Genomic DNA, 144,179 nt, shown 5'->3' on the forward strand with positions numbered 1-144,179 from the left:
TGGAATGTGTCCCTGCCTGAGGAAGGGAGGTTGGAAGTAGATGATCTTTAAGATGGCCTCTTTTAATGCAAACCATTCTATGATCTTACCAACTTGGGTGTATTTTGTTTGGTTTGGTTGTCGTTTGATTGGGTTTTTTTGTTTGGTTGGTTTGGCTTTTTTTTGTTTGTTTGTTTTTTTGTTTATTTTTCGATTGTTTGAGGTTTTTCTGCTTGGTTTTTTGGTTTGCCTACAGGGCAAGTCAGCCCCCATTTTTGGGAATGAAACCCAAAAATTGTTTCTGATTCCCACATGGCTGGAGTTTCGTGCAACACATTTGTCCTTCTCTATCTTCTGTTAGAAGAGACATTGGTTCCAGTTACTTTTGAGAAGGGTTTGGGGAAGGTGTAGATTTGGGATGCTTCCTTCCTTAAGTAGTGTGATCCAGCAGAAAGCGCCACATGACCCAAAGGTCCTCGGTCAACGGGAAAGCCCGACAGAGCTTTGGAAAGGCACGAAGGACTGGAGGAAAGCGAGCCAAGAATTCAAATGTATCGGGAACCGGGCTGGGGGTGGTTCATGGGTACCAATGTTGCCCGGCGCCGGTGCCCGCTGTGACGGGAGGCGCATCCATCCCTGCGGGAGAGCCCCGCGCCCCGCGGGCCGGGCCCGCTGCGCGCCCGCCCTCCCGCCGCGGGGGGGCGCTGGGGGCGCGGGCCCGCCGGCCGCGCGTGCGCACCGGCCGGGCCGGGCCGGGGGCGGCGGAGCGGGCGGGCCCCGAGCGGAGCGGCCGGGGCGGGCGGGGCGCGGCCGGGCGGCCCCGGCGACTGCGGGCGGAGGTGAGTGCGGGCGGCGGGGCGGCGGGAGAGCGGGAGCCGCGGCGGGGCGGCGGCCTGGCTCCTGCCGGCCGGGTTCCGGGCTGGCTTGGGCCCGCCGCGTCGCTCGGAAGGCGGCCCGTCCCGTCCCGTCCCGTCCCGTCCCGTCCCGTCCCGTCCCGTCCCGTCCCGGTGTTTCCACCTCTCTGTCTGCTGTGTCTTGTTCCCGTTCCTTCCAGTACTCCGAGCGCACCTTGTCCGTGCTTGCAGTCGCCCAGGCGGGCTGTGTGCTGTGGGAGAGGACGTTTCCGTGGATGCAGAGGTGCCTTCCACTGGGGGCTCTTCCGCCCGGGCTCAGGTCTGCGCAGATTTGCCGAGTGACTGAAGTGCCCGCGGCAGAGTGCGACCTGTGTCATCACACGGGTGGTTCTGGTGCTGTGTCAGGAAGGAGGAATGACAGACGTGGTTAACAGTCGGAAGCATATGGAAAGTTTTTACTTGTAGCGCTGATAGTATGTAGCATTCTGGCTTCTGCCCTGATAACGGCATCATGCGTGTATTGCCTTGTACAGGAGATTTTAGAAGCTACCTCCAGAATCAGAATGTGGATGTAAAGTGGTGAGAAGAGCCGTTAAAAGTGGAATGTTTATTAGCATCTGAGATTATTTTAGTGCTACTGTGTGTAAGTACAATCAAGTCATGCATTAGCCACCCCATCCTAACAGTTTTTTGTTAAGAACACCAAATAGACATAACTAAATTTGTTAGACCATTTGATAAATAATGAAATTGATGCTTCTTTTGTTCACTGATGCTTCTTTTATTCATATTTGTTGTCTACTGGACAGTTGACATCAGACTTTCTTTCTAGCTCACAAAGCAAGAAAACATCCCATTTGTCCAAAAGAAAAACACATAATTATACTGTTCACATTCTTTTTCTGGAAAATATGCTTTCTACGCTCAAAAAGCTCTCACTATGGAGAATTCAGGTTGAATTTCTTTATTATGAAAGTTTTAGCTGAAAACCTAAGCAAGTTGTTGCTTGCTGATATTTCAGTCTGTAGTTAATGTAAATTGTCTTTTGCAGGAGCCACAATTCCATGTGTAGGAACTTGTAAGAAATATCAAAGATGACAGTAGTTTGTGATACTTTAAATTATGTCATGTTTTTCCTTACAACTGTAGTTCAGGCTATAGTGAGCTATTTAAATGCTTTTTTCCTTAATGTGGCTGCAGTGGCAGCTCATAGAACACATTTATGCCCCAAAAGGCCCATTGACAAAGCTGACAAATTAATTCCTTTTTCTTGCCAGCAGTAGTTTAACATCATTCTAATGGGATATGGTGGAGCTGCTATGAAATTCAGTTTAAAAGCACCTTTACTTTAGAAACAGTGTCATGATCCTAAGTCTTGTGTGATGCCCTGTTATAAGCCCTTTGCAGGTATCCAGGTTGTTTCTCTTCTCCTGTAGATAAACATTTTGGTTTTTTATTAGCATTCGCCATGAATACACCTAGTTGTAGGTGTAGTGGGACCTATGAGGCCTTACCAGGTCTGCAGTGTCTGAGATTTCCTCCTCCTCTCTGCCCAAGCCGTGCCTTTTTCTGGCTTGTGGTTGTTAATTGGCCCACATCATTTCATTACAGCCAGGCCCAGCAGATCAGCCTAAATTGGTGCTTGCCAACTGGCAGTCCTGGTTGGCATCCTGCGTTCCAGTGGGACACGTGAGCATCTGAAGAAAGCCTACTACAATTTCCTGAGACAAAGACCCTTCCCTGAAAGGAATAACTGGATGTTTCTCTGTGATAACTATGTATCTCTTCTAGAGTTCATCCTGAAACCTCTCTCTTTATTTTGTAGTGACAAGAGATAATTGATTGCATTATGTGTGCCTCGGCCAAATATAACACCCGGGGTCCCGCCCTCATCCCAAGGATGAAAACCAAGCATCGCATCTATTACATCACTCTCTTTTCCATAGTTCTGCTTGGCCTAATTGCCACAGGAATGTTCCAGTTCTGGCCTCACTCCATAGAATCATCCAGTGACTGGACTGTTGAAAAACGCAGTGTCCATGATGTGCCTGTGGTCAAGCTTCCTGCTGATAGCCCAATTCCTGAGCGGGGTGACCTCAGCTGCAGGATGCACACCTGCTTCGATGTCTATAGATGTGGCTTCAATCCCAAGAACAAAATCAAAGTGTACATCTATTCACTGAAAAAGTACGTGGATGAATATGGGACCTCAGTGAGCAATACCATTTCCAGGGAATACAATGAGCTGCTGACGGCCATCTCTGACAGTGAATTCTACACTGACGATGTCAACCGGGCCTGCCTTTTTGTGCCATCCATAGATGTCCTCAATCAGAATGCCCTCCGTATCAAAGAGACCGCTCAGGCGTTGGCACAGCTATCCAGGTAAGTGTTCAAACTTCAGTGTGTGAGTGTAAACAGAGTAAGCTTAATGCAGGAGGGGAGAATGCAGTGAATTAATGCCAGCACTAGGCTTTGACAGAACTTGTCTCTATGCAGAGAGCACCTTTCTAATTGCAGTTTGTTTCTTCTTTTGCCACAGGTGGGACCGAGGCACAAATCACTTGCTCTTCAATATGCTGCCTGGAGGGCCACCTGATTATAACACTGCCCTAGATGTTCCTAGAGATAGGTATGTGTTGTGCTGTGTGATGGACAGATCTGGGTTTAAATGCCACTGAAGGAGCAACGAGCTCAGAGGGGCAATTGATAGCAAAGGATGTGCTCCTTAACCTTTACAAAATATGACTTGCTTGCTTCTCAAAAAAAGAAAGTAAGGTCTTGTATAGAAGAGGGGTTTACTTTTGAAACCTGATAGTTTAGCCCCATCCTTAATTTTGTAAGGGATGTGGCTGACAGTTTGCTTTTAACTCTTGAACTTGCTGTAAGGTTGGAGAATCTTGATCTGGAGCGTAACTGAATATGAATGCTTTACAGAATGTCCCATTCGATGCAAATTAAAATTCAAAGATGGTTGTAGCAGCAGCTTTCTGATAGAAGTCAGGTGCTTCAAGGGCATTTTAAAGCAGCTGCTGTTTGACGAAACTGTGGTGAATTTCAATAGTTTCTGTTATCTTAATAATTAGACTATATTAGTAATTGGACAAATGCTCTTAGTTATTCTGTGGCAAATGTGCTTTAAAAATATTTGCCAGGAACTTAAAAGGCATACATTCTGAGCTCAATTTTCATTTCCAGGATAGTTTACTTTTGGAAGGGGACAGGAGGTTGCAAGGCAAAGAAAATTGGAAAAAGAGGAAGGCAAAATGATTTAGCTTAGATACTGTTGCTGAAGATGTTTCTAATATGTCAGCCTGTGTGTGCTTAGTTCTGCTGAGTTAGGTCCATTGTAACCAGTGCTTTTCTTGAAGGTCAAAGTTAACTTTCTTCTGCCAAATGTTAACAAAATCATGCCTGAGATATGGGATGTTTGCTAAGATGATTGTCTGTGGAGTGTATCTTGATTTTTTTGCAGCAAAGACAATTTAAAACATCCTCCAGTACCAGAACAGATTTTTTTTTTTTTCTGCACATGTTTAACCAGTAAATTTGCTCATTGTAATTACATCACTGTGAAATAAGGCTTTAGTTTTTTTCCTTCTCTGTATGAAATATGTTGTATGTATGTGGGTTAGCCTGGAGAGGGCAGTCAAGCATCAGTCTCATGTAAACAAGTCTGTTAATCTGTTAGTAAATACTTACATTAGATTTGTACTTAAGGAGAATTTTCATTCGACAGTGGAATGGACTGCATGTCTATGGATGCATGTGTCTATCAAAGAAGTGAATTTATTAACTGAATATAGTAGATATGCTGCAGAACCTTTTATTTTTACTTCTTAATCTCACATCTCCATTTATGTTTGGCCTTGCGTGCCTTGGCTTAGCAGGCAGGAAACATATTATTTTGGTAGGTGTTTCTCCTAAGTGTTTGTCATGGTACCATGGAAAACTGAGTAATTTAAATAAAAAACGAAAGTCTTTTTTGGCATTCAGCTGTTGTAGTTTGCCAATCTGACTCACCCCACAGCTGTACGATCACAAGCTGTAATATGTAAGAGAGGCAATAACAGTGCTTGGGATGGAAAAAAAGTAGAAATTCCTTTTTGTAGGCAGCCAACAGTTGGACTGTTTGGTGTACAGGTTGTACATTGTACAGGTCACAGGTGCAAAGACAAGTGGCCTGTGAAACAAGTCAGGAGTGTGGTGAACCTAGTCCTCGGTCTGAGTGATGCAGTATGAGCTTTCAGTATGATTTAGGAGACCTTTGGAGTTCTTACTTCATGTCTAACAGAACAAGTGACCTGGGTGTGTTTTCTTAATTTGAGAATGTCTACAGATATTAGGAGTAGGTAGTTAACCAAGTGTGAAAGACAGTTGTTTGTAGCATCATAGGGTGAGAGGCTGCTGGCCAAAATAAAGGCATGTTGGCAGAGTTCAGCTGGTTTTGAATGACTTGTCTGAACAACAAGTTCAGACAGCTCCAGAAGGACTGCATTTGTGGGAGTTTGTGGATCACTTGTGAAATACTCAGGTAATGTTTGTGAAGTTTGTGCAGGAAGTGTGGCCTGCCTTCTACAGTCAACGTGTCTGAGAGGTCATTCACTGTTGAACTGTAGTGGATCATGAGGTTTAATAGATTTGTGTTCTATTGATCTGCTGCAGAATATTACTCCAGTTAAAGGAAGACCTTGCACACAGAAGGGAACTCAGTTATAGAATCATTTTACATCTGGAAAAGTTCTTGGCCATGGTACTTCATTAAGGGGTTGCTTGTTTATTAAATCCTCAAATCCAATTTCCAAAGACAGTGTAAAAGTGCTTTATTCCATAATTTCAAAGGTGAAAGTGTGCCTTGTGGGCATGGAGGTTATGTTGCTGGTGTTAGCTGCCATAACATATGTAATCTCCTGCCATAAAATATAAAAGATAAGCTCTATATTATCTGTTAATTAGTGCTGTTGCATTTGGTACAGTAATGAGGTTGAAAGGGTTTCTTTTGCAAAGCTAATCTGTAGCTGTGGAATTGAATTTACCAACGAAGATACTTTCTATTTATTTCTGTTTCAGTCCATTAATCGGGTTCAGTGACTTGTGGAGTTTGGCAGAAGGCTGCTGCAGGTGGCAGTTGGACAGAAACATTCAGAGTACAGGCCAGTTGGGTCACTTCATGGAGAGAAAGAAGGATCAATATTTGAAAAGTGGTGAAAAGTTGCTCAGGGACAGTCATTCTTTGCTGATCAGTGCCATTTAAAGATTATTTGTCTTGAGTACATTAGGAGTTAATGTTCCTATTCTCTTAGTGCACCGTACAATGAAAATCCAAGTGGAGTTACTTAAGTGGTGTTGGTTCCCTGTGGGTTTATTTAGGTAAAAGTCTGCATGACACACCTGCTTTCTCAAGGCTGATGAGGTGCTGTCATGTTTTCACTGGATCCTATTAAAACAATCTGGTTCTGGTTTCCCAGTGTGGGGGGGGTGGGGGTGGGTTGTAAAAAAAGAGAAGGGGATATAAAGTGCAAGAACAATAACACCAAAGCCAATTTTTTTCTCTGTTCTTGTAACTGAATTAATATGGATAAGGAGTAAAACATGTAGCTTCCAGAGTGAGACCTAGTCATAGCAGTGTTATACATGTCACCAAAAGCAGGGGGATGGGGGACGTTGGAAAGGAGTTAAAAATGATCACTTGATTTGGGACATAAATTCAAAACTCAGCTCGTACTTATCATCCTATTCTCCAGTTGATTTTTGCTCCTAACATAGTTTGTGTTCTGAATGAAGAATTATATTTATGGCAAAGTGTGATCGTGGTGTTTGAACACTGAACAATTGTGCTGCAGCTCAGAGCAGGAAGTGAAGTATTCTGTGGGACATCTGATGGGGATTAGAACAGGCACAACATACTGGTGTTCATCCAGAGTGTCTTGTTCTGATGGGAAAAATCTTGGGTGATAATTAGGTATGATGATAATCTGTTGTCTAACACTTGTGGAAAAAACTGCTTCTCCAAACACCATACCAAGGATTTCAATCAGTGATATCTGAAAACAAGAATATCAGCTAATGGATCAGCCTCTTCCAGTTTCATGTTGACTTTTTATTCCCATGTGTGTTCTGATTACTGATGAGACCTGTGCCTGCTCTGATTTCAACTGTGACAGTAAGGCTTTCCACTGGAATCATAGCTGCAACAATGGATATGGCTCCTCAAGATCCTTTGTTTAGTGCCTTGTCTAGTAATGTATTTGTGTCCTGCTCCTTTCCATAGAGAAGGAGACAAACTGGAATTGAGAAATAGTTTTCTCCAAACTACTTTGTATGGTACCTTAAGCAGACCCTGAGGCGCCTGAAAGTATAGCACACCCTCCTGTTGAGTGACAAAGGACTGAAAGTTTGATCAGCTCTTTGAGAAGTCTCACAAAAGAAGCTGAATCTGAGCTTCTTTTGGAACTAGGATGATGTGTTCCTGATGCTGCCTGGTCACTGGACATGAAATGGCAATGAAAAGACTGTTGTCCTCTACTAGCATATTCTGAAGAAACTTGCTTTGTGATAGGAGGTAGTAACAAACCTCTTTTTCCTGGAATTGTGTGTGATATACTGCTTTCTTCTATACATGTTGTTCTCTTCTGTTTCCTAAAGCACTTCTGTGTGACAAAAGGTTGTCCCATCTAGGAAAAGGCACGATGTGGGTCATCCTGTTGGAAGGTTGAATTGCATTTTAATTAGTCAGTCTTTGATTATTCCCATGCTCTCTAGCATATAGTATCCCAAGCAACCTCTACTGTTGAAACTTGCTGTCGTAACATACAGATTTCTTGTTCTCGTGTTTTCTGTTTGTAGAATTTTTGTGTAATATAAAATTGAAATAAATTTCACTAGCTCGTATGATAACTTTGAAAATACAGTTGCAAGTAACTTCATTTTATTTTCCATCCTGTGAAGTCCAGAGTCACTGTAAGATGCTAAAATGCTATGTTACTGTACTGTGATTTGTATCTGAAATATAGCTTGTCTTTAACACTTTGAAAGGTGTGCTATACCCTATTTTAGTACAGGCAGCAAGGAATATCTTAGCTAGTATAAGCAATTCAGAATGTATTTTGTCAAATTAAAATTGTCTTAGGATATGTAAGCTGGCAAATTGCAGAATTATCATAATGACAGCAATATATTAGGTTTCCCTATATTAATGCAAAAATGGTCAATTCCTCAGTGATCATACCCAACTGTAAGCACTCTGTTGGTGACTAGATCCAATTTAGCAGTAAACCAAGATCACGAAAACTAAAGTTGACCTAAAACCAGCATGAGAACATGCTACTGACAAATGCTGAGGGACAAACTTACCTCAGAGCATGCATCTTCTTGTTCTGGTAACAACAAGCAGTGAATCACTGGAGTTTAAAGTAACTTTCTTGTGTTTTTCAGAGCTCTGTTGGCTGGTGGAGGCTTCTCCACTTGGACTTACCGGCAAGGCTACGATGTCAGTATTCCTGTTTACAGCCCCTTGTCGGGAGAAGTAGATCTGCCAGAAAGAGGACCAGGGTAAAGTAATTCCCATGAATTGGGCAAAGTGTATTTGATATCATATTTAGTATTGATGATTATAAAATACAAATATAGCTACTAACTTCATGGTGAGCTTGGGCAGTTTTGTAAGAGTTGTTTTTCACAGCTCTTGCTATTAAAATAGATTATGCTTTCAGTGCTGATGGTCTGGGTTCAATTGCCAGCTGCTCTCTCTAATAGCTTTATACTTCATTCCTATATTGTGGTGCCCAAAACTGCGCAGAGGACTTGGAGCAAGGCAATCCCCTCCTTTGACCAGCTGCCTGATGCAGACAGGGACACAGTTGTGCCTTCTGGCTGCCAGGGCGCTGCTGACTCATATTCAACTTGCCATTGACCAGGACACCCAGGTCTCTTTCCACAGGGCTGCTCTCCAGCCTCGTTTCCCAGTCTGTCCATACATTCAGGGTTGCCCTGTCCCAGGTGCAGAATCTGATGCTTGTCTTTGTTAAACTTCATCCCACTGGTGATTGCCCAGCCCTTTGATTTGTTGAGATCTCCCTGCAAGGCTTCTCTGCCTTCAACGGAGCCAACAGCTCTTCCCAATTTATTGTTGTTGGCAAACTTACTTAGTATCCCTTCCAGTCCTGTGTCCAAGTCGTTTATGAAGATGTGGAAGAGTACAGGACCTAAGCTGGAGCCCTGAGGACCCCCACTGGGACAGGTTGCTAGCCTGATGTAACAGCCACCATTTGTGCCTGACCTGTCATGAAAAAGGAAGATGAAAACTTGTATGTATGATTATGGGAACACATACATCCAGAGCTTAGAATATTTTATTTGTTTCTTTTTTTTAAAGTAATGGAGTAAGACATAAACACAAACAACACAACCCTCCCCTCCCCCAACTTTGTAGCTGGAAGTAAAGCAAGACAATTGGGAAATAAACCACTAATTTTCTCTGAGCATGTAATTAGCCATTGAAATGAACTACCCTGGCAATAGTGGTTTCTCTAATCTGTTCATTTCTTCAGAAGAAGAGGAGGTAGAAGTCTAGAAGACATGTTTTAACTGGTTATGGAAGGCCATTCTTTTATATTTCATAAATCTTTTAATTACACAGCTGAAAAAGTTTTGTTGTAACAAGGTCTTACCTCTGTTATGGTTTAAAAGATGGGCAGACAGAGGCAATGGGGATCAATGATGTGTTTGCTCGTTGTGAAGATCAAGTTTACAACTGTAACAACTTTAGGTCCTTTTCTTCTGACAGCGTTTTGTAGAGAATATGAATTTTCAAAGTTGAAAGCTGTGATTGAAATGGTGCATTGAAAAGTGCACCATTTCAAAATGTGATTTTGAAATGCATTTCAAAAAATGTGATTGAAAAGCCTCTGTGGGACACAAAAGTATTGGGTTCAATTGTCTTTTTTGGTAAGGGCAGTGCTCTTGCTGTTGCTCTTGGCTGCTCCAGGTATGATAATGCAGTCAATTAGGACAAACTTGTGCAGCAGCAGTTTACTTTGCTCACACCCTTTATGTCCCTGCTTGTGATGTCCCTGGACCAGTCCAGCAAGTGGCATCTGGTTGCATCCCAGCTGATCGTTCCCAGGTCTCAAGTGTTACTACATTCCGACCCAGAGTGAAGGCACGCTTTGTATTTCTGTCTGGAGAGCGTGAATGCGATGGTAGGCTTCAGCATGTAAAGAGACATGCAGTCATATTGTTCATGTCCAGTAGTCAGCTGAACTCCGTGTCTGATTTTGGGTCGGATAAGAGAAACAGGTTTTATGTTCAGTTAAGGTGTTGGAGATTTAGTTTCTCAAAACTGCTGCTTTTTTTTTAAATTGTGTTGGGCAGCCTGGTGTCCGGAGTGCCATCCAGTGGCCACTCAGCGTTACTAGTGAGCCGCCTTCCTGGCCTGGCTGCTTTGTGCAGGAGGGGTGGGACGAGGACACGCCGCTCAGAATCCAGGCTTGCTTGGGATGAACCTTTGCATTACTCCATGTCAGTGTGTTATTTCTCGGGAGGTGGCATGTACTTTCTTTTGTAGCAATGTTTGATAGCTAGATTTTGAGTGTCATAGAATGATGGCAGTTTCAAGGCAGAATTTGGTTTTAAACATATACACGAACAAGCCTACTTTTTTTTTAGCTGGTTATATGCATTTATTATCACTCATCTGTATCATTATTTCCTTTTTAAAATGCCTCTTACAGAGCTGAACTGAGGGGGTTTGATTTACTTGCCTTTTTAATTGGATTGCTTAAAATCCACTTCTGCTGGTAGCAAGTTGGTAGCAGCTGGAGGCTTGTGTGAAAGAATGTTTAAAAAAAATACTATGCATCTGTTAATTGGAGCAACTAAAGTGGCCAGCATGAAAATGAGTAGAAGAGGTGAGAAGAGCAGCAGGAGAGGTCTGACTTTATAAAGTGTGTGTGTTTGTGTGTTTTCAGAGCTGTAAATTAAAGATAGCATCACGTGGAGTAGAATTGGAATCTCAAGTATAGGCCTTGTGCTTCCTGTGTTCTTTTGGCAGCATGAGGGCACTCACTCACTGTGTGTTCCTTTCAATGGGGAGTGGTGGAGCAGTCTGACTTTAGCTGACCTGTTTTAAAAGGAAACCCAAGTAGATGAGTACAACAGTTATATGACATGCTATTTTCCAGTATTAGTATAACTTTTTTAAGCAGCAAGCACCTAATTTGAGCCTGTGTTCCTGTGTGGTTTACCTCCAGTGTTAATTAGTGTTTTTAAACACTTCAGTATTTAACATATTTGGCACATTTTAAATATTCATGGTTTTGGAACATGGTAGGGGTTGAGAGTGTATGGGATAACATACACTATATGGACCTTCAACTTTTCCCTGGAAATATTGCCTTTATATTGCCCCAAAGAGAAAGAATTTAATCACAGTTTAAAAAGATGAGCTTGTTCTATTGCTGCTGTCACCATATCAAGACTAAATAAGCTAAATACTAAATACTGAGTTGTCAGTTCAGCATCTTTTTTCAGTTAAAATTCATGAGAACATATATGGGAGGAGAAACTAGAAGCAGCACTCAGTGTCCTATCTACTTTGTTTTAGTACACAATCACCAAACAAAAGTACAAACAATCCTGGCATCAGTAGCAGGCTGATTTAAAATGTAGTTAAGTGATGTTTATTTAAGTTTTTAATTGAAGTTTTAATGCAAGTGCCTATTCTAGTGTAATAGGCACTTTTACCAAGTACTAATTTATTCAGAGTTGTAAATAATGTTGAGCCACTTACTATCCCAGACTTAATTATGTTTCATCATTACCCTTTCCAGCCTGAAAATATGGTCTTGGCAGCATGTCTGTATTTAGTTAATCTTGCTCTGCTTTTCTAGGATGGAGGGAAATGTGTTCTTGAGCATCTTGGAAGTAAACTTGCAGTGCTGTCAGGTAACGTGGCTGTGTTTTTTTCAGTCCTCGCAGGTATTTCATTCTGTCATCTCAAATGGCTCTGCACCCAGAGTACCGCCTGGAGCTGGAAGCTCTTCAGGCTGAGAATGGGGAATCAGTGCTGATCCTGGACAAGTGTACAAACCTGTCAGATGGGCTCCCTGCTGTTCGCAAACGCTGCTACAAGAATCAAGTCTTTGATTATCCTCAAGTGCTTCAGGTAAGGCTGTCTCTCCTCCAAACTTCTCTTCTCAGCAGTGTCTGTCTTAGCTATGGTGCTGTTCCTGTTTAGCAGTGGTGGGGTACTTCCTTGTATTTAATTAATGTGCTGGTTATGTTTTAGAACTGCATAATTTGTTACGTTAGCTTGAGTATTATATCCTAACTTTAACTAAGTTATATTATATCCTAACTTATTTTTGAGAGGGTCAAAAGCCATGTGCTCGAACTGATATGCAGACTATACTGTAATTTGAAAACTCTGTATAACAACTTCATGAGACTGGTCATGGTGGTTTAGTAACACAAGACAGTGTCATGTAAACTTAAAAAAATTACACAAAGATACTGCCAAATCCAGCAGCAATGGGATGCTAAAATGGAGGAACGGGAGGAAAAACTTTTGAAGGCAGATAAAGTTGCTCACTTCAAAACTGGAGAGGAACATGGGAATCTACACCTTCCAAAATAGCTGGCAAAAGGGCTCAGCAGGCATGAATTTGGAATTGATTTCTCAGATCTGACAGTCCAAACTTTGCTAGATGAAGCTTGGAGCTGCAGATGGCTTTGTTAGTTGGATAGAAGGTTAACATGAACTTTAAAGAGGTTATGCTCTTATATTTGGGCCAAAAAAAGAGTGTTACATTTAGGGAGAGTTAGTCAGATTACATTTTTTGTATGCAGTTTAGTAGTTAAATTGTACAAAACTATCTGTATAGATATGACAGGCTGAGCTAGAAGGCTTTGTCAGCATGCAGCTATGAAAACACCTAGGTGAAATGTGTTTCATGGCCTTGGCCCAACTTCCAAAGGTCTTTTGATGTGTCAGTGAAGATAAAACTAGATAGTGTTCTCAGCCCCCTGTGTCTCTTGGCAATTCACTAACAGAGGTGCTTTGGCATGCAGTGTGGTGAAGTGAGTTATGCCATAGGCCACTGTGCTCTGTCTGCGGCCACCAGCATACAATCTGTCTTTGAACTTCAGCAAATGATGGTAAAATAACAAACAAGCTGAGGAAAGGCAAAGTTTCCACCCCTCCTGTTATGTTTTGTAGGAAATATGTTTAAAATTCTGTGTGGAGGAGGAGGAGGAGAGGGAGTAAAGGGTCACTGTGAGTCTTAAACTTTGAGTAAAAAAAAAAACCTACTTGTTTGCTTTATTTCTTTAAATACAAAGTGGATTGCTAAAGGATATCAAGTCAGGGAATCTATATCTATATTTTGCTATATATGATTTTATAACTCAGAAGAGAGCTGGCACATGCCGAGATTGTTAAAATACTTTCCTTTGCAGAGCCCTGCATTTCCCTTTGGAATGTCTGGCTGATAACAGTGGTGATGTGAGGAGATGTATTTATAGTAACCTTTGTCTAGACAGGAAAAATGGTTATCTGGGCAGATGAGCATGTGTGTCCACATCTGGGCTTCTTTTTTTCTTTTTTGTCTCTCCCAGACCTTACTAGTCTCTTCACCTGCTGCTGTGTGATCTAGTGAGTCAGTGGTTAAAATGTGTGTTCATTCTCTCAGCTCCTTCCATTCCCCACACCCTTCTTTTTCTTCTCTTCCTGTCTAAGAGTGGGGGAAGGGGGATTTGGATCACAGCTCATCCTTTCCAGCACTGCCTTTACAGATGTCCTACTAGACAGACTCTTGGATTTCTGGGTTGTTAATGCTTCCTGTTTGCAGTCTTCTCTTGGATGAGATTTTCAAGACTCTTAGTACTCTATGGGTATGAACACAGGTCTTATGATTGCATTAGGAAACAAGTGAAGAGCCAGCAAACCCCCCTGTATTTCCTAGTTCCATCTTGATGTTTTGCTGCCCTGCTGAGCCTTCTGGCTCCTTTTCTTCAGGCCATGTACTTTCCACAAGCTGGAAAAATGTTTTCTTATCTGTGGGAACCCCTGTATCAACTTTATAATTTTTCTTTCTTAAACTTAGGGATAATACTGACTTGGGATTTTTCCCTGTTGTGTAGCTGAACTCTACTAGCATATATTTTGTGATCTTGAATCTGTAGCAAGATTCCTCAGTTGGCAGTGAGTCCCTAAACACAGGGTGAGTGCAACATAGTCAAGAAGTCTTCTCTGCTGCAGTTTAAACTCATAGCATTTTTTCTTGTGTGTTGTGGACATGAGTAAGTGGATTATATTCTTTTTTGCAACAACTTTTTTTATCTTTGAAGCTCCCTTCCTCCTGCCCTTATTCCTTCAGAATAAATACTATTGATATAGTCAATCCTTCCTTGTAGATTATACCTTCAAGGTAAGTAATCATCCTTTACTTACCACTGGAAGTGCATTGCCCAAGACTGAACTCTGCTCTGACTGAGGTCTTTTGTTACTGTGAAGAGTGAGTGAATCCTTCAGATTTCGTAAATTGTACTTTTTTGCACTGTAATACTATCTGTGGGTGGAGTGGTTTGTTTTTTCAACAGTGCAACATTGCTGTCACATGAATACCCTTTCTTTGCCTGCTCTTTTGTAGGAATTGTCCTCTTCTGCAAAGTGCAAATCCTAGCCAGTTACCTCATGCTTTATATTTGCGCAGTTTGCTATTTGTCTCTTAAGTGTTGAATTCTGTATGTATTGGTATTTCTTAGTTGATTTATGTATATAATGTCAAAGTCTAATCCTGCTATCCATTATACCTGCTAATCCTACAAAATCATAGGTTTGTCATGTCTAATAAGTATGGTCTTAACTCTGCTACTCAGTTAACTAAGGGACACACTGAATGCTGTTGCACTTAGGAAAGATTACTTGGTCCATCACTGTTTTACTTGTGAGCTACTGTTAACTACTTTATACTTTGAGTTCTGTAACTGCAATTTATGTAACTGTAAAGCCTATGAGGCCTTTATCTAGCCCCTGATTTCTTAATTAGCCTGTGAAAATGCTATCAAAGATGTCAAATGACTTTCAAACTTGAGATATGAAATCCATTAATTCCCTCCTATCCATAGAACTGCATTGCCTTATAACAGAAGGAAATTAAGTTGGCTCCATGCAGTTTATACTCCAAAAAGTTTATATTAATTGTTGCTCATCTTGTGCCAAACTTCTGAAATGTTTTAAACTTATTTTTCTCCTTGAGTTTTCTCAACTGAATTCTGAAGTTTGGCCATTAAAATAAAGCACAGAATTGTCCTACCAGCTCATTTCTCACTCCTCCACTTACGATATTTTTCCTAGCCTCTAGAAGATAAAGTTGTATAACTATTTTGAATTAGCTAATAATTCAGAATATATTGATTGCTCAGAGCAAGTTGGTTTTCCTTTTGACTTGTTTTTTTATTTATGAAGGGAAGGTCAGGAAAACATAATGTCTATATGCATACACACACGCAATGCATATATAACATTTCCTTTTTTTCCTCATCTATATGTTGGATACCATTTGTTGACAGGAGTCTACGTTTTGCGTTGTTCTACGTGGAGCCCGCCTGGGACAGGCTGTGCTGAGTGATGTTCTTCAAGCTGGCTGTGTCCCAGTCATCATTGCTGACTCCTACATTTTACCTTTCTCTGAGGTTCTGGACTGGAAAAGGTCTGTACCCTCACTGTTGTATATTGAACCACTGCCTTCAGTGATTTGAATCAAATCTGTGTGAGAAGTCGAGGGTACCGGGGGTTACAGGGAATGAACTACAGAGTAAGGTGCATTCTGTCTTTGCCCTTGATCTATTGATTGATCTATTATGTTTCAAAAATAGGAGAGGAAAATAAATGAGACTGATATGACAGAACATTTGATTATCCTGTAGCCAGTCATTTTTTCTTCTAAAGCAGATTTGCTGTATTATCTTGTGCATGAATTCAATGAAGACTGGTATCCATTCAGGCTCTTTTAAGGAAAATATGTACTAAATATTGCATCACAGAAATGCTAATTCTCTATATTGCATCATTATTCCCAAGTTTATCTGAGATGGAAATGGATCATTACTTTGTAACTGAGTACACTGTGTTAGGAGCTTACATTATTTTTCTATGCATGCCCTATGCCCACATGATCTTGGGATAATATGTACAAAAATTACTTGTGTTATATGTAACACTGTATAATCTGTTACTGTTTGGCCACTTCAAAAATTACTGCTGACAGCAGGTCAGTGGCAATCTAGAGATGAGAATTCAGGATTTCTGGGTCTCTGTCCCTTTCATAGTTATTAGATTGTCTGGACAGATGAATTTACAGACTTTGGTGGCACTATCTGTGGGCAAACTGGCTGCTGTTGGGAAGGAGCTGCTAGAGAGTATTTTGTTAGGCTGAGAGAAGACTGCTTCTTTTTGCTCATGTCTTTTGAATATGTCTTATTAAAATATTAAAAGATTCTGGGTTGAAAAACAGTTGACATCTTTTTATGTTGAATTTCTTTCTTCTCATCTTGCCATATGTTTTCTCTTTTTTGCTTATAGGGCCTCTGTTGTTATCCCTGAAGAAAAGATGCCTGAAATGTACAGTATTCTGCAAAGTATCCCCCAGCGACAGATTGAAGAGATGCAAAGACAGGTAAAACTATGTACTGTGTTAAAATTACTTCCATTTATTTACAGTTAGAGTGTGGGTTCATACACCTGCCTTGCTCTGATAGCTGTTGGAATGCAGAAACATCCACTGTACTCTCATGTTAATATTTCGATTATTTGACCCTTTTCTTTCTTTATGCTAAACATCTGCATTTGCCATCACTTTTCAGTGGGATGGAAGCTCTCCCTGAATGTAAGTGTACTGCCTACTAACATCTATTAACATATTTCTAATGGAATCAGGCATGTATTTGTTTCATTTTTCTACATGGTATCTAAATTGTAGTAAAGAAGTTCAAGAGTCTGTGTTTATTTCAAAAGAAGCTTTGGCTTGTAGAAAAATTTAGTCACTTAAAATGTGAGGGGAGCATTAAGTCCAAAATGCTTTAAATATTTTCTCTAAGTTCACAATTCCTCTGAGAGAGAGATTTTACTTCTTTGATGACTGCAAGAGCTGAGACCATGAACTGTCAGCCCAGCAAAGAGGCTATTAACATATGATGTACACTTTTATCTAGGATATCTCATCCTTGACATCTTATTGTACCTGAGCATATATTGTTATAAGGTAAGAAGATACTCTTATCAATGCCTCAGTTCCTCATCAGGAAAATCATAGAGGAAGTAAGAGCTAGGTATTAAGGAAAAAGTTAACTCTTTGATCTCAGGTGAATTTTCAAGATGCATGGGATTTCTGTTGTCAAATTTCTGCAAGAATTGTGAAGTCATGCTCCTGAAATGGCCTTGCACAACCTCAGTGGCAAAGTCATCTTTTGCCTGGTCCTTGTAAAAAGTGATCCAAGACATGATTTTGTTATTGTAGCCTACAATACTCGAGTTATTTCTACTGAGGCTGTGCTAAAAGCTCCACAGTGTACATTAACACTGATACATGGGGAGAAAATAGACTCTCAAATTTAGAAGTAAATATCTTTCACACCTGCATTCTGTTGCCAGCTTTGCTTCATTCTGTTCTGAGAGTCTGCAAATACCACAGAAGCCATCAGGGGTCTCCTTTCTCTTTAGTGCCTTCACACAAACGAAGCATTTTGATGGGGCCTGCTAGCAGCACCAACGTGCCACCAAAACCAGGAGGTGAAAAAGTAACCTCGGTGTTACAACTCCTAGAGATGTGATTTTTGGTTTAGAGATGTTAACACTAGGGAGTTTTGCCTAATAAAGCTTTAAAACTGACATTAATAGTCTGTCAAAATGTGCATTAATTTTCTTGTTGTCCATTTCTTAATAACATAAAATAATCATTTCAGGATAGTGTTCTCCAGCTATGGACAATGCACTTCACAGCTTAAATACTGATTTTAAAGTATGAAATCAGGCAACAACTCCAGTCTGTTAAGAAAAAAGCCAACAAAATGAGGACAAGGGAGCAAACCCCCTAAACATTCACGATGAAACAAACCAACAATAGCCCTCTTAATTCAGATGATATATACATTATGTATGTTTTCTGTAACTCTTTAAAATTAACTTAAAATAGATGATATTTTAGTGCTCATAATACAGATATTGTCTCTGTTCAGAGTGAATTTTGTTGGATTATTTGTGGTTTGTGATACTCATAGTCATTGGGTTCAAAACATCACTGAACATCATTGGAAAATGTGATTCAGTTGACTGAAGGTGTGATGTGTTTTTCTAAAGCTTCCTCTCACATCTTGTTGCTTTTGTTGTGTGTTTTGATAGTAAAAGTAACAGGATGAAATCACAGGGTCTTTCATCTTCATGAATGTATTTCTGTTTGTGTATTGAGGATACTTAAACATGTTATCCATACATTTCATGTCCTGTCAACCTTATTTACAAGGCAAAATCCCTGTGTGTCTCTGAAATTCCCTTGCTGATAGGAGGTTCTGTGTTCTAGCCATCTGATACGGTGAAAAGTACTTAAACACTGATATTGTGTGGATTAGCAGTAACCTGACATGTATGGTTGAGAATCATCTTTTTCTAGGCAAACAGAACAAATCCTTGCTCTGAATTTCTCCTGGCTGAAGCATGCATTCATCTTATCTCTCAGACTTTCTGGGTCTGACAACCATTGTGGGTTTGGAACCTTGCTGTCCACTGCATTGGTTTCAGTGGTTGTCTTATGATATAATTCTTATCCTTTGTTGGATAACATCATAATTGAAACAAATATTATTGTAAATGTTAGCTTGCCAGTTTTGTTTGTTGATTAGGTACTTTTTTGTAGTATTTTATTACAGGAGATTCTCTGGAGATCATACATCAAGGTTAAAATGTACACATAAACATATATACGTAGAGCTACATATACCTTTTATATAATTTTTTTCAAGTTGAAATAGGTTGTCTGCTTTTAATGAGTAAAATTTTCCCTATGTGTATTTTTTTGCTTTGTTTCTGGAGGTACTTCTAGCAACACATCAGCGGGGGAAGAGAGGAAGTCTCTTAGAGAGAAGTCATTACCTTTTCAATTATATAAGAACTCATATTTGAAAGTGTTTTCTTCCAGTTTGTACACCTATCATGGACATCACATAACACTGTCTTGAAGAGGATAAAATACAGGTGTTTTAGTTTTGGAGACATCATCTGCTAGGATCTGTAGCTGGTATGACCTGAGCTGTGATTTCCTACAACACAATTTTATTTTGCTCAGTTTTTTATCAGACAGTACACGATATAAACTGGGAAAGAGATTCATTGGTTTGAGCAGAGCTTGAGTGTGGGAAATCAGAATTAACTCTACTGTCCTACGTAATACCTGATTGCACTGAGATCTCTGGAGATCAGCTATATTAACTTATGCTTTTGTTGTTCAGACTTGCAGAACAGTTTCCTCTCAACAATTCCCAGTCCAATTTCCTGTCTGTCCTCACAAAAGAGAATAGTTTCTGTGCTTGTAGCCTAGTCTACACTGTTGTAAAAAATTGATACAAATTTTTCAATACTTCATGTACAGCCTATGTCCCTGAAAACCGGATACTCACATGTGATAGCTCTTAGAAACTGCAACATTCTGACCATTAAAACCAGCCTCAGCTAAGTGAGCTGCTAAAATTAATAGCAGTCTGGATGAAACTTATGTATCTCTGGGATTGCTGTCTTGTCTGTTTTCTGCAGTAATGTTGTCATTCTCATTTTCTTTGAAGCCTCCTTGAACCATCCCCCTCTCACAAATAGTTCCATATGGAGTCTGAAACACTGGCAGAAGTGCCCAGAGGCAAGCTGATAAGCAGCTTAGCTGCACAGCTACTGATCCAGCAGACTTGATGCTGCATCCTTATGCTTTCATTTTCTCTGCATCTCTTAACCAGCACCCAGGTAACAGCAAAGTTCTAGAAGTGGAGGGGAAGAAGCAGATGCAATAGACCTGTATGATAGAGAGTAAAATTTGAAATTTTGTCTTGCTCCTGAAGAGTGAAATAGGTAAAGGAAAAAAAGCAAAACAAAACTTTGCTGGTATTACCTTATCCCATGCCTTGTATAGTTTCCCTTGCAACAGTTTTTTTTTTTTTTTTTTTAAAGCTTTGCTCTGAAAGCCCATTAGTCCCTGGAAACATGTTTCAGCACTGTAGTTGATATATAAATGTCTTTAACTAGCATGAAGCTTTTCCTCAGCTTATATCTCAGCCTCTGTACTTTTTTTTTTCCACTCTCTTTTTGTAAGGTGAATCTATCTGAGTATATAGGCATCTTGTAAATATTTTTCTTCACTTAATACCAGCATACTTAGAACTCTTTTAACATGGATAGACTCATTAAGACATAGAATAAAGAACTATAAGTACTGTGTAGTGGGAATAGAAGACTTACTCTTCTGTTTATTTAGGTATTCTTTCTCCCTGAAGAAATTTTAGGTAAGGAGTTTATTTTCAAAAGAAGGCTTTGCGTGCCTGTTCCTTTTTGACTTTGTAATACTCCCCATCTCCCAGAAATAAAACTTCTGAATTCATATCTATTCTGGAAGACAGGATGACTTTGTGTGCTCTGATGGCACAAGGTTGAAGAGCTGGTGTTCTTACTTAAGTGTGGGAATTCTTTTCATCCTGGTTTTCTAGGGAAACGTGGGTATGATCACATACAATGTGCATGGTCATTTCTCTTCTGATTTCTGTTACTGCCCAGTTTAAACCAAACTTACAGAGAAGTGGAGAGGTTGGAAATAAGAAATCCCATAAAGTTAGGTACCTGTGTAGGAGTTAAGCACCCCAGAATAACATGGCCTTTTAAGAGAAACTTTGCAGCTTCAGCTAACAGTCATAGAAAACCACTTGCATTTATCCATTATGAATTATCTACTTTGGAAAAGGTTTTACTTGGAACTGGCACACCTTAGGCCAGAGAAATTCAGGTACAAAATGGCCAAATGATAAAGTGATAAATTAAATTCAGTATACAAAGGGGTATATATGCAATTTAAACCAGCCTTCTCATAGGCAGTTAGGGCCTCTCAACTAGCTGCAATCACTTGGAAAAGAATTCTGAAGAGCTGTAATAAATAGTTAGGTGAAAGTATAAAGTCCATAGTCAGTTATATTAAAAAAATAATAATACAACGAATTTTTAGAAAAGAGGTAGAGAACAAGATGGAAAATACTATGCCACTATGTAAATCTGTTGTGTGTTTGCACCATGAATAGAGTCTGTAGTTATGGTTCTCCCATCTTAAAAATGATATAATAGAACAAGGGTGATCAAAAGATTCAAGAGAAGAGTGATTAAATAGCCTAACACTCTTCATCTTGAAAATGAATGATTGGTGATGATGAAGCAAGAATATAATACAGAACTATAAAATAAGAAGGTAATGAAAAAAGTGAATGGATATGACTGTACATAGTTTGATACATTTTCATTTGATGTCTCATTTACTTTTATTATTTGGAATCTGGTTTAAAAGAACAAAAAAGGAGATGATCTCACAGAACTAATAGGTAGTCTGTGGGAATCACTGCTTCATCATTTTGTGTGAGTAAAGGGGTTTTATTGACATAAAAGGCAGAATGAAGAAATCCAGAAAATGAAAATCTGTCAGAGATGAATGCAAAGATATACCCTCTGGCTTAAAAGTTCCTGCATTGCAGACTTCTGGAGGTTGGAGAGTACTTTGAGGTAGGGGTGGCTTATGCCTGCTGTGTCTATGGGCAGGGGGCTCCTGAGGTACCTGTGGAGTACTGTCAGAGGGAGAATATGGGAACAGAAGGCCATTTGGTCAGGGCTGCTGCAGGCACAGTGATGTAGCTTCAGGACTCATGTTTACAAAAGACTTTAGTATTATATTGCCCTGTGTAATAACCTTGTCAGATAATCAGTGTTTTTTAAAATGCATCTTGACTTCACTGGCTGCCAAACACTTCAGTGAGAGACTGTTGAAAGTGATGTATAGCTTCCTTCTTTGGATGAATATGTAATTCACTTTCCCAAAGCCCCAGAAGGTACCCTCTCAAATAGTGGCCATGTATCATTCTTGCTTTTCATTACCTGAAGTTTTAGGTAATCACAACCTCTTGTGTTTTTAGCCTGTGTGGACAATTAAAGGCTAAAAAAGGATGTAAATTCAGTGTAAAAAAAGGTACATAGAAAATATGTAGCTTACAATGTTTGTTCCCACAGTTGGAATACCTGGACAAGCTGTTGCGGTTTTTCTTGTGCACATCCCATGTGCCTCAGCCCTGACCTGAAGAAAAGTTCAGTCTCCAGGTCAAACAGAGCTGAAGACACAAGCGTAAATCAATGACTTGTTTTAGTGCCACGTTAAAATAACATGAGTGGCTGGCTTTTCTGACCCTCCTCCCTTTCATTTAATGTGCTTCTTTGGCTCCTCTTTAAAGAGGGCTCTGTAGAGTAATTTCAACTCTTATCAGCTTGCTGACAGCTATATGAGCCTTTCTGCTGGCTCCAGGCAATCACTGCCAGCGTGTGAAACATCCCATTCTTGCAGTGAAATGGTCTTGGATAGAGTTAAAGCAAATGGGTGGTGGAGTTTTCCTGTGGGTGGTGCAGCTTACATGAAAGAGATGGGATTTAGGTCTTGTTAACCAATTAAACAGAAATTCATTTCAATATCTGGACACTAGATGCTCTTTGAGCATACCTAGGTCTTTACAAGTCCTTTTAATGAGAATATTAAACTTACAGCTGCAGTTCTTTCCCTGACAGGGGACAGCTTCTGTCTCTGGGTTCTTTAGAATCATCATTATCAAATTTAAGTGAACTTTCATCTGTCTGCCATTTGTAGCATTTTAAGGAGTGCGACTGCAGAGCCTAACCCTGCTTTAATCCTCCCAGAGTGCTTCAGTGAAGCTCTGGGTCCCCCATAAATGTCAGGCCTGGACAATTTGCCATATTATCAGATGCAGTGAAGTTAGTTCCAGCCCTCTCACCCCTCCCCCAGAGGAAAGATTTGTTGCTGCAAACAGCAAAGGAAAGAAAAAACTTTTTCCTGGCTTGCTGCCAGGATCACCATGGGAGTTGTAGAATCCTTGGCATTTATATATGAGACTTTCATTGCTCCCCACTCCCTTCAGTTGTTGCAGAGTATCCTTATCCTAGATTTTTTTTTTTTTCTTCTTGCCTGTCCTGCCTTGTTGTTTTTCAGAATGAAGAAAACTGTCTTCGTGGCATCTCTGAGAAAGAGCTCTGAAATTTGAGACCAATCAGTGCCTCCATGAATAATTTTTATGGGATACATTTGGGCTGGTTTTGTATCTACATTGGCAGCTTCTAAACAATAAAAGGTTAAACTTGACTGTAAGAGGAAAATTATGCTATTTTAAGACAATTTTTTTTTGTTTTTCAGATCAGATTTTAAGAGTCTGTGTTTTAAGAGTCTGTATCTTGTTGCACAGTGGATTTTTGGTACTTACCCTTTGCAGATTGCTATACACAACTTGGATAGACTACAGATAAACCAGATGATCCAGAAATTGGAAAGGCATGTACTTTCAGAAAGATATTTGAAAATATTCTGTCATGCACATGAAGCAGTTACTGCAGACAAATGCATGATTAAGCATATCTCCTGATGTTCCACTCTTTCTTTGTTACTCTGTGCTTTCCCTCTGCTGCTGTACAGTCTGTACCACATCACATTCCTTATCAAATTTGCTTGCTTTGCTTACCCCCTTTAATTATTGAAAGTGTTACAACTTTAGCATTTATGTGAGTATATTGAAAAGAGTAGTAAATACACCTTGGTCTTGTATCCATTTTGTATTATGTAAATAACTTGTACAAGGTCAAATCATAATATTAATAATGGAATTTAGAAATCTGCATCCTGTTTTAATGACTATATCAAATGCATCTTACAAGACAGTAGGAAGACATTTGGCTTTTACATTAGAAAGGTCTTATATTTTCTATAGAAACAATTTGCTGCTAGATAATCTTTAGACAGCTTTTCCTTTATCTTTGTCTGTAAATTATGCAGATATATTGAATAATTTCTTAGATGGCTGAAGGTAGGAAAATTATGTGTCTCTTTTACAAACTGAATAGTGGGCTGTTTTAGGAATATACTGTAGTGCCCCTTAACTTGCAAATGGTGTACTTTGTGTCTGGAGTTTGACTTCTTCCTTTTCCTTTCCCCCTTTTTTTTTTTATTAGCAACAATTTTGAATGCTCTTTAGAAATTAAAATGGCACCTGGCATTAGTTGTCTTTGAATCCTGGTGAGAATCCTGATTCTGTAGATATGCTATGGAGAGAAGTGTTGTAGAGGGTGTGCATATTCTAGGATGCTAATATTGGAGTAGGGAATCATGGATAGAAGTTGTTAGATTATGGTTAAGATTAAGAAGTACAGTTTCCTGTAACCAGACTCTGGTAGTGGAATTCTGGTCCCAGGGGGTCCACAGAATCTCTGTTCCCCCCACAGCAGTCTACCATAAATATGCATTCCAACACTATAGCAAACAAAAGCAAAACATATCAATGGTGCCCTTTGTGACACTGGAAAAAACTTTCCCGATCCTGATTAGGTCGTGAGGTTAAGCCTGAGCATGAGTACTGTACCCATTAAGCAACTTTCTGAAATGCTTCAGTAAGATTCAGCACCAGCCCAGGCCCCGCACTCTTCCTCTCACCGCTGGTTCAGTTTCTGGTCTGTTCCTACCTATGTGTAGTAGCCAACATGTATCAAGGGGAGAGGGAAAACAACTCTATTGTCACATTTTTTAATTGTTCAGGTGAAGCAAAAGATTAATACATGATAAAAATGCGAATTTTAGTGGAGTACTTCCCTTTTTTTTTTGTAGCAAGGGCTTATTACATAGGCTTTAATATTTATCTTTGATATTACTTCTCTTTTTTACAAAATTTGGCTTTATGCAGTAAATAATAGCATGCTATTCCAGATGTTTACCAAGAAGAAATGAGTAACTCTTGTTGATGTCTATCAATGATTTTTAATGTATATTTATTTTCAGTCCTGTTTTGTTGTAGTGTGACTACCACATAGTATTATCACAACCAGCAGTTAATACTCACCTTCCCCATTTCATCAGATAGCCATACAGCCATGTGCAGTTTGAGCCACTAAGGATGAGGTATTTTTATATAGCCCAAGCTAAGACAGTTATTTTTAAGATGTGGAGGAAAAAAGCAGGACCATGTCCTAAATGGAATTTTTCCAGTAGATGTGGAAAAAAACCTCATGACTGCCAGTCCTTCAGCTTTTATCCTCAGAGAAGTCAGTAAGATATATTTGTATTCAAGCAATGCTGGCAGTAATGTCTGTGGTTAAAGTTGTCCAATGTTGAGAACTGTGTGTATGGGGGTATGTGTATTATGTTTGTGCTTATATAAAACAGAGCTATATAGCTTACAGGAAACTGAGCAAAACATGCCTTCATCAAAAGGGCAAGTTCTTCCTGGTATAGAGCTTAAGCTCTGAAATTGAGGTATGTGCTGATTTTTGACAGCTATAATATGGTGGTAACCTTACCTAGAGTTTTTTTTCTTCCTTCAAAAAGCTGTCCTTTCATGTGTGTGATTGGCACTGAGCTTGCTTTGTGTTTAGCTTCTCTAATCAAGGGAATTTAAGCTTCTATTCTCCCAGCATTAGTACAGCAGTCATGGGAAATCTCAGACAAGCCAGATCTTATTGCAGCAGTTGACACAAATAAAAGCAGTTGTGCTTTTATTTATTTATTTTTGATGCTGGATGCTGATTAAAAGTTTCCAAGCATCCTTCAGCTATGTTATAAAGCCAACCAGCAGAGAGCAGGGCAGCTGCCGATGAAGGGAGATGCTGGTGGACACAGGACAAGATCACAGTGGGAAGCATCAGTGTGTGTAACTCAGAAAGCTGGGAAAGGTGTAAACAGATCCCCAATTTATCTATAGAGTGGGCTCTCCAAACACTGTTTTATTGGCCAGTGGCTCCTGCTTTACTAACCTCTAACCTCTGCAGTACTCAGAGGTGCTGCCCACCAGCCAGCCTTGTCTTTGAACCTCCCTTGGCTCCTGCCACCTCAAAGACTTGCAGTCAGATTCCTGTGTTTTGCTTGGGACCTCACCTCTCAGCAGGATGCCTGCAGCAGGGAAAACTGATCTACCCTGAGAACATAGACATATTTGAAGGCAATACCCCTAGGACTAGAAACCTATTGCTTTCAGTTTCAGGAGCTGTCCATCACTTGTCAAGAAATGTGGATAAAACATCCTCCCACCCCCCAATTCCTGGTCATGCAATAGTTGAATGTTCCCTGCAATTACATACACATATTTGTTTTCTGTTATTTTCCAGACTGCTGTTGAATCAGTGATAACACAATTCTAGCTCACTGTAGGTCTGGTTTTATGTTAAAGGACTGTGTGGAGGACAGACACCATGATAAAGATGATACAGGTTCAAGTATTTTTGACTTCTTCCCAGGTTAGGTGTGCCTGCCACTTCCTTTATGGTAATAGCCTGGTGAAATTAGAGTAATTAGGGAGCCACGGAAACTCCTGGAAACTGGAGGGAAGAGAGTGGGCTATTTTTTGTGTTTTCACATCATTATCAATGACTATGTAGATGTAATGATTTATCTGGAACCTAGAGTAGTATCTGTATTTCTCTTTTTCAGCTGTGTTATTTCTATGGTGTCAACACATGCCATCTGCCTGTAAATAGGAAGACACAACTGAAAGCTCTTTGGGAGCAAGGGGAATTCAGAAAATGGTAGTAAATTTTTATATCACATGTTTTTAAAGCTGTAAATGCTACATGAAACTTCAGGGTTTTGTTTGGCTGGAGGTTTTTTTATGGCTTTGTTGCTTTTTCCTCTCATCCTGCTGCTTTTTTTTGCTGGCTCTGTCTCCATACTTTGCAACAGTATTCCCAGCCAAAGCTGAGAATGGGGTGGTTCCTTGCTGCTCATAGTGCTGGTATCTGTTTGTTGGCTCCATAACTGGAATGTATTTTCACCATGGATTTGTAGGGTGCCAGGACAGTAAGTTAGGTTTCCTGGCTGGTGCAATGTTGCCTTCTGCAACAGAGTTGCTAAGTTGACATACTCATTAATCAAAGAAGCAAGTTTGAGGTGCAGAAATGTATGGAGGGAGGGGATAACACCAGTGCTAAGTGATATTTTTATCTATTCAAGTCTTGTGTTCTTGCTATTTTTAGAATTAAGTTGCTATCACTAGGACAAGGAATAGCGGAAATCCATATTTTAAGGGTAAAGATAATGCCGGATTTCAAAACTGTATAAAAAGTTGCCACTTCATGGGAGAGAATGAGAACTCTTTTATTGAAAAGACCTTCTTTTGTGTCATATATTTAAGCCGAATAAGGCTCTTCATAACAGAAGATGAAAACCTTAGAAAGACCAAAGCAAAAAAAACCTTCAAAACCCACCACCCCTAAAACAAATCAAAAAACCCCTCAAACTCCCAATATTATGTGGAAGTGTGGAAGCAAGAGTGAAAATGTTAACTTTAGCAGATATGCTTCTAAGAACCATTCTCATATATGCACAGTATGTATTGTACATATGGATTGCTACAATTGGTGTGATTCTTTTCAAAGCACCAAGGAGGAGAATTTGAGGAAGGCTGCAGTGCAAGAAGCTTAATTTTAATATCTGAGCTTGCACTAACATTTTCTTTTAACTCTTCTAAGAGTCAGCAAGTAGTCTCCAGCAATAAAACTGAGAGTGACTAGAAGTGAGTTACTCCCAAGTGGCTGGTGTCTGAAGGGTAAGATTAGCATTTTGAACTCTGACCTCTGTCCCCTTATGAATTGGCAGCTTCAAAAAGAAAAAGGAAAAAGAGAAATTTGGATAATGGAAAGATTCAGTTTTCACTCTCTGTTGTATCTGAAGGAGGCAAATGTGCTTGTTTCATAGCTGAAATTACTGCAGCAGAGAGTATTGAGCCAATGGATTAAAGCCACTTACTCCTTCACTTTTGAAGAGATTGTTTTGGAAGCTGAATTACAATAACCAGCACCATGAAAAGTCTGTCTAGAATCTCTTTCTTAAAATATTTGACTGTAATGATACAAATTATTGTTTTGTTTACTCATACTGCTGAAGTATCTTGTAATTAAGGAATATTCCTCTACAGGCCGCTCATATAATCTGTATAAATGAAATCGATGAATTGAGTATTTTCAGGGCTTTACTTGAGAGTCATGCATAACTCAGGAACAAGAGTTGAAAGATGGAATGAAAGTTCAGAAATAATATTAAGATAATTACATTATTGTCAGATTACTATTACATTATTATTGTCAGATTACATTAGAAGCAAACCTTAGTTAACTGGAAACAACAGTATGTGCCCTGCATTGTTCTACTGCTCATTCCTGTTTTTTCCCTTGCAGAGGAACTTCTGGTTTAAAGTTCAGATAACCCTGATGCTGAATTATGGATTAGTATTAATCTGAAGTGATCAGGGGCCTCCAAAACTTCAATTACTTGCTTACCTCCATTTTTTTAGCTGTAGAGGTGACATGCTGATGTTCTGAGCACTCTTTATATACTGCCTGCACTACTGGTTTTCTTGGATAGGCCTGCAGTGAGAACCACATGCAACACAGACAGTTTAGGTTGAATTTGAAAGATGCTTTTAGTCTGATATTCTAGAAAACATAAAAATCAGAAAACTTTACAGTTTTAGGCAAGTTAGCATGATTTTACCAGTATTCAATTGATTTAATGGATTAGCTTTTAAAATTCCTGCATAGTCCATGTATGGGGACAAGAAACTAATTTTTACTTTCAGACTGCAATTTCTAAAGAGTTTTCCTCCAGTTTCAGGTAATTGTACTGGCTCCCCAACAGTGACACAGCTTTTCAGAGCACAGCTCTCTAACTCTTACTGTTATGGCTGAAACACATGAATTATTTTTGAAACATGTAGCCTACATTTGTGTAGATTTGTGTAGCCTAGATTTGCATTTCAAATCTTCACACCTCCCTGGGAAAAATGAGACAACTTCAGGTCACTATTGAAAACAGAACTTTAAGGGGAAGAAGGACCGTGACCTACAGCTAGTCACTTATTTTATCCTCTCATGCTCACTTACCAAGAGAAGAACAGATTTATCAGAAGGTATTTTAAGGTACCAGAGCTCTAAATTTCTGCCTGAATAACCCTGTTTTTTCCTGCACTGATTACAGAGAGAATGAGCCAGCCAGCTCTAGGTGTGTTGAATATGATTGAGTGATATTACCAAGGTTCCTAAACTAATCAAACATTTTTTTTTAATCTCAAACTCTCACAGTTTTCTAGAAACAACAAAATACTGCTGAATTCTTAATAGTATGAGGTCTTCTTCTTTCTTATAAGCCTGTGTAAAAGACCCAAATATACCACTGGTTTTAGCTGGCCCAGCTGGTATCATCTTTGCTGGAGAACTGCATACTAAAAGTAGTATGTGTGATCAGCAAGGAAGCTGTTGGAACAGGGAACCAGATGCAGAAACAGTAAAACAGTACAGAAAGAGGGTGCAGATTACAATTTATAAGCAGAAAAATGTGGGAATTCGGGGCTGTAGGGTCCTCAGTCTGAACCCAAAATTTGTTTTGGGAAACTTTTTATAAAATGCATATTGCTCCAAAAGAGAAACTTACACTCTCTTCAGTCCCATTTTGCAGGAGAGGTCAGTAGGGCTCTTGAGATCTCAGGTTTGCTATCTGACTATTCTATAACATCAGCTACATTCATATGCATTTTTAGTATAGGGCAGACATACAAAAATTCAATTTCTCTTGAACCTCAGTAGCCCATTTAATCCTCCTGCCCAATGCAGATAGTTTGGGGGGAGGGGAGGTTGCCTGGGACCAATCTGAGCTGTTGACTCGTGCTGTCTCTCATACCTTAGAAAACGTTTGCTTTGTTACAGTATGACATAGGACTTCAGCAGGTCTTTGTGGATGCACTTCTGTGTCCAAAGCACTCTGTATCCAGAGCTGTCAGGTGCACAGCTGAGCTGTAGATATTTACTGTAATATTTTTTGTATCCCTGTTGAAGGTACACATTTTAGCAAAGGGTTACTGCAGTCAGGTACTTCAGTTACTTAGCTAAATGTTTTACTAGTAAAAGTTTCTATTTACAAATAAAAGGAGAAGATAAAGTTATTGGGGTTTTTTTTCTATTCGTCTGTCCATCCCAAAATTTGAAAGGTTTAGAATGTTTAAGTCTCACAGCATCTCTTTGAGGTCAATATTACACATACTGCTGAGAGGCTGAAGCAGAAACAAGAAATCAAATAAATGCCAAACTTTAATCTGTAAATAAGTAACAGAACCAGAATTAAAAGGAAGATCACCAAGTTTCCAGGCCAGTGCTGTTGCAGCAGGTAGGCCACACTCTTTTGCTTAGATAGACTTCTCTAATCCAGCTGGGAGTAAAAACCAGGAACACCAAGAGTCATTAAGAAGGGAAAGCATTTAAGTAGAGTCACCATAGGTGGTGTGAAAATGGTTGTATTTCAAGGCCTTGTAAACCCTTTCAAGGCATTTTGGGAACACTGAACTGCTGCAGTGGGGCAGAATCTCACAGCATCATGGCGCCTGACCTAAAAGTTGAGAAAAGTGGTGGTTTATGGGCAGTTAAATTTTACTACTCTTTTGTGAATTTTGTTTTTTTCCCCTCTTGCTGCTTTTACCAACTCCCACCAAATCATGGGCTGTGAAAAGACAGGAGGCTAGAAAGTTCCTTTCATGGACTGTTTTTCCCTGGATCTAAATGTTACAGAAGGTAGTCCTTTCCTTGCCTTATACCCAGTGGGTTTTTTTTTTCACAAACCAATCAAAAGATTTACATTGGTCTGTCTTGCACTCTACACCAGAGCACCATTAGTGGCATTAACACTAGAACTGATAAACATTATATTAATGCATTCTGTAACCTGATGCTATGTTGGCTTGTAAAGAGCTTATAAAGAGATGCTGAGCCCCCAAGTGTGTTTCTTTCTAAGGAAAAAAGCACCTTACCTAAATAAATCTTACTTTCTATGAGTAGGCTGCCCTGTTGCTGCATGCTGCTGCCTGTTGTCTGGTATTAAATAAGTGCAAATGCTCCCTTCCCAAGCTCTTGCCTGTGCTAGTATGTGCTGAATACTGTCTGTTTAGTTTCTTCATAGTCTGATTGAACTAAATCCTGGAACTGAAAACAAGTGGAATTGAACTTTGGGGCTGGATGCTTCCTTACTTGGTTTAAGGAACATCTGTCTTACAGATATTGCTTGTCTTTCTCAAGGTGTGCATGTGTATTTGTAGAGATAAATTAATAACGCTACATTATATTAAGAAATTTTGGCCTTTACAGAATGTGATAGGTTTTTATGGCTGATCTAATGAGGATGCAGCAGTTGAAAGTGGGGCAGGAGGAAGGAAGAAAGGAAGGGCAACAATTTACAACTACTTACTGGCATGCCTGTGTTTGTGAACTTGGTCTGCAGCACTCACTGCTTGGCGAGAGGAGAGAATTTGGTCTCCAATTCCTTCAGTCTTTGGCTTCCATAATGAAGTTGTCATGGCTTTGTTAAATTTACTGCAGAAATTGAATTCAGATGAATTAATTTCATGGGCAATCTATTGTGTAATGAGAGTTTCCAGTCACTTCCAACCCAGTGGGCAACCCAATAACATAATGTATTTCTCATTGTCAGTCAAGTCATACAGTACACTAGATTTGACTCTTCAAAACGTCGGTAAAATTGTTATAGAAAGTAATGCTTTTCTGTCTTTCATTTTGGATCTATCCTAGATTTTCTCATTATCCAGAAATTTAGAAGAGAAATTACTATTCTTTCTGCTTTCAATTCCTTGTAAGCCATACAGGTTAATGTACATTGATCTGTGTTGTCTTGGCAGTTACATGAAGTAGATGTTTGATCTCTGTTTACCACCTAGGTTGCCCATGGCCTAAGCAATATTCAGGTGTGTACAAAGCTAGCATTCTCTACAAGTCTGTGTCCCCATAGTGTGCTTCCTTAGAAAAATCTGGAAACCTCATCAAGCAGGCTTCTAGAGTACAAGAAGCTAATTTCAGTTCAAGTTTAAAGGAGAAGCCTGACTTTATCATAGTTGTAGTCTGTGTGTAATCAATGCTATGTGAAATCTAAGGTCAGGACTTATGTATTGTTTATTTCAAGATCCTGAAAGGCATTCAGGTAGCTCTAATTAGTGTATTACAATTACCATACCTTATAAACATTGCTTAGTATATTGAAGTTACTCTTGAGTTTTCTGGATTCATAGATATGGAAAAGAGAAACAGAGAGCTCAGTAAAGCTAGGTAAGAATAATAACAAAGTTGGCATAGGAGTCTGTAACAGAAACCTTTTTCTTTTGTTGTTGTTACTCTCTCCTGTACCACAAATTTGTTCATGGGATTTTTGTCCCCTTTATTTCTTACATTCCAACATAAGCTTTTCAACCTCACCATGAAGAGTAGAAAATACATTTCAGATGGAATCAACATACATCTTCCCAATAGAAAACTTTCCCAAAATATTTAGTAACTCAGCATGTGGAGCAGCAGACACTAGCAAGCCATGTTAATCAGTTCTGCTTTATAAAAGCAAACAAGGTGGGGAGGAAGTAATGAGACCCTGAAACATCTGTTTGGGGACTTCAAATCCCCTTAGAAGGTTTTGAGTTCTGCCTTAAAGAAACACAACTCCAAAAATATTACAACTAACTGTGGGAACATTTTATGGCTCTTTACAAAAAATTAATTACATAAATATTAGTCTATAAAACATAAATTCCCTCTGCCCTCTTCTCCAGATTTGCTTCTGGTATAAAGGTGTGATCTTGCCTGACACTGCAAACATTCTTTAAGCAAAGAGAAGCTGGATCAGATCCATCCTAGTTTTGCTGAAGGAAGAAAACCATCTTTGATTTTTATGATGCTAGATAATACTAGATATTACAGTATTAATAAAGAACCTTAGAACATTATAGGAATGCTGTCATTTAATAACAGTGGAATACATAATCTTGTATTTCACACTATTAGTAGTTACTTAATTGCTTATAAAGTTATTGTTAAAAGGTTACATTAAATAGTTTCTCCTTCCTACTTAGCATTGCTTACAGCAATTGTTCTAAAATAAAATCTGGAATCTGTGTTCTTACGTCTGTTTATTTAGCATACTTGAACAGAGAAGTTATCTGTTCTGGTCTGTTCTAATTCTTAATCTGCTTCTGGTTTCCTTTTTAGATAGGTTGCTGCTGAGTTCTGGATAATACATTTTTCTTAAGGAATGGGGCATGGGGAAAGAAATACTAATGCTTTTGCTTAGCATGTGGAATTTGCATTTTTAGTATATTTTTATTTATTCTTACCTGTTTATATAATTCTTCTGCTTTTACACTTTACACAGTATTTTTGTTTCATGTTCTTGGTAACCAGCCTGTTATCCAGCTGTTAAGTCCTACCAGGAAGAGAAATAAGGAGAGGGAAGTGATTCTATTCTAAACTGATGTTGCTTTGCACTCTCTCTGGATGACAAGCTCCAGAACAGTGTCATTTTGGACATACCCATCAGTGCAAAAATATTTGATTCCTTCAAATATTCTCATTCTGTTTACTCACTTGCAAAATAATGCTGCTGCTTCTTTTTATTGGCTGTGAGTCCTTTTAGGGGGTGGAGTTGAGTTTGAAGCCTTCAGGCTTTATGGAAATACTCTATCTACAATAAACATGCCTCCTAATTTAATTTCCACCTGACATGTAGACTGCATGGAACAGATTGTGCATGGCAAGCCAAAATTGATTGTTAAGCACTGGATCTGTGCAATGTGAAAGTGAATTTTACTCTCTTTACAGGCAAGGTGGTTCTGGGAAGCATATTTTCGATCGATGAAAGCAATTGCTCTTGCTACCCTTCAGATTATCAATGATAGAATTTACCCATATGCTGCCATTTCTTATGAAGAATGGAATGATCCCCCAGCTGTGGTAAGTTGATTTGTTTGATTTACTCATAAAACAAATTGTGGATTTGGTTTTGGTTTTTTTCCTCGTATAAAAGGTATGCACTATGAAACTTGGTAGTAATTCTGTGTATGTGAGTTTGTGTGTGTATGTGTTGTGCTGGTAACTTGCACAGATGAAGCTAATATATTTTATGACAATTGGCAAAATAACTAGCAGTTCATTTTATGTCCTGGCACTAAGATGAGAACTTTTAAATTTGCTATTGCACATGTTAAATTGCTTCCTTGGTTATTTATTTATTTATCCTTGATGCATACACGTACACACACACACACACTTTTCTTTATTTCTATTGAATTCAGGGAGAGTTTGGAGCACTGCAAGTATTTGGGCACAGTCTGTATGACTGCAGAGAAAATAGTGGAAATGCTGAAGATCTCAAACAATCTGCAAGGATCTTTCATATAATTCTATTGAAATAGCTAATTATTCCTATGCCTACAATTTTCTCCACGTTATTTCTTAACAATTTATCTTATACAGAAACTGATGATCAAAGTTTTGCTGATTTTTTTTTTTGGGGGGTTTTTGGTTTAATTTAAAGTTTCACTGGTTGAACTCACTTCTGTTAAGAAAAAATGGTGCAGTATTAATTAACCTCCTGCACCAAGCAGCTGGTTCTGATTTTTGACTATATAAAACTCTGTAGATGATTTTCACTCATAATCAGTTAATTTTCTCTGTGTCAAAATATAAAAATAGTGTTGTTTTACTAATAAAACCAAACTTGTTAACTGTCTTGCTTTATGATAGTTTAGAGAAAGAAAGCTGGGTAGGAGTACTCAGGAGCAGAGTGTGTTTTACTTTGAACTCTTCCGGCCGATGGAGTGGGAACAATTGCTGAGGAAGAGTTAGAAGCTCATTGCTGTGCTTCAGAAGTTGTGTTTCCATTGCCTAGCCAAAGGCATTAATAATCTCCTTTTGTCATTTCTTGGAGAGGAAATGTGGCCCTGGTCAGTATTTAAGGAAGAAATTAATCTGCACAAGAAGGGAATCAGAACATCTTAACACCTTCACAATTATGCTAGCAGAACCAAGCACCTTTAAACACACTTAGTGAAATGAAGAAAATTCTTAAGGATTACTCAGTCTTTAAAGGGAACCTAAAAACATTTCCTGGATTCTCTCCTATACTTTTTTTTTTTTTAATAAATGCACTAGTCAGAGTTCCAGAGTTGTCTGCTGGTTGGGCAGTAATAATCTGCTTGAGCCTGAGTATGTGTCTCATCTAACTCCTGCCTAATATCCACTCACAGCACTGTTACAATTTCTAGTAAGCCTGGATGAAACATTATAGTTGAAAGGACTTACATACGTACATTTGAGGTAGCAGAAAATGGCAACTGTATCCTCTAACTTTGATAGGAAGGCAAAATAACTAATGTCCTATATTCTTCTCTAAATAAAACTCCATGGCTGAAGCTTTTAAAGAAAATGATTTCAGGTCAGCCTCAGGGCCAGGATATAGCTAACTTAAAATAAGCACCTGTGAGTTAACATTAATACTGCAGTGAAAAGTGTTAGTAACTGGGTGTCAAAAATTCTTATGTTGCTGGCCAGAACTAACCTCCAGAACTTGCCATGTGTGTTCTGCCTTCAAACTCAGCCGCCTCAATACCCAGTTCCTTTAGCTCTGCTTGTTTTTCCATGTGATGTTGTGGTCAGTAGGGATTAAGTACTCTTCTGTATGCTTTTGTTCCTGTTAGTGGTTTCAATAGGAGCACAAAGGTGCAGAAAGAGTATGTAGAAGCTGTAGGCACATTAACAAGAGGTGCAGAGGTGCAATCACTGTTTTAAGGGCTTACTGAAATTAGCCAGAAATTTCTTTAATCAGTACAAGACTGTTTAATAGAGCTCAGATTCCTGGGCTCTGAATAGTGAGGTTTTGAAAAAGAGAGCACAGATTTGCCTATAGAATATCCATACAGGAAAATGCCAGCTTTAAAAGGTTTATGAACTTAGTTGCTATGACAAATTCACCTTTCTAACAGAAAGAAAAGCTTGCTGTGCAAAATCATTATGCAGAGAAGGATACTTAGAAAGAACCCTTGGCCATGGTTGCTTACCTGCCTGCCTCCTTTGTTTAAGGTGGGGGGTTTTTTGTGTTGCTTATAGGGGTTCATTTTACTTAGTATGCCACTAGGATCCTGAGAAATAACAGAAAAAGTTTGGTAAAATGTCCTGGTTACTAGTCGTTGTACTGCTCAATTGTTACAACTGCTTCAGGTGTTAGATAAAGCAGTATAACCATTATTTCTACTTTGACAATTAGAATAGCTCATAACTCTCCAAGGTGCACATTACACTTTGTATTTTGTTGAGCTATTGTAGCCGCAAGCGTTTGCTCCCAGAATTAGATTCGTCATCTGATTTCAGTCTGTTTTCTCTGTTTTTGTATAGTTCTGCCATTTAGTATTTTGATTATAGTATAATAGAATAGATTCTATTTTGAGTTAGCAAACACTTAGCAGATGGCAGCAGTAAGTATCCTAGATAAAAGAGATTTTTAGAGGTCTCAAATAGTCAATTAAGTTAGTTTGTAACAGCAGCACATATGAGGAAAAAGCTGAGAAAGCTGCGTCTTTCACAAAAGGCTGCCCCAAGTTTGCAAAGTAGGACTGGTAGGTTTCTCTTTGCTTTTCTTTGAGCTTGGATACTTCAAACTAGGAATTTAGACGTATCTGCAAGCATAATAACGGTTACATTGTTTTTACTGCAAAATTTCATTGATTTTTCTATCTGAGGGGATGGCTTTTACCTTGTACAGTCAGCATGAAAATGATACTTGCTTAAAATTAGAGAGGCATACTCATGGCTAGATCTGCACATGGATAAACTTTATTCCTGTTCCTGATTCCTTGAGATATTTCTCAAGTCTCAACACAAAGAAACATCAGCCCATCTTGTGTAGAGTTTGTAGTTTCCCAAACACTTTAAACTGCTGTAGTAGGTACTGCTGCCCAAAGAAGCAGTCCTGCAGTCTTCTACAGTTGGATAACAGTTTCCTCTTTCATGTGCAACCTTCTTTTTGGTTTTTCTGTTTCACTTGCCATGAATTAGCCAAAATAATGTTCCTCATATAAAACTTACCAGGCAAAAGAAAAAAAGAAAAAGAGAGTGGGGGTGTGTGCAAGAGAGGGACTGGGTGGCTTGAAGGCTGCTTTTCTTGGCATTAGTTTGCCTTATATTGGCTCAAAATAATAGTAAGAGTGTTGCCTGAGTATCTTCACCACAGTGTCGATCCAGCAGTGGTACAGGAGGGTGTTTTTCCAGTAGGGAGTATAAGGTATGCAGAAGATAAATGCATATACAGTTAATTCCATACTTAGTATATTGCACAGGGGAAGTGATCCAAGCAGTTTTATGTGCTTTTATGGGCTGACTGAAGACTGTTGGCCTTTCTCAAGCAAAAAAAGTTATAAAGTGGATTATTTTTCTACTTGTTCACTGTCCTGTCGAGGAAATGGAAGACTAGTAGCATATAGTATGTTATGGAATAATATTTTGAATAAAAATGCACTATGAGATATTTCCTTCTTTTAATGAAGAGGAGCAAATGATACTTTTGGGGACTGAAATTCATTGCTGGACCACTTGAGTCCTTTATGTCTCAGACAGTCTTTTGTTGCAAGCATGGGAATTTAATCTCTTTTGTATTTTTTGGCCCAGTCATTATCCATTAGGCAGAGGCAATCGGTTATGTCCAAGTAAGCCAGAAAATGAGTGATTCTACAGTATGCATTTTGATGGTTACCAGTTTGGGCTGGATTAGAAATAATTACTTGGGCTTGAGATGTGATCTGTTACCTCCAATTAAGTACTTTGTTATGCTCTAATAGACGTAAATTACTTCCTCACTTATGCTTCATTGTAGATTGTTTAAATTCTCTTCTTTGCCTTATACCTCACTAACATGTATGGGTTTCTGAAAAATGAGTAAGACAGAGTTTTTTCAGAATTCTTCAGCTGCTTTTGTTGAAATTCTTTCAAGCCTGTTTATAATATAGACCTATGAAACATTAGATGGCTTTTTTTTTTTGTCAGGGGCTGCTTTTGAGCTCTGACCTTGGATGATACAGACCAGAGTTTAATAATCACTTGAGAATATCAGTATGCGAACAATAAACATACCAGATTTCATTTCTTCCAGTGAGGCAGAAAACAGCACCATCATTTGGTGTAAACTAAAATAGCAGAATTATCTTAGTGCCCAAAATGCCATTCATTTAGCAAAGCCTAAGTAGGATGTTCGTTTACAGAATACTTTGTGGGTCCTGCCAATTACTAGGCACTTGACACTTGTTAAAAAATTAAACTATTCTTAACCTCTTTGACTAGTATTTTATAGTCCTCAGTCTACAGATAATGCTACTGTTATAACTGTGCTCCCCTCCTTTGTCATCTCCAAAGCATTAAGCAAATATTAGCATACACTTTATCTACATGTAAATGAGAACAAGCTAGCACTTTTCTGGGCAGTGCATATCTGGTATTTTTTCCATTGAACAATATTAGATATCTGTTCCTGCTGTAGTTTCCAGCTACTTGTGTGATAGTTTCAATCAGCTGGATGAAATCTTGCTTTGTTTATTATGTTAGAAGATAGGTATTCTTTTTTATATTAAATAAATTTCAGTTCATTGATTCTTTTTGGTGTTGCTATTATGTACAGGTTGAATAGCCCACATGTATTCAGCTGTAAATATTGGTATTTTTGTGTGTGTGTGAAACATGATTTAACAGTTGGTTCTTTAATTTACCTGCCCAGAGGTTAGGATACTTTTCTTACACAGTGGATTATTCTACAGTAGATAGAAGTTCCTGTCTGTCCTGTGGCTAATTATTTTCGTGAGGAGGGTTTATGATCTTCATTAAAATGTGAAATGATGGCCGCTGCAACTTGGTTTGTGATTCTGTTGAGTGTAAGCACTTTGGTTGGCTCAGGACAAGTAGGGACGGTTAATTCCTTTGGTTTTGCCCTGTGACCACTTGAGGATGGGAAGCATGATGAAATACTTTCTCAAAGTATTGAATAGAAACTTACCATAAATAATTGGAGAAAAATAGAATAAATCAAGGCTTTTTTTGGTCTGGTAATTCGTAATTGAAACCACATTGAGGTTAGATTGATTTTAAGAACAACCCAGCTGAAAAAGCCTAAACCACAGTGGCAGGGGATATATCTCTGTTTTGCTTAGATGTATAGAAGAACTGCTTATCTACTAAGTTCAACACACTGCTGTCCTTACCTCTGTACTTTTAAAAGACAGTGAATTATTGTTCAGACTGTGTAGTTTCACTAATACGTAGTTAACAACAAGCAGGCTAGGTGTTGAAAATAAAATAGTGTCTTAGGGTGAAAAAGGAAAGGACAGGGAGGAAAGCTCACTGTCTTGTTCATGGGAGCAGTGAAATTTTATTCTTAAGTGCTGTTGCTGAGTTTTCCCACTAAATGATAGCTGGGAAGTTCATGATTCTTCTTTAACATGGAACATCTTACACAGCCTTGTTTTCCCAGAAACCATTCTGTGATGTAGTTTCTAATGTGTCTACTGTACCTTTCTTCAAGTCTCTTTCAATGGTGAACAGTCAGTTAAGAAGTTTGGGGATAGGACTGAGTCTTTGTTATCTCTGGTATTTTACAAGTATCTTTGAGGCTCTGTAGAATTGAAATACTGAGGTTGGCCATTTCTCAGTCCAGTTGTGTTCATGGATGTCCTGAAGCTCCCACCTATCTCCCTTCTGTACCCTGCTAAGAAAGGTCTGTTACAAACTCCCCTGCTAAGCTGAACCTGAAGACTCCTCATTGAGTCCAATCTGAAGTCTCCCACATAATGAGAATTCAGCTCCCTTGATACCTTGTCCTTAATGTATTTATTTTTCCTAAAGTGTAGTCAGGTTGTTTTTAATGGCCAAGAGGGAGGACAATATTTGATCAAGCTATAGTAGAGGAAAGTGACTTGTTTCTAAGGCATTATTACACACGCACACTTGTGCAAAGCATGCACAGGACAGCTGCAGCAGTCTGAATCCTTGTGTACATCCATAACCATTCCTGACTTCACCTCTCTTCCAGCTTCAGGGTATTCCTAAGCCTGTCACTCATGTTCCACTATTTTGGATTTTCACATGAACTGCAAAGAGCTGTCAGACAACTCAGACTGCGAGACTTAAGTGACATGAAATTACTCTTAGGAAACTAACATTTGAATTTGATCCTTTTTGCTCATAAAAATGATTCACAGCAAGTAACCTATAAATCTTGGATTAATTATCCTGGCTCTTCTAATGGTATTAGCTGGGAGGGTGATAGAGAAAGGTTGTCTTATCCATAGCTGAGTGTCAGCACTTTGTCAAAGAAAGGTGATGGATGATCAATGTACTGTTGCTGTTTGCTCTCCTCTCTGAAAGTGAAAGTCCCTGTGAATTTCCATCAAGAATGTTAATAAAGATGGGAATGGAGCAAATGTGCCTTCATCACTTGGCTGCTTGAGCAGTGACTGGGAGAACCCATCCCTATGTCATTAGCCATTTCATGCTTTGCTGCCATAATGGAGATTTAATTAGGTTGCTGTTGTATTAATTGCCTGTATGGTTTGCTTTTCCCAAGCAGAAATCTGGAAGACTTTAGCAAATTATGGAGGCTTGAATTTGCCTGATTTCCTGCAGAAAGTGGGGTCAATAGGTCTCAGACTGTAGACACACTCTTCAGGCAGGCAGCAGGGGGTTGGCTCTTAATGGCACTTGAGAGATGCTTAATTGCCTTTTTGAAATGTTTTTCTCAAACGAGAGGCATGGTTCTCCCATCCATTAGTGTGCGTCTACAGGCTTTTCCCTCCCTCCATCATCCTTTAGTAGGTGCAGGAGCAAAACTTCCTTAAAAGTTGCCTTATTTTTCCTAAGTTATGACCAGCAGGGGAGAATTTTCATGCCTTTTTGAAAGTAATAGAAGTTGGGATTTAAGGAATGTACCTAAAACATAAGTTTATAAGAGAAATTCATGACCATTTTAGGTACCTATGTACCTAAATTATTGTACCTAATAAATAGTATGTACCTAAAAAGCACATATATGCATGATTTATTTCTTTCTGTAAGTACCTAAAATAGCCTTAGATTATGGAAAAGGAATAATCCTTTTCAAAGGATATCATAGCAAGCAATTTGTTAGGAAGTGCTGTGGACAGAGAGAAAAAGTTTCTAGAAAAACTTCAAATGGGTGCCATTAATCTAGGTAGCAATTCTCACCCTTAAGTAATAAATAGAACATTGTCTGCAGATGGCTCTACCAGTTATTCCTTCTTGTAGGACAGAAACATATTATTTTCTTGGCACTCTGATTATGATGTTAAACCTCTGTTTCAAGTATTAATGAAAAGAGGTTTCTGAGAGTTGTGTTAAGAAGCTGCTTGACATTACCAGGGTCATTTGGATAATAGGAGTCTTGGGGTGGGGGTTGTATGGAAACAAGTGTGTAGTAAAGCTTTAATGAGGTGGATTATGCTCTGGTCACATTCAGATTGTGATTTGCTGTAGGAATTACTGAAGCTGCAGCAAAATCAGAGGGCTGTCCCCATCTGCCACTAGTCATCTTGTACAACTAGCAAAGTATGTACAAAAGCTTTAATTTTAAATAATGTAATAATCTGAAGGCAGATTTTTCTCTGCACATATCAGTTGCTGACATAGTGGATGTATATTTTCTGAATTACTGAGTGTGCTTTCGTGGGTAGCCATGCCCCTTTCATGAGCCAAAGTTCCATATTGTATCATTACTGTTTCTACATTATCCTATTACTCCTCTTGGGTAAAAACTAGAACTTTGTGTTTTCCATTAGGATCCTCACAAACAGTTTAAGATGAATGCTGCTTTTACCAGACCTGATAAAGTGTGTGTAGCTGAAGGCCAGTCTGTCTTTCCAACTATTTCAGGAAGTCTACTAAAACATATTACTCCTACTGACAGGTCCTTGCTTGGAACATACTCTTAGACCATCCTGGACAAAAGAGTGTGCCAATGCTCTGCTTAACTTTTCTGCCTCACATATTTATCCCCTCTTCAGTTTTGATTTGTTCATAGAAGGAAATCATATTCACATCATATTTTTTCCTCCTTTACCAAAACGGTCACAATGTTATGATGACTTTCAGTAAATAGGCTCCTTATTCTCCTCATCGTAGAAGCCATTCTAGTTTGAGGTGTCTAACCATTAAACATGAGGAAGGCAATTGTTGGGTGTAGAAACTAACCCAAAGACTGATTGGGAAACAGAAAATGTCAAAGTTTACTTCCTACAAATATGACCTTGTAACTCTGAGTCTGTAAAACTTGCTTTACTCCTTATACAAGCAGGCTTATGGTATGAGTTTAGCTGGAGAATTTCACAGTATTTCTGTAAACTGCTGGAAGTTGCTAACCTCTTATGAGTGTTCATAGTTTTTACAGGCTAGGATTCAAAACTTCCTTGCAAAACAGCATCACTCAGTCTCTGCTTTCCCAACTCCCCTTTTCACCTCGTCCCAAAGGGTTTGGTTTTTCCCTTTGCTTCTCTGTCCGACCCCTGCTTGGAACATCAGTTGGAATGGAAAATTTGAGACTAAAATGCTGGTGCTTTCATTCTTGTCAAATGGTCCCTTCACTGCTTCCCTCCCCCATGTTGTCAGCTCCAACGGAGGTTGGCACATTCAGTGGGAATTTAGTTGTCTGCCTTGTCTTTTGCCATCTGGGCTGGCTTCCCTATGCTGACAGTGTATTGAAGTAAGACCTTTAGAGTCTTAAAAGGGATGCCCTAGTTAAAATTCACAAGGAGCAGATAACTCTCTGAAGTTCATCCTTGCATCTCATGTCTTTTAAAATTTTTTTTAATGTAATAGGTGGGTTTTTTCCACCATTGAACAAACTTTGTGGAAGCCAGTACATTGTTCCTCTTCGTACCTGCTTTTTCCCTTTTTGCTTGGGTGCATGTTTTATGCCAAGTTTGTGGGTTTATTGCTTTAGTTTTATTGTAGTTAACACTTTTTCACTCTGAAATTGTAGTGCTGATTAGTTTCTCTTTGTTTATTGAGTCCTGACTATAATTTTAAATGTCTTGAAATAATGATTAGTAAATGAGAATTGAGCCATGAGAGCTGGGTTCAATTCACCTTGGTTTTTCTTTTCTACAAATCTATCTGCCTCTTCCACTTTATTTTTTACCTTAACCTCTACTTGTTTGCAATATTACAGCTAGACAAAAATGAAAAATCAAATAAGAAAGAGATTGGAGTAAAGGTTTTGAGAAATTGCTGAAGTCAAGAGAGTCAGCCTGTCTGATCTGAGCAAATTACTAAATCCCGTTAGGGCCTGGCTACATGAACTACTCCCTGCTGTGATAATTCCCTTTAATCAAATTGTTTTGCTGTTTTCTTGTTTTTCTTCACAGAAATGGAGCAGTGTGAGCAACCCACTCTTCCTTCCACTGATCCCACCTCAGTCCCAAGGTTTCACAGCCATAGTTCTGACCTATGACCGAGTGGAGAGCCTTTTCCGAGTCATCACAGAGGTGTCTAAAGTGCCTAGTCTATCCAAATTGTTGGTAGTCTGGAACAACCAGAATAAGAATCCACCAGAAGGTAAAAACCCATGGGAGGGGTGGTGGAGGAAGGTGAAACTGGGCATAGCATGTCTATTGACACCTTCTTCTGAATGACCTTTCTTCTACATCTTTTATATTCAAGAAGTATTTTGTGGTTCTTTCAAAATAATCGGTTTGGATTTTTTGTGACAAAGTGCTTGAAAGTGAAATAAGAGAAGCCAAAATAGATTACAAGAAAAAAAGCATACTTCTGAATCAAAAAGTTACAATATTACAAAAACATGTCTGTCCTTAACATTTTTTGGGGGAGTAGTAAGGAGAGGCCTATTTTTGATCTGTCAATACTGCTGCTACTTGACAGTTTCTAGAGCAAATGTGGTTCAAAGCAGCAAAGTAGTTTGAATGCTTTGAGCTATAAAATAAGTGAATATTTTGATTAATGAAATGAAAACTTGGGACATTGCATGTGTCCAAAATGGAGTTTCCATACCACTGGAATATCTTGTGAAAATGCTAACTCTTGCCCAGTAAGACAATACATAAGTGCCTGTTTTAAAATATTTCTCTTTACAACACATATGATATACTATGCTGTTCTTTATACTATTTGAGTGAGTCTGTTGTCATCTGCATGGTTTTTAAATACTTTCAAAATTTGTGGTTATTTTAAAAAGAGGACACATTCACAGATGTTTTCCTAAGTTATTTGAATGTGTAGATTTTTGGAAGAAGGTTTGGTTTCAAAGGTGTATTAATGACTTCAATGTGAATTCAGTGCTGTAAATCTCTCATTGTTTAATTTTCAGTAGCTGAGGTGTGCTTTGCAAGCCTGGCATACTGCTGTATTGTATCCCGTTGTGCCAGGACCTCAGTCCCAGGCTGCCCAGTCCTCACAGCTTGCTGCCTACAATTTCAAACCCAAGATCCTTACCCCATGTCTTTTTGACTCCTTCCATGCAATGTCATTGCACACTCCATGGGCTGCTCTGTGTCCAACCAGCTCCCTTCTTTCCCATCCCCAGACTGCCCGCCTCATGAGACCATGCTGCTCTGAATCTTCTCCCAGGTCCTCAGCTGGAAACATTCCATTATGAAATCACCATGGACTAAATGGGAGGTCTTGCCCCATGGAAGGGAAGCTAGCTAGGCTTGGCCTTTGGTAATCCTCTCCAGTGCTAGACAGACTCTCCAACACTGCTCATTTTATTTCCATGCTTGCTGTCCCTAGGGTGACCTTCTTCAAGTTCTGAACATCACTACTAAAATCCTGAGCATTGTGCTAGGCAATTAAAGCCTCCTCTTCTCATTCTGGATTAAATACATAGCTACAGTAGCTGTATATGAGCCTGGTTCCCATGTGCTGTACATATGAATCTGTCATTCTCATCTGAAAATGTGGTGATTTTGTGGGACAGGAAATGTTGCCTTTTAGGAATACGTGTTCAAAAAAAATGCTGTACTGTGGAGTCTTCTTCAAAGTGTGTTGTTAGGACTCCTCACTTTATAATTCTCTTTCCAGAGGCTTCAACTGCTGCTGTGTTCTACTCTTCAAGGTTAGTTATTCTGCACAGCAGCAAGATGCAGCATAGAAATTAATCCCTGACCACTTGTCTCAATTTACCATCTCCTAAGAACTTCTCAGAGCCAAGCTGTTGCTACCATTCACTTTGCTCATTTGCCATTTTGGCAACTTGCTCCAGTTTAAAGTAGAGTAGCTTTATTGTTTGCTTTAAACAGTGTTCTTTATTACTTCTTGGCTAAATACCTCAAGTTTAGTAATTTTTCACATGTTTTGTAACTCTTTAGAGTAAAAATTGTCGTGTATAAATTGGTAACAACTGGAATTTTTGCAGTAAGCAGTTCTTTTCTAAAAGCAAAAAGGCTTAGTGATATATACAGTTATATGATCACTCAATGTGGGTGGATTTAACCCAAATTAATTGCTTCCAAATTTCCTTCAAGTGTGTCTGAGATACAGGAGAGTTGAAGCAAATAGATCATTACAATGACCTTTTCTTTTCAATCATTGTATTAATCTTGAAAATCAAAGTGTGTTTAATTTTTTTCTGCCTCTACTACCACTAAGTCATAAACCAGTTCAGAAAAAACCAATAACCTGTAGAGCTTAAAACTATGGACTTGAGAGCACGGTTGAAAGCGTAAGCAGTTTTGTCCTTGCATTAGCTTAGGCATTGCATTGGAGCGAATAACTATTTGTTTTCAGTGTCCCTTGTCCCTTTATTGCTGTTACAGCCATTGTAGTCTCTTGACCTATGGCTAGAGAGAGGTCAGTTTGATTAAATTGACTTGTTTTATTCCAGATCCATGCAGGGCATTCCACTTGGCTCTTCAGCCAGTCTCTCGTTCAGTCTGTCTATTAGTGATCCTAATCCTCGGACTTCAAAGCTTTTGCTGTTTATAGCCTGTTAAAGCCAGGAAGTTTCTGATGGATTAGAACAAGGAATGAGTTTGAAGTTTGTAATGTGCACCACTGTCACTGATAAAGTCTAGTTTATTACCCTACAGTAGTATCTGCACTTTTATGGCTATTCATTTTTAATTGGTTGTAGTAAAGCAGAGGTGCTTAACCTTCTAGAGCATCAAGTGCTGTATTTCTTGGCCCTTTCCACATAAGGGGCAGGTTTTGGTACAGAAGCAGATCTCGGCTTTTGTCATTGCAACCCCTCATGTGTTTGTTTTGTTTTGCATATATAAGTGAGAGGGTTGGGTGAAGAACATCCAAGTTGCCTTCCTTAGTGAGTGAATATCTGCGCTAAACTGAGAATTAGGTTTAGGTTTCCTGGGATGCAGCTGGCAAAGTGCCACACAAGTGGCATGTGGCCTTTTCTTTCTTTCCTCTGTCAACACCAGAAAATTATTATAAGCGAAAATATCATTGTTATCAAAACAATATGCTATGCACTTGCAATAATGCCTTTATGTAATAATTCTCACAACTTAGGAGGGAAACCTAATAAAAATTAAATGCTCTAAAAATTGTACAAAATTTAAGATCATGGAATCACAGGTGGTCACTGCCAGCAGTACTGCTGAGCATCCCAGCTAAGAGGCTGTGCTGATCTCAGCTGCTGTGCAGTGGTAACAAGTGTGGGGATTCTGCAAGGTGTATGGAAACAAAATCCTTTCAAACTTAGGCCTCTCAGGGGAGATGCAGCTCTGACGTGACAGAAATTTTTTGTTATTCTGGCTGATAAAAAAGGGTAAGCAGGTAAGAGGGCAATGGATTAATTAGACGCTTGACTGGAAAGCTTTCAGCCAAATAACACGTTAAAATATAAAATTGGAGAACTACATTTATGTGGGCTAGATATCAGTAGTAATTTTAAGATTGTTTTTTCCTTAGTCTTAAGAGTTTGCAAGGATCATTTTTTAAATTTAGTGTTTGAGAACTGTCTGTGGAAGTCTGAAGTCATGGTTCTGTGTTTTCTTTAGAATCAGTGAAAAGAAACAAGACAAATCTATGAGAAACACAGATGTCTTGTGCAAAGAAACAAAGTTTGAAGTTTACACAGTGTTTTTGATGGTAAAAATATTAAATCTTCTATGTGAAATAGCAGAAAATATCACATACAATGATGATTCTAATCTGGAACCTTAAAACATTATAGAATCCGCTTGTTATCTTAAGTACTCACTGAATTTAGGGGATGTGATCTCTGCTCTGTGTCTTTGGCTGAGTTTTGCAGATTTTCTCTGCCATGTGTTGTATGCAAGAAGCCCATCAAAGCAGCAGTAATGTCAGTAGGCCCATGACTGTGTGTATAATACTAATCAAAATATTAAAAGCTTTGAAATATTGCAGGAAAAAAACCCAACCTTTTTTCTCACTCACTCTGCATCAATTAAAATAAATGTTGTGGTCCAAGTGCCTGGTGCTGGGAATATTTGTGTAGAAGTCATGATTTTCTCCATCAGCCAAATTTTTTTTTTTTTTCCTTTCATTTGTGTTTTTCTAAATTGCTAGTTCTAAAATTCAAGAAAATAGTCTGCATTAGAAATTTCCACCAACATTTGTTTCAGGCAAGTGAAGAAATCACTTTGTCTACCACATAAATCGTATTACAATGTATAAATTCATTACTGCTCATATGCAACAAGCTACAAATCATGTGTGGTATTGATTCCTTTTTAGGTTCAGTTTTGTAAAAATGAAAAGTATATTTTAAAGAATGTGTATTTTCTGTTTCGTTGTGGATCCTGGAGCTAAGCTGCTGGTGAACTTCTTATGGTATTATTGAAATAATGATCTTTGTATTTCTATTTGATGCTGTTAATGGACAACATTGATACAAACTGTTGGGGATAAAGAAAGTAAGTATCCTTTAGATTGCTGTATCTTAAGGAAGTGTTATCTTTAAAAAAATTTATAAAAACATCTTCAGTGACAGGTTTGGTTTTTTTGCATACTGTGCCTTTGGTAGTCAGCACTGGTAGGAATGTTCTTTTAACCTCTCTTGAAGTTTTGAATTAATTTGGCTTCTTGATGATGGACTTATTGCAATTCTCCTTGATTAGCTAGAGAACTAATTCATGGTGATTTTAGTCTTCCATAAGTAATTTTAAAAACATTTTGCAGTATTTTTTCCTAGGGAAGTCTAGAAAGTTAGTCTACCAAACCCATCTTAAAAAAACTGGGCCCTAAATCGCATCCTAGAAACAAATATTCTATTTTGTTATTACAAGAGGAATTCTGTGCATTTCTGTAGAACAATATAAACACTCTAATGTGGGTAGAAAGCACCTGTTTTGAACTCTGAACAGCCATAATGGAAGGAATTCTGATAATAAGTAGAAGTAACATGCTTGATGTTGTTGTTTCTGACAGTGTTTTGAAACTTCAGACTCAGCCAAATTCTGCCATTCAGTATTAGAGACTGAAAAAGTATTAATTAGGTTTCATCAACAACGTTCAGTTAGTTGCATTCATTGCCTACTATAGACCAGCTAGAATAAGCATCAGATGAGAGCTTGTACAAAAGTTCAGGTATGAGAACTGAGTGTGCTGTATGGGATTCTGTGCAACTGCAGGTACAAACAGCGTGTTTCGAGATGTTTTCTGCCAGTTTTTTTATTGGTCTTTGTCTACCTTGCACAACTTCTGGAAAGGTTTTTCCTTTTTGTATTTCCAAATGGGCTCCATAGAAGTTTTGGTAAGTCAGAGCATAATGTGAATTAATATTCTGGACCCAGGGTAACACTAGTTATGAGATATTCTTAGCTGTTGTTACTGAGGCAGTAAAGCAGAAAAAGAATGTTTGTACAAATGTCTTTATATGAGTCATCAAAATGCCATGATTTTAGCCAATAAGTGGATCTTTTTTTTATTTGTCATACTAGTTTTAATACTGGCAAGCATTCAGTTCTTGCCATCAGGAGTGTATGCTGCATTGCCAGCTCCTCATTATCCTTACCTGCTGCCCTGCTGCTTCCAATTGCAAATGCAACAAACCATCTGCATTCAAGTATCACTTGCTATTTTTTGAACTTGGTACTGCTTAGAAGTGCTGTCCTGAGAATATTGGTTAGCTCTGTACAGCAGCTGTACTGATTCTCATTTTCCCTAGGGTGAGTGTTGAAACTGGGAATGGATGATTAATATGTAGAGCAAGTAATTTCCTTTGTAAATACATTTCTGTCTTCTGACAAGATTGACAATAATGTGTGTGCTGCAAAAGGACTTCTTCAGATGTTATAACTTTCCAGTTTCTTAGAAGCAAGGATACAGAGAATGGTGCTATTTAACAACACGATGGTGTGTCCTGGTTCTGGCTGGGACAGGGTTAATTTTTGTGGTCTGTACCAGCTCACTATTCTGTACTACCTCACATTTTTGTGAGAGGAAGGGAGTCTCTTCCAAGGAGAAGGGGTTCCTTCTGGGTGAGAAAACTTGGTGGAAGGAGCTGTCTGGTATTGGCTGTTGTAGGGTTTTTTTCCATGTGAATAGTTTCTTTTCTTTTACTCTGTTGATGGTACTGTTGCCACTACTGTTCATTTTCTTATCTCATTGCTGTTTCCAGTGAGCTGTTTTTACCTCAACCTGTGATCTTCACCTTTTGTGCCTCCAATTCTCCCCATCTCCATCCTTCTGCAGCAAGAAGGGGGAGGGGAAGGAGGAAGAGAGGAGTGTGGTTTGGAGAGTCTTGGTGGGGGTACTGAACTGGGGAGTACCATTCCCAAACCATGACACAGCGCCATTTCTCTTTGAAAAGAAATATTCCATGGAAATATTGCGCTCCATTATTTTTAATGACCCCCCCCCTTTTATGTATGATGTAACAGTTCATTCAGTACTAAAAACAGGGCTGGATTTCAGACTCAGAAATAATTTTTATATATAAACAATGTGTAAGCTTACGTTAGTTGCATTTTCATTGGAAACATCTGATCACAAGCCTAGGGAGGTGTGGAAAGTGAGAGATGTTTTTTGTGTGAGAGGGTATTCTTTCAGGTTATAATGAAATTGCCTCTTTCTCACGACTGTTCTCCCTTCTCTTATTTACATGTCTCATGTGATTCACTGGCAGTTGTAGCTGAGAAACGCATAATTAGAGGATGGGATATTTTGCTGCTCTTTTATATGTGAGTGTTTTAACTGGGAGTGTAACTGTGGCACTTTTTTATCCTACAGTTTAAATCATCTTGAAATCACGCTTGAAAAATTTGCTCTGAGATGTGGACTTGCAGGACTTAATGGTGGAATTGGGGGGTGGCCAGAAACACAGCCATGTATGTGGTTGTTAGGGTCTGCAAGCCCGTTAGAAGAGAGAGCTGCGTTTGGCAAAGGTGGGAAACTACTGATTTTGTTTAGAGACCACACACTGTTTTCTATGGCATCTCAAGCAATCAGTGCATCAGTAGGCCTAAATAGCACATAGTGCCAATCGTGACCTGAGTCATTACTAGAGAGCAAGTGTAAGTATTATTCACTCTTCTCTCATGGTTATTTCAGTATGACGCACAATAGGAGGTGCCTGTCATTCTCTTATAAATTCATAAATACATAGACTTGTATTCACTCCAGAGAGCTTTATTTCCATAATTGGCTTCTATTTTCTGCTGCATCACAGAGTCCTCACTGATTTTTAAAAAAGTAAGAGTGGTCCCCAGTCTAAACATGCATTTTTACTTTTGGATGCCTGAAGGATCTCGTGCCATGATGTAAGATTCTTGAGCTTTTTTTGTGTTTGTCATACTCTGTTAAAGGATGCAGTGCTGTCTTATGGTAAGAATAAAGGCTGTGCTTTTATCTTGGTTATAAAAAAGTTTAGTAAATGGAGAATTTCCTCCATATACATTTTGCTAGTGCTGAGGTTTCTCAGAACTTTCCAAGCAGTATCTGAAAATTCAAAGTCTGATATTACAGAAGTGACACACCCTGATTCTGATTGCTCTTTAAATACAAATATTTTTCTTTTATGGTCCTTTAAAATAAATACAGTCAGTTTTAACCTTCCTGATGGATTCTGAAACTTTGACTTCTGAAATGACTGTTGTCTTTTTATATATATATATATCTATATCTATAGATATATCTATCTTTTTTTTTTTCTTTTGGAGTTCCTGTGGCAGAGCTAATTTGTAATACTTGGATCTCTCAATAGAGCCTGCTGTCCTTTATGACAATTAATTTTGCTCAGGCTGCCAAAGTTATTACCCAGGTGTCACTGTGTCATAACATCTCCCATGTGCTTCCATCTCTGTTGGGGCAGCAACCTCCAGTATCAAGTCAGCCTCTAGGCAGCAAGTAGCCTTGTGCATTTTGCATGCTGCAGAGTAACTGGTGCCCTAATCTCTTATTCGAAGTTTCTCCAAAATGCTTATATTTTCTTTTCATTAATCTAAGGCTAAATTCAGAAACTTTATATTATGTTTCTCAAAGCACAAGTATTTGACAGTAACATACCCGTTGTTGAGAACTGGTCATTTTGAGAGACCTTAGTAAATCATGTGGATTTAAAAGGATTTGCTGACATCTGAGATGTGTGCTGATCATAATTAGATTACATCTTCATTTTTCATACACTTTTCATTACTTTTTCTTCTGTAACCATTCTTTATGCAAGTGGCATGTCTGTTAGTAAGCTATCAAATAGTTGATTTTTCAGAAGAGCTGGAAGTTTAATGCTTATATGCGTGCTTGTTTTTCTGAATTACTATTTTTTGATCCAAATGAATTTTCAGTTTCAATTTTTGTTTCAGTGTATTCCTGCACTTCGTTGCAATTTAGTTGTCATTTTTTTAACATATAGTAGACATGAAAAGAAGAAAAGACTGAATAAAAGAATACTTAACATGTATCAAATGTAAACTTTGATGCTACATACAAATACAAATTTACATATGCTTGCATACCTATGGCAATTCTGGTTGCTACTGAAACACTTAGGACAGTATTTTTGGGATCTAGCAGGCTGTTCAAAATTATTTTATACCAATCCTGGGGTTGCATTTGGATAATTATAGGCAATTACCCAAAGGTCTTTAAGTAGCTTGCAAACATTGCACAGTCTATAGTCTTTATGAGGCAATGATATGTGTCTTTGTGAGGTACCTGTAACTGTTTTATAAATGGGTACTTGCACATTGCATGGTAAACCAGAAAGAAAGCAGTGAGTGGAATCAAGAGTACGAATTTGCAATAAACAGTTCCAGTCATTCAGTGCTACTGCCTCCTGAGGTTACATTTTGGAATTTCAGTGGTGTCCTACTGGAATCATCATTTCAGATTATGATTCATGCAAGGTTTTCAAAGACCTTACAGTGCTGAGAATAAAATGAGCTCCTAACACTATAATTGGAATCAATGCTCTTGAACATTTCTGTAGTGGCCCCAAGGAACTTGCTGGATCTCCCCAGCTGGTGGCTGACTGTGGCTTCCATTGGAGTCCATCAGTAATGGGATTGAATCCTTCCAGCTGGCTACTGGTCCGTATCACAAGCCACTCAAGGGTGTTAGGGCTAATGCCTTATGGCTTCTAATAGAAGGATAAGAGGTGAGTAAAACAGGACAAGGATGTACATACATGCCATGTAAAGACCATGGTCTACAAGACCACACAGATAAAGGTAGATTTTACAGACACATTTTCAACCTTACACGAAAAACCTCGAGGTAGGAAACTGAATACAAATTTTGCCAGTAAATATCACTCTGTATTTCTTCTTTTTTTTTTTTTTTTTTTTTTTTGGCCACCCATGCATGCCAGTCCTCCTTTCTAAAATACAGTTCCAAGAAAAACTGACTTTTGAAGACTTAGTGTCGTTTGGAAATATCGCTTTGTTTTCCTGACTGAAGTAGTGTTTGGACTCTGATGTCTTTTAGCAGTGTGCAGATTTGTGAGGTTTTTGAGTGTTGTGTGAGCTGTTAAATCTGAGAGGCCCAGTGGCAATGAGGATGTGGGCACTCTTCCCTGAGAGCAAATTTTACTTGTACATGTAGGAATGAATCAGCCTCTCTTCTTCTCTGGTACTGTCTTCCTAGTGCAACAGACTGACAGTGGAGAGAGGGCAAAACTGTCTTGGAGACAGACCTGATTCTGGGTTATAATGGAATTGGAAATGTGTACACATAATTGTGTCCAATTATTTTTGGTGTTGTCTGTCAGCCAGCATTCTTCAGATCCTTCTGCTGAGAACAATTCCAGAATTTGATCTTATGTTGTTGTTTAAAACCTTGAACCATTTTCTCAGGTTAAGACTTCTCTTATTTTGGTCCTTACATGGCTTTTTTCATTGACATCTATTTTAACTTCCACTTTTAATTCTCAAAACACGGAAACGAGGATCTTGCTTCCTTATGCTCTTTTCTGAATTTCTGTATTTGCTCCCCATGTCCTAGTAGTTTATATTCAAGCTTCATATTCTTATCCTGGTGCCAATCAACAATCTCACTGCTCACAGAGTTTGAGGCAGAAGGTGCAGTAAGACCATCTGGGTTGACCTGTAAGTCATCAGTCACCACACTGCCTTTCTTTTCAGTCCAGTGGCTTCTAACTTGACTGCATCTTCTATAATAATACCCAGTCTTGTTGAAAGACAAGATGTACAGAACCAACTGCTGTCCTTTTTGACTTCTGCCAGAGGTTAACCACTGTTACTATTAAAAATGTCTGCCTTATTTATACTTTGAATTTGCCTGGCTTTAGATTCCAGTCATTGTTTTTTGTTATGTCTTTCTCCAGTTTGTTGAAGATACATGGCATTTTTCTTCTTGTGTAGGTGCTTGTACATGTTAATCAAATCCACTTTTTGTTCCTTCTTTTAGTAAACTAAACAGATTGATCTCCACGTTTTACCAAAAGACATTTTCTCCTGACCTCAAATAACTCATGTGATTCTTTCTGCCCCATTTTCAGTGTTTTCACATAGTTTGAAACATAAGAACACCAGAATGAAACAGTATTTTAGTATCTGTCTGTGTCTGCGTACAGGTAAAATTGCCCTACCCTCTGTCCCCATTTCTTACTACATACCCATCTATATATACAAAAATTAGATTAATTCATTTTGCCCCAGCAGCATGCTGAGAACTAATGTCCACTCTGTCCCTTTAAACCTTCTCAGAGGCTGCATTCAGGGAAAAAGTTGCCTTGGTCCTAGTGTTTAACTGTGTGTCAAGTTGTGCCAGTGTGTTTTTTGTTCAAATGTACCTAGTTTACTCAGCAGTCCAGTCATATGAACTTTAGTAAGCTCTGTATGACTTTATTCTCCTCACTATTTTTCATGTCTCAAGGCTTTGTGTCACTTGCACATTGCACTGGAAATTTATATGTATTTCAAACATGAAAATTGCAGTGACTTTAGGCCCAGTATCAGTTCCTATAGACTCCACTTACCACAGAATCAGAGAATGGCTAAGCTTGGAAGGCACTTCTGGAGATCAGCTGTCCAACCCCCTCTCTCAAGCAGGATCATCTCAAGCAGGTTGCACAGAACTATATTCAGATGACTTTCAAGTATCTTCAGGAGTGGAGATGTCACTACCTCACTGGGCAACCTGTGTTAGTGCTCAATCACACTCTGAAAAGGTCTCTCCTGAAGTTCAGAGGGAACCTCCAGTGTTTCAGTTTGTGCCCATTGCCTCTGGTTCTGTCGCTGGCCCCCAGTGAAAGGAGCCTAGTTCTATCTTCTTTGCACCTTCCCTTCAGCTATTTGTACATATTGATGAGATTTTCCTTGAGCCTTCTCTTCTCTAGGCTAAACAGGCACAGCATTCTCAGCCTTTCTTAGTAGGGGAGATGCTCCAGTACTGTCATCACCTTCACAGTTCTTTGCTGAGCTCTCTCCAGTTTGCCCATGTCTCTCTTACACTAAGAAGCCCAGAACTGTACACAGTACTCCAGCTGTGGCCCCAAAATTCTTTAGTGGAGGGAAAGAATCACCTCTTTTAAGGTGTGTCCTTACACACGTTTGCATTTGTCACAGAGAACAACTCAGAAATTCTCTGAGCAGTCCTTTTGTATTTGACTTAATGTGTTTTTGCTTATTTTTCTTACCATTGTCACCCCCTCCATTTCACTAGTGTAAGAAGCTCAAGTGGTCATCTATTCACAAGGTCCATAGACTCATCTTACAATGCTCTCTTTTCTCTCAAATTTTCATTAAAATATATGCTTATGTGAAAGCCAGCAGAAACCAACATATGGTATTTGTACTTGTTTAGCTATTTGTTTAGCTTTTAATTAAAATACTTTTTGATGAATAATTGCTTTTGGGATGCATCATACTGTAATAATGACTACTGTTAAGCTTTGTGCTAGAAACTGTACATGGTTATATGCATTTGGAATTAATGTATAATATTTAGCCCTTCCATTTTCTTTAGCTTGGTGCTCTATACTTAAACCTACTGTTATTCTTTTGTACTAATAGAATAGGGTTGTGAAAATTTTTGAATATGTGCAGAAACTGTTAACGTGACACTTCAGGTGCTACATGTTAAACACGTAGAAAAAAAGGAAATTAATCCCATTGTAGAGTGAATTGGATCCAGTTTTTTATCTACGGGGGGTTTTGTCGCTATTTAGATCCTCATTTGACTTATGAATTTTAATGTTTGTGTGCTCTAGTGCTCTCTTCTATTCATAAGAGTGCTGTAGGGTGCAAGTTAGAATCCATTTGTATTTATCTAGATTTAAATTATCACTGTGACTTAGGACTTTGAAGATGAAAGAAATTGCTGAGACACAGAATCTACTCCTTAACAGTAGTCAATAGTGCTAAACATTTAATTGATATAATAAAATTTATTTTTTTCAGCCCTTGATAGAACTAACATTATTAGTCAAATTCTTTATGACCCTAGACTTGCAGTCAGTGATTGTATACTGCTGCTTCAAATTACTTCAGTTGCAGTTGAGTGAAGTATCTTTTCATGCTGTGGGTCCTAAACCAATACATATTATCCCCACTCTTGCTCTGTGAGTGTTATAAGTTGCTGCTTTGGGCAAGCTATCTCCTGTGTAGCTGTCCATGAAGCTCTTTGTAAAGAGCTGAGGAGGGAAATGTGGCTGAACTTCTGGCTCTTGCCTTCACATGCTCTTGTGTTTGCCACTGATTTGCCATTAAGAAGCGTTTCTTTAGATGCAAAGAAGAAAAGAGCAGCTGAGAGGGATATGCAGACTCAGAAGTAAAGTATAATATTGAATTCTATTTCTTTTAATTTTTCTCTCTCTAGATTCCCTCTGGCCAAAGATTCGTGTTCCCCTGAAAGTTGTTAGGACTGCAGAAAATAAACTTAGCAACCGCTTCTTCCCTTATGATGAGATTGAAACAGAAGCAGTGTTGGCTATTGATGATGATATCATTATGCTGACTTCAGATGAACTCCAGTTTGGCTATGAGGTAAGAGAATTGGTTTTTTCCCCATCTCTTAGACTGTCCAGTTCAACATTGTATATGTATATAAAGTGGAGGAACGACTGCCCAGTCTGTTGATTCAGATTGTTACATCTCTCTTTACGGTAGCAGTTCAATGCTGACTGAAATAGTTTTACAGATAGTCATTTATTGAAAATCCTGCCAGCTAAGAAGTTTTCAGTAACTGGCATAGGAGTGCCAAGAGACTCCAGAAAATGTATGTAATTAGTGTAGTGGAAGCAGTCTGAAGACTGAACTGCATTCTTCTTAACAGCTTCAGTTTTCAGATAAATCAGAAGTGCTAGCCAAATGAACGTGTCTTGATGGACAAGACAAGTTTCAGAGATTAAGTGGTGGGAACAGAGGAGGCCTCTTGAGGACATGCCAAAATAAGGTGGAGTGCAATGAAAAGAAGAACTGAAGAATTTCAAGGAGGGGACACATGGATCATGTGCTTGAAATGGCAAAACAGCTGCTGTTGTAATGAGGGTATGGGCAAAAAGAAAGTTTGTCCAAATCAGTTACCCATGGCGGTACAAAGAGGTGACAGTCTTCATGGGTACTTGAATTGTTTGTTAAAAGTACACTTACAGCAACACTGTTGTCTTCCTTCCAAAACTCTGTTTCGAATTAGGTAATTTTTGTCTTCCATTTGTATTTGAGTGTATGGCACAGTCCATGATCTAACATTACTGTTATATGTGTGTATTTAAGACAAAAATGCTGTATTTGTAAATAAATCAGAAACATTAGAAATGTAATACCATATTTTAAAAAAGCTTTGAATTATTTAGTCACACCTGTACATGCATTATCAACAGCAAAAAACCACTGGGCTTTGTATGTGAGAGCTAGAACATGAAACTGTTACCTAAGTTGAACGAAATTATGAAAACTGCTTCTCTAAGGTGGAGAAAGTGAACGAATTGTGATAGTTGTCCAATTTTTAGCAATCTTAAGTGCAGTTAATACAAGAGGATATTTTTAAAAAATATGTTGGAAGTATTTCTCTAACATATGTACATGTGTAGTAAAACATTGCTCTTTCTCCCTCTCGAGTCAAAGACACTGTTAGCAAGTGACAAGCTTTTGGACTCCAGAAATGTCATGTGATGATGTAGGTATGCTGAAGTAATAACAAAGATGTTAAGTAGTGGAGACAGAGGTTTAATCTATCATGTGTGTCTCCAGAAAGGAAATACTTCCCTTGCCAGGTTAAGAGTAGTGGGTTAATACATGAAGTGTAAAAGACGGAATGAAGAGAAGACAACTGAAGGAAGGGGGTTTGGCTACATAGACCTTCTCTGTACTTAATGTTGTCTAAACTGAATGTTTTAAGTACTGTACTGCAACAGCAGAGCAATCAAGTGCTGGCAGTTCTGCAAGCTGACTTACTTTTGCCTGTGTTGGTGCTTATAACTACTAGTTTTGAGGGTGATTTGATGGAATGAAAGATAGCAGATCCATAATGTGCATGCTGCATAAATCCTTGCTCCATTTGCAGTTTGATTTCCATTTTCATAAAGCTGTCTCAAAGTGACTTAGAGTAAGGAGTGACTTACCAAAGTCACCTAAGTGACTGTGTAAGTGGTTCCAAATGAATTGCTGCTACTGGCAGAGCAGGCTTGAAGGGCTTTGAAGCAGAGATTCTAACTGCAGCTAAGTTCCAGCTGTGTCAGCCAGAAGTTGTGAGAAGCAGAACCTTGGTTTTTGTGTGTCTGAGCTGTTAATTTGAACACCCTCAATGGACAATATCTTTAACATCACATATATTGAGTCTGGTCACTCACACTGAAAGGGGTTATCCTCATGAAAAACAAAAATACGGCAAAGAAAATTTGATGTGAATTCCCCTGTAGTTGGTGCAATTAGGGGATAATTGGGACCTGCAGCTGTTCATCCCCTAGGATAAAGTCCAACAGGTCTAGGAGTCTGACTGTGCTGGCTCATTTATTGGCCATGTGCCTTGGTTGCAGGGACTATCTGAATAATAGTCCTTATATTCTGTGCGTGAATGTAACTGTTTGGACATAAGATTGTTTAGTTTGGCAGACTGGAAACTATTTCTTTTGCAGTTTGTTGCATTTTATTATAAATCCTATTCCATTTTGATTCTGGGAATTCAGCTTACTGAACAGTAACTTTGATGGAAAATTAAAGTGCCATATTGAGAAGATAGTTGAGACAAACATACGAGAAATTTGAATTCTTATATTTTGAGTTTGGCTTCCCCCACTTCTGCCCCTGCTCCAGTAAATTAAATGAATAGAAATGTCTTTGAATACAGAAGCAGAGCAAATTATTCTAGAAGTACACAATTTTCCTCGTGTAGGGGGTGGGTGATGTAATTCCTACTCTCTGGCACAGAAATCAGGGGCTGAAGATTGATCTTTCCTGTCCTTGAGTGTCTGTGACTTGCTTGACAGGCCTGAGCTGGCTCCCAGATGTTTAAATTGTCCTCAGTCTGTGATAATTTATTTATCTGTTTATGTGTTGTACCAGAAAAGTATCTCTCAAACTCTTGACTCATTTGCAGGGGAATCCAGAGGGAACAGTAGCAGCATATAATGTTACCAGAAAGTTTTCTTTTAAAAGTAGGTCTGCTTCTGCTTTGGTCGTATGAAGGGCTGGAAACGTGACATTCAGTAATTTTCTTTTCTCTTCTGACATCCTTGAAACTCTACATTTAAACATGTGGCAAAACCCCCTCTGTCACAGACTTGTCTGAATGTATAGAGCAAGCCTAAAAAAAAACCCCAGAAAACTTTGATCTCTGTACACTTTCAGCCATAAAAAATTATAGTAACACTCAAAGTGTCAGACATTTTTTACTTGTTAAAGTGAACTATTATGGTATAGTGATTTATGACCTTGCATAAATCTATTGGAGCAAGCAGAAAAATAGTCCCTGTGCTGCTGTATTAAGGTAGCAGAAGAATACTCATGACATTCTGACTTTGAAAAAAAAATTTCTGTTAAGTTACATGAATTGGGACGCGGTAAAAAAACTGTTATGTCTAGATAATTTTTTTTCCCACTTACTGAACTTTGTTGTTCACAGAGGAAGTATCAGAGAGACCCAAGAAATGGAACAAGTATTTAAATTATCATAATCTTAAAAAGTTAAAGCAGAACCATTGGCCACCTCTGAAGTGTTTGGCATTTGAATACAAGACTGAAGTCAAGCACTGTAGCATTCCCACCTCTGTGTCTCAGCTGGCCTCAAGGCAGATGGCTTAGCATTAAGTAATTTCTTATCACATACTTATGCAGTACTTTGTCCTTACTGAGTCAAAATATTTTTATTAGAGCAATAATAGAAATAGTCTAAATGGGGATTATTGCTCTGAGCCTGTTTTTCGTTCATAGAATGTACGGTTTGGTGCATTGCTAAGTTTGCATTTTTTCTGTTGAAAACTTTTGGCCTTCTGCTGATAGATGATCTTATTCTGTCTCAGAATTGTTTTTCAGTGCTTCATGACTCTGGCATTCTTCAAAAAAAATCTACTCTCAGTTGAATTGCATACTTTACTAGGCTGAAATTTTCATGAAGTTTGAATGCCTTCTTCAGAGGAATTCTTCCTTGCTCATTTTGCATTCCTTTGTAGGAGCAATACTGTAACTCTAACAAAAGAATTATTCACTGCTGGCCACATTCAAACCTCTTCTTCAAATTGAAGATATTTTACAAAATACATGTGTGCAAAGCATCATGTGTCTTTTAAAGGACTCTGTGTTTATATTTTGCTTTATTTTTTTAGTAACAGCACAAGCCATTCCTTTGAGGACTGCGGGAGAATTAAGAGTGGATGGGGCTCTGGAAGGCAGGAGTACTGATGGGTTGTGTTTCTTTTCATTTGTAGAGGATAGTCAGTGTTTCATTCTTAAAATGTTGTCATGGTAGCTTTGGAAATGCCGACTATTTTTCTGTTCATTAAATTGCTGAAATTGCATGTGACTTAATATAGTTTACTGAATTTAATGCATAAATTATGATGTTTGAGAATGTTTTGTAGAAGGAAATGCTTCTCTGTCCTTCTGGCTACATGAGAATTTGCTGTTCTGATGGCACAGCAAATTGCACCGAATAGTTGAGGCTGTGAGGCAGAAAGAACTCTGGAGAGATGAGACTAGAGGGTGTTTTAGCTATGCTGTGTATGTCACTTGGGAACTTGACTTGGAAACAAAATTACTATCTTTTTCTTTTGGTTTTCCTTACAAGGCTTTTAGTAAAACTACTAAGTCAGAACTTCTGTTTGACATTTCATCTGGGAGATGCTTCGTCCAAAAATATTTCTCTTCAGGGTTGACTAGCAGAGTCTTTGGAATGACTTGCCTGCAAAGAAGCATACCTCCTCTTCACTTGGCAATATGTTTTTCCTTGGATGTGTCTCTTACCACTATTAAATCAGGCCATCCTTCTTAGTCTGAGAAAGCTAATAAGATCACTGGCTAAAATGGAATGCATTCCTAACAGACTAATAAATTATAGGCAACCATCAAACAAGAAAATGGACAGTAGTACAAAATAGAGAGTAGTATTAGAATCATTACCACTATTTTTATTCTCAAAGCTTCCTTATAAGCTGTAGCTGTATATATTAATTTTGGCACAAAGCATATTTATGGATCTGGGCAATGAGCTGGATGCAGCCATTGGGAGCCTTTCCAGGAATTACCATTGAATGTGCTAGTGGTGAACATTATGAAAAAGCCAAGCTTTTCCACTGATTTTGAAAGCATTACTTTAAAAAGGAATCTTTGTTCAAAACACCGAAGTTATTTTTTAGATGCATTGAACTGACAATTTTCAGAGGCCAGGAAATTTTTTTGCAGGGTGGAGTTGATATTTAGAGTGACGCAAAGAAATCTGTATCAGTCATGTGCATTATAGTTGGCTTTTATTTTATGTCATTTGGACTCTTGAAGATGACACCAAGGGCAAAACTAGAAGGGATATGAATCCAGGGTTCTGTGTTGAGAAGGCACTGCAGTCCCGTGGGAAGCAGTAGCTGACTTTAATCTTTCTTTCAGCTGCTGTTAATATGCATGCCATTTCCTCTACAAGAATTCTTAGCGCAGTACGGTGCAGATCTGTAGTGTTCTGTCAAATGCTTTGTTGAGCCTCAGTAGCTTATGTGGTGGTGCCTTCCAACAGCTGGGAGATAGACATTTTAATATTCAGGTTTAAAACGAAATCAGTAGTTTTTTGAGTCCTGGAGAGTGAGGAATAAAATTTTGAGTGTCATACATTTAGTTTTGTGTTCTTTATTAAGGATTTTTTACATCATGTCAAGATAGATATCTCAAGCCCTCACTGGCTTTCCTGCCAAAAGTCTGTATTGTTTTAATTAGCTTATGGCACCGACTTTTAATTGTCCTGTGAATCCTCTTCCTTCAGTTCCAAGTTAGCTGCTTTCAAGAACCCTCTGTGTTGGAGTGTTGTCATATCTAAATACTGTCCCAGTGCTTGTGCCCTAGAACTGTCTAGAAAGATTGATTTCTGGATAAAATACAAGTCGAGGAGTCAGAAGATCTGGTTCCCATTCTTGTTTCCTGTATGATTTTTGGCAGGTTTCCTCATCTGGACGATTGAAATAATAACTGCTCTCATCATGGGATTCTGAAGCTGTATTAACTGACAGCAATAAAATGTGTTGAGACGTATAGATGAAAAGGTATATACAGTAATGCAAAATCACAGAAATGTAGATGCAGAAGCAGTAACTTAAAGCTGATTGTTTTATCATATTTACTTTGACAAAATACTCGCATAGAGTCATTATAGTGCAGGCTTCCCAACTGAAATGCTCTGACATGTAAAACGTGCCCAAAGTGAACTGCTGATGAAGTGACGTTTGCAGGATGGTGGAATTCCAGATAACACTTTCTTTTGCTGTACATTCAGCTGTAGGGTTCCCTTGTCTGTTGCACAGACAAAGGAGATTGTGAAGGGATCCTTGGGGATTTTTGAGATCCTTTGTTCTTGTTGTTGATCTTGCATACAAAAATTTTGTTGTGTATGCATCTGTTTGTTTATACACTACCAACCTAAACTGGAAACTCTTGTAACCTAACTGTGTTAGCAAGTCAAGACTCATTCTTCCAACAGACCTAGCAGTTATTTGGATTAAGAGACAAATTTTGAATAATTTCTCTGCAAATAATGCAGACAAACGGCATCTAGCAAACAAATAGCATTCAGACCCCTCTAAATAATTATAATCCTTCCTCTCTTTTTCTCTAATGCAAAAATTGTCCATTATTTAATGTGGCCAGCCGTGTGGAGAACTGGGGTTGCGTTAATGATGCCCTTCTCCGTGTTCTTGTCTACTGTATTTGATCCTGTAGTCAGCTATAAAATAATGTATGGAGTGACAAGGATGGTATCTTGATTGTATCCAGCTGTCTGGAACAAGTCAAGGGCAAAGAGGCCTTCCATGTAGCCAAGCACCCACTAAAGAATACCAGAAATATTAAAATTTAAGCCAGTTCCTGACAAAGGAAGCTGGTTGGCTAGATCCAAAGCCAGCTGTGAAAGTAGTTAGGTTGTAGTCATATCTACTGAAGTTAACATCAAAAGTTTCATTTTAATCATGCTTGGGTTTAGTTAGAGTTAAAATCTTTTTTAATAGTCATTTGTATTTCTCTATAACAATTATTTTAGTATTCCATTAGTGGCCTTTTGCTCTGGGACATGGCTTCTCTGAGTTGTAGGGTCCTTCCACAGCAAGCTTGTGTTTTTTTGTACTTCTTCCTGGCAACTTTTTATTCCAGGAATTTGGACTTAGAAGAATTTAAGTGATCTTTGCCCCACTGAAACTCTACCCTCCCAAAGCAGATGTGTTGCATTTGCTTTCTGTGCAAGCCTGGTTAACAGCATGTCACATTTTTTTTCTCTTCAGGTCTGGCGTGAGTTCCCTGACAGGTTGGTTGGATATCCAGGCCGCCTGCATCTTTGGGACCATGAGATGAACAAATGGAAATACGAATCAGAATGGACCAATGAAGTCTCAATGGTGCTCACTGGGGCAGCCTTTTATCACAAGGTAATATACAACTTGTATTAATGTACAATGTGTACATTAAAAAATATCTATATGTGTTTCTGTCATTGTTCCATCACTTTTTGTGGTGCTATGATTATGCTCTTTAGAACGGAGAACCAATTGCAAACTTTCCCTAGACCTCTTTCAGTTGCTGTGAAAACCAGTGATTTGTCTCTGCCTCTAAAATAAAATCCTTACCTGTATGATCTTACAAAACTCTTGCTAGTTTGCATGACCTGAAAGTACATAGCAAATTTTGCAGTGAATGTAGCTTTGTAGCTAGCAGGTTCAGAAAAGAAAACCAATTTAAACGAAATTTGTGTGCTGGTCAGGAAAGGAATAATTATGCAATTTAGCACCCAAAAATTATTTTCTATCTGCAGTATCATTTAACTGCCTTCAGACAAGAACTGCCGTTCCATAACTGAAATATTTAGTCTTGCAGTTACTGTGTCTGTGTTTAAAATTATCTTCTTTCTCTCTCTCTCTCTTCTCTGCAGTATTTCAACTATCTTTACACCTATAAAATGCCTGGAGACATCAAGAACTGGGTGGATGCGCATATGAATTGTGAAGATATTGCCATGAATTTTCTCGTAGCAAATGTCACTGGCAAATCAGTCATTAAGGTGGGACTTTTCTGCTGTTTATGTTTATATAATTAAAAAACATGAGATACATACTTAAATTTATTCAGTAGGCTTCAGTATATTACTTAATCCTCCTTTTTCTCTCATTTTACCCCAGTATGGTATCTTGTTCTTTTTCCATGGTAGAAAAGCCCCTCTAATAAAATTTTTATATGAACTGGGAACAGAGAATTGTTTTTTACCAGCTGTTTCTGGTGGTTATTTTAGCCATGTAGATGAGCTATAAAGAAGATAATTTAAATGACAGCTGTACATATGTGTGTATATGTACATGCCCACATACATATATTTTAGCTATTTGAGATCTCTAGAGGAAAGAAATTGCCAACTGTCCACAGCTCACTCTATCATTGCCTGACAACAGCTGATTTATAGGAATGTTAATTGCAAGAACGTTAATTGCAAGATCAGCTTTAAATGAACTTTTTATCCCTGAATTAATTTCCTGACATGTTTCGACACGTTTTCAGGTCTAGACATTCACTCCGTACATTCATTTCAAAGTGTGTCAACTCGGAATGAGATTTAGAGGCCACCAGGCATTACTTCAATTAGCAGGGCCCATTTTCCCATCTGTCCATCATCATTTACTGGGACTGGTGGCTGCATTTCCTAGAAAAGTCTTTAGAAGATAAAGTGTGTGCTTTTGCTGAAGCAGTCTTTTGAGCTGTATGAGGGCACAGCAGAGTAATTTGGCACCTCTGCGCGATTCGGAGAGTCTTGCAGAGTTTGCCAGTCAGCCCTTAACCAAAGAGAGCAAAAGAGCGCCGGTTGGATTAACGTTACGGGGAAGTATGGGAAGCTATATTTCATCGCTGTTATGGCTGCAAGAACAAATGGTGTTTATACAGGGACCTTGGCAGTGAGAAAACAGTCATTAAACAGGAATTAAGGAGCTTGTCATCGCCACTTCTTTTCAGTTACAGAAGGAAAAAACCCTCCAAGCCGTTTTTATTGGGCCCCTGTGAATTTTTGCAGTCAGCTGGGCCAGATGGAGCTGAATGGAGGAACAGAGTGGCTTTTTTTTTGTACACCCCCTCTTTTTGAGACAGCTCAGCTTACACTGCAGGCGTGTTCAGAGGTATTGCGCTGCTCTCTGTGCAAGGAGATTAATGTCCCTTCTGTTGATATTTGATAATATCTGGCGTGCCTTTCTGCAGGTGACCCCACGAAAGAAGTTCAAATGTCCAGAATGCACAGCAATTGATGGGTTATCACTGGACCAGACACACATGGTGGAAAGGTGAGTGACCACTCTTTATTTCTCTGATTGCCTTGTTCTGATCCCTTGAATCTTACCCTGTGTCTCATTAAATTAGGATCAAAAATGATAATGTTTCTATAAATTACTAATTTTGAAAGAATGTTACATGGATTTGGATTTGATTAGCATAAGTCATTCCTACGATGGGTGATGTGTCACTGAAAAATAGACTACTACGAAAAAGGACTTTAGAAAGGTATAATTTTTAACAGCTTTGCTGTAAGGCTTATAGGACACATATATGAAGTTCAGGCTCTTGACAGTATGGTCAGTAATACCACAGTTCTGTTTGTCATGGAATATGAACTGTAATAAGCATGATTTTTTTTTTTTTAATCAGATAACTGATAGCTTACCAAAGAGTAGAAAGGATATAAATCATTAATAAAATAATTTGAAGTGATATTTGTACGTTGTCTTTTCTCCAAGGATTGGGAAGCACATAGTGAAGGGCATTTGCTGCACAATTCCATGTTGCATTTTTTAACAATGGCAGCATTATCATATTTTTCTGAAAATTTAGTTTTGAAATGAAGTATGCATTTGGAAAGGCACTGAATGCTTATAGTGAAATACTGGAAGTTTGTAAGTATGAGATTTCCATTCCCTGCTTTACAATAAAAGGGCTTTCTAGCCTTGACCAAGACACAAGGCTTCTCTCTGCCTTGCCTTCTGAATGTATGAAATAAGGGAAAGTTTCTTCACTTTTGCAAAGCTGTTCAATTCCTGTGGTTGAAATGGGCTATCTGAAAATAAATGTACACGCTAGTTATTCAGTGGAATTTAACTGAGATTTAGGACCGACAGAGGCATCTCACCTTAGGTGTCTTGGGCTGTTGCATCTTTCCTGCGAACTTTGGGAGAAATCATTTGCAGCCATGGAACTGATGGGGTAGATAAGCAGGGGGAGGAAATCACCAGAAGAAACAGACAGTTGGACTTGATGATCTTAAAGGTCTCTTCTAACATTGATGATTCTATGATTCTAGGAGATGACCAAAAAAAATCTGATCTGCATTTAAAATAGGCCACTTCAGATTTGCATGAAGAGGTATAAGGTGGTTATCTTACTAGTGATAGAATTTTAACTTTAATTCTAATTTACATAGTGACTAGAATTTTAACAGTGAGCTTTTTTCTGTCCTTCTCTGCAGAACTCAGAAAATTTGAAGTGTTGTATGGGCTTTAATAAGACTGGAGTGAAAAAAGGAATATGCAAGTCAGGAGTAAAACATACCCCATTAAGATGGTAAAAATTACTCTGCAGGAAAATTTGAGAAAAGGGTGGGAAGTCTTGTAGATCTTAAATGTTAGCTGAAAGGGAAGCACAAGAGGTTCCCCCATATCTATTAGTTCTGCACTGGCTTATAGGATGGACTACCCGTAGCCAGTTAAGCTTTCCTATGGTCATAGTAGTAGCACTACCACAACATGTGGGAATTTTGGTTATGAACTAGGTTCTCATTAAGGTAAATGCTATAAAAACAGAAGATGAAAAAGTGCTCTTTGCCTTGAAGTGCATTATGATGCTGGGTAAAGGTCATGTTTCCATGTCTAGAGTAGTTCTTGTATCCTCAGAGTAAAGTGTCATTGACAGTTTATTGAGAACATGTTTAAACAGTTTCCTTGCCTGTCTGTAATTTTGAAAAGTGGAGAATACTGGGTTGTGGGAAGTGTTAGATTGACTGCAAATCCATGTACTTTTATTTGCCCAGCCAAAGTAGTACATGCTGAGATAGAGTCTGAATGCAGGAGAATCTGGAGAGATAGTTTAGGTATATTCAGACTTGATTTTGAAAATCCTTAGTATCATACTGATACTGCTTGCTACACCTAATGCCTTCTTGCCCTGTGTTGTCATCTGCATTCAATATAAGGGAGTTATTTGAGAATCTGAAAGGGTTTATTTTTTTGAATCTTCTAAGCTAGATATTAATTTAAAGTGGGTAATAAATGGTAACAACTCCTAGAGCTAATTATCCTAACCTAGCAGTGAGTAAGGCTCTCATATCTATCTGTCTGTCTATCTATAAATACATACATAAATACACTAACTATTTTCAGGGTCACAAGAGGAGCTGAATGAAAAAAAATGCATGCATCAGGGAATCCTTGTCACTATAAAAGAATAACTTTGTACTGATAACTTTACAGTGTTGGGTATCAAGAACAATACCTGAGGTATCAGGCAAAGAGCCATTATCAGCTTTACTTGCAGCTTCCCCAAGTGCCTGACTCCGTGCTTTTTAGCATTCAGAAATAACAAACAGGTAGTCTGAGCTAATTACTTGCATGGATATCCAGGGATCAACTTACCATTTGGGAAACAAGCAGTTTATCGGGGTTGTCACGTACGTGTACAGCATTTCTGGTTCAGAAATAGCAGAGAGATGCCCAGCAACTGCCTGTTGGTTTTGTAAATGGAAAAGGTTTGAGAAGTCAGTTGTGGAGATCTGTCCAGAAGAGATGTGTAACTAACTGGTTTTGTTGAGCATTTTGACTTGTCCAGCAGAGACAAAGGAAGATGGCACAGTTGAACTCTGTCTCCTATTAAGAAATTTTATTCTTTTAGCAATACACCGAATCATGGGGAAGCCACTCTGCTATTCTTCTCGCTGTGTAATTTATTTGAAATAAAAAGAAGACTTCAGTCCCCAGGGTTATCGAACTCCATCATTAGAACACATAAACTGAAGAAAGCTTTGAAGTGAGAATCCTCTTCTTGCCCTAGGTTAGCCTTTACCTCAGGTCACAGAAGAAAATGTAGGAAGGTCTCATAATCCCTGTATTTACAGGTGTTTAAGTAGCAACAAGTTTTCTGCCTTTAGCATCTTGGCATCTGGCTCTCAAAAATGGAGAACTCTGTAAAATGCAGTCTAGAGGGCAACTGCCACTACAGTAAATTTAGCAAAGGGCTGAGCTGCTTCTGTGGCAACAATAACAGCAGTGTTTTATTTAGGACATGTGTTTGTTAGAGTCAAAATAGGAAGCCATTCCCTTAAGAGGAAAACTGACCAGGTCACAGTTAGCCAGAGGTTGCAGGTACATGGTTACCCTGCCAAAAATTTAGTTGGATTATAACAGTGAGGAACCTGATTAAGAGAGACCTTAACAAGCGCCAAGGTCATCTAAAGGGAATGGGGCTCTCAGTTTCTGAGTTCACACAATTTCTTGTTGAGCTGAGCACAACTGCATGCTGTCAGCAAAGCAAGGGGAAAAAAATAGTTCTTGGAAGCAAACATGCCTCTGTTACTTTGAATTTGCGAAACTATTGACACAACCAAGAGAAACACCTTCCCTCCATATTGAGATGACATTACATTCTCTTGGCTACCTACCTTTCAATGTTTAATGTTCTAGATATGCTTTCTGGTTTATATTGTCCAAAAGTGTCAAGGACTTCAGAATTCAAGTGATTTAGTGCTAGAGATGAAATTTTTGGAAAGAAGTGTCTGTCTTTCAAACATATTTTGTGGCTTGTGCATGACATTTCTTTCCTTTAAAAAAGCATGCTTCTGATCTTTGAATTTGATATTTATTTGTGGAGGACTAACTTCTGCTTCAGCCAGAGTGTTTAGAACATACTAATTTTTCCATTTTTCATTTTTGCCACTTCTTTAACAATGAAATTTTTTCTTGGTGGTTAAAGATACTGTACTGGCATCCTTGAATGGACTTGCCACCAAAATAAGTTTGGCTGCAGAAGGATCCCATCTTGGTATTTTCTCATAAGACCTCATTTTTTATTTGGAAGTGTAACCTCTGGAGGGAAGAGGTCAATTTTGTCTGCTCTATCCATTTAGTTTTGTCTTTTGCTCTGAGGGTGCCACTTAGTTCCGGTTGTGACAATGGCTGGTCTGATGTGGACACCTGCCTAGCAGGCAGCAGGCTGAGATAACAAATTCATTTCACACTGGCCACCAAGCAGCTGTTACATTACAATGTCTTTCAGTCATTACTGGCAAAGGCAGGATTTGAACCAGTAGACTGAAAGTGTTCTTGTATTCCAGAAACCAGTGAAGGCCAACAGCTGTGCAAACTTCTGACACGCACATCTCCCAGGGCATCTACCTCCTTGCCTGTGAAGTTTGTGGGTTTCCTGCCATGAGACTTCTCCAATACACATCATGGATTAGTTAACCACATTTCTTACCAGTAACAGATTATTTGGAAGTCTGACTTTATCTGAAAATCAGATGTGTTTAAGGTATCTCACGGTGGGCATCTTGTGGAGGAAACAGAAACTGCTTAATGTTCTGGAGAAAACACTCAGTTCCTGCTGTCTGCAGGAACTACTGCAGCCTTTCAGTGGCTAAGGTCCAAATCTCTTTCTCTCAATGGTTCCCCTTGTTATTGCAGATATTGAACAGCTACCTGGGTCTTCAGTCCTCACTGATGGCTCCTTTGCTGTTCCAGATGTACTACCCTGGAGCAAATATTACTTGTCACAGGAGTAGAGGCGGTGTCCCACTGTATACAATTTTGTCTTACACTCTGAATTCTTTTCATTTGTTTCTGGTTCCTATGATTTGAATCTGAAGATAAGAAGGTGTGAGGTAGGATGAAGTACGAGAGGATGGGAAGGTAGCAGAAAGTGAAGCATCAGCACTTAGCTGTATAAATATTTTATTCAAGTATCACTTCATATGAAGTAGTTTTCTGACACTTTTCTCAGGGCAGAAAATGGCCTGAATTATGACCATTATAGCTTGAAACAGCTATGTGGCTGAGGAAATAATTTTGAAAACTGCTCTTGCTGTCCCATCTACTTGAAAAGAGTGTTTGGGGCACTGTTGAGCAGTCCCCATCACAGAACTGTCACACTCAGTTGGTGTGATTGACCAGGTCCTGATGAGGAAAATTATCCTGGAGCCATAGTGACGCCCTAACCCTTCGAAGGGGTCCAGAGAGGGTGCAGTGGTTGGTGAGCGAGAGACCTGCTCTGTGACTGCCTGCAGCACATCAGTCTCTGTAGCTCAGTCAAAGTACACATTTCCTTTTCCATTTTCCTTTTTGAATGGCAAAAGAGATGTCACCGGTTTTCTTGTAGCTCTCTGTGTTATCTGTAAGGAACTGCTATCATGATTCCTGGTATCTGAATTTCTTAAAAGCTGTTTTATACAGCAGGCAGCTAATGTTCGCTGAGCATTGGCTGAGGTGAGATAAGCCAGGTTTTCTCTGCCTTGCTTCCACAGGTACAGTGCCCTTCAGTAAAAGAGTTAAAGGAGCAATGTAAGGGTTAAACGTCTGTTTGCTTGTTTTTTGAAGAACATGGCTGTTCCTTTCCACATTACTGACACCTGAGATTATTAAAACTGAAAGAGTCATCAGTGGTCCAGTTTTTTTGTGCTAATGTGATACCTTATTGCTCAATATATCTTTCTTTAGACAAGGAAAATAAACTAGTTAGTTTCTTTCATTTTATAGTTTTAATTCAGCTTCACCTTTAAGTTGTAGTACAATCAGCTCTGCCTATTCTCTGAGGCATGTTTATTTTTTTGTGGGAAAAGATAGAGCTTCTGAAGAAGCCTGAAAAAAGACAGACTTTTTATTTAGAACTCTGTTTTCACAAAGCCTTGGTTTTTGCAAAACCTTCGTTATAAATGAAATTGACCCAACAGTGGCCCTTTAAGAGACATGTTGGCAGTTAATCTGTTCTGGTTTACAGCATGTACATTGCTTTAAGAATGACTGGAATTCTAGGGGGAGGGAGAAGGGAAGCTTTGACCTCCATGTGCACATGTGCTGCTGCCAGCATCCCCTTGCTCGTCTCTGTGATTAAATGGATAAATCAAAGAACACCAGCTTCTTTTCTGTTCTCTCTGCAGTGAGTTTCTCTTTTTATTTATTAGTAGCCAGCATGGCTGAAATGCTTCCAATTGCAAGAGGGAAGGTTTCTACCAGTTATTTTGGTGTGGGAGTTGGTAGCCAGCCCAGTTGTTGGAGTTCTTAATTATACTGCTTTCCTTTTCTCCAGATCTGAATGCATCAATAAGTTTGCCTCTGTCTTTGGGACCATGCCTCTCAAAGTGGTGGAGCATCGTGCTGACCCCGTCCTGTACAAAGATGACTTTCCTGAGAAACTGAAGAGCTTTCCCAATATTGGCAGCTTGTAAGGAGTGAGACAAACCTCAATAAGGAACACGACAGCTGAAAAGGTGCTATGAGGAGTATAAGGCCCTGGAGACAAAAACCGCTAGAGAGTGGGTTGCATCTGAGGGAGATGGGAATTAATCTTGTCTTCCTTTTACATTACACAGAGTTGTAATTGAAATCTGGACAACTGCTTCTCTGTTGCTCACAGAGGATTGAGTCTATTTGTGGGTTCTCCCAAAAATGTCAAACACACTTTTGTCCAAAGGAGGCTATGTGCCTGGAAGAATAAAACAGAATCTTGCTCTTTGTGGTCTGACTGGCATGACTGAGCTCTTCTATCAAGTGTGCTGCAGGCTCTCTGGTTAGTGAGCATCCATCCATTCCAAGCAACTGTCTGCAATGTAGAGCTGTTCTCTTTTGGGAGGAGTTTATTTCCTCTGTGGCTGATGGGCCTCTGTCTTTTGAGCTTTAACTGTTTTCTTAAGTAACTGTGTAAGAAATATTTTCTTCTGTAATGTGAGACAAATGTTTATTTTTTTACAACATCACCAACAAAAATCTGTCTGTTTTCACCTAGTTTAAAGAGCAAAGCATTTTGTGTTACTTAAATTATTTTGATGGAGATGGAGACACAGCAGCCGGGAGGATAGTCTCCTTCAAAGCAGAGACCTGCAGGACAGAACTGCAATTGCTGCACCTCCTGCAAAAATCTCAGGTTTTCTGCTGCACTCATGCAGAAGACTCTGACTCTGTATCAGAACTAGTTGTATTATGCCGAAAATGACTTGTCTTTAGTCTTCTTAAATTTTTTATTCTCATTATCAAACCAGCAATCAGGTTACAGTTTTACATTGTAGCCTTCCATAGGGATGAAGTATGAAATAAGTTTTTTCCCATCTGAATCCTCTTCAGCAAGAAGCGTACTAATTTATAAAACACCTATATTTCCAGGAATTCCCAGTTTCAGCTTCAATGTGCAGGCAAATGTGTATGTATAAGACACTGTTGATGCACAATGACAAACTCCTGTAAATTACCATTGTTGGAAAAATGGTTGTGTCTTTGCTTGTAATTAAAGGAACCCATTGCCACAGGCTGGAACATACAGCTTAGGAAGTCTTTTGGAGAAGATTTACATTTCTTAGGAGCATTTGAATGGTTTCTCTGTACTGAAAATAACCTGAATGAGAAAACTACATGCAACAAAATTAGAAATAAAGTTGCCTGGACTGTTACTCTTGTCTTTCAATATTAATGAGGGTCCTAAATTGGGCTGAGAAAGCAATCTTTTTTCTAGCTCCACTGATAAAATGTCTGTTACTAGGTAAGTGTGATTTCACTGTCTTTTGAAACCTCTGGTGCTGCTGGTTACAGACACATCCTACTTGATGGGCTGTTTTTCTGTTACAGTGCAAGCAACCTTATTCCTCGGATTTGCCAAACCCCAAACAATAGGACAAGTGTTAGACATCACAGTTCACCCCCTCTCCTAAGCTGGATACGCAGCAATGACAGAAACCAAATGAAAGTCAGGCTAGAAACAGGAAACATCTGCTCCTATTTGTCTCACCCCCACTAAGACTTATCTTATTGCCCAATGCAGTGGATGTGCTGTGAATGAGAATCATATTGGAACAATAGCTCTGAGGGGATGCTTCACTTCATAACCTCCCTGGGATGTGCCTGTAAACTGTATCATCCGACTCTCTGGGAGTGTTTAATTACTAGTAAATGTTTTTTGCTGCACTCTTTGTTTCATTCCTGAGTTGCTATGGGAGCTAAAAGGATAGCTGCTGCAGTGACAACTGCTGCCTGTACAGTGGCTATCACAAGAGAGAGGAAGGTTTGCTACTCATTATTTCTCCTTTGCAGCCTTTCAGGTTCATTAACATGAACCTTCTTATTGAATCTCCCTGTTGATTTATGTCCTGGTGGTTGAGCATCAGGAGATACCAGCATGTTTGCTTTAAAAGGGTAGCTGTGACAGTGCAGTAGTCACTTCAGTTTTGGCTGTCCTTTTGGAGCTGATCTCAGCTTGGCAGGCCCTAGCAGTTTAACTGAGTTATAACACCTTCCTTACAGAGTTGTGAAGCTGCTCTGATTTCTTGATTCTTTCTCAGTAAGTTTGTTTTGCACAGAGTTGTAAAAGACGCTACGGATTTGAAATAGTTGGTTGAATATTTTTAGATGTAGACAACCAAACCTGCCCTGCTAAGCTGAGCTATAATCTCCAGTCAGTAAAAAGGTAACAGGTCCTTGTGTCTGCATTCAGGAGCATCTGAGTAGTTTCCCCTGACACAAAACATCCAGTGACACCTAACAATCATGTTTTATCCTTTGGCCTTTTACAGTTGCTTTTATAGGGCTAGCTCATTTACATCCCCATTTGTGTCTGTTTAGAGCTGTGGAGAAAATTGGGCAATTGACCATAAAGAAAAATTGTAAAATTGCCTACTTGCCCTCTGCATTTATGATTGTGATGTTCTTGATGCAAAATCTGTAAAGGTAAGATGTAATTCTATGTCTGATTTGGAATGGGTTTATTGTCAATCTTTAAATTACGACCATTTTAAACTTTTCATTGTATATATGATACCCAAAAAAGCTTAATAATTGTATATTAAAAATTAAAATCAAATGAGTGTTTTGTTGTATTTCACTTCTGGAGTGGCACAAGGAAACATGAATTAATTCAGAAGGGAGAATTTCAGTGGCAAGCTTTTTTACTACATAAATCTGTGTTAAACTTGAATATCCACAATGCACTTTGGAAAGATCTGTCAATATTTTCTTTTTCCCATAACTGGAGTTTGATGGTTGTCTTGAAAACAGAAGTTTTCTCTGCATGAATTCATCCCAGTCACCTTTTAGGGGAGTGTAGTTGTTACTTTAATTTTCTGCCAAGATTTGACAATAGCATTTATCTTGGAGAAATATGGAACAGATTTTTTTTTTTTTTTTTGCAAAGAGATACAGCAGATGTTAAATAACTGTGCTTTTGAGAAGAGAGCTTTGGCTGAGTCACTGAGATTGTGGAATCCAATGTGGTGGCAGCTTTTTGTTTCCAGAAGCACTGCAGCACAGGCCCTGTGGATCATGCCCCAAAAGGGCAGCGTGTGCATGGCACACCTTGCTGCTTGTGCATAGCAAGGGAGGATGTGCTGCAGGGCCTGCCCTGCCAGGGTGGGGAGTCCTAAGGATACATTTTTAGCATCATCAACTCTTCCTACAATGCATGAGTTTTTCCTTCCTCACCGCTCCATCTTATTACAGGATGTGAAAATTCAGGCCCTAATGTTCCAAATTACTCTCTCCTTCCATCTCCAGCTCCTGCTCTGGAACCTCCTGCCATCCATAATGCTTCTGGTGGTGTGGTTCAAATATGCTTTACTCTAGCAACAAGTTTATCCCTGTTAATTATCCATTCAAGGGCCTTTTAAACTCAAGGACCTTGGAGACACAGATGTCAAAATAATTGTAGGTGGGATTTAAGTGATGCTCAGTACTTCTGACTCATTTTGCTTTTAGGCTGTATTGGTGAGTGTTGAGCATTCTAGGAAGATGCTATCCTGAGACACATGAAAATGGATTTAGGTGGGCAATTTTAATGTAAATATACCTCCAAGATTTGGTATGAATGCCCTCCATAATAAATGTCTGATACCTTGGGTACTTCTCACAGGTAGAACATCTTTTGATCAGAAAAGATCTCAGAATGGTTAATGGGTACTGCATAAATCTGTCCAGCCTTCTTACATGGAAGCTGCTCTCACAATTGAAGCATGATACATGGAAGAAAAACTAAAATCGATGGTGCCAATGAGAAAATGGATATTAAATGCCCTAGCCACAGATCGGACAGAGTGAGTATGAATTTTTTCATTTTTCTTTTTGAAGATTTGCATATTTAAATTTTACTATGACTGCTGCAAAGTATGTTCTTTTGTAAACTAAAATGTAAACTATGTGTAGTTCTTGTAGTAGTGGATATTCTCATTCATTTACTTGAATCAAGAAAGAGAAATTCTGCAAACTTGTGTTTGATTAAATCTATGCTAGAAAATGAGCCTCCAGTTGGTCCAGTTGCTAACTTCAGCCTGATCCTGAAGAGCTGGAAAGAGCAGAGCAAATCCTGGCCACTATTCCACCTATACTGCCTTTTCATTTCAATTTTTAGGCTGAAAATAATAATTTCTGTCAAAACCTGCCACACAATGTCAAACACAATACTTTGTAGGATCTGCAAGTTATCCCATGAGCAAGTGGTCACTTCAAACCTCTTGCTAAAATTGGCATGTGACAGAGATAGCATTTGCTTAGCAGAAAATTCAGGTAGAACACTTTTGCTCTACTCCTGAGTCATAGGTCCTTAAGTTGTATCTCATGCTGTTGGGAGTGCCTGTAGGATGGTGTAAGTTCTTTTTATGATGCCTACCACTCTTGTATCTAAGTGCAAGAAATTGAGCTTCAGGGTCCTCCTGTGTGGGTAAGATCAGCCTCTTACCTGCAGCTGCAGATAAGAAAACAGAGAGAGGCGGTCGGATACCCTTCGGAGATGTGTGGGTAAAAACGGGATTCACCACCGGTATCCCAAGCCTGGGATATAGCAGAGCAGCTACACTTTTGTCTGAATTGTTGTTTGTTTGGAGTTTTGGGTTCCTCATACCAAGGTAGAGGACTGTTAGCCTTGACTTTAGGAATCAACAAGCTTCAGCAGGCCCTGGCTTGAAGCCATTTCGAGACATTCCTGGTGCATTCTGTGTAATTTCAGCCTGATGGAAATGGCTGTAATGCAGTCCCACCTCTGCTGATCTTCAGGATTCCCCTGTCTGCAGCTTCTTGTGGTTGCTTTGAAAGTGAGTTATGTTTCCCATTAAAGGATAACAGGGACAATCGAGGCAATTAAGTGGACTGGCTTGGAGCTAGCAGCACGAAGGGAGTTTTCCGACTGAAAGCAGTGCTACTCAAAGGTTCTTCCTGCAAGGTTGCCTGTTTGCTGTCTTCATTTGTCTGGAAAAGGATCCAGTAATTGTCCTTCAAATTTCCTTTAGTCACGCTAAATGCCTGTTTACTTGCATAAACAGGAAGTGCTCCTGCTCCAGACAAGCATGACAACTCTGTAGTGGCTATGGACAGAGATCAGGGCAACTGGGTTATGATTTTATTAGGTCTATAAACTTGCATCAGTGCTCAGTACCAGACTCTGCACAGGGGGGATGTTGTGACTAAGAAAATACCAGCCTAATTATTAAGCCACATCTATTAGATTTTTAACCTAAATTTCAGCTGAGGGGGGGCTGGACAAAGGTCAAAGCTGGACCATTTGACCAATGAAGACATGAAGAACTTGGGATATGCAGACCCACATGAGGTTTTCCATGTGTCATTATGAGGTGTGGTTTCTGTTGCACCCTGTGCTTTTAAGGATGAAGCTTATCTCTTCTAGCCCCTCCCCTCCATTCTGTGCAGTGATGGGGACCTGTAAAACTAAAAGCCAAAGCTTGGGACTGACTGAGCGAAGTGCCACTTATGGATATGCAGCTGCTCTGTGTGAACATCTCATGCTCATCCAAGAGATAAGCTCATAATGCCTTGGAAAGATATCTGAGCTTCTCAAGCCACAGGCTGTGTTCCCTCCCATGTGTCCATGTGTATATGTGCCATACACTCAAGAAAACCACTGTTTCTCACCTGCTTGGCTGGCTGTTTGTAAACTTACAGGCCCTTCTTTTGTGAAATCTCTCTTTGAAAGCAAGGGCTGGGTCTCAGCTGGGTGCTGGGCACAGTTAGTGCCGGGTGCCTTCAGCTGAGGACTGACGGGAACAATAACTCCTTTGCCACACTTCATACAAACAGGGAGGGGAAAAGGTTTGAAGGAGAAAGGACCGTAAAATGAAATCCAGGAATTCAGCAAGGCTACAGCAAAAGGAGCAGATTGCTAACTCAGAGCATCTGTCTTTGCCCTGTGAGTAAGTTACGAACTGAAAAGCAAGAGAAAGTGGAAGATCCTTTCACAAATAATAAACACTTGTTTGTCTCAGATTAAATGCAACACCTTTACATGTGGGCTCCAGCTGGCTGTAAGTAGATGCACCTTGCATAGCTGTTACCTTCCTTGCCAATGAGAAGATTATTGAACATCCATCTGCTTAAAGGTTAATAACCTGCTTTTAAAAAGAGGAAGAAAAAAGGAAAATCTGTTTAGTTTACAGGAATAAAAAAATTGTTTTTCATTTAAACTGCCCAAACTTTGCCCTGCCTCAAAGTTGTATTCTCCAGCAGAGAAGGAACACATTAACCTAGGAGCTGTAGCCACATCTCCCAGAGAGAAGTTTTTCCATGTGTTTTAAATAACTCCTGTAACTCCTCTAAGAAAGTGCGGCTTCAAGAAAAAAAATGCACATTTCTAATCTGGGTCCTGCCACTTTTTAGTTCTTTGGCATCATTCAGGCCAGGAGCAATTTCTGATGTAAACCCATACAAGCAGGATGTTACTGAAACTGGCTTTAGGCTCTCAACACTCTGAACTCTGCCAACATCTGGAGAATCTGGCTTTGAGTGCTTGGGGAGGGAAGGAATTTTTCTCCTACAAGTGAGAGGAATGGATAAGCTTGCAACAGCACCTGCATTATCCATTTCTTTGTGAGATAGAAAACAGCCATGCACCATCTGAAGCAAGCTGATGCTCCCAGACAACTGATGGAAAGGCCAGAGGGACTCTATGGGTCTTGGCGGGTTGCTGGCAGCCGCTGGGCACCTTCTCAGTTCTGCCTGAACAAGAAGGGCCCTTTCCAGTTCACCCAGCATCTGGGTATAGGGACTTGAACTCTTACTGGTCCCAGTGCTGGTGGGTCTGTGCAGTCAGAAGGAAACAGGTTTGCACTTGAGTTTATTGATGGAGTGCAAGGAACAGAAAGGGCCCTCACAGAACGCAGATTTCCTGCACAGTGGGACAAGAGTGTGCTCTAGGAACTGCTGGGGCCGAGACAAACCCTTCCCTTTGTGTGGGGACAAGTGAAACTGAGAGGGCTCAGTCTGCCCCACAGCCTAATGAGCGGCTTCTGGCTGCAGGCAGGCACCTCTGTGAAACCCTGCAAAGCCACAGAGGAGGAGAGGGTGGATGAGGCTTGGACACCTCTGCTAAAGTTAGGAGTTAGGAGGGGAGGGAGTGTGATGGCCTGTGGGAATATGGCAAACACTGCCAGCCCCAGATGTCTTCTCCTTGGGCTTCAGGAGACCCTGTGCTTGGTGTCCCAAGCATGACTGTGCTGCGGAAAAGGGGTGGTGCCACAGCACAGGGAGCTGGAGAGCTGAGGGTCCCCAGTTCTGTGGCCTCTTGTTGCCAAGTCAGCTTTTCCCTGTGCCAGCTGTGGTTACCTGCTGCCTCATTAAGGACTGCCTGAGAAGGGCTGGGAGACCTGCAGGAGCCCTGTGAGGCTTAAGCTCTGCTGGAAGCAGCAGCTCCAGAGCAGTAAGCAAAGGAGACCATCCTGCTCTCTTCCCTGTGGCCAGGGTGCCCTCTGTGCTGGCTAGTGCAGATGCCAAGCGATGCCAAAGGCACTCCCAGAGGCAGAGAGGCCCCGTTAGCCGGGAGCCGGCTGGCAGGATGCCCCTGTGCCTGGCTGCTGGCTCTTAACCATCTCTTTGTACTGGGAGAGGCAGCAGCCCGTGAGCTGCCACCTGTTGTGAATCTACCCCTGGCTAATCCATTCTGGACTGCATCAGCAGTTCAAAAGGGCAGTGTTAGTATTTTTTGCCAGCTTCAATTAACGTGAGATTTTGGAGGCCCCTCTGATCACATTTCATCTGTCATGAGTCAGGAACAAACCAGCCAGATTGCAGTTGAGAGGAGAGAAGAGAAGGAGTTTATTGCAAACCAAAACAACAACAACAGTGTTTGTGCCCCCTTGGCCAGGGTGTGTGGGAAGCAGGGACCTTCCCAGTGATGCCACTCCTTTCAAAACCTGGAAAAACAAAAATTGATGACTGGAAATTCCAGCCCTTCACCTCCCCAAAAAAAAAAAAAAAAAAGTTGCAAGTGCAATAACTTACTTCAAAAAAAGTTAAAAAGAATCAAGCTGCAAGACTGTTTGTTCTTTTTTAATATTCCACTGTAATGAACTGGTAATACATGGTTGCATAGGCAATAACATTGCATGGCACAAACCTCACATGGCAACATTTTAAATGATTTTTTTTATTCTTTTTTTTCCTGAACATTTTTAAAACTTTTTATTTTTTTATATGTTCTACCCCAGGCCATCAAGCTAAAGAGAAAAAAAAAAAAAGGTAGCGTTTATACAAGGTTACAATATTTTACAACAAAAAACAATAATATTGATTGAGGTTTGTTTTCTTTCTTTCTCCCAGTCTCTCTTTCAAACACTGCACACCTAAACTGATATATTATTATACATTGAAAACTGTCCTTCAAAATCAGTAGTATAAAAGTCCTAGCTCTACCTACCTACCTAGCTATGTGGGGGAGTGGGGAACCATGTTACCAGCAAAGAGTTAAGGGGGTGTAAGGCTGCTCCCTCGCCTCCTCCCCGCTCCCTTCGGGAAACTGCAAAGGGCTGAATGACTTTCCATCCGATTCCACCCCCTTCCCATTTGGGTTTAATTTCTCCCTCGGTCTGTTTGCTTTTTGCTGTGTCAGTCAGAGCAGCAAAATAAACACGGGGCTCTGCCTCTGCTTGATTATTTTTCAATCCTTTTCCAAGAAACTACCTTTTTGCCTTAGTTTGTTTGGAGAGCGTTTTACAACGTGCTGCCCAGTCTGAGTGTACTCTGGGAATCAGGGGAACGCGCCTCCCCACCCCAAACCAGCTCCGCTGCAGGAGGGAGCCAGCAGGCAGCCCTGCTCGGCAGCACACGCGGTACGCCTGGTCCCCTCGGCTGATGGGGCAGGTGAAGCCACGTGTGCTGCAGCTCTGCGACCTCACGTGTGACACATTGTCACCGCGTGTGGCCTTTCCCTAGCACCCTCGCCACGCTCTCGGCTCGGGCCAGGTGTGGTCCGGCAAGGACGTGATCCGGCAGGGATGCGCGTTCCGGCAGGGATGGACACCGGCTCACGCTCTGCCGTGGGCTTTAGAGGAGAGGGAGGGTGGTTCTCTTTTTTTCTCTCTGTCTTGGTCTTCCTCCCTGTAGCCTCTGCCCAGGTAGGTGCTGGGACGGTGGGACCTGAACCGGGCAGCATCTTCCGGAGGAGGCAGCCGGAGCCTGGCTGGAGAGCCCGCTGGGAGCGCGGGCGGGCGGCACTGCTGGCGGTAGGTGACGTGCCAGGGGGCTGACCTGGCCCCTCTCCAGGAGCTTGTTGAGGCACAGCCCTTAGAGTTTGGACCCTGCAGGGCCCAGCAAGCCCGAGCCTGGTTCCCCAATGGTTTGCAATTGCTACCAAAGCACTAACTACTGCTTGTAGGCAAGAAGTGCCTGCGAGTACTTGGCAGCGAGTGGTGCCCAAACACTTTTAAGCCAGTGCCAGGAACCCATGCTGCTCTCACTGTTTGCATCCTCCTGGTCTTAAAACTCTGGGACATCTCTGGGGCTCCCAACCACGGGCAACATAAGGTAGCCCCCTTGTAGGATACCTGCTGCATAGCCAGGGCCAGGACTACTTGGGAGAAACGTTTTGCTACCTCCATGAGGCTGGAGGGAGCAGCTGGGTGAGGATGCCACTGTGGGCATGGCAGGTGTTGGGACGGCTGACGCTTCTGAGACATTTTGGTGGTGGATGGGGACAAAGCTTGCAGCTTTGAAGGCAAGTCCAAGCCAGGGAATTGTGACTCAATGTATAGACAGGAGTAAAATACTAAATAAGAAATAAATAGAGAAGAAAGTCATAAATAGAGTTGAAAGGTATTAAAATAACAATAATAATAATTAAAAAAGGTATCATTGTAGTAACTTGAGATTGCAAGAACAGCACTGACCCTGTGACCCTTAAGAAATGCAGCAGCTGCAGGCTGGCTAGGTTAAGATACATATATATATATATATATAAGTATATATATATATATTTATACAGTTTTCCACGTTAATTTAACAGCTAGTTTTAAAACCCTTTTAAATTAATTTTAAAAATGTGTGTAAATACATATGCATGTAGCTTAAAAACTACCAGAACAACTGCTTTTGAAGATTTGGGAGGGGCACTCCTTCCAGCATTACCCACAAGTGTGGGTGCAAGGGACTGTGCCAGAATGGCAGCAGCACCCGGAGAGGAGAGGCAGAGCGCAATGAGCAGTGGGGCTGCCTGCAGCTGGAGGTGGGAAGGGAGCCCTGCAGAAAGAAGTCCAGGGAACAACATTCCCTTGCCTCATGGTGTTTTCAGGCAGGCTGAGGGCTGGGCACACGCAGTGGTGTTTAAATTAGACTGAGTCCAACATGTGCTTTCCACATGAATTTTAAGGTGAGAGAAAGTGGGGGCCAAGCTTCTCTAAATGCCAAGTCTGCTGCCAGGAGACTCTCCTCTCTCTCTCTAACAAGACAGGGATACAGCACTTAATCCACTGGGCTGTTAAACAGCTCAGATGAAATACTGGCCCTGTGGAAGCTGTGAGGAAAAGCTACCCTTTAACTTCAGTAGGGAATGCAGCTAAGCTCTTGAATAGATACAGCCCTCCACTGGAGCTGCCTTCAGAACTTGGAGGCTAAGTGAGACCTGTCCCCATATGCCTGCCTGCCCCACTGCCCTCTCCTCAGCTCTGCTTGTTGCTAGTTTGCCTTGTCAGCAATGGTCCTGGTCTGTTCAGGCAGCAGCCCTCCGCAGATTGCCTGCTGACAGTGGGAAGCAACAAGATCCCCAGTGTACCTGGGAAAAGGCTCTCAATGCTGTGCTCAGCTGCCTGCACAAAATCTGATGGACAAATTGCCTCCTGCCACCAGTCCCTCAGCGGTTGGGAAGCTCAGTGGCTTCTGGGGTACCCAGTGGGGTATACACCTCCAACTGGTCAGCATGATCCTGCCTGATTCAGTGATCAGCATCACTTTCAGCATCTAAGCTACCATGCCCGAGGCCTCAGCTGAATGTTTAGGCTGGGATGTAAATCCTGGCTGCTTGTGATGGGAGAGGCCCTGCTTATGCAGATGGTGTAGTGAAATGCATGCTGGCTCCCCGTGCGTAGCAGGGAAGGCATCTCTTAGCATTTCTGAGGAGAGAAAAGAAAGAGTACTACTGGTGTTTTCTTATTCCAGTAAATATAGTACTTTTGACCTAGCAATGGTGTATCATTAAGGTCGTGTATGACAGTCTAGCCACTATGGAGAAATACTTGTATGGCTCATTAACCTGAAGCCTGACATTTGATTGTAGCTTATTTGGAATCTTTTCCAAGACAACTAGATATTCCTGGACCTTAAACTACAAGATCACCTAACGCTGAGCATGAGGAAAGAGGGCAGGGTGACAAACCAGTTTTTATGGGAGTAGTATCCTATAGCTCCCTTGTGAATCTCAGATGGCTACCCCAGCTCAAGCCCAGCCTGCATAGCCACACTGTGTGGGTGGTAGTGCTCAGCTGGCTTCCAGCTTCTCCTTGGCGCTATTTCAGCAGGGTAAAAGGATGTTCCAAAGTTATTCCAAGCACTATGATCATTGAGAAACTTGTAATATGTTTAGCCTTGAAAAGGAGATCTTATTTAACAGCTCTGTGCAGGTAAGAGCACTGGGAGGGGAAAGCAGAGAGGCACATTGGTTTGGACAAACCAGGGAAGTTTTGGTCTCTCCTGTTTCCTCTGCAAAGTGAAGAGGATCTGTGGTGGCTGGAGATGGGCAGCATCACCTCGTCCTCCCTCGAGCCCCTTCCCAGCCTGTTCCCTTTGCTGTCCCCTGTGCAGAGATGCTCACAGCCATCGTGTGGAACAGGGCACTGGGGTGGAGGGCTGAGGGGGGCCTGTCATTGCACATGTCTGTGCACATACCCACAATGAAGTGTATGAGGAATCTGGTGGCCTTGTGCCACTGTGGCTGTGTGCGAGGGCTTGAACTCTTTCTTCGAGCAGTCTTTCTGGGGACTTGTGGATTTACATAGCAATTGTGCTTCCCTGCCAGAGCTGCTGTCTCTAAATTGAGGTTAGTAATTCCCGACCCAGTGAAAGCCAGAGGAAACCTTTTCCTGTACCACCATGCTTGTGAGCCTCAATATAGACCACGACGAGGGAAAGCAAAGCCCAGGCACTCCCTGGGGCAGTGAGCCATGCTGGGAAGCTTTTGTCTGCTGGGGTGTATGTCAGTCTGGATCACCAGAGGGCTGGCAAAGACTCTCAGTGTGATAACAACGAGCCGTGGTGGGCAGAGGGGCATCCCCTTCACAGACCTCTCTGTGCTTCACCTCAGAGTACGAGATGGAGAGGGAGCAAGGTAGAAGGGTGGGCTAATGTTGCCTTTTTTCTAGCTTTGGTTATCTTCCTAGCCTTGGTCCCCGCTCAGCTGTGGGAAGTTGCAGCTCCTGCTAAAACGATGTTAGCAGTGTGAGAGATGTCTCTTTGCTGGTGCCAGAGTCCCCATCCAGTGCCCTGCCCAGGGCAGAATGTGTGTGTGTGTGAGTGCGTGTGGGGGCAGGTGTGGGATGGGACAAGCTGCTGAAAGGCCGGTGGGCTCTTGCTCTTTGGCAAGGCAGATCTGGTGTCAGAAAAAATAGCAGGAAGAAAAAATGCCCAGGTTATTGGGGAGGTGGCAGTGAGAAGGGATGCATCCCATCCCAGATCTTGATGGAAGAGGTGCTGCTCCACAGCCTCCCTCTCCCTGCCTGATCCCAGGAAGCCGGGAGCTGCCACGTTCATGCTGGAAACACTCCACTTACATTAACATATGTACTTTATATGCCTAGGGTAGCTAAAAGTGCTGCATTCAGATCCCCGAGGAGGCAACTGCTGTCTGGAGTCCAAGCGGATGGATGTTTTGGGCTGTCCCCATGTGCTCTCTCCGTGTCTCACGGGCACTGGGCTGCAGCCCTGTCATGTCGCCCAGGAGATCGCGGCGCTGTGCTCCTTTGCTTTCATCCTCAGGGCAGCGATGCTGGAGGTCTTGCGGTCCGGCTCGCTGTTCAGCTCGTAGCCATTGAGGCTGGGGCTCATCCCGGCTGTGCCGAAGAGGCCACCCATGTGAGTCTGTCCCACGTGGCTGCCGGGCGCGGAGACTCCAAGGAACTCGGAGACGCCGCCGGCCGCATGGGGGTGAGCATGGGGGGACATGCAGGAGGGCACCGTCTCGCAGGGGACGACGCAGGCAGGCACAGGGGAGGCGGCTCCATTGTTGCCAATCCAGGAGGGGTTCTGGATCTGGGGGTGGGAAAAGAAGCGTCAGGGCTGCCCCGTGCAGGGCACGTTGGGCAGCTGGCCTGGGGGAATGGAGTGTGTCCAGCCCCAGCCTGGCAGGGCAGCCTAGTGGAGGGGCAGCCAGGGAGACGGGCATGGAGTTTGCCGGCCCCTGCCAGCTGCACAGCCAGCAAATCCACTCCAAAACCTTTATGCCAGCCTGGACAGGGGCAGGGAGTGCAGCAGGGTAACTCACAGGGAGCAGGATTGTGCTCCTCCTCTGCCACAGCACCTGTTCATCTGTTCCTCTCCCAGACACTTCTCTTACTTTTTTTATACCATGAGCACTTTTCTCAGCACAGGAAACTTTGTGTCATCCATGGTGTTTCTGTGGTCCCACTCATTACAGAGGGATCAGGCAGAACGGGTTACTGTGAGGCTGCTGATCCGCCTTCCTTCTCCAGCTCCCGGCAGCTTTGCCAAGGCAGGGGCTATTTTATAACTGCACAGACATGCCTGTCGGAGCTGAGCTGCCCACAGCCCCCAGCACAGGCAGCTTCATTGCCCCTCTCCCCCAGCAATGCCCATCGAGGCAGCATCACCCACCCTGCTGCAGAGCAGAGCCCTGCAAGGCCACCTCGAGAGATCATCTGGGATCCTGCAGTGTCACTCATAAAACGACATTGCAGAAGAAGAGAGGAGGGCTCAGTGTTTGCCGGTGGGAATAGGTGTGCTGCAGGAGGGGGGACATAGGCTTGCAAGTTGAAAGTGGGGAGGAGGTGAGCAACTGGCTGGAGCAAGAGAGCAAAGGGCCCTTCATCCCACTGCCCCTTTCCACTGCTCTCGCTTGGGCCCTCTCTGATCTCTTACCTCCTGCAAACTGCTTTTCAAATTTTTGATCTCTTGTGCGGGGAGAGGAGGGCAGTATGGAGGGAGAGAGCAGTGTAAGTTACAAAGGCAAGAGAAGGACATGCTGAAAAGGCTGCTGAGAGTGTTCTCTGCTTGGAAAGCTGTTTTGGCATCACAGCTGTTTCAAAAGGGCTTCTTGTTCAGTTTATGGGAGATGCCAAGCAGGAGAGAGGTCAAACGCTCCCGGCTTGGCTGCGGGGTAGCATTGGTGCAGCGCTGGCTGGGGAAGCAGCTGACAGACAGGGTGTCAGGGAGGGAGGACTTCCAGCAGATTTGTGAGGACAGTCAGGTTCAGAGCATCATGCTTGCAGAATTGTGCCCTTGGGCAAATTCTGGGTGGTGGGAAGAGGAGTGCAGGATGGAGGGAGTGCTTTCTGGGGCACAGCCTAGCCCTGGAGCTAGCAAACCCCGGTCTGCCTGGCATCATCTGAAGTTTTGTGAAACTGGGGCTGGCCCAGTGTTTAGGAGGCTATTGTGCTGACAGGTTTTCCAAGACAGGAAGCTAAGGAGGGGAGGCAGCCCTGTGACTTGCTTCTGGGGTCAGGGCAGGAACAGTTTCAACAGGACTCAGAAGCAGCCCCAGGTACCCCAACCAGGTTGCTCCCTCCCTTCCTTTGGAGCATAAATCTGCAACTCCCTTGGGAAGCATCCCCAGATGTCACCAAGTGTGCTGTGGGTACCACAGCCCATCACTGGGAGACGGCTGTGGGAATTTGCCAGGGGAAAAATGCTTTTATGCAACCACTATGCCCAAGGGGCATGGAAACCAGACATGGTAACAGGAAGCCTCTCTTTCTCTGTTCTTCTTTAGGCATGAATTAGCCTTTTGGATCTTTTTCAAAGCAGTGGAAAGTTGGTGGGCAGCAGCACATGTGATAGGATGTGCTGGGCAGGGCGACCTGTGCCCAAGGGTGCTGCTCTATGTCACACAGCGCTGGGCTTGGTACCTGCTTTAAAGATGGCTGCTCTGGGCCAAGGCATGAGGGAGCCAAGCAGGACACCTGCCTAAAACACTGCCAGCCTTTCAGTGCCTGACAATATCCCGATGTCCTTGCAGCCTTGCCTAAGGTTGGGTGGATGTACCTGAGAAGTGAAGCATGACTTGGGGAGGACTGGGACCAGAGGCAGGGTGTCCAGCAAGCCCTGTGCCCAGACAGGGGAATGCACTCACCTGGGCATAATTCTCAGCACGGGTGAGCAGGGGCAGCTCATAGGCGGTGGAGAAGTGGGTCCGGACCTGCTGCATCTGACCGAACCGCTCCCGCTTGCGCCATTTCGCTCGCCGGTTCTGAAACCACACCTGGGGAGAGGCGACAGCAGGGCTGTGAGCAAGGGGAGCCTGGCAGTGGCTGGTAGCCCGGCAGCCCTGAGGAGCCCACCAGAGGGCAGGGCCTCACCAGGCGGGTGGTTTTGTATGGCGTGGAGATGGGCACTGCTCCACACAAAAGCTCTGCAGGGGAGAGACAGTCCTTCCCTGCTTCTCTCGAGGGTCTGGGGCCAACCTGTGCTGCTGGAAAGGGTGCACTCCAAGTGAAAGGGGATGCCCATCTTCTGGTGCGCTGCCTCTCTGGGGACATTCCCAGCTTCTGCCTCCCACAGCCTGATTTTCCCTGGGATAGCCCATCTTCCTCTCACCCCTAGATCTGCGTTACCCACGCTCTGCCTGCAGCTCTCCCACTGTCAGCCAGTCTCAGACAAGACATGTGAATACATCCATGTGTGCTGCTGCCAGGTTGGAAACAGCAGTGACGGGGCTTTCCCCAAGCCTAATCCTGGCTATGATGATGCCATTGATGGCAGCTTGCATTTCTCACCAAACTCTCTTGTTTCTCTTAACCGCAACAAGAAATAAAAAGCTGGACACCCCTTCCCTCCTTAGCTGCAGGAAAGGACAGGTGCCCTTCTACAGCATCCTTTGCTTTACACTGAGTATTCTTTGCAGGGTTTGCGACTCTTTGCTTCACCAGGCTGCTCAAATCCCTTCAAGGCAAAGACCAAAACTGTGTTTCTGCTCTTATTTTTACTGGCTTGACATCAGTGTGGATTATTGCACTGTTGTCAGCACCATTGCTCCTGATTTGCATCAGCGTAAGAGAGATCAGAGCCTGGCCCAGTGTCTTCAAAGCCTCTTGGAGCTCGTGAGTCAGGGAAACACATCAATCAAGAGCTGCTTTGAAGGCACTGAGAGATGAGGGCGATCACCAGGGGCTGGGTTGTGCAGGTCACGCCAGTGCATGAAAAGAGCAGTCCTAGAGGCTCTCGGCTCTGCTTCGAGTTTTACACGGTGACTTGCGGTGGGGGGCAGAGGGGGTACTGCTGACAAGCAGCTTGGCCCTTCCCACGCCTGGCCGTGGGGCAGCTTTGCTGCTTGCCTGGCACCCAGGGAAAGCAGATGCCAGGTAGGAAGCTCGTGTCTTTGGATGACAGCAGGGCAAGCCAGGTGCTTGGCACAGGTGGGATGGCAGGACAACTTTTGCAGGGGCAGGAGAGCCATGGCACCTGTAGCCTGAATCAGTGCAGCTAGAAGCTGCTGCTGGGAGAGATAAGGGGCCTGGGTTTCTGGTCTGAGCTGACCTTCCTGCTTGTGCTGGAAGAGTTGTTTCAGGCTCTCCTGCTTCAGTTTCCACCTTCCACCATGTAGGCAGCCTGGTGCTGGTCTCTCACAGCCAGGCCTGTGGTATGAGTAGGCAGCTGAGGGTCTGGCCGTGCACTGTGGTCTTCTTGGGGCAGGGAGCCAATAATGCAGCTGCCAGGCATGTGCTCCCCATGGGGGCTGTGGATAGCATAGGATTTAGTGCCCTGCCCCACGGCCATGGCAATGCCACTGGCATGGGCCATCCACAAGCTGGCCAGAGTAGCCATATCCAAAGCAGCAACCTGCTATCAACCCCCTACCCCAAATCAAAAACCCTGGGATTTTTTTCAGTAGGTGCAAAAAGCATCAGCAGAAATGTCCTAACATTATCCCAGCTGGGCACACGCTGCACATGCAGAGCGTCCTACTGGAGCAGGTTTGATGCCTCAGGCATCTCTCTGTTTTTCTTCTACCTCTTCTTGGCACAACCACTCCAGCCCAGCTGCAGGCCAGTCCCAGGGCTGGCTTGGATCACGCTGCTTTGATCTGCAGATTCAAAGTTAGCGGTGGTGACCCGGTTCCTCCTCAGGCGGAGGAGGCCCCGCTGTGCACAGAGGGGTGGAGAACAGGTAGGGAGCAGAGTGCAGAGTGCTGGCTGTGCACGAGGCCGGGATGAACATATGCCAGGCATACGCGGCCCTTCCCTGTGTGGTGAAGGCACCGGCTGCCTTGCCCGCCTGAGCATCCTGCCTGAGCAGGGCGCCTGAGCTCACGCCCCCCTAGCAGTGTGTGGCTCTGCAGTGTGACCTCCAAAGCCATCAGTGCAGGGTCTGTGCCCTCAGTTTCCCAGGACAGCACAAGAGCTGCCTTGACAGAGCAGAGTGACGTCTCAGCCTCTGCTCTAACACAGTTATGCATTGGATTGAACAGAGCAAAGTGGCTTAAACTGGCAGTTCCCAAATTGCCATGTGGCTGGTGGGCTGGGAGGATGTGGCAAGTCATTGCATTAGACTGAAGAAGAAGAGTGTCTTCAGTCCAGTTGTTGGTGTTACAGGCACCAGAGACACTCTGAGAGCTGACGGTGAGCTCTGAAGCACTTGTGGCAAGGTTTGGACCACTTTTTAAAGTTCTCCTTTCTCCTCTGGTCCAAATCCTTATTGGCTGCTTGGTATCTTGCAGTTGGGTTTCTCCAGACCTCCACAGTGCTCCCGGGAAAACAAGACAGGCATGGCAATGTATAATGTGAAAATGTCAGCAAAAAACCCCAACTAATCCTCAGTATTTCCACAGTCTTAGAAGACACCTGCTTTTAAAAAGCAAATCTAAACCCAAACAGAAGTTCATTTTCCTTTCATTGCCTGTCACTCCTTGTCAAGAGCGGCTGTTGTGGGGTGGGGATGTGACAGCGGAGGTTGCAGTGGCTGGTGCAGCATGTCCTCTGGGATCAGGGTGGATACGTCGTGCAGGGGCCAGCACTCGCTGTGGGCTGAATCTCAGTGTTAACAATTAGAGTGGGAGTGTAGGGTAATGTCACCTATCTGACTCCTGCAGCCAATGCTTTGGTAAGCCCTGATGTACCAAGTCAGCCCTGTAAAAATCTACAGAGCAGAGACTGTTTCATGTCTCCATAAACATTCAGGTGGTACCTAAACCCATGTGCATACACTGCCGATATGCTGTTGGGGGTGGAGAGGCCAGAAGTGGCCTGAGACAAAGCAAGGAGGCTCCTGCTCACTCTCTTGCTGCCTCTACCCTTGCATCCAGTGGGCACTGCCAGTCTGCCCCTGCCACCAAGCCCCATGTGCCCTGCTCAGCGCACAGGTGGATGGCTCAGTTGGGACCTCAGCCAGGCCACTGACAATGTCTGGAGAGTTGGGAGCTGCATCACTCATTTGTCCTTCCTCTAAGCTAAAGAATAATGTGTTTTCCCCCCTCTCCTACCCCCAGCATGGCAGTGGTGGGTGAGGCTGACCTCTGCACATGTGTAGTGGTGGGCTGGTGGCAGCTGTGGGGTTGTGCTCATGCCCTGTGCTCAACACCCCTGCTCTGATGCAAGTAAGAGCTGCCCACCACGTTCAAGCCTCTTGTGCTTTTGCTCTCTTCTGGCAGCCTCACAGCGTTCGTTCTCCCCATTGCTGTCCTCTCGCCCTGCTACCCTCCTCCCTCTGCTCAGCCTCCATCTGTCTGTGTTCAGGATCCCATCCCTCTGTGAAAGGCCAGGCGATCTCCCCTCTTGCCAGAGATGGCCACCAGCCCTTTGCTTTTCAGACTGCAAGAACAGAGCCAGAATTCATCTTTGAGTACTGAAACTGGACACCATTTTATCAGTGGCCTGGAATGGGAAATTGGAGCCTGGGATGAGAGAATTGAATAACTTGAGCTTGTTTTCATTTCATGTTTAATTTCCTGCAGGCTTAGCTCAGTCTTTCCGCTCCTTCCACCAGCCTCCCAGGGTTTTATGGGGGAAAAGGGATCAAGATATATTACTTCTTGCTTTGCTTTGCTTTTTTTCTTTTCTTTTTTTTCCAAGGCGGTGATTTTGCTACAGCAGAGTTTGACATTTTCCTCTCACTTTCAAGCCCCCGCCGCATCACAGGGTCACCACCAAAAACATTTCATTAACAGTCCCAGCAATCATAAGGCAGGCTCTGATGGGGACTGGCTGAGGGGTTTTGTTCCCTGGCTGTGAAGCCTCCTTCCAGCCCCATCCCTTTCTTCTCTCCCAGAGAGCAGCCCAGGAGGCAGATACTGATAACCCAAGAGAGATAAGCAGTCAGGGCCAGGCTGGCACAGGCTTGGGATGTGCCTGTGTGTGTGTTTCTATGCAAGAGGAAGGAATCATGTGTGAATACACGTCTACCTTGTTTTTCTACTGCCACTGCCTCAGACATCTGCTGCAGACCTGGATGAGCTGGAAGAAGCTCAAGCGGTTGCTGACACCAAGCAGAAGTTCTTTCTGGGGCTCTGCAGCCACAGACATGGAAGAGGAGAAGAAAGAAAGGGGATATACATGTTGTGTAGGACCTGCATGAACACAGCACCCCTGTGCACCCTTGCAGGTTTGTGGCTGAGCCATAGCAGCCTCTTCCTGGCTGTGTGGCTCTGCCTCTTCACAGGGCTTATGCATGGCTCCCACTTTGGAAAACAGGGATGTGCAGTAACTTAATAGTACATGGAATCAAGGGGCAAGGTTGTGGGGGTTAGACAAGAAAATGTTGCATTGCATCACAGGGGGAATTAGCTTTGACAGTGTCAGACACTGGACATGGATGGCTGGAAACTGGGGCAGGCAGGAAAATGGAGCAGGAGAGGGGCCAGGCCATGGAATGCCACTGCCTCACAGACTGCATGGTCCACCCCATGTATGCTGCTGGCGTGGGCTCTTCTCCAGGCACCGAGAACTCCGGCAGCTACTTCACTAATGTAGCGTGAGCTTGGGAAAGGGATGGAAAAATCAGAGCTGCCACTTGCCTGTCTGGGCTCCACATCTGCTCCTGCCTGCAGTGCAGCTGGTTGTGTTCCCCAGGAAGCCAAGCCTGGCCAGAGGGGATGACCTCCAGCCAAAAGCTGTAGGAGGGAGCATCACATCTTAAACCTGCTGTGTGCCCCACCTTTCTGCCACCTTGCTTTTCTTAGTTCAGCCTTGCAGGCAGCTGAAACTGACCTCCAAGATATCATTCCAGGGAAGGATTATCCCTTAGATGGCCATATTTTTCTTGGGAGAGGGACTACTGTGCTTCCCTCAAAGCCCATGGGGATGCAGTAAGCATGTGCCCAAAGCCCCCCGCAGCAGCCAGACCCTCTCCCAGCATGGCGGAGGGTGTCTGAGTACCTGGCAGCTATTTGGCTTGCAGGGGGAAAGTAGTGAGGGGCTTGCAGCTAATTTGTGATTTCCACCCTGTAGCCCTTGGTTCTTGGTCCTTGCAGCAGGTGTTTGCTTTGCCATCAGTCTCCTGAGCTGCAGCCCCATGCCCGTACCCACTCTTGGGATGTGAGCTAATGGCCCTTGATGCCACACTGCTGGCGTTGGAAGACCCCCACAGAGCAGAACCGCCCCGGAGTTGGGAGACGAAAGTCAAGCCTAAACAAGCTGTAGCACAACCCAGAGCTGGAGACAGGCACTAGGGTGATTCCGCTAGGGCTTTGACTCCAAAAGCCTCCCTCATGGGAAGCACGGCCCTGTGCCATCAGCACAAGAGCCCTGTGTCACCTCAGACTGCACCTCCACACCTCCTGGGGGCTGCCACTGCCATGCCAGGGCTAAGCAGCTCGCTAGCCAGCAGTGCCAGCCCCCTGGGAACAGGTCTGAGAGCCCCTGAGCCTGGCAGCCAGCACCCACTGCACTGGGCACAAGGCTGCTGGTTCTCGCTCTCTAGTGACAGGAGTCTGCATTGCTACCGACAGCACGGCAGTCCTTCATCGCTGGCCGTGGCCCAAGTCACCGGGTCCTTCCCGGCAGAGCCGGGGAATGACTGAAATGCAAGTGCTTGCCCCTTTCACCAAGGGCTAAGTGCTCGAGCAGCCAGGCCACTTAGACTAGCCCTTCAGCTGCTCTGTTACATGAGCCCTGTCATCACCATCCCGAGTGAGAGGGGTGCACTGGCAGTTGCAAGAGCAGGGAGGCTGTTCTTGGCTCCCTGTGGCAACAGGCAGTAGGCACACTTATCTCAGAGCAAGCTGAAGCCCCTCTTTGCCAAATATTCTCCTGGCTACCTAGGGAGTTGCTTCTGCCCTCAGCTGAAGTGTTATCCAGTGGTAAAGTGGGGAAAAACCCCAAAATGAAGGGTCATGTGTGAGGAACTTGTAGATTGCATCTGCCTCACCTACCCTGGCTCTGATGGCCAGCCCTGCACACTGCCTGGGACGACACAGTAGCTGCAAACCCTGGCTCAGAAGCGAGCAGGAGGAGCTCACCACCCTCCAGCACCTCATTCTCATTCCTGAGCAAAAGGAATTTCATGCACAGTGCAGCCAGTAACCCGATGCTATGCCTGGCCTCCCAGGAGACCCCATTAGCACTTGTGGTGTGTTCCTGGGAAATCAAGAGCTTTGTCCAGTGGCACAAGTAAAGAGCTGATATTTGTAGCACTGCCTTGCTCTGCCCATGCTGCCATACTCAGCATGCTATGCTCGGGACCAATGGGAATTGCACTGCTGCCTGCTGAAACGTAGCCATGGCCAGCCTGAAGAGAAACAGCTGTGGGGAAGAAGAACACACCAGCCTTGCAAACCCATTTAGGCAAGCAGACAAGAAAAATCCTGCTTCTGGTTGAATCCAGAAGTAAATGCACAAACTAAAATGGACTTAAGCATGGATGTGGGCCTTATTTGTGACAACTACTTGTAAAGGTTGAAGCAGAGGCTGCCTGGGAGCTGAGAATATTCCTGGTACAAGAGAGAATCAGGTGTCTCCATGGGCCAATTATTCTTGATGCTAATGCAGGTTCTGGGGGTGGTGAGCTGCCAAATGCCTGCAGACGGAAGCCACAGGATTAGCTGTGCTGGAGAAAGAGCTGGCCACCAAGGCGTGAGCTGTGGATGTCTGCTCCATGCAGTGATGCTCCTTTTTGAACATGCTTCTGAGCCCTGACAGGCCTCCTGTTTAACCTTGACTCAGAGGAAAGAGCAGTAGTCAGAGAATCATTCCCTTCTCTGAAGTGGATTTTGGCTCTGCTGGCCCCCCAGGTTAGTTCAAGGGAGCTAGTTCATGAGAGCTGGCCCCTGTGTGCGTGGAGGTGATTGAGACTCTCAACGGTGTGGCTGTTTGACTCTCCTGCTCCTCCCAAGATGGTGGGTGCACCTTTTGCCTCTAGATCTCCAGCTTTCATGCAGTCTCAGCGCCTGCCAAGCAGGCAACACAAGCTGCCTCTGTTGTATCACCTCATGGTCTCTAGTACTGAACTCCCGATCACCTCTGCATCCTCATCTGCCAGTAGGAGCCCATCCTGTGGAAAAGCTTGCTCCTGCTCACACTAATGAACCTGTGTTCCCTGCAAGTCTCCTGAAGAGAGCAGGTTCTGTGCAAGCTTTGTTCAGGGTGGCGGTGAGGCTTACCCGCCTGCTGTCCTGTTAGCTCAAAGGGCAAGAGGTGTCTCTGTGAACATTGAATTGCAGGGCACCAGGCCGAATAAAGGAGCTGACACTAGTGCCAGATGTGGATGTACCTCCTTGTCCTTTCCCTGGGCCACAGGCTCTGGTTAGGGCTTGGCTGCCTGCAGCTTATGGTGGGGCTGCAAGGGAACCTTGGAGGTTTTTGTGGCTCATCCACCCCTAACCCAGCCCCAGGCTTTCCCCCCATACCTGTACACGAGCCTCGGTGAGGTCTGTCCTCATGGCTAGCTGCTCCCTGGCATAGACATCGGGATAGTGGGTCTTCTGGAAGACCTTCTCCAGCTCCTCCAGCTGGTAACTTGTGAAGGTGGTGCGGTTCCTCCGCTTTTTGCCCTTGTTGCTCTCCGAGTCGGCCTTGTCCATGGGGCTGGGGAGGTCTGTGCTGGCCCTGTCCTGGGGCACTTTCACCCCGGCCTCCTTCACGCTGAGGTAGCTGCTGTCCATTGCTGAAGGGTCGGAGCTTGGCTGCAAGTCAGGCTCTCCCAAACTGCTTTCCTTACCTGTTTGGGTGGGAGGTAAGGGAGGGAAGAGGGGGCAGGTTTGACCAGGGGTAGGGGGCAGGGAGACAGAGGAGGAAACAGATGTAAATCTTTTGACCAATTTTGCCCAGCACAGATGGGCAAGCTCTCTCAGCTCCTACTCCCTCTCAGAGACTCAGGTGGGAGGATGAGCCCTGCACACTCACGTGCACACACCCCAGCAAGGCCCTCCTTCAACCTCCCAACAGCCACGTCAGAACTGAACATCATGGAGCACAACATTCCTTGGTCCTGGCCACAGGAAAGGTCTCTGAGAGGTACCCATCTGCTCCCTGCACCATGCAGGTCCCCTGTCACCAGCCCATCTGTGCTCCCCTGCTGAATTACAGCGAGTAGAAAACCGGGAGTACGCAGCAGCCACATGTGGTGCTCGGTGGGGTCTGTTTTCTGCTCCTGCATCCTCAGGCAGTGGTGGTGTGTCAGCAGAGGTGCTCCTGGCTGACACCCCCAGTCGCCCCCACAGCCTTCTGCCAGGACTTGCCCTGCTTTTGGCAAGGAGGCCGTGAACGGGGCTCAGTGCCGTGGAAAAGGACAGTATGAGACGCCTGCGGGAGCAGCACCCCCTGCTTGCAGGGCAGAGGGAAATGAGCGGAGTGTGACAGCAGTCTGGGGGGCTGTTCCTGCCTGACTGCCCTCAATAATCAGTAATTAATGAGATGTGACAGATGAGAGCAGTATGGCAATGCAGGAGGAGGAGGTTTCAACCACTGAACCAGTGAACCGGTTCCTTTCTGAGGCTTAGCAGCTACAGTAAAACCACCTTTGAGCTTTGTCACGGGGCAGATGCCTCCTCAGGCACAGGCACTATGTGTGTCCTCTCCTGCACACCTCCTGCCTCCAGTGACAGTGGTGTCCCCTTCATTAGCAAGAGTGATGCTATGGCATGGGGACCCATGGCTCTCCCTTATCTGATGCCACTGCTCTGCATTTCTGTCACCAGGAGAGGAAAAGAGGGATTTGTGTGAGCAACTGGCCACCTGGCATATAGTGCACAACCAAGTGTCACACCTGGACACATTTCTGGCTGGGATCTTTGGGCAAAAAGCATGGTAGCCCTACTGCAGGTTTTAACCTTGAGCCACCATGCTCAGTTCCTAAATGTGTGGGAAGTGGTACTGTGGTATTTTTTATCCATGCTCTCCTTACCAAGCCAAGTGTCTCAGCTTTTTTTGAAATTTCACATTAGTCTATTTTCAAATGTTACCAGGCCAGGATCAGTCCTTCTGGGAAACAGCTGCACCATTTAGTGATGTCCCTGCTGGGAGCTTTTCCCTGGCAATGTCTTAGCCAGGGTCATTAATGCCAACTTAGGCATCTTAGCCCATGTCTTTGGCAACAGCCATTTTTTCCAGCACTCATCTCTTGTTACAAAATCCTTCCGCTAATTTGCTGTATATTTACAGTTTAGCCGTTCTGTGAACACCTCTGTCACATCTTCACAGCCAAAAGCCCATGAAAGGGCTTGTGAGAAGCTGTACTGTGTACAAGCCCTTGCCCACCTGTCACTCTCGCAGCTGAAAGGCTGCACTGAGGTGACTGGGATGAAACTAGAAGGATGAAATGTAGCTGTCACCCTCAGGCATGAGGCCCAGATTTAAGTTTGGGGAGATGAGCTATGAAAGGGATTTGAGAAGAGAATTGCCCAGGTGGTACAGAGGGCTTGTAGGCAGACCTTGGCTGAAGGCAGTGGAGTTACCTGCCACTTTCTCCCTACTGTGAATTCAGATTTATTGCTTTCTCTAATATTGTTCCCTCTGACTTTTGAGGAGCTCCCTGTAAAGCTTACCAAAGCTTGATGTTGTCTATCTCAGCTCTCTTTGCTTTGATCCTTGGGAGCATTTTGCCAAAACTTAAGCTCCCTGGGTTCCAGGACCAGTGTCTAGGCCAGTGACTGACACACTTCCTCCTCTTTGAACCTGCCTTCTCCAACCAGCTGACTTCTGGGGGATGCAGGTGGAAAGACCTGTCCAGAATGGGCTGGGACAGGGTCCTGTCCCACAGCCTTGGCAAATCATATGCTGCGGACATGATATTTATAGTTTTCACAACTGAAAATAAAGCAGTTCCAGAAAGTCTGCAGCAATGGACTACCACCTATGAGAGTCAGTAGAGACAGAGGAATAAATAAAGCATTCCAAGAGGTTGAGTTTTTTTCCCTTTCTCTCTTTCTTTTATTATTTATGATGTCAGGAAGCTCAGTACATTTTCCCCCACGGCTTTGTGCTGGCTGCCTCCCTAACTCCCAAGCCCCCTGCAGCTCCAGCAGCAGCAAACACAAGACCTGATGCCTTTCCTTGGGAATTCCTCTGCTGTTTTTTATCTGCTTGTGGAGCACAGCTATCTGGGGAATGGTCTGTGCAAACACACACACACACACACACACACACACACACACACAGAGAAAAGCTCAGTGTCTGTTCTAGTTTCATTGACAGCATAGCTCGAACTGCAGCTGAGAGCTGGGTCCCGGACTTTCAGCAGTGATGAGTTATCTCCATCACAAACTACCAGCCCCAAGGAGCAAGGACTGTCCCTGCTGCACACACAGTGGGTGTTCCCATGCCTGCTCTGCCAGGCCAGAGCCCTCCTTGCAGCTCAGCCATGCTGCTCTCGTGCTCCTGCACTGCAGCAGACATGGGCTTCTTCACCTCTAGCCCCTGAGGGTCCTGGTAGGGATGAGCTGTTTCCAGGAGAGGGGCAGAAACTGTGGGATGGAGGGCAGGACAGCAGCGTAGGGAGGGCATGGTGTAAATCTACCCTCAGCTGAGCATCCCAAGAAGTAACTCTCAATCCCTAGAAACAGGCTCCCTGACCTCAAAACAGTCACACTAAGTGCTGAAGTGAAACAAATTGCATACATCTGCATATGGATATGCCCAGACTTCCTGTAACTGGAGATGGCCTCAAAGTTTCAGTGGGGTGTCTGTTTCTAATCAAACCTAGAGAGACCTTGAGTTACATATTGTGAAGATCTCCATGACAAGGAGTTAATGTGAGCACCACTGCACCCTTACAAGCCCAACAGGACCGTTTGGTGCCTCCTCCACTGCTTGCCAATCCATTCTTGCCCTCGTAGCAGTAGAAGGAGGATATTTTCTGGCTTCCCACAATTATACCCTGCTCTCATGGTGCCTTGGCTGCCTGCTAGGCCATCAGCACTCCCAAGACCTTCCCTGAGTCATCCTGTGTCAGCTGCCAAGGGGCAGGGACAGTCCAGGATAACTGGGCATGTGAGCCCCAAGCATCTTGCAGCTCCTTTTGGGCAAGAGGGATGCCTGCATTCTCACTTCTTCTGCAGGGGATGTGCCTTTCAAATCTCCCCACATCTGTCCTGGGAACCCCACGGAGGAGAAAGGGGGTGCAGGAGACACAAGACCACATGTGACCATGAGGTAAGGCGCTGAGACAGCCGGGCATTGCGCTGCTCTGCTGACAAGCTCCTGGAGGGAACAGTCATCTTTATCGTGCTGTCAGAATGCTTGGATCCACAACCTGTATCTGTTTTGTTTCTCAGGTGTGCTATTTTGGGAGGCTAAAGTAAAATCTTCACAGCATACAATCTTATCCATGGAATTTAATTTAGAGCGAAATCCGCTTAGTGCATCCACAGGGCAATGGCGAGTGGGACATTTCCAACACACAGCTTTGGGCCCAACTTGAAGTGGTGGGTCTGCTTTGCACAGCACATGCATGACAAGCCACAGCTCCTGCACGATAGGCTCCCTCACACAGATGCCGTGATGGCAGCCCCACAGCCCATAAGGCTGCATGACAGCTACAGGGCCAACACAACCCAGGGACACAGCCAGCACAGGAGAGTTTCCCCTGGGCTCCAGGCAAAGAAGCCTGCTGGATCTTGGCCCTGCTAATGTACTGCTCCGGCAACAACTTGTCCAAGCTATTACAGCCTCAGCGAAGAGCTGATGCTACCCCAGTCCTGAGATGCTTCAGGAATAGCCTGGAACACCTACTGGCTTGTGGCAGCTCACAGAGGCTGGCTGTCTGTGGACAGCCCATGTTCAAAGAGCATGGCATGGGTGGCATGGGGCTGCACCAGGCTGCCCCTCTGCTCCCACACTAAATGACATAGGGGCCTACTGCCTTCCTGTCCAAGTGTGGGCACAGCAGTGTTCCCCCCTGCCTACACCCAAATTCTATGGCCTACAATGCTGGCTACTTCCTGCTGCCTCTCCCTGCCTGCACAGGTGTGGTCTGACTCTTCATAGCAATGATGCTTTTTAAAAAAAAGCCCTTAATGTTATTCTTTCAACTCTTGCTTAAATACCAGTGTTAAAATTTTGCCTAGATAGGATTCAGGCAGTGTATTTTTACACTTCTTACCAAGGCAGATTTGCACCACAGCCCAGCCAGCACACCTCAAGGACTTTGCCAGCCATAGGAACCTTATCCGACTCTTGTGATCTTGCCTTAACACATGCAGAAATCATTATACTTGTTTCTAAGCTGTCTGTTCAGTCTTCTGCCTCCTATCTGTCATTAAAGTCTAGAATTCAGCACAAGGCTATTATTTAAAAACCATCCACATTTTGGGTTCTATTAGAAAAAACAAAGTGACTGGATTTTAGACATAAAAAGACCCAAATATTTAGGTTTGTTTCTGTTCAGGGAGTCTGCGCTCTTGCAGTCTGCACATGTAGAGAAGATTTTAACACTTTTTTAGTTGTATGTGGCATCAGTGATTTTATTAGCAATGATCAGATGCTTAATCATACTTTCACTCTTGGGCCTAACTGAGGTGTAAAACTGGGCAGCATTCATCTCTTAAATGCAGGTGGTAGAATTCTACACAGGACACAAACCATTGGCTTCATTCTGGAAGCTGCAGTTACCCTTTGCTGCTAAGCAGAAACTGGCTGGAGCATCTCCATTTCAACTCTGGATAAGGATGAGTACATGGCCTGCCCATCCCTCCCAGCCAGGGACCTCATTTGGTTGATTGTGCAGAACCTGAAGAAAGGCTGAATATGGTCTGTGCTGTTCCTCTGCTCATGGTACAGCATTTCTGACTTCCCATAGTGCTCTGGAGATCACTGCATGGATGTTCTTGTCTGCATGGACACCATCCATCTCTGCTGAGCTTGTCAAAGCTGCTGGCACTGCTGCTCTGCTACCTGCAGCCTCCTGAGGCTCTACAGAGCAGGGGGCACACACTGAGTGGCTACTCATGGTGAAACTCAATGTAGAAATAGCTGTGAAATACCCGATCACCTTGGGGAGCTAATTACAGACAGAGCAAAGTCCTACAGAAAAGTCTACTTGTAGAGAAATGAAAGGAGGAAAGGAGTGTTTCGTTCTACTGTGCTCCTCCTGACCACACCTAGGGCCCCCTCTTTGGGAAGAGACTTGTTTTTCTGATCAGAGCATACACCAGGAACAGGCCTGGAGCAGAAAGGTCTGAAAAACTCCTTCTGCTCCTGGAAAGCAGTCTGGGGACGATGCCAAGGGTGTCACACAGTGGGTCTATAGGCATGCTTTTGGTGGCCCTGAAGCCAGTGTATAACTTGAGTCACTGGCTCTACCTCCGCTGTGTGCCTGGGAGACATTTCAGTGGGAGTCAAATTCACCTCAGCCCTGGCTGCACTTAAGCCCTCTTGTTCCAGGCTGGCTAGTTCTCCTGGAGTAAATCACTGTATGAGTTTGGGGACAGACAGCTTCATAAACATTAACTCTAGTGCTGCTGAGAAGTTTACATCACAGCAAGCCTGGGGAATATGCACTATTTATTTGGGAAAATTGCTGTTCCTCTTACTTTTATTCTGATCTAGCTTTTTTCCCCTGATACAAACATCTGTTTTTGAGGGCATGTGTTGCTTTATTGCCTGATTAGCTAGATTCACACACCCTGTGGCTACTTGGGGAGAGCTCAGCATTGTCTGTACAAGTGCAACATGTGCTGCTTGCTCCTCTTTCATGTTTTTTAAAGGACGCTAACAAAACTGGCTTTTACATAAACAAATCAATTCTGAAAACTCGGCATAGAAGCTGTGGCTAGGGAAAAAGGCACAGCTCATTCCCCAAGTCCTTTTTCATGTGGCCCATTCATCTGAAAAGCAGGAAAGTGCTGACTAGCAAATTTTGAAGGCACAAAAATGCTTCTAGCAACCTGCTGCAATTGCAGTTGACTTTCTGGCTCCCAGACCATGATATAAGGAAAGAGAACGAGCAAGAAAATGTACTGCCATTGTGTCCATGGAGAGAAAATCAAACTGCTCCATTGCATACCATGGCTTCCTCACTATTGATTGTGAAGGGAGATTATTGCTTATGCCAGTATTCTGGAGGTGGGCATCTCAGTTCTCTCTGATTAGTCCATTAATTTCCCAGTGACATGGTTTTGTCCCCTCTGACACCTGAAGGTCTTCAGTGTTGTAGGGGGTGACAGAGTGCCTTGGGGATATGCCACGACCAGCCACAAGATGACTTTTTAAGTGGCAGCAGAGGGAAGTGACGGCCACCTCAGTGGCATCAGAGCCTCATTGGATCCCACGCAGGCGTCCCCGGGCACAGGGCTGGGGGTGATCAGCTACAGGTTTGCAGCATGCCAGGCTATGTGCAAAGTTTGAAAGTATGACAGACAAGATGGGAGGCATGTCATAAACAGCTAGGAAAAATTGTGAGTTTCTGCTCTGTCCTACTTGTGTGTCTGCTAAAACAGTGCATATGAAACAAAAGCCATCTAGAACCTCTGAATTGATATGCCCCCGATGTGTACCAGCTAAGGAAGATGGACGAGGAAGGCAAGGATGGGAAGGGGACTTGACAGGGCTTTCAGTTTCCTCTTGGCTCCGGTTTTGATACCTTTTGGATAAGTAGTCTCCTCCCTCCCAAGCAGTCCCGCATTGCCTTGCTGTGGCAGTGATCGCCTGAGGATCTTGGTTTTTCCCAAGCTCCTCAGAACCAAATGTGAGCACCTAACTGCTCTGAAGGCTTGGCTCAATGCTGAATAGACAAAATATGTTATATCATTAAGAAAAAAAAATCAGCATCACTGGTATTGGACAAAGTATTGAATGGTGTCATCTCAGTCATAGACTCATACCTGCACACGAGCTAACAGTTTATTGGGATTTCAGTCCAAGAGTCCACAGATCCCTGGGCAAGTGAAAGGTAGAACAGACAGGCCCCCAGTGCTGTTTGCTGAAGACTTTTGTTCTCCACAGACAGACACTGTGGGGTTTTGCACACCTTGATGCTCTGTCCCAAAGTGGGAACTCTGTTCTGCTCCTGTCTGAGCTGAGTTTTCCTGCCCAATCCACCTTGTCTATCTTACTCTGGGATTGTTCAGTTATCCCACTGGTGTGTTTTAGAAAAATCTAGATCCAGCAAGGTTGCTCCTCCCCTGCTTAGATGCTACCTCCAGCTCAGTTAGTGACAGTAGCATTTAAAGTAGCCAGGATTCAACCCCACTCCCTGTGCTGCGGTCTTGTGAAGTCAGGCTCTGCACCTGGAGCAAGGAAAGGTAAGTGCTGGGGAGCTATGGGGCTGACAGCAGGCAGTGCCACTCAGTGCCTGTGGTAGCACTGAGGGCTGCTCAGATGTGAGTGACAGATGAGGCTGATGCAGGGCTTAGGGATAAGCTCTCACTCTGAAAGGAAGAGCGTAAATGGTCCCATCAGATGCAGATTTATGTATTCATCTTAACCTCACCCGTGCTGCTTGGCCACTGCAAGGATCTAAAGAGATCCCTCACCTGAGCACTGCAAGAGAAAAGGGGGCTCTTCTCTGCAAGCTGTTATCTCCTCCAGAGGTTTCCCCTGCAGCCAGTCAGTGCCTCTCTCTTCCCCACAACATGCCCTGGATGTTTCCCCTACAGTTTCTACCCCAGGCTGGGTGCTGGGTGAGCAGGACCTCTGCTCTGTCAGGGTGAGAGGGAGGCACGAGGCAGTGGTGCAGCCCTCTGGGTCTCAGTGTGTGTGTTGCCTTCCATGCTAAGCATACACCAAGCAAGGCACTGCCAGCCATCACCTGTGACAGAAGGTGTAAATCAGCCATCTAGTTAAGAAGGGAGTGGGGGACTCTTCCTGCTGGTGAGACAAAGCTGCCTGAAGGGAGTTGATCCTTGCTCTGATGTCTGGCTATGGCACAGTTTAATTCCCTGCTGCCAGCTTGCAGAGTGATTCACCCCATCCTGTGGGTCAGTGCCTGCCTGGACGCTGTTCACATCATTTGCTTGGTTGGTCTGTCTGCCTCTCTCTGCGTTCTTCTGTCAGTCTGCTTTGCAAAAGCAACCTCTCTGCAGCAGAGACAGCAATGCATTGCTGAAGTTCAGCTGCCTCCCAGAGGTGATTTCTAGTTGCCTGTTCTGTGCTGCTGGTAGCAGGGCTGGACCTGCAACCTGAAATTGCCAGCTGAGAAGGGGGCAGGAGGAGGGAGATTAGGGCCATTTTGCAATGAGCTGGGCAAGAGCTCAGCTGCATCTGCATTATGGAGTCCTGGTTCAAATTAATGACAGATGAACTTCGATGGCTTGCGGGCCTTGGCCAGGGCGGTGTCCGAGCAGGCTCTGCCCAGCTGGAGCAGCCAGCCTGCGGCCCTAGTCCAGCGAGGCACTGCAGCATGTGTGTGTCCCTGGACTACCCTTCTGCTAAAGTGCAGTGTTATGTGCTTCAGATGGGCAGCCAGGCAAGCCCAAACAAATCCTACCAACACCGCTCCCATGCTGCTCCTTGTGCTTTCCAGTCTGGGCCCTCAGGTACCCCCACGGAGAAGACCTGGGGACTCTTGAGTCTGGATGAGATGCTGTGGCAGCCCCATTGGGACCCAAGTACAGCACACCTCAGGGGGATTTGGGTGCCACCTGTACACTTGGAAATTGGAAAGCAGGAGTGATGGAAAGCTGGAGTAAAATCAGAAAACAACCAAAATTGGCTGAAGCTCGCTGAACCACAGAAAGGGTTGAGTTTAAACATTGAGACAAAGTTTGGGCAAGATTTCTTAGCAAAGTAGTTCTGGTTTTCTTCAGTTTTATACAGCTGATTAGTAAAGAAAGGCCCAGACGAGGGAAGAAAAACCTTCAGCCTTCCCCAAACCTGCCTGTTCTTGGAAGAACATCTATAATTTATTTCCATTCCAACTGCACATTGCAAAACTCAAGGCCGGCCAGGTCTGGGAAAATTCCTACAAGCACTAGGCTTTTAGAAGCATTCCAGAAAGAAATTAGGTTTCTGGCTACCAAACCCACTAATTCACAGTCACCAGGGCTGGGAAGCAGACTGGCATCAACTTTTACTGGCAGATAGTAACAGGGCAGTAAAATCCCTAACTGAAGCAAGAAGCAGCACAACCAAACTGGGATCTTGCCAGCCGAGAAGGAAGACACAATAACCAACAGCAAACCTGAGAGCAGCAGGTTGTTTCCCCTGACCTTTACATCCTCTTCATGAGGTGGGGACAATGCTGCAGCCCCTCAGGGGCTGATGTCAATGGGGATGGGGAAGCCCAGACTCCTGACAGGGTCTGAGGGTGGCAGCAGCAATCCCTGGTAGCCAGGGACTCTCATCCCTGGTCTCCAAGAGCCCACATGCAGTGCAGGAGGTACACAGTGACCTCAAGGTCTCTCTGATCTCAAGAGCTGTTCTGAGGTGTTGAGGGGACATGGCTGCACTGCATGGCCTGGCCGTGAACCACAACGTATCTACACTGTAGCTGTGGAGAAAGGGCAAAGACAAAAAAATCCAGCTAAGACTGGCTTGCTTGGAAACTCCAGCTGACCCTGACACAGTCTAAACAAATATTTTTTTTAATTACTCAGAATGCCCCAGTTTTCTCATATGTATCCCCAAAGACTGTCATAAAATGTCTACAGAAAGGACTCCGTGAACCCCTGCTGCCCTGCTCTAGAGGCACGTATTTCAGCTCCAGTCAAACTGAAGTTTAATAAACCCCTGGCCTCTGTAGGTTCCCTCCAGCCTCTGCACCAAACAATTCTCCCCTGCCTCAGCCTGGCTCTGGGTCTATGTCCACCACAACTATTTGCCATGAGCAGCCAACTCTGCTGCAGCCTCCCATGGGAGACCACCATGAGTTGTGAGTGCTATGCTCATGTGCCTCACCTTTTTTTCTGCTGGGGCTGTAAGGAGTAGGGAAGGAGTGGTTGAAACTCTCCCTCATTTGTCATCAGCTCTGAAACATATATACAACTTAGGTCACCTCTGGAGCTTTAGCTCCATATCCTTCATATCCCAAAAGAGAGAGGGTATATGTTGACTATGGGAGCCAGGTCTGGATAATCCAAATCTTTTGAATGATCCCAATAGCTGATGCCAGCCACTGTGCTTCATAAAATACTGGGAAACCCCACTTGCATCACGGTTTAAGTGCAATGCTTTCCTCATCCAAAAAGTACTTATGTGTTGTTCAATAATCTCCCTTTAATGAGGTTTTGCCAACTCATCAAGGAGTTAAAATGATACTGCATGACTTGGCCAATTACTCTCATGAGACACTTGTGCAAGAGCCCAAACACATGGTTCCCAAAGGAAAGGGATGAAAATGATTTACAGAAGCAGTGAGGCAAAGGTTGATTGATAATGAGGCACTCAGAGGAAATGGAATAAATGTGCCTAATATTCCTCTAGTAAATAAACAACAAATAGTATTCTCAATCAGCAACTCACATTTTTAATTTTGATCTGAGAATAGCAAGATTCACAGATTCATAGATTATTCTGAGTTGGAAACTCAAGGATCACTGAGTCCAAGTCTGAAGTGAATAGCCCATATGGGGATTGAACCCAAGATGCAGGTCAAATGACAGTTATTAAGGGAAAAGAAAAATCCATTAGCTAGTACTGAGCAAGGAAAACATGCACAAAAGTGTGCTCTTACTTGTGAAAGGGGAGTCATGAATTGCTCAAAGGGTAAACTGTGCTTGTCAAGTAATTCAGAGTGCTATGCACTCCCAGGTCAGAGAAAGGGATTTAGTTTCTCTTGAGAACTACTTCACCTTGCAACACATATAATTGTCACCAGGGGGAAAAAAATGAAACAAAATACCAAAACCCCAAAAATCCCAGAAGTTTGCATGAGCCAAGAGTATTTGATCTTTACTTTCTCTTCCACCTCTATGTTTCACTTCTTTTCCCAGACTTTGTGCCTGGTGAGCCGCATTCCCACAGTGTCTGCCCATCCTGCACATGCTCTCCAGCCACTTGACCCTGATGGCCAAAGTTACTGGAATCTGGCCACTCACTGAACTTGGTGGTGACCAAACCAGGCCAAGGTGTGGATCTCTGACCATCACCTGCACCACCAAATTCCTTTATAAAGCCACCCCGGGACTAGGGAGAAGTTGTTGCCCCTGGTGCTGTTGTGGCTGCAGATGGTTACACTGTGTGGTGCCTCTGCCAGCTGGAATGGTCCCTGGCTGCATGGCACCACAGTTAAACACAATGCCAGGACCAAACATGTCTACTGGACCTAAGAGGATGAGCAGCGAGAGTACTCTCTTAAGGGCTTTTGTGCCATTCCTCTTACTTTTTCTTCCTAAATACTTCTTGCTTTCTGGGTCTTTGGATCACATACACTGCATGCCTGTCTGTGGGTGAACAGTTCTCCATTTTCTCGTCATCATCCAGTGTTTGAAGGTGATCATTATTTACTGCATGGCATGCACACCCTATTCAGCAGTGTCCTCTGGGCTTCCTACGGCATCCACTGGGCTGTGCCGGAGGGTCGCGCGGAGATGCCTGAGTCACAGCGAGCCCGGTGAGGTGAGGCACTGCTATTTCTCATGTTGTGTGGATGGCAAAGGGAGACAGAGCCACCAGGCACACACAGACACTCTCTCAAAGCCTGAGTTTTAAAAAGTACTTAGTGTTGTCTAATGCTCTTGCAGCCTGGAGGTGAAGGTCCTGTTGGCCTCAGCTGTGCCCCTCAGGTGCCTGAATCATGCAATGCCTTTGTATCTTGGCCAAGTAGATATAAGCCCCCGTTCAATCCAAAACACTCCTCAGTCTTTAGGACAAGTTTGTGCCTCATCAAAATTCCTTATCCTTATCCCATCCTTTGCTCCCCTTCTTTGCCTGGATCCAAGCAAGTCTGGGCCAATTACTGGGGTAAATGGCCACTGCAATAAGAGTAGGTTCAGACCTGGCTGGAAAGACTCCCACAACATGAGAAATCTGCAGTGTCTTTAGGTGTGAAAATCAAAGGTGTCACTACTGAGACAGTACAAACCACAACTCCTTATGGCTAGTTGTTGGATAATCTTTCAGACGTAAGGCACAAAGCACATTTCCTACCCAAAACTCAGCTCCACTGTAAATCTGATGATCTTTCTCCACAGCACAGTGCAGCAGAACTTATGAAAAAAGTCATCATCAGATTTTTTTCCTGACATGGAGAAAATAAAAATGTGCTTAGTTTTAGTTACATTCTTGGAAACAGCTTAATTGATTCAGAAGAACTTTTTTTAAAGTATTATAAAAACAGCCAGAGGCAAACAACTGCTGTGGGAGCTTTTAGGCAAGATTGTTAACTTTTGATTAAGTTAGAAGAAACTGGATGCAGGATTGTGGTATGAAGTGTCAGGCAGTAGACGCAAACAGCAGTGACTCTGGTAACACATTTTCCCAACAGAAAACAAAAAAATCATGACTCTTGGAAGGAGAGGAACTCCTGGAGCACCACTAGTTCTAAACCGAACTGGATGATTATGTGAAAGATAATGACCATGAAAATCAGCCTAAATTAAAAACTGTATCCACATCAGCTGAGTTCATGCCTACTTTTTTGTTTGCTTCCAGTTAACATTCCAGGCAGGACAGGATCATATTGACATGAGTGACTACAAATGTCAAGTAAACATTAACAAACATTTACAGAAATCATCTTTAGGAACTTGCAAAAAGGAATATTTGTCCCAGAAACCTGCTTTTGCCAGAGGTGCTCATCCAATCAGGGAACAAAGACTCATCATTTGTGTCTGCCGTGTACCTACCTTCCACTCACCACCACAGATACCCTTTCAGCTGCCTGCTCCTTGCACCAGTTCACACACACACAATCTGCTGACCAAAGATTACTCACTAACATCATCCCAACAACAATCCTGTCCCAGACAGACCTCAAAAAATCATACCTTGCTCACAATTTGCAAATAAAACGCATGGGGCACTCATCCCTGCTGCTCCCTGTCTCCCAAAATACTTCCTTAGGGGAGCCCTTGTTTTGGGGATACCTGATCTCCATAAGGGTGGCTGTGTGCTGACACAGACCACAACTCAGAAAGTCTCTGCCTAGAGACATCATGATGCCAGTGCCACAAGCAGAGCTTCGGTGCTTAAAAGATGCCTTTTTCAGCAGGGTGGGAAGCAACAGGAGGCCTTAAAAGCAGGTGGAAAGAGTGACTGCAGGCAGGATGGCCTAGAGAGGAGAATAAAATGCACAATCAGAAAACATGGGCTGGAATCAATACACATGGAAAGCACCAGCTGGAAAGGTATGTGCTCTTTCAGACTTTCCTAGATGAGAGCAAGCAAGACCCCTTTTCACCAGCTGTCTTGCTGTTCTCTTCAGAAACAAGCCTGTCTGCAAGGGTTGAAATTTAGGAAGAACAGATAAACACTTCAGTTTCCAATGTCTGAGGGCTCCTGGAATTAGTGGGGCCACTAGCCATCAGCTGGCCTCTGCTTCCCCAAAGCATTTCCAGCTCCCAGGCTCAGAGTACTTGTAGGGAAGGATGCTGGGGACTGCAGTGGGTTGCTTTCTCTGTCCCTCTCATCTCAGACTAAGCTTCCCACACACTGCCTTCTCAGATTTACTATCTCACAGTACATTTGGGTCATGGTTTTTCAGACTCCATGAGAGTCAAACATGCCTGTGTGGGAATGTGCGATTTCTTCTGCAATTCATTTTGTTTATAGGGCTCTCAGGAGAAAATATATAGTCAGATATAAATAATGGGACTCCAAACTCCAAAACTCCTTCAGTGAACACAGTTATGAGTATGTAGCTTCCAAGAGCCAGGGATTTAGAGTCAAGGTTTTAGTGCTAGAGGAAACTCTCTATCCCAAAGAAGGGAGCGCAGCCCTGGTCTGTGCCTGCTGGTAACAAGAGACTTGCCTGGAATCAGGGACCCTCTGAGTATTTGCTGCTTATGTCCTCTGTTTTCCAAAGCAAAGATGTGACTTCCTAAACTGGCTTAAACCACGTTGTTCTTCCCACTGACACCTTCTACAGCTGGTGAAGCTGAGGCTATAAACAGGGATAGCACACTCTCCAATTTACTTCAAACTGTGGTATGGGGTGGACTACATAATGTGTTTGTAACTTTGTCAAGGACATGATCTGACATAAACACAAAATAAAAGATTACTTTGTCTCCTGTCACCTGATGGACTGTGATGTTTGGATGCTACAGTAAGAAGCTTCATAGATTATTACCAGCCAGGGACAGTCTGGAAGCCAGTGTACCATCTTTATATTTAATGGTTCTTGCCCCAGGAGGAAGCTGGGGCCGTTCTGCGGAGCAGAACTGCCTGCCTGGAAAAGGGGTGTTCTGCCTTAATATCCCTTTGGGCAGGACACAACAGGACGAGGAGCAGGTCACCCCAACCTTGGTGCTACAGTGCCATCACTGTCATACTGCCAGGTCCCATGCTTTCCCCTGCCACCTGGGCCAGGCATGCTCTGGGATATGCTTTGGGCAGTCTTCAGTGCCCATGCTCACACCACTGTGGTAATACTTCTGGCACAGGACTGAACCAAAGGGAACTGCTTTGTGTACCACTGTTGGGCATAACCCTGCAAAAACATGTCCTGCTCAGCCTCCTTCCAGAAGAAACCAGACCCATGGATCTACCTCATGCCAGGCATACAGGGAGGAAGTGCCAGAGCAACCGATGTAGCTATTTACATACTCATATTGCATTTTCCTATTGGGACATTTTCATAGAGCTTGGATTGACTTTGCTCCCACTGGGATGCCACCGCAGGCTTTCAGCTGCTGCTCCCTTTTCTTTTGAACTCCTGAGGAGGAGTTCTCAGCAAAGTTTTTGGTTTTAATAAAATCTGTGGGCTAAATGAGGCCATTCCCTGCATTTCCCCAGTGGGGAACTAATTTCTACCAGACTCGACATCCTTAGCTGTATTCTTGGCTTTCAGGACCCACTCAGTTACCCTCATAACTTCTCCTTGGCCAGGACCCACTGGCCTCTTATGTGTTAATGCATGTATGTGGTCACTGCTACAGACCACGGTTTATCTGCTGCAGGCTCCTAAGATCTCCATCTCTTTAGGATGTGCAGTCAGCCAGGTTCCCACACAAAAGCCTACATCAGAGAACATTCATTGCCTCAGGCAATGTTTGCAGCAGATTTTCTCTAGAAAAACCTAGGCTGTTTCACGTGATTTTTGCTGTGTCCAGATAGGCCAGACTTACACAGTCCAGATTTATGAATTTCTCCCAAGGACTGTGCTATGTTTCCTGGCTAATGTCTGACAAGGAGAACTGGGCTCAGACAGTGCTTTCCCTTTACACTGAAAGTCATTAAACCCAACAGAACAGACAAAGGGCTGGACCAGTCCTGGTCCTTTTGTCACTCTCTTGTGAAGTATCTGGGGGCTGATTCAGATGCCCACTCACAGGGTTTTGGTGCTGTGCAAGACACACTAAGGTCTGTCAGATGCTGACACAGGGCAGGTACCCAGGCCTTGAGGAGCAGCACAGGGAGACCAGGGAGTGTAAATGGAGTTATCTCAGGCCAGGTGGCATGCAGTTGCCTCAATGCCTCCTCTCAGCACCAGCCAAGCTTCTCCTTCCTACCATCTTTAGGATGCTAGATACCTCCTATGGCCTTTACCAGCATCTGACAAACCTGTTGAAATATTTTGGCATCAAAGCCTCTGCCTTGTTGCATGTTCTTTGTGTCTTGGTCCCCAAATATGGTGAAAAATTCATCCCTTAGAAGCTTGGTTGCTATCACAGCGTCTTGGTTCCTTTTTGGGTAAACTTCAGGTCATTTTCTAAAGAAATCCATAGCTACCAACAAATATTGTCTGGCAGATTCTGTCTCAGGCAAAGGCCCAACAACACCAACAGCAATGAATCGCAGTAAGGCCCCCAGGAGACACTGCCCAGTAGGGTTTGTCCCCATCTTTGGGGACCCACTTCAGAAATACAACACATGCAAGAAAAGCATCACACTTCATTGTAGTAACTCTCCATCATCTGTCAGCATTTTCCTCAAAACCAGCTCTCTCATGGCTTGAGTAAAGACTTTACAACTTCAAGACATCATAGCAAAACATCAGAACCTCTTTTTTGAGTGTTTTTGTGATAATGAGCTGTCATGAGTGCGTGTCACACGTTGTTTTGTTTTCCCGTTTCCTGTACATTTCATCTTTAAATTCCAAGCTTTCCCACCACAACCGGAGGGCTTTTTCCTTGCTAGTCTGAAAAGAGTCAAAAAGCAGACAAGGTTGCCAAACAAGGGATTTTTTTATTTTAATCACTCCTTGTTTGACACCAGGAGTCTTTCTGAGGAACTCTCCCTCTTAGTTCCATGAACTCTGCTCTTGCAAACTTACATCTATGGATGAAATAGGAGAGTTTTCATTCCTGCACACTGTGGAAGAAGGAGGTAAAAAAGGATGCAGTCTCAGTTTTTTCTTGCTGCCCTGCTGAGGGAGGTATCTGCCCAAAAATAGGCCTTTGAACAAGGCACTGGCAGAACAAGTCTTTGGTGACTGCTCTTGTGTCAGTGCTGTTCCGACCCCACAGGCACCCCCAGCTGTGTTCAATGGAAACTGCTTCAGCCCTGAAAATGCCTGGCTGCTCTCCTTGCACTGTCGGGGTAGCTTTCTCTTCTCACAAGGGGCGTGTGGAGCTTTTGTAATCCTGGCAAGTCTGCAGCTGAGCAGGAGCAGGATCAGTGCCCTGCAAGGCCAGACAGGCTGACAGTTCTGTGCTCCCTTCCCTGACATTGAGGAAGCACTGTCCCTTTGCTCCTGGCTGAGTTTGCCCAGGCTGCATTTTATGCCTCTCTTCAGCAGTTCACCTTGCTCTGGGTTCAGTTTAGATTGACAGCCTGGAGCTCATGACAGCACCATCATAAAACATCATTGGTTCCTGTTGAAGGGCTCAGCACACACCAGGACATCCCCAGCTGTACCACAGGGACTGGGTGGCTGCCCATGTAGTACCTGCTGTCTTGGTATCTCGAGGGAGGGCTGCTGTACACAGAGGATGGGAGACCCACACTACAGTATTTTATGGACTTGTGCTAACACGAAAGCCGTTTTCACCTCCAGATATTCACTGTGGAAACCAAAATGAACCTAGTAAGGCACATCCCAGATATTATCTAGTAATGGTAAGACACAAGCACCCTCTGGTTAATATACTACACAGCAAAGCTCTTGCTGGCCTTCTTTTCTAACCAGGACGACTGATGAAGTCCAAAAACTGTGTAGAAGCTCAAAGAGACAGCTCAGGGCCTGCCCACAGAGGCAGGCGCCACAAACGGATTGCCCAAACCTCTTTCTTTCATATGAGCCAGGTTTTGGAAGGAAAACACTGCAGGCTGAAAGCCCTGGTGCTGACTGACCAGGTCATATCTGCAGTGATGTATATGCTGAGTGTTAGTTCATCCCCTACCTTGGCTATGCTGAGCCATTTCCTGGATCCCAGCAGTCCGTTCTCCCGCATGCATTTTTTGCCAGCAAGAATATTTTCCTCAGTCCCTGCCTTCCGTCAGACCCATGCAAGGGTGAGGGCTACATTTTGGACTGTGCCATCATCTCCCTCTCTGGTTTCCATGACCAACTGCAGTACCTGAATGAGCACCTGTGATGCCTGTAAATTACACAGGTGATAAATCCCTCTCCTGCTACTTGGCTATTCCCATTGCCCACTGTCTCAGGGGGTCTGCTGACAAATGGAGAAAAATAGGATGTTCAACGAAGAACTCCAATTTTCACCACCAAGGCTGAGGAAAAGGGGATTTCCAGGACAACCAGCCACAAAACCAAACTAATTAAAGGCTACAAGGGAACAGCAGGTTCTCTGGACACCAACTTAATATCCAAGTCTGGGCACAAATAAGCCTTATTACAGCTTCAACTCTAACTCAAAACCAGCATCACCCAACTTTGCATGCGCAGCTCCAGGTCCCCCTGTTTCCTGAGCTGACTTTGGGCCTTTCAGTAGATTTTAATGAGGCTCTGTCCTGACCAGCCATATATTTATAACAACCCTCTCTGTGGATATTTCCCCTCCCCAACAGAGCAGTTAACTTAGTCGCTGCACTCATGTTTGATGTTGTAGCCAATACCCCATTGCTTTCTATCCTTCCTAAGTCCCTTTTTCTAATAGCTTGGAGTGGTATGAACTGGATGGAAATACTCATTTCTGTAGCACAGGACCTATACAAAGCAGCCAGCTTCCCTCTCTTCCAGTAGCAGCTTTCCAACTTCTGTTCAAGAGATGAAATGCAGTATTTAAGCTCTGCCATAAATCCCACAGCTCCATGGATGTTTCTGGCCTTCTGCACAACCTGACTAACTGTCTAGCAATTGGTCCATCGGCTATTTGTCTTGGAAGTCCTCACTGGAGATGTGAGGAGCATAAAATGTCTGCAGGTCCTCTGCCAATTTAGGTAGGCTCTTCTTCCTCTTGCCTTCTAGCATTTGGCTGTGTCCTGTCTAGCTCAGAGTGATATCTGGCTCCAATCTGCTTACGAAGGTTCAGACCAAATCTTGATAAGCCAGGTTATGTCTCTAGCACAGTGCTTCTCAGCTCTCAGCTATGGGTCCTTGCCACAGCTGTGCTCCTGACTCTACTCCAGGAAGAGGTCTGGGCATGCACCATCCCAGGGAAGGCTGGAAAAGAGCCGCATGGTGCTCCAGAAGGTCTTGCAGCTTCTTGAACTGTAGATCAGCACTGCGGTCCAGGCTCTAGTGCATACCCTGCCCCACTGTTTGGCCTCAGGCTCTCCTCTGGGAACAAGCTCTGCAGAATGAAGCTCTGCCCAGATCCTCTTTCCAGCCAGTTGCACAGTGGGAATGGACATGCATCAGCCTCCCATGCGGTATTTCTTGTGTGACATCTCTGGAGCAGGAAAAGCCTGATGCCGTGGTCTTGTGCACACACACTGGAAAGGGCCAGTCTCATAGGTGACCCATCCCCACCTGGCACACTCAACAGCCTGGGACTAGCTCCATGCCCAGCAGGCTGGTATCCCAGTGAGCCTTTGGTGTAATTTTTGAAATGTTTCTCTTTTCTTTCAGAAACCTTGCTGTGGCACAGGTCCCGTATTTAGTTTTGGGCTGAGCAATATTTTCCTCTTTCCCCTGTTTTGTGAAACAACTTCTAGCCTGTGTCACACCCATTCCTCAACACCTCTCAGAGTCATAGTCTTGCAGATGGGCCTTCAGATCTCTCTGAGCACTCTCCCAGAACAGAGTCATTCTCTGATTGTTTTTGACCCTTTCTGGGAAAATTCTCAGTATTGCACTCTTTCTGTGTGCATACCATACAACTTTGGTTTCTTTTGATTTAGTTCTGGTGTGAATTTCTTTCACTTCCCACTGCTCCTGAATAGATTAGATATCTGCAAGCACTTTCGTTATCTGATCTCTCTTGCATCAAAAGAATGAATACAGTTCCCCATTTCCCTTTTTGGAAACAGCATCCTACCCCAAAAACGATGTTACAACTCCCAAGTGAAGCAGTCAGTCAATATCCAAAGTCCCAAGGGGACTGCTTCCACTACAGGGAGGAACTGATGCAACACGAGATATTTCTTTTAGGCAGCAGTGCTTGCACACAGAGCCCAGATGGGGAACAACAGCAATCAGATAGAAGTTATACTGAGACCTCACAAGTTTATTTTATTCCCCCAGACACCAGTCTGCCCAACACATTTGTTCTCTTCCTCAGTTTCCTCATTCCCCATTGATAGCATTTCTCTGATGGGCCTTGATGCTGTTGTCTTCCTGCCCTTTGGTTTTGTAGGGTTTTCAGACTTCCACTGAATTAAGGTGGCTGTTATCTTCATAAGCCCCACAGGGTTTGCACCCAGGCTCAGCATACAGCATGTCTGTTGGTGAGTAAACCAGGTTACCTTTCAGGCTCCACCACCAGCTTACCCACTTCCTTACAGCTAATGAACACAGTCCTTGCTAATAAAGAATATATTTAGAAATAATACTGATTCAACCATCTGTTTCCAGTAAGCAGATTAAATGTAAAAAGATAAACACTTAAACTGCATCTTCATAAAAATAAAATCAGGTACAAATAGACTTAAATATATATTTAAAGTTGAGCTGGGTAACGCAACGATCTTCAATCAGTGCAGATGAGAGACCACAGCTCATGACATACCAGCTTGTCATGACTAAATCCTGCTGGGACCTGAAGACAGCAGCTACTAAATGCTGAATCACAGCTATTCTCAAGGCAGATATAAAGAATTTGATACTGGTGCATTCATACCCAGATAGTTTGTAAAATCAGTTGCACACCACCTTCCATAATAATGCTGAGTCTGTCCCTGCTTATTACTCATCCAAAATATCTCCTCTTCTTCTCCCCCTGCCTCTCATCTTTCATGTCTGCTCCTTCCTCTCTCCATCCATTTCCCCTGCTTCTCGCTGATTCCTCTCTTTGACCAAAAAATGACCTTAGAATTATCATGGTGATCACAATTGCTCTTTCACATTGTGTCTACTTATGTGACAGTCAAAATATGAAGATGATTTGCAAGCACTAGTGAAAAATGTGGCCAAGCAGATTCACCAGTATGTATAATACTGAATCATCTGAACTTACACAGAAATAAAGTGGAGGTCATTTATTTAATATATGTAAGCAGCTCTCCTCCTTTACTTATGAACTTTCCTTTACAAGTTGAGGCTGCTGAGACACATGTAACTATGATACATTGCTCTGACATTTTATTAATAAGAAATATTCCCATCCATCTCTTAGTAAATGTTTCTCAAGTCACAGGGGTTCTATATCAGCTGCATTACCATTTAGGGTTCTCCTAATCCAGAACTCTCTCTCTTTTCCTTTTGAAAATGTATCTACATAAAGATATTAGACCTGTGCTTTCCGACATGATTAACAATTGAGATGGGATTTTTTTTTCAGATATGTAGGAGGAGTACCTCAGAAACATATGACTTTGGGGCAGGGATTGCTCAGCATTTTCTGAAAAGCACAACTCATATCTTGTGTTAGCCAATATAGGCTGCCTACATTAATGAGTTGCTTTTTACAGATTAGACCATTAACGTGGATTGGCAGGCTGAGCCTATTTTACATGCTGAGAGACCAGAGCATATGAGAACACACCAATTGCTTACGGCTTCTTGCACAGAATAAGGACATGACTGTCAAGAAACCTAAGTAAAAGCCCCTACAAAATCACACACGGGACCTCTACTCTGTGAGTTTCTGACTCTAGCAGTGATTCCTTCTCTAGCTGGCTGAGTGCCTCCTTTTGCCGGAGCCACGGCCCTGCGAAGGTCACACTGATGCCACTGAGTGGCCACAGCTTCACCTTGCACAAGCCACTCAGGTGTTCCAAGTGTCAGTTTTTCCAACTGTAAAATGAGAATAAAAGTCCCTTACTTCCCCGAGACACATTCACACTTTTAACCTGAGAATTGCTACAGCTACAAAAATGCCCTGAACAAATAATAAAGCATCTTAAGGACCCCAGGGAGCAAAACTGGCTAAAGGGCCAGGAACTAGGGAGACCAAATGGACAGGTCTGGAGCTGTCCTTTAGCAGCAGACCTTGGCTCCGAGCCTCTCAGACACCACCTCCCTCTTACAAGGGAAACTCATCATGGCTTTGAACGCAGGGCTCGGAGAGCTAATAAATCTTCACGATCTGAGGGATTGAAGTCTGCACATTAGCTCCCCTTAAACCGTGGGTGCCTTTAACTTGGGAGGTTAGAAACCACAGCCAAAGAAATCTCTTTTGATTCACAACTTGTTTTGAGCAGTCACCCATAAAGCAGCCAGTGAATCACTCCAGCCAGTTAGTCATGCAACCACACTGAATGTACACTCAAAAGGCTGCACAAAATAAACAGCCTGCAGCTCCAGATAACACACACACAGCTCATTTGTGCTATCTGGCATCAGCATATATTGTTAATAGGACTCCTACACCAAACCCTTAGGAAAAAAACGTACTCAAACAAGCATCTCCAAATCTCTCTTTCCATCAGTATTTTTCTCGTCTGCTTCGCTCTGTGTTGCTTTCAAAACAATTAAGACTAGTAAAAGTTTTAAGACTCTTTCTCTCTCTTTCCGCACCTTCTTGTTGCTGGTAACGTCCTGCTGGGTTTACAGGCGTGCGCTGCTGAAGTGTAGGGCTAAAGCGGAGTTAATCCCAATCAGCAGCGGACAAGTCGAAAATAAACAGCTCTAGTGCGAAAAGAAATCTTACTGCAAGGAGGGAGCGGCAGGGATACAAGGGGGAGGGAGTCTCCCGGTCCTTTGACACATGAGTGTTATAAACAGCTCGGGTCAGGAATCCTATAAAAGCCTCCAGCCAGATCTACCGCCCAATTCAAGAGAAGCGCAAAACACCTTTTGGAAAGAACCGCGAATAAACCTGCGCGGCCCTAGCGATAAGGAACGTGAGCCCTACCTTCGCGTCTGGCTCCCTGAGGAAATCCCGCAGGTTTCCGCGGAGGAGATCCCGCACCTCCGAGTGTCTGTTCAAACAGAGGTTTAGCCAAACTCCTGGCGAGAGCTCCCTCCCCTCCCTGGGAGGGTGCCGGAACCCTTGAATGGCAGATCTGGTGGCCCTATTGTGGAAAAGAGAGGGCTATTGCCAGGGCGGCGTCAGCAGCACGCCGGGAGCCGGCGGCCGAGCCTCGCCGGGCGGCCGGTCCCACATCAGCGGGAGGGAAGGGCCGGCTCTGCCGCCCAGCTCCCCGAAGCTCGCCTCGCCTCCCCGCCCTCCTGGCTTCGCTTGCCGGCTCCTTCTCCCCGACGCCAGCTTGGATCACGTCCCCCCTTGTCCCCTTCCCCACTCGCGCCTGCCTCCCGCGCACTTGTCCCCTTTATACTCCCCTGTTGCCCCCCTTGGGGATCAGGGCAGCAGCATCTCCCCACCCCGGCGGAGAGAGGTGCGGGGGGAGCCCGCGCACCCCGCCTGCCTCCCCGCCTGCGCTCCTAGCCGCGGCGAAGGAGCCCGGGCAGGAGCCGGGGCCGCGGGGAGAGCGAAGGGAAGGCAGGACCGAAGGGCCGCCGCAGCTCGGGACACCCCTCCCAAAGTCCTCTGCCCCCCGGGTTCTCGGCGGGCGAGGGGCAGGGACCGCCATCCCGCTCCTGGCAGAGCCATTCCTGCGGAGATCCTTAGCCGGACGGCCGAGGTGGGGGGAGCCCTGAGGGAGTCCCAAGGCGAACACACGGCCCCCGTTACCCCGTTCCGCTCCGGGCACGGGGCTGCGGCCGAAGCCGGAGGAAGGGGGCAGACGCCGCCGGCCCTCCCCGGCGCACGGCGAACTCCGCAGAGCCCTTGAGCGTCGGCGGGGGCTCTGCGCGGCGCCGCGGGGAGCCCCGAGCGCCTGGCAGAGAGCGGTCTCTCGCGGGAGGCGGAGAGGGACCGCCAGCGAGCTCGTTCCTGCCGTGCCTGCAGCTTACATTACATCAGGGAAGGAGGAGGAGAAGAAATCCATTAAAAGTGTCAATTTAAAAAGCACGCAGCGAGCCTCCGATTCCTACAGCGGTGACTTTCTGTATTTCTAGTAATACCCCACTTACGGTCGCACTTTTTATTTGATAGCTAAATAAAAGAAATGGTCGTTATTTGCATAACGCGGTACTTAAAGAATTTCCTCTGCTAGAGAAAGCCGTTTCCTTTCTCCTGTTTCCTTTGAGCAAATATCCCCATCACATTCGCCTTCACTCCCCAAAGGATTTTGTTCCAGCCGGTATTTCTAGACTGCAATATACGTATACATTTCTGTGTGTATAGGGGTATGTGAATACACATGTTTCAAGAAATATAACTTACTTCAGCTCCGAGCAGTAGAAATAGCAAGTCAGATTACTACAGCACATAAATCATTCGAAAGCCTTTCCCCCTCCTAAGCCAAGATATATGACCTGTTCTGAGGACTGGATGATCTTGAAGGTCTCTTCCACCCGTGATGATTCTATGATTCTATGACTGTTATTTAAGAATTCGGCTTTCACTGCCCGTGCCGGTTTGCGGAATAACCCGTGCCCCTATTCTCGGAGGAAGCCGTGCGAGGCTGCCGGCCGGTCTCAGCGCAGGGGCAGCGGGCTCCGGGTAGGCGCAGGAGGAGCCCTGCCGGGAACCCCATAGGGCCAGGCCGGCAGCCGCCGCTGCGAGGGGGCCGCGGGGAGCCCGGTCGAGAGCCAAGGCCGCCCAGTGCCGCTGTCCCTGCCAGAAGCCGGGCTGGAAGCGCTCCGACGATTGCCGTCCGTGTCCTCCGTGTATTTACGGCCGCAGCTCTCCCTGGCCTATATTTATCCATACAATGCAGTAGAAGGTCTTAGATCTAGAAATAGAAGCCGAGAGCAATAGATGGCAGGCTCTGGCTTTTTATAACACAAAAAGACGTGTTTATTAAAGAAATAAAATGGAATTAAACAGCTAAAAAAAGGAGGGGACACCCTGTCCCTGCGGCTCGCGGAGTGTGTGCCATGCCTGCCGTGCCCCGCCGGCCCGGCCCCCGCCGCAGCGCCCGGCAGCTCCGCTCCGGGCTCGTCCGGGACCTCCACAGCGACCAGGGAAAAGGCGGAGGCGAGGGCTACGGGGACACCGTGCGGGGAGCAGCACCCCCCCGAGGGGGTACCGGGCCGGGCGGGGGCCAGGCCGGGCGATGGACCCGCCGTCGCTACGGGAGCGAGGGAAGCCGGCCGCCTGAGTATCCATCGGCAGGAGAGCCTGCCTGCTGGTTGGCCTCGGTTTGTGTTTTGCTTGGTTGAGGGTTTTTTCCTCTTCTTTTGGGGTTTTGTTGTTTTTTAAATTGAGGGGTTTACGGTCCCGGCTTCCCACCACTCCAGCATCCTGCTCAGGCCCGGACAACAGGGGACGCGCGGAGCCAGCGGTCCCTGCCGCGCTCCTTCACCTCTGCACAACGCGCACGGCAGGACCAGCACCGAAGCCGCGGCGGGGTCTCGGCGGGAGGCGGTGGGACAGCGGCCTGTCCCCGGCTTCCCGAGCAAACCTTTCCGGGCAGCTCTCCTCACCTGCCTCGGGTGCCGTGTGCGCCCTGGCTGACCGCGCTTGTGCCCGCTGCAGAGAACGAGGACGGGGTTTCTCTTCCCCCGCGCTCACCCGTGACGAGGGGATCTACTCCGGCTCGGAGGTTTCCCCGTCCCTTTAGCTCGTCGCGGCGTTGCCGGGGCACAACTCCTGCGCCCGGCGCGGTGGTCTCGCGGTTTGGGAAAAGGCGGAGAGGCGCCTACGGATGTTGCAATCGCTCCGTGAAACCCCGATCTGTCTGTTATTAGCGAGTCTCTCTCTTCAACCGTTAAGCACTATTATTATCACTATTGCTATTAATTATCATTGCCGAACCATGTGTCTCTCATTACAGCCCACCGTCCCCAGCCACATCACAAGGGGCTCACAACGAGCGCGGTCTGGGCCGGGCCGGGCCCCGGGCCGGGCCACCCGCCGCCGCCGCGGGGCTCCCACTGACGGAGAACCCCGAGCCCCTCTTGAAAATAAATCAGGGGAACCCCGGCCGTATTAGGAGAGCAATAAACTCGTGTGATTCTACTGGGGGGTTGTAATGTGTCATCACAGGCTATGCCGGCGCCCTGGGCTTTGCAACCTACAAAAACAAGAGAGTGGGTTAACAGAGAGAGGATGTCAGAGCAGCCGGGAAAGGCACGGGGGGCTGCCCTGCGATCCCATTGCCGAAGGAAGTGGGGACCGGTTACCTCCCGCACGGACCACAACCCCTCGGGGCTCCCCTGTCCCACCGCGTCCTTTCTCGTGGAGCCCGGGCTGGCCCCAGAGGCCTGCGCGGATGAGGAGCGGGCCTGAGGCTGGTGGGGGTTGTCCGCCCACGGAGAAAGGGCGGGGGAAGAGAGGGAGCATAGGAGAGGGTCAAAGCCCCAGTTCGGGCCAGAAAAAGCACGGAAGCAGCCCTCAAAGAGAGCCCTCATGCCACTCCGTGGCCCGGTGAGGAGGTACTCGCGGGAGGATGGTTGTGCCACAGGGTACAGGAAGGACCCATGCGGGTCGGGGCAGGAGCCCGTCCGAGGGCAGCGTACCTTGGCTATGCCTGCGTCTGTATGGAGAGGACTTAATGTCCTTTGCCTGTGAAGGGGAATCCCCTGTGCGTGGGGGAACTGAGGCTGTGGACCTGGATCCAGGGACACCTCAGCTACAAGCAGGGGGCGACGGACGGCGCCTGAAGGCGACCTGGCACGCCGGGGTTTGGGAAACGGGCAGAGGTAAGGCGCCTCTACCCCTTTTTAAGTCTAAAAATGGGGGAAAAGGGTGAAGAGGGCAAAGAGTGCTCAAATGACGACGAGAACCTAGAAGTGGGATGGCTGGCCTGACCTCTTCCACCTCCCGTGTGCCCCCAGTCCGTAGTCACTGCCCGTCTTAGGGTCTCCCTCGAGACACGGTCCTATAGCTTTCCCTACCTTTGGGACTGACACGTCGAGGATGAAACCCCGTCAGCGGCGACGCGCTGAATCTAGGCCGGGGCAGCCCCTCGGCCCACGCAGAGATCACCGGGAGGGAAAGGAAGAGCTTACATTTCCACTTTCTCTTCTTGGGAAGACTGATTAGGGGGGTTTATTTGTTTCGTTGTTGAATTTTACTGCTTGTTTTTTTTTTTTTTGGGGGGGGGCGGTATTTGTTTGTTTGGTTTGCTTCTCCCTAACCACCACGATACAGCGGAAACCTCCCGAAGAAGCCTTTTAAAGCCACGCTCGGAAACGACATGAGAAGCGCCCCCGTTCCCTGCTGTACTGTCGAGCGCCAGCACGAGGGAGTGTCTTAATTGCCGCTAATGACCCGCGGAGGGGATGCGAGGGGGTTATCTGCAGCCGGGCAGAAATCAATTAGGGGAGTGGCAATTAGGGGAGTGAGTGAGAGACAGGAGAGGTCGTTACCGCGAAAAGTGATGGTTTCGGTGAAATTTTCCAGAAATTCTTTCTGTGGAAAACCGTCCCCGGGGAGAGTACATCGCACAGCCCGGCGCTCCGCTATTTCTGTTTCTGTCGCGGTTTCCGCGGAGCTCCCCGCACTGCTCAAGAGCTAACGCTTTGCGGGAGCGCATCGCCCACATTCCGAAATTACGATTAAGATCACCGCTAAGCGGGACACGAGGGAAGGCGGCTTCCCGCGGGCATCGCGGGCTCCAGACCCGGCTGAGAATGAAGAAATTCGTGGGGCACGGCGGCCCCCGCTGCGGCGAGAGGGGGCTGCGCGCCGGAGCCGGGCAAGGTCTCCTTGAGCCCGGTAGGGTTTGTCCTGCCAGGCAGCCACCCCCCACGTTCCCGGGAGGCCCTTCCCAGGCCCGGGAGTCTCTCTCCGCTTTCGCCTCCAATGCTTCCCCGCCGCACGCCAAGGACTCACCGTAACAGGAGACCTGCAGGGCTCCGTTGTGGCCGCTACTCTCCTGCAGCTTGATGTTGCTGTCCGGGGGGGTTTTGCAGGGGCCTCGCTGCATGTAGAGGTGCGGCGGCTGCTGCTGCGGAGGGTATTTGTTAAAGGAGGCCGGAGCCCCGGCAGAGCCGGGAGCCTGCACGCTGCCATCCAGGGACTGACATTCCTGCTGGCTGTAGCGGCTCCGGCACTTAGTGCTGCTGTCACCAAAGCCTTGTCCTTTGCTGGCCAGGAAAGTAGGGCTGAACTTGTCACTTGCTTGAAATGCCCTAAAAGGCGAGGAGCCTTCTGTGTCCTGGGAGGCTGCGTTGTAGTAGGAATCCATGGCAGCCGGATCACAATAAGAAACACAAGTATCAGCATTCATTCCTAAAATTAAAAGGCCCGAGTGTCCTTAATGCGCTTGGAGGGGCACCAGGAACCACTCTTTTTCTCTCCCTCTCGCATAGACACACACTCACAGCTGGGCCGGGGAGCTCTAAGAGGATTCAGATGTTCGTGAAAGCTGACCAGATCTCCAAACCCCCTTAAGTTCTCGCACAGTAAAAGTGGTCTTTTTCTTTCCCTCCCTCCCTACTCTCACATACGCTTGCCCTCCATGTCTCTCTCCAAACTACACTCTAAAGAGGCTCTTCTCTGCACTTTCCCCCCCACCACATAGGGAAAAAAAAAGAGAGAGAGAGGGAGACCTCTCCCCCAATTAATATGTAGATGATGACAGTGGAGGGGAGGGGGCCCAGGAAGGGGTGTGTGTGAGTGTGTGTGTATGGGGGTGTGTGGAAGCAGAGGGAGGGTGGAGGTCATATCTTTTGTGTTTAAAAAAAAAAAAAATAAGCCAAACCAGAAAAACAAACCAGCCCCGAAATTTTTATGATTAAAAACCAGAAAATCAAGCAGATGACATAAACGCCACGAAGGGATGAGTGCGGGATCCGCGCCGGCGGAAGCGCCGGGGACGATTTAATGGTCGTGACACGCTCTGTTCACTGCGGCTCTCTCCTCTGCTCCCTGCCCCAGCTGTGGGGACCCTCGCCTCTGCGACCCTCTCCTCTCTATTAAAGGCAATACGGATTTTCCCCGCAGCTATCTGCCTTTAAGCCTCCCCCCTCCCGTTAACCCCTTCAGGGCCGACAGCTCTCCCAGCAATGCCGTGAGCCCTTTCCCTACCGTGACACGGCGGTGTCGGAGTCGCCCCGCACAGAGCCGGGCGAGCTCTCCGTCGGATCTCGCCACACGTTTATGATGGTTATTATTTATTTACCTCTAAAAACATGCTCTCTTCAGGTGTAAAACTACTGGATCCAAACGGGAGGGCAGCAGGGACGGATTTTAACAGGGTCACCAAACACACAGAATTGGACCAAGCTTCTGGGATTGCCAGAGGTGACTTGCAAAGGGACAGAGGCTAGCAGAAGCCCTTTATGGTTTGAGGGGTCAATTACAACCCAGAAAGAGCTTAAAAATAAATCAATACTCACCTTTCGTCGTCCTTCCCCCCCCCCCCCCCATTCAACCTGATTCCCCTCCTCCCCCAGTTAACTCCTGTTACCCCTTACTTACTCTTACCCTGCCTTCCTCCCATCCCCACATCTGGTTTCTATTGCTCACTTACCTTGAAGTTTTCAGTAATAAAGATATTACGCAAACTAAATCCACAGTTCTTCGGAAGAAAAGAAAAAAGAAAAGAAAAGAAAAGAAAAGAAAAGAAAAGAAAAGAAAAGAAAAGAAAAGAAAAGAAAAGAAAAGAAAAGAAAAGAAAAGAAAAGAAAAGAAAAGAGAAAAATGTAACGAAATTAAAGAAAAAAAGAGTAACGGAAAGGGAAGGCAAGAAGAACCTTAACCCCTTCGGGAGCGCGGGCCGCAGCGGAGCCGGCTGCGGGAGGGGAGCGGGGCATCGGCGGCTGCTCTGGGCTCCCAGCGGGCTCCCCCCGGAGCCCGGACCATGTGTCCTCCCTTCTCGCGCGTAGCTTCCCCCACCCCGTGCAGAGCGGGGGGAACTGGTGGCTTTCATGAGTGTGTGTATATATCTGTGTGTGCGGGGGGGAGCGGGATGCGGCTCAAGAGGGAGCGGGACGGCAGAATGGGAATGCGACCCCCGAGACGACGGCTCGGGAGGGGCCCGTGGCCACCGTCACTCTCCAGGCCTTTGCTCCACGAGCAAGACCGGCTCCGCCGTTTTCATTAGCTTGGATCTGACAAGAATAGGCGCCCACCCCCCAGATGCAGAAGGGATTTCTAGCGACATCGTCGTTAAAAACATCCAGAGACGGATTCATTTATGAGATTTTAAACCATTTTGCGAGTCTCCCTGAGAGCAGCGCTGGGCTCGCTGAGTTTTCTGGTCCAAGAAAGCTTTCAGCGGATTTGCCTTCCTTACTCTCTTTATTACCTCTACTTAGTTCTTTTCTTGTCCTTTCTTTCTCCCCTCCCAAACTCGCCCACCCCACCGCAGGCCCCTTTCTTTCCCTCGTCCACGACATAATAAAAACCAAACCAACTCAATGCGTGAAAGCCTTTCTAAAATCCGCTTCGAGGCGGCCAAGGGAGCCTGGGTACTGCCGGTACCGGCAGTCTGCGAGCAGCTCCGCCGAAGGGCAGGCAGCTGCCCTGGGCACCGGTAGCACCTCAGCTCCCGCATCCCCAGCTCCTCCGCAGCGGCCTCGCAGAGTCGCTCACGGCGGAGGGGCACTTTAAATACGTGTTTTCCAGTTCCTTTCCCTGCGATGTTTTTGAGGAACGAAAAAGAACCCTGAAAGAAATGATGTGAGGGCAGTCCTGGATGCTACAGCGTTGTACTCGGCCTCGGGATTTCTCTTCAGCAAAGTTAAACAACAGCAAGAGCAAAAACGAAAGGGAGAGATTTGGGGATCGGGCAGGAGTTTATAGATATATATATATTTTTTTTTTAATATATATAAATATAATTTTTATTCAGAAGCGCTGCAGTGCACTGGCTCGCAGAGGCAGTGCAGCGTGGCCGAGCCGAAGGAGGGCTGCCCAGGGTCCCTTCGGTCAGAGCACTCGGCTAGCCCCTCCTTGCATTAAACTACAACGAAAAATCCATTAATTTCAAATCAAGGCTAATCCGCAGCCCTCGGAAAGGACAGCAATGAAACCCTCTCTCTAAGAGCCAATTTGCGTCCCTAGAACCGGAAGGTTAATTCGGGAATCGTTACGGCGGGAAAGGATGCGCGCAAATACCTGGCGATCTAGCGGGCTTGGGGGGGAATAACCGGGAAGTCACTTTTCTTGACTGCTTTCGTTTAGCTGTACTAGGTCTGGCATGCAGTTCTCTCAGCAAGTGTGGCGGGGGATTCCCCTCAGTCCCCGTGAGCCGGGAGCGGAGCTTTGCGAATGCAAAAGCAAACAGGGAGCCTGTAGCGTCCCTCCCGTTAAACGAGGCGATGGGGCTGCGTGTCCATCCGGCCGCGGAGCTCTGCCCGCCCGGTCTCCTCGCATTCCCGGCTGTGGGACCGAGAATCCGCAGAGCAAGGGCACAAAGGGACGCGCGCCATTTGAAACACGATCTCATCATTTTTTTCTCTGAGTGACCCCAAATCTGCCCTGTCCCTGCATCAAATGCATCCAAAAGGGAAGGACGAAAGAGCGACCGAAAGGTCTGCGCTCCGTAGCAACCGGTTGCCAATTCCATGTGTACGTGGGCTTTATACCGAGACCATTTTCAGGTACGGACCCTGTTGGTTTTGGAAGGAGTCACTCCCGAGGGTCCCTTCTCCCCCAGAGCTGCGGGAGCCCTTGTGAGAGCCAACCGGTCCCGCCTTTATGGACGGCAGCTCACGCCGACCGAGTAATAGATGGGGGAATCGTCAGGAATTTGCAGTTCCGGGCGTTCCAGGTGTCGCCTGCCGGCGACACCCCAGGGAGAAGGGACAGCCCAGGGCAGCCCTGACTGGATTGTTTCCGAGGAGCCGTTTCCTTTCCTCCGCGGCAAGGGCGGGCGTCACTCCCGGGTGAGGACCCGGAGCGAGGCGCAGGCGATGGCGGGCGTATCCCGCATTTCGATTTCTGGAAGAAAAATAAACCTTTATTCCTGTGTGATTTAAACACTCAGGCTTGTGTAAAGTCCAGGGAAAAGGCAGAGGTTTCCGCTGGTCCCTGCACACCGGCCGCGGCAGCGCAGGGCTGCGGGGAGCGGGCAGGAGGGACGGCTGCTGGAACGAGCCCGGGCTCTCGCAGGAGGCCGGGGGGAGGAGGCAAGAATGCTCTTCCCCACTTTCCCAGCCACCGCCGAGGGAAACCTGCGGTGTCCCCTCAAGCTTCCACCGTCCTCCTGGTATTCCCCATGGCTGCAGCCGGAGAGGCGACGGGATGGCTGAGGAGAGTCACGGCAGGGCTCCGGGGCGCCGGATCCAGCACCCCAGGTTCTGCCCCCTCCCTCTGAGTCGTGGGAGAGTAAAAACCTCGGTTCAGGGAGCGGGGTCATTTCACCGGAGAGGGGGGATGAAGACAGGGGGGATCTTTCACACCGTTGCCTCCCGGTAATTTGGCAGAGCCCTGCTCTTGGAAACTGTTTCGAGTTTGTTTCCCCAACGGATTGGTTTGTGTGGTCACTTCAGAGCTGCGGGCTCCTTTTGTACTGGACCGAGGTCTGAAGGCGACCTATTTATAACACCACTGCAAGGGGGGAGTGAGGGGAAAAAGTACTCGTGCTAATCTCCCCCAACAACTTTTTTTTTTTTTCCAGCGGGACGAAGGTTGCATCTTTATTTCGGGAGTGTAGCTTGCTTAGTGACCGTCCCGCTGGTACCTGCCGCCTTGCGCTCTGGCTCCTGCCTCCTGCCGGGCACCGGCTGGGGCCTGAGCTGGGGGCGCGGGCGCTTTGCTGTCCTGCCTTTTGCGCCTTTCCTCAGGGGTAAACATCGAATGTTATCAAAACACCTTCCTCGTGTAACGAAAGCGCTTGCAGAGAACTGAAGCTGACCCGCTCCCCTCCTTTCCGGGGAAAAGGAAGAACCAGGCTCCGAGACCAGGCTAGCCCCTGCGTCTCTGGGCTTGTGCGGGCAAAGCTTTTCCGTCCACCTCCTCCGATCCTGCCCCGCTGCCTCTTACCGCCACCTCAGCAAGAGAGCTCCGCTTCCCGCATGTTCTCACTCCTTAACCCCGCTGCCTTTCGGCCGTGGCCCTGCAGCCGCGCTGTCCGCGGCTCTCCTCGGCCCCACTCCTCAGCGCGGCCAGCCCTGGTGCCCCTGGGACGGAGTGCTCCATGAGGATCCACAGGTGCGCATGGCCACCTGTGCCTGTGTGTCTGTATGTTGTCACCAAAGCGGGCACCTGCTTGGCCGCTGGGACGCTGGGTGAGGGACCCGCCGGACCCAGGCCGCCTCCGCTGCCGGTCCGCGGACCGAGCGGCTCATGGTAGGGCCTCGATGCCCTCTCCGGGAGGAGGGGAAGAGGCGGGGGTTCCCAGACCTTTCCGTGCGGGACACGAGGAGAGGCGGCAGGAGGGGGCCAGACCCACCATGGCCTGCTCCGCTCGCAGAGCCCCCGGGTCCCTAAGGTGCCTCAGGGGACTGCTCCGGGCCGCAAGGGCTTTCCAGACGAGAATTGTGTTCCCTTAGTTTTGTTTTTTTTTTTTAATTTTTAAATTTGTTTTCTTTTCCAGGCAGTGTGGAGCTCTCGCCAAGCTGCGGGCAGCGAAGGGCGCTGATATACCCGGCCCTGCACGCAGACCCCGAGGCTGCCGCGGCTGGAGAAGGGCGGCTGGGCCCGCTCCCCGGCAGGCTGTGCCCTGCTCTGGCGCCCGGGTGCGTAGCGGAGCCCGGAGTCTCCGGAGCATCACAGACCCCTCGATCCCGTCCTTTCCTCAGTGTTCCCAGAAAAACATGGAAAATCACCTCTTTTGGCATCGCTCTCGCGGGGCCCCGAGTGACGCCAGCATGTGAGAACCAATGGGAAGACGGAGCAGGGGCGGCCCCCGCGCCCCCCGCACCCCGATCCGCACCCCATTCCGCCTCGCGTCCCGGCGGGCTTGGCGGAGCGCACCCAGCCGGCACCGTGCCCCAGTCCGGGCTGAGCCAGGCGGGGGGGACCACAAACAGGCTTAGACGGTAGAGCCGGGCTGAGTTAAAGCGGTGCTGCTCACTTCATCCCGCTTCCAAGCACCCCGGACAGATCTGAGATGGGGGGGAGGGTGTCTATATTTAGTATGCCATCCCTGGTGGCTGTCTGTAAATTCCTTCACGCGGGGAAATATGCACTTGCTATTAATTTGCTCGATCCTTTCCTTTTGTGTGTGACCTTGCCAGCGCAGGCTCTGAACTCAGGGGCTGTTTTTCGCTGAAGTCAGTGGTTCGGGCGCAGTGAAGGCAGGGCGGCTCTGCCTTCAGGGAAGCCGGGGGTCCTCCGGGCGGTAATGCCGAGAAAGCGGCCGAAGGCTCCGCGGGAGGGTGCACGGCAGCACCCACGGGGGCTGAGGGAGGCGGCGGGCCGGGCGGCTCGGTGGGCCAGCGGAGCCCTGGGGATGCGGCAGCGCGCCCCGGGTACCACCCGCCCGTGCTGGGAATGTGCTACGGGACCGGGCGGACCCACTGCCCCAAGCGTCCCGGCTCTGGTCCCAGGAACAGGACAAGGACAGCCCCCGACACTGGTGACCTTTTGGGGCCGGGGCCGCCATGCGCCGATGGAGAGGCATTTCCCCATGGGGTGCGTCGGCCTGGGAATGTCCTCCTTGCCCTGCGCTTGAAACAAAGAGGTCGGGGAGGAGGGAGCTCCGAGCCGAAGGCATCCGGTGGCAGCTGGTGCACCTGTCAGCGCGGCGAGAGCGGCTCCCCCTGACCTTTATGCGCAGGGCAGAGATGGGACAGCCCGCGGCGGCGGGGCCGAGGGAGAAGAGACGGGGACACGCTAGGGCGGGGGGGAGGTTGAGCGAAAGGGAGCTCGCCCCCGGCCCGTCACGCCTGGTGCTGAGACCCGGCCCTGCCGCCCAGGCCGCGGGCACAACGCTGCCCCAGCCCGGAGACCCACCTCCAGCATCCCTCGGCTAAGAGCAGCTGGTGCCTGCTGCCGAGGGAGGATGAAAAGCTCTCCCAGAGAAGCGTGGATGCTTTCAATTGCTAATATGAAGCGCTCAGGGCAAGGCGACTCCAGGTCTGGGAGAGGGGCGGCAAACCCGCACCCGTTCCTGCATTCTGCAGTGCTCTTTCGAACTTTCGGGCTGCCGCGATGAGGCGGCCGGCTTAGCCCCGTCCCCGGTCCTGCCTGGCCCTTGAATTTCGTTTGTTCCTCTCCTTGCCTTACTCTCCGATGGACATTTCCCGGGTTGTTTGTAACAAATACACCTTTCTCGTTGCAATCTCCAAGCAGTTCCCTTAAACCATCTCTAAACCAAAGAACAGATCTTCCCAAGTAAAGCAATTCGTGACCCACTGCTAGGAATTATAATAGTGACTTTTTCTTTTTTTTTTCTGACAACAATCCCGTACCCATTACAGATATCACAGCAAAATGCGAGGCGCACAAACTAATTTTCCTTGTGATTTGCGCCAAAATCTGCTGACCCAGCACGGTTTAAGCGCTCAGGGCGATGGATCAATGCGCCGCGGAGCCCCTGAGCTCCTGGCCCGGGCGAGGAGTGCCCGCGCTGGGCTCCCGCGCTTGCTCCACGGCCACGGCAGCGGCTTTCTCCCATCCCGCTGCTCGGAGCGCCTGTTTCCAAGGCACTGGCACCGGAGGAAGCCCCCCTCTTATCAGCAGGTTCATTCGAGGAGGAATACAAGAAGAGGAACGTGTGCTTTTTGGGGAGCTTAGGCAAGCTCTGGAAAAGTCCCTTCCAGAACTGTCCGAAGAGGGAGAGGCGCGGGACAAAGGGGATTTGCAAATAGAGCGTTCGGCTCGTTCGCACGGTGTCTTGTCTCGGGACACTCCGCGCCCGCCTGCTGCCCTGCGGCCCTTGGCGGCCGCGGGCACACAGCGCCCGGCCCGAGGGCTGCCCGGCCCCGCCGCGGCTCCCCGGGGACTCAGCTTTCGGCCACGGCCGGGTCTCACAGCCGCAGCGGCGGGATCTCTGAGCAGATGTGATTCCTAGCAGGGGCTTCATGCTGCTGTTCCAGTCTCCTGGACCGTAGATATGACCCCTTCTTTGCTGTTACTCGTTTGCTTGCTTACCTTTTTAAACCGTCCTAAACCCTGCTATTCCTTTTTTTTTTTTTTTTTTAACTTGCAAAAAATCCTATCAAGACTTATTGTGTCAAAGCCATGTCTAATTAAGGGGGAGTCGGTTCACAGGGTTTGCAAATTCCCTCCACAGAATGGTCCAGGATTGGTCTTACAGAAAGCATCCAGTATATTTTGCAAGCAGTGGAGCAGGCTGAGGAGATGCCTGCATGTACATCCCACGAGGATGTCATGTTCTTACTGTGAAGCCTCACACTGAGGGAAGCACCCTTGATTTAAGGCAGAGAAAATGAGTCTCAAAAAAAGTGATTGCCCGAACTCCCGCTAAGCCACATTATCTGCTGTCCACTGGAAGCTGGGAAAGAGCCCCGGAGTCCTACGGGTCCCTGCCCCTTCCTCCAGTGAGCAGCTCAGCAGTACCAGCCACCCGCCCAGGTGAGCGGCTCGGCCAGCCTCCGAATTTCAGGCAAAAGTACCTTATCTACTGACAGACACGGGGACACAAGGGACTGGTATTTCTCTGGGTCCTGACCTTCTCCAGTTTTCCCTGGAGCCTGAGCAAGCTGCAGCATCTCGCACAGAAATCTGTACTGAGTTAGCAGCCTTGGTGAAGTGCACCCAAGTCTCCAAATTGCATGGTGACAACCTCACCCAGCCACAGCAACAGACCTCTGCCCAGCTGCCATCCTCAGCTTTTAGGGGTCATCCACTCACGAAAACTTCTCGTCAGGACACACTGCTGCCAGGGTACAAGAGAAGGTCACTGAGAGAGTCCCAAAAAGGAACAGTGTTTGAATGAAATTATTAGGAAATTTGCTATTAAAGCAGGAGCAATGACTCAGTCTGACTGGTCATTTTTGGTGGCTTAAAAATCAGAAGGACAAAAAGAGGGAGTAAACCCCACAGCAACAACAATAACAGCAAAGAATCATAGAATGGTATGTGTTGGAAGAGGCCTTAAAGATCACCCAGTTCCAATCCCCCTGCCATGGGCAGGGACACCTTCCACTAGAGCAGGCTGCTCAAAGCCCTGTCCACCCTGGCCTGGAACATTTCCAGGGATGGAGCATAAACATCTTGTCTGGGCAACCTGTTCCAGTGCCTCACAATCCTCACAGTGAAGAATTTCTCCCTAATATCTGATCTAAACATACCTTCATTCACTTTAAAGTCATTCCCCCTTGTCCTATCACTACAGGCCCTTGTAAAAAATCCCTCTCCCTCTTTCTTGTAGGTCCCCTTTAGGTACTGGAAGGCTGCTATAATGAAGCAAAGGCAGAGCCTCCAGAGCCATTGCAGTCGATGATGGAGACAGCCCGCGGCCGTGCTGATGCTGGGATGGGGTGGGAGGACAGTCAGACAGACCTTCCCCAAGTTTAAAATGACAGTCCAGTCAGCTGAGCCCTGGGGCCACCTGTGTCCTCCCTGCTGCTCAGATTTATAGAGTGTAACATTTTAATAAAAAACACACACACCTCTCCACTTTGGTGCATTAAGAGATTTCTAGCAAAACACAGTAATGTTGCTATAAATTTCCCTCCCAGCACCCTCACAAGTAATAACTCAAGCCCCAGCATTTTGCATTTAATGTTTATTTTGATGGCTGCATTCCAGAAAGAAAAGGGAAAAAGAGGCAAAATCTACTCAACCACTCTCCCCATTGCTATTAGCCTGATGTTTTCAATAAAATTTAGTGCAAACTGGGAAACAAACACTTGGAAAAAGAAAGGAGGAAAGCAAGCACACTTGGGCAAAATTCTCCTAGACATCTGCCAAGGCCTGGGTTCAAACCCTGGCTTAAATTACAGATGCCCTGCCATGGGCTCTCATTATGTTCCCCTCCCTTGGCATGTTTGAACAGCACCCCAGGGAGCCATACCTGTGTTAAGCAAGGTTCAATGGTGGGATGCTCTGAGGGACTGAGACATATGGAGGCTTAAGGTTAAAATGGCCAAGCCTGGAAGTTAAAGGCTGAGGCTTCTTGGCCAAATAATGCAGGGCAGAATACTAGGAGTGCTGCCAGTCATGTTTGAAGTATGTGGCAGAGCTATTTAAAGCTTTCAGAGCACCTGCTTTTCTGTGAAGCCACCAGTCCTTCACGTGCACGAGCACTAAGCCCCCATTTGCCACTGAAAAAGGACAAAACCATGCAGACAGATGGTGATACACCCAGACAAGCCATGGGTGTTTGCTCGATGACTCCTGACTCCGCTGGGAGCAGCTTAAGCCCTCATGTGATGGTGAATATTTACCCAGATGCAGTTTAAACTTCTGATTGCTTACCCAGAAGTAGTAACCCTCATTCAGATATGATGAACAAAAATGTGCTGAGAGCAGCAGCACTACATAACCTGGTTGCTCCCTAACGAGAGATGTGTCCCAGGCCTACAGGGAGACGTGTGTGGGAAGTATGCACGGGCTAATCATGGAGAACTGCACATCCAGAGCATGTGAAACACATCTTTGTGCATCAGACCAGGAAAAGCCAATGGGTTTAAGGAATTACCAGATTTAAATGTCGTAAAAGCTCTTGGATTGCCCATTCTCCAAGGCACAGTTCACCTTGCATTCTCTGTCCAGTAAATCAGATACTTGCTTGTGTGGCTGTGTTCCTGCCTTCTGTGTGTATTAATCCAGTTGTGGCTAGGCCTGAATTTTTCAGATTTTCTTCTCTCCTCAGATCACTCTAGACTCCAAGTAGATACAGAGACTGACCATATTGTGATGTTCCACTGAACCATCAGTGCCTGTACACACTCCCTTGGAACAAATTCCATTGGTTCATGAAGGAACCAGCTCAACCTGTTCTCCATTTTCCATGGAGTATCTCTGATCTCTGAATACTTTTATATGGCATTCACTTCTCCCCACATCTCAGTAGTGAAATCAGAAAGATTCTCTGCCCTGGGTCAAGGGCACCGAATGCACCAAACAGTTCTGCTATGGTGGCACAGGAGTGACTTCAACCCCTTTTTGCGATCAGGCCGACCTCACTCTTGAGTTCACATCCAGCACTTGAGGTTTCTATGGACAAAATGACTCTCTGTTGTTTGGCTTTTGATATTAGATTCACTGGGCAAGTGGTATACAATAAAATAGATATTATTGTCTTGGCTTCCATATATGGAGGAATCTGTTATCTCACACTAATTCTTACATTTTGACATAAATGACCAGTTCGTAAGTGTTCACAATACCCAGATTCTCCTAAAAGGGACTCCATGCTGTCTGTGACTCTCTGAAATTTCCATGCCATCTGAGCGAAACTCTGCACTGAATCCTGTCATCAAAGGCAAAAAAACCACCCCAAATCATAGAGAGACAAAATATATTACTCCTGCCCACGACACCCTGCAGTGTGCCTCTGTTTTTTCTCAGAGGTGTGAAACGAGCATCAAGACTTGGTCCTGAGCACACTGGTCAGAGTGAAGGTGTCACTGCCTGTAAAGGTCAATAAGGTTTTTGATCTCCATTTTTGAGCTAATGTGATTATTTCTATTTGAATTATTCCTAGTCACACACGTCATGAGGCATGCACATGATTGTGAACTCATGTCGACTTTACTGGAAACAAAAGGCTCGTGGCAATGGTGAGCTGCCCACCACCAAGCACTCTGCTGACATGGGGATAGGAACAGCTCTCAGCTCCTTGGCAATGATTGTCAAAAACATATTTGCTGCCAGAACATGGCTAGAAAATGTCAGAATTTTCCTTACTTCAAGTTCTATTGGCTAAGTTGCTCTATTGGCTTCAGGGTGGTTTCAATGAGGATAACACTAGTTTTACACCTAGAAGCTGGTCCTTTGCTTTCTTTTCACTCTCCTTTTGAACAAAAATTCAATTAAGCAGCCTGCAGCTCTGTAGGGCAAGATTTAAGTATGCTGGCAAAACAGTATTAATCAAATGTGCCTTTGCTATTACCTGGAGAACATCTGCTCAGGGAACAGTATTTGTGACTTTTTGACTCCTTTTAAGAAACACATCAGTCTGTGACCCCATGAGTCTGAAATATGAACCTGCTGTTTCTAGAGGGGTTAAGACCCATCTTTTTACCTCTCATATTTTCCCATCTTCCTTCCCAGCAGAACTGTCTACAGTGGGCTTAATATACTGAATACCCAGGATGGTTTTTTTACTTCACAGAAATAGGTATGGCTCTGGTGGCATAGTGGTGATTCACATAAGGCATTTGACTCTTCAGTATTTGTCTCAATTTAAAAAAAAAAAAGAAGAAGTCTATTGATGTTTTAACAAAATAATGCAGTTCAGAAGGAGGGTGGCTTGGGTTTGGGTTGATTGTGTTTTTACAGTCAGAATCAGCAAAACTTCCGGCCAACCTGGACAAAAGGAGAGAGTCCAGCAGTGTGTCTATCTGATTTCTTTTTTTATACAACACACGGCACTGAAAAATATTGGAAGGGGTATAGTAATTCCTCTTCAAGGCCTCAAGCAGCATGAAGAAAATATATTCACTAAAAACCTTAAATTGACCCACTCAGCTGATAGCCAGTTCCAAGAAACTCAGCATTTTTCTTTTTTTTCCCCTAGGTTAATATTATTTTTATAAGGAGAATGGGAATAGCAGTTCACTCTGGATGACCGGCATGATTTACTTCAACTGCATCAGCACTCTCCCAGGTCATATTTGAGGCAGTTCTTCAGTGATATTTCCGGGAGGGCAATGGAGTTTTGTGATGCCATTTAAACAAAACAGAAAGCTGAAATATGATTTTTTTAGGTTCCTTGAGGGACAAGAATAGATTTGTTTTAAAAACCTTCAGTCACCTTAAATCCATAAATTTATTTTACCTTGGGACAAGCAGCGAGGATGAGATCACTGAACTGCACAGATGAACAGAGACCTCACAGATACCAAAGAAACATGAGTCTGGTTACTTCCATGGCTGAGGATGAAATGGAACTCCATCCATTGCCTCATGTCCAGTTCCTCCTCACCAGGGGCATGATTTCTGTGTTACCCTGAGTGCAAGCCTGGCAGGTAAAGTCAGTGCCCTGGCTTTGGCAACTACCCAGGAAAGCTGGTGCAAGAAGCAGTGGGCAGGTTTGGTGGTGTCCTCTTGGACGTTTGACCCTGACCTGTTTCGTACCCGCACATGACAAGTTGCCAAGCACTGTCTTGATTTATTATCAGAAGCCAGATAGGGTTTGCCAAGCTGATCCTTCTGAACCACCCTCTGAAATCCCTAAATAACTACAGCAGGAAAGGGAAAATGGTGTGGTTGTGACTGGGTCTGCAAGGTTATGTCCTTCTTTGAGTGGCAGGTATGGTCACGGGGAACTGAATTTACCTGGAGATCAAATTAATGCCCCAGAGGAAAAGCCCTCCAGTGAAGTTCTCTGCAGTGATGTTGCTGTTCAGGTCTGCTGAGGATACCCCTGTTGCACAGTCTCCTTACAGAAGCAGAGGCCGATTCAAGGCCATTGTACTGATATTTCAATCTCCTGAGAGATTCCCCTGATAAGAATATGAAGGACCACATATATACAGCAGCGTGGACTCCCTACAGCTGTGGCTGCTCACGCTATTAAACTTGTAAAAAGATGTCTGATCTTGAAGAGTGCAAGAACATGCAACAGTTTGGAGAAGTGTTAAGAATATTCAATTCTTCAGCCCATCTTTACACAAAAAGTACACACACATATGTTCTACTAGCACAGGCAGGTGGACTTTAAACTTTGCTTTCTTTTCTGCTAAAAAGATATATATATATATATATATATATATATATATATATGTATTGGAGCTGTCCAAGAAGCATATGACCAGGTCTGTGAGGGAAGTTGAATTTCAGGAACTATCTCCTTCTCTTTTCAAGCGTTTGGGTGGATGCGTTTCCAAAGGGAAATCTCCCTAACCTCCTGAGACTGCATTATGATGGCTCATATGATCTAGATAGCAACTTGTCCTAATTTCTGTGTGCCTGGGCCCAATCTGGACTGTGCTAACGCCAATAAAATTTTTGCTGTTCAACTTCTTGGCAGCAGGATTAGGCTTTCTGTTTGTATTACTTCTTTATCTGTGATTTAGATTTTCTGCCAAGGGCTTTAACCATTGATGTCAGTTGATGACAGGGAAAGCAAGAGGAGAAGGAGAGACAATATTTTTTTACTTGAAATACCATACACTGAGCATTTAAGCATCTTGCTAGGTGTGTACAAAACTTACAGTTCTTTATGCAAATGCCTACCTTCCCAGATGACAATAACTTGGCAAAGTTACTCTGTACTTCACCTTTGCATAATGGCTCTTAAAAATACTTGCACATCTTACACATTTAAAGTATTATGCAAATCATTTAAGACCCAAGAACAGGATTATGCCCCAAGTTGTTCTTCAAAAATTGGGTAAGAAAGAGTCTTAAAGTTAACTTCTTTCCTCTCTCTCTGTTTCCCTCTGTCTCTCTCCGCCTCATATGAGCCATAAACCAATATCCTCTATTCTCCAGAAGCAGCAGGAACAGTGGCTAGTAGCACAAACATGCAGATATTAAAATTTGAGCTTATTCAACCATAATTGACCAAAAAGAAAATGAAGTGAAAACAAAAGGCTTAGTTACACAGCTAGGAAAAAAATAATGTCTTTCCTGAACACATAAGGGTACATTTCTCTCTCTCTGATTAGAAATCCTCAGGAGATTTGGGTTTCAAGTGGGGTTAAAAGCTTTATGATTTGTTTAGCCAACGCATGTAAACCCAAAGACTATTTTTGGCCAGGAGTGTATCCTTGGTGCAGGGAGCATTTGCAAACAGACAGGGACACTCTTCCCTCTGTGCTGCTGCCCAGCTGGTACGTGAACATCCTTTGTCTGCCATGCTGGGAGGCAGCTGCTGGAAAGGCAGCTTGGGAAGGGCAGCTGTGGGAGTGGAGTTTCTGTACCTCATGAGCAAAGACCAGGATGGCCAAGGGCTCTGGCAGGCACTGAGAGGACACTGTGTCCTGGCTGGGGGTGCTGAGTTACACCCTGCCCTGCACAGCAGAGAAAGGAAGACTGAGTGCCTGAGGTTTGCCTCTGGCTCCCAGTCCTTCCTCCCTCCTGAGCAGAAAGACCACATGGCCAGTTCCAGGCTGGAGCCTTCACACAGCCCAGCTCCTCAGAGCTTTGACAGACAGATGCTCTTATATAAAAAAAATCAAAGGACAAATGCAATTTTTCTCTAACAAACTAATAGACCTACAGGCACAGAAATTTCTTGTGGGTTTGGATCATAGCTGCAAAATGTTACTGTGAAAGTATCCTCACTATGTCCCTTCTCCAGCATGGGTGGTTAGACAGAACTGCTCCCGAGTGCCCAGACTGGGCTCTCAGTTATGCAGAGGTAAACCTAGGGCAAATCCACAAGACTTTGAGAACAAACAATGCTAAGTCTGGGACTGAAAGATGATTCAGGGATCTATAGACAGAGCAGTCTGATATTGGTCATGGATTAAAATGATTTTGGAAAACAGCAAGGACAAAAGTCTTTTGCCAATACACTGCTTCACAGGAACGGATCTCGTGAGAGGAGCTGCTTGTCCCTTTCAAACAGGAATACAGCCTGCTTGATAAAGCCAACTTACATTAAATCCATATACTCATATTTCTTTATGATGCCTGTCTTAATACTGCCACATTAAAAACTTCTAGTATGTGGAATTAAGATGGAACTTTATAAACTAAGAGCAAATTTGTTCAGGTATTTTAATGAAAATACCACCAGTGTGACACCGGTAGAAATGCATATTTCTGGGAGCAGAGCTTGTATGACACTTGGTAAGGCTGCTACTCAGATGTTGCACCCAATTCTGCTCTCCTCTGCTGGACAAATGCTGGAGGAGGTTGAAAAGATTTTTGGCAAGGCAATCTAATAAGTTTCATAGAAGGAGGCTGTGTAGAGCATAATCCAGTCATTTTGTTGGAGACAAAATGTTGGGAGATCACTGAGTGTGTGCATTTGCAAACAGAGATATCCACATACACGGCGCTTTTCCATCCTGCAAGCAAAAATGCTTTTTATGATGCAGTGGCTGGATGCTGGAGTCAAGCAAGTTCATCCTTGGAGTGAAGTGTCATTTCATTGTCACCAAAGGCACCTCTGCCTATCCCAGGCTCTGTCCTGTAGCTTCCTGGCACTTGGGAATTTTAAGCTTGGGCAGCTTTCAGAAAGACATTCTTTAACCCCACTTTCAGGGAAAAACCTATTGCCTGTGTAATACAGCAAGCAAACAAGATGATCACAGCAATCCCCTCTGGTCTGGGAGCCTGGGAATAGAAGACTGGAGGTGCTTTGCTTTAGCAGTGGCATGTGGTGATACGAAAGCTTCTTGGTCATTTAAGAATTTTGGGGTCTTTATTTTATGGGCAGGGATAATGTCTAAATACACATTATTTTTTTAACACCACCACCCCCTCTTGTGCTTTGTAGAGTCCCAAGCTACAGTTGCAGAGCTGTGGTCAGGATAAAAGCCGACAGTCCAACCATAAATCAGCCAGAACCGAGTTCCTTAACCTTTCATATTAACCTCTTGCATTGACTTGAGTTAGGTGCTACGCTCTGCTGCTATAAATCATCCTGCAGTGAATTTATGAGCCTCAGCACAATAAAGGAGTTTTTCTTTGCCCCCCCCCACCCCCCACTTTTCTCTTAGTGCATTTTAGAAATTATGCAGGAAAGGCCTAATGACTGGGATCTGTGAATATTGCTAACTCTCCTTCCCCACCAAAGGGATCTGACAGGAAGGTGTGGGGGTTGGGAGCGGGGGCAGAGAAATTCTTAATTTCATGTACTGGTGACATGACGAGGAAAGCCTGTTCTAAAAAACCCAAGAAACTGTTAGCTGCCCCTTGGAATAGGGAGAAAAAAACCTCCTAGTAATTAAACCCATTTGAGGGTTAAAATAACAATCTATTCATGCAGTTGCAGTCATCACTCTGCTTCCCCCTCTCCTCAGATTATTCGGTGCATAAGGACGGTGGGATGCTTTGTCCCATGGATACAGAGCACTCTGCTCGGGTCACCCCTGCACGCTTTCCAGGGGCAGACACTCTCTGTGCTCCTGAAAGGCATGTGCAGAAGCCAGCCTGCGGCAGCACGAGGAGAACCCTTGGAACAGCGCTTTCCTCTCTGCATATCTCCAGCGAGGCCGTGGCACTGAAATGAGAGCCAGCAAGCCCCATGGCTGGTGGGAGTGCAGATGTGTCTTTCTGCTCCCAGGCACTTGGGGGGACACCCGGGGCTGGAACTGCTGAGGGTGGGCATGCAGGTGAGATGGCTTTGCAGTTCTTTGGTGCTGTTGGGAGGGGGGGGAGATATTTTTGCATAGACATCAAACCCCATGGATGCCTTTTGGTGTGAGTGGGAACCTGCCAAATCCTTCCTTCCTTCCTGACATTACTCCGTAATGTTCCAGTTTGCTATCTGCTGCCCTCCATCCCAGAGCTGGCTGCATTTCTCTGTTATTCAGAGGTTTGGAAGTATTTTGAGATATTTGTACAGTGATAAAGTATGTGACTCACATCTGCATCCTGGTATCTTTCAGCCTGTCAATCTGCAGTATTTCCATGGTGCTGGTGACTGCAGCACCTGACCCAAGAGCCAAAAACAGTTTGGTGTCACTACCGCTGAGTTTGCTCCTGCCTCTAGATCTGACCCTGCAAAGCAATTAATGCTGATGAACTTCACATTGTGTGGATGACCAAGACCTGCTTGGCCTTGCGAATGCAGGCTCTCTGACCCCACAGCTAAAGGCAGGACATTGTGACCTTTGAAACTTTTGGGGGCTCCTGCACCCTGATATTTTGATGGCTGATGTGTCTGCTGCTGTCGTAAGCAGCAATACTGCTGGGGCTGGAGGGGCTGGAGGCACAGCCTCTCTGTTTCCAGAGCAGCACCTCTGGGCCCCACACCATGAGGTAGTGTGGATCAGAGGTACTTCAGTTAATTCAGACAGAGCTACCTTGGAGGCAAAGCATGAGCATCACCACGGCCTGACACCTTCCTGAATTATCCACTTTTCTGTGTAAAATCAGAAAATGAGTAAAAAATGAGCATTCTTCTGTCCTGATAGTGGCACTCTCAATTTCAGTGGCTCTCTCAAAGATGAAATGGCCACTTCAAGTAAACATAACTGGAGCTCCAGAAAGCCTTTTTTTTTTTTTTTCTTTTCCCAGGGTAGGTGATTTTATTCCATTATCTGCATTTATAAATATAGCTGGTGCTCTCTAAAACCAGAGTGACTTTGCTGAGGTGCAGGGAGCCGTCCGGGCTCTCCAGTCTGGGTGATGATGGCAAGCAGTGGCTGCTCCCTGGAGCTGGGGCTGGTTTGGGGGGTCAGTGTGGCACTCCCAGCAGAGAGGAGCAATCCTGAGCACTCCGTTTTCTCACTGGGAGAGCAGCGCAGCTGTTCCGCGGCTAACCGAGCAAGTGCGGCTGTGTTAGGCAGCCAAGCAAACATCCAGCAAGGGAAAAGTTAAAAAGAGCAGGTTTCTTGGTTATGTGCAAGGTGGGAGTGAGGACCTGCATATTTTTGTGCTGTTTTGGTTTGGTTTTTTTTTTATTTTCACATTATGAGAAGAAAACGGGAGAGGGTTTAGCTGAATGTTTTTCTTGTGCATTCTGTTTCTCCTTCCCTGGCCACTGCTCTTGTCTCTGTGTCTGTGTGTGAACATATTGCTTCTCTACTACCCCAGATTTCTCCAGAGCAACCCCAGTTGTGTGTGCCCCCTCATCCCTCCCTGGGACATGAAGCATGGTCAAGCTGTGCGCGAGTCCCTCAACCCAATGGGTTCCTATGCCTGCGTGGGACTTTTCAGGCTGCGGAGGACCCTGTTGAAGGCAGCAGTGGGGGAGGGACTGCAGTTTGTGAGGGTGAGGAAATGCTCCCATTCCCCCATTATATGGTGGTCTCAGTTTATATTATCCTCCTCAGTGCTGAGAAACATCTTGCATTCCAAAAGCTGCAGTGCACACAGGGCAATCTTTGGTCCAGCCCTGGGCTCCTCTGTGCGGGCGCTGTCAGCTTTCCCGGCCACCCTTCTGAGCCCAACAGGGCTGAGCTGCCTCCCCAGCCCCTGCTCGGGTCCCCTCCGAGCCCGGCACGGGGGGCACCTCCTCTGCCCCTGCCCTGGGGATGCGGGAAATGGCACCAAAAATAAAGGGAAAACAACAAAAGCCGGACCCCACCAGTCAGATCATTTGAGGGGATATTTCTAGTTCCCCGTTTGTTTACCTTATAGAAAAGTTAATTGGCTCCTTTTGATCTTACACTGAAAACCACAAAGGAAATTTTGTTAGAGTAGGAGAAAACTGAAGCCTGTGAGTTCCTCCGATATTCATTAAAGCAATTCTGTTTGAGTCTTAATTTAAAGAAAACATTAAATTTTCCCCCCTTGCTTATTATTAAGAGCCCACTACGTCCCTAGGCTAAAGCGCTCGCTCCACAAATAACCTTCCCGACAGCTGCCAACTTGGTGCAGTTTATAACCTGCCTTTGGAATATATATATATATGTGCATGTACCTGGTAATACAGAAAGAGCTGTGTTTATAGTGGTATTGTCTTTAAAATTTCCAAACAGGCAAGTCAAGATTATTAGAAAGTTTAATGGGCTAAAGGAAAATCACTATAAGTTTAGAGAATGATACTTTATTCTTTTAAAATATGAGTCTTCTTAGTGTACTGAAATTAAAACAATTTTTAGTTCCAAGTTTGAGGCAATTAAGCTGAAGATGTGATGAGAAAATATTTCTTTTTTGAGGTTGGTTTAATTAGTAGAGCTATATTAGGAAAGCAAGTAATGCAATCTATTTATGGACAGATGTATCTCTACATAATAATAGACAATAAAAATAAATTAAAGAGAATCACAAGGCAAAAATAGTTGATGTTTTTCTCAAGTCTCTTCTAGTAATTTCTTGAGGGCAGTAGGCAACACATCTCTGCTGCTTGCATTATTTTTTTTTCAAACAAAATTATTCCCTCATTTTTTTTTATGAAATCTCTGTCTATTTCTATGAAGATAGTTGAGGAAAAAACAAGTCACCCAGCAGTCACCCTCCCACCCCTCACTTCATTTATAACTATTGTACAGTGGCAAAATGAATTTAGTGAAAATGTGTCTTGTGACAATTGATGACACAAAGCGAACAAACGAATAAGATCTGACCCCATGCTCTGAGGAAGAAAAGCTCCATGTTTTAAGCAGATAAAAATCTAAAGGACAAACTCAGAGGAAACTTGTGTGCCAAACACACAAGCCCTGACAGTGAACCAGTACGGCTCGAAGGCAGGAAATAGTGGAGCGGGTTCCTGTAGGATTTTCTTCCTTTCTTTGTAAAACTGAACTGTACCCGCTGCCCATCCATCTATGCGCTCACATACACGGGGACAGAGCAGTATGTATTTGTGGCTCCTTGTCTGGACCTGCTGCCCTACAAACACAAACCCTTCTGAGAGCAGAAATACATTGAAGACAAAAAAGAAATTGCCATGTAGGGAAGCTACTGCTGTGTGATTATCAGAGAAGAATAAAGCAGGGAGTCATTCTGGAAAGGGAACGGACGCACTGCGCATAATTACAACATCATGGTCAAGTTATTTTATTTTCATTTTAAAAGGCTACGTAAGTATTAGCCAAAATGTGACAAGCAAGCACTACTTAAATATGTAACCTATTAAAGGGAGTTTTACAGCTTTCTTGTTATGTTTTTCAGTGGTAAATTTTAAATCAACAAATGGCACATATCAGGCATTCAAAAATAAATTGCAGTATTTGTCCCCCTTGTTTTAACACACATGTATAAGAAATATGATGCTGTCAAAATATAGTTTTAAATAATTAAAGGAATAAAAGTGGAACTAAGCTTGATTTTTTTTTTTTTTTGGTAGCAGAAACAGACTTTAGAAAACATCCTGGAAGTTGTTACAATTCTTACAAAAATTCTTATGCTGTGTTTGGCATTTCTAGTTGCCTTTTCCAAGCCATGAATAGTTCTCTTCTTTAGTCAATATAAAGATGCTGGCAAGTTATTATGTCAAGCAAAACAAAGGCAAGGTAATATTTTTGACTGGCAAAATGGGAAGGTATTTTTCAATATTTTTAGTGAAAAAATTAATAATAAGAGCACATAAATGCTGTCTAGTAAGAAACAAAGCCTACTTGAAAAACAGTTGGAGCTCTTCAGATTTATCCTCTCCAAAATATTGTTATAAACAGCAAAATTTTTCCCATTTTCACCAGCAGAGACAAGTTTGTAGAACTACTGAGAAATAACAATTTTTTTTTTTTTTTTTTTTTTTTTACATCAGAAGGAACAAGGAAAATAAAAATTTCTGCATGTTAGTGACTAAAATAAGATAATCCTTAGAAGGGAGGGAGACAGGGAATGAGAGTGTTGAAAAGCACAATCAGGCAGCAAAATACAAGTGTTTCTCTTGCCAAATCCAGCTCAGCGTTAAAGCAAATAAGTTACTCAGCAAAGAAAGAAAATTTGGACCCTACCTTTGTCAGCTGAAAAGTAATGGAGAACGTCTTCCAATGACCTGCACTGCCTATACGGTACTCCTTACCTTAAAATCTA

The 144,179-nt window shown here is 44.3% G+C and overlaps 2 protein-coding genes across 3 annotated transcripts; one reads left to right on the plus strand and one right to left on the minus strand.

The window, feature by feature from the left end:
* Positions 1-730: 730 nt before the first annotated feature.
* On the plus strand, positions 731-74,051 carry EXT2 (exostosin glycosyltransferase 2). Of its 2 annotated transcripts, XM_082283614.1 has the most exons (15): positions 731-818; positions 2,659-3,218; positions 3,376-3,465; positions 8,268-8,384; positions 11,802-11,997; positions 15,405-15,544; positions 16,417-16,510; positions 33,793-33,924; positions 43,386-43,575; positions 56,236-56,402; positions 63,323-63,466; positions 63,967-64,095; positions 65,277-65,359; positions 71,358-71,538; positions 71,641-74,051. In XM_082283614.1, the coding sequence occupies exons 2-14, from the start codon at positions 2,683-2,685 to the stop codon at positions 71,494-71,496; spliced, it is 2,157 nt and encodes a 718-aa protein (XP_082139740.1). In that variant the 5' UTR covers positions 731-818; positions 2,659-2,682; the 3' UTR covers positions 71,497-71,538; positions 71,641-74,051. The 2 variants fall into 2 exon arrangements, with proteins under 2 accessions (XP_082139740.1, XP_082139739.1); XM_082283613.1 differs by having other exon boundaries at positions 71,358-74,051.
* Positions 74,052-84,436: 10,385 nt separating this feature from the next.
* ALX4 (ALX homeobox 4) lies at positions 84,437-122,835 on the minus strand (the record flags this gene model as incomplete). The annotated part of the gene is made up of 4 exons (XM_082283261.1): positions 84,437-84,760; positions 86,817-86,945; positions 94,521-94,831; positions 122,439-122,835. 4 exons carry the CDS (start codon positions 122,833-122,835, stop codon positions 84,437-84,439), a joined length of 1,161 nt encoding a protein of 386 aa, XP_082139387.1.
* Between the last annotated feature and the right edge of the window lie 21,344 nt (positions 122,836-144,179).

This window comes from Coloeus monedula, assembly GCF_965178545.1.
Source record: "Coloeus monedula genome assembly, chromosome: 6".
Classification (NCBI taxonomy): Eukaryota; Metazoa; Chordata; class Aves; order Passeriformes; family Corvidae; genus Coloeus; species Coloeus monedula.

What these genes read in the sequence shown, in the direction of transcription:
- EXT2 (XM_082283613.1), top strand. Translation starts at nt 2,683, where the DNA reads ATGTGTGCCTCGGCCAAATATAACACCCGGGGTCCCGCCCTCATCCCA. An exon ending in ATTATCCTCAAGTGCTTCAG is followed by an intron (nt 11,998 to 15,404) that starts GTAAGGCTGTCT and finishes ATTTGTTGACAG; the next exon opens with GAGTCTACGTTTTGCGTTGT. An exon ending in CTGGCAAATCAGTCATTAAG is followed by an intron (nt 64,096 to 65,276) that starts GTGGGACTTTTC and finishes GCCTTTCTGCAG; the next exon opens with GTGACCCCACGAAAGAAGTT.